Source organism: Onychomys torridus, chromosome 11 (assembly GCF_903995425.1).
Source record: "Onychomys torridus chromosome 11, mOncTor1.1, whole genome shotgun sequence".
Classification (NCBI taxonomy): Eukaryota; Metazoa; Chordata; class Mammalia; order Rodentia; family Cricetidae; genus Onychomys; species Onychomys torridus.
Genome location: NC_050453.1, coordinates 11566237 through 11710415, shown reverse-complemented (window position 1 = coordinate 11710415; position 144179 = coordinate 11566237). Strand labels below are relative to the sequence as shown.

Here is a 144179-nt window from a genome sequence, read left to right as displayed (position 1 = left end):
ATAGGAGGGTAAGGAGAGGTGTGATGTGTTACACACAGCCCTGATTCTATCCAAGTTCTACCCGCTCCTGATCCGTTGAGATGGAACAAACTGCCTCACACTCCTGACCCCAAAGAACAGTGGCTCCTGCCACCACCACGAATGTCTCCATGCCTTCCTTACCATGAAACTCTAAGCAGAACCAAATCCTTACTTCCCTGTGTGCTTCCGTCAGGTTCTTTTGTAACAATCATAGGAAAAGTAATTAATACAAAGACTAACCACACCATAATACCACAGGAAACTCCAATGTTTTTAAAACTCTCTGCAACTTTTCTGTGCATAGAACTGTGAGACAGATTTGGATCAGGTTGCTTATTGTTTTCAACGTGTCTTCCAAAGCTGCTTGAGTCTAAGAAGCTTGTAATTCGTAACAACTGCCTAATGAACCCTTTACCATACCGTGAGAGCTTAGCAAGTGTTTATAAATGGAAATAATTGAAGTAGAAGTTTGAAGAACCCATGGCTTGTAGATGATTCATTTCAACCAGAAGACTCATAGGGAACCCTGTTCCTTCCCCCAACAAAGCGGCTCTGCCAGCAGGATCAAGATGCACACGTGGCGTGGGCTCCCAGAATTTGACATCAGAAAGTGGAAGTGGCAGAAATAGTATTTAAACCCATGCCGTGATTTCACAGGTGGATTTACACACGTCAGTGAGATTCCGTTGGTCTTGTAGGGACAGGTGGGAAGGGGTTATCTTAAGTTTTGAAAGTTGTCTCCAGGGCAGGTCACCAGATTAATTTTCACGTAGCCCAGGCTTGTCTTGAACTTAGAATGTAGCCAAGGATGAGCTAGAACTTCTGGTCTGCCTCCTGCCATCCCCAAGCACTCTAACAATTATAGGTGTGCACTACCACACCTTGCTTATGCAACACTAGAGATTAAACCCAGAGTTCCATGTGTGCTAGACCAGGACTTTATAACCCAAGCCACATCCTCGGCCCCCTGATCAATTCCTGTAACTCTACTGTTGACTATGCAGTGATCCCAAGAGTGAATCATCATAACTCTGCTTGGAGAAGACCCTCGACCTATAAGCATCACTGTACTCTAATAACCTGTGGTCACAGATGTTGATGATCACTTCTAGGATGATAAGGACCACATTTAATGACCCTCTCTCCACTACCACCCTTGGGTGCCTCATCTCATGAGTACATTTCTCAGTATTTATACAGCTTCAGGATCTGACCATCTGTGAGCTTTTTATCTGAACATTTCCCCCCTTCTAAATGTCCAGAATATTCTTTGCAAATATTTTTTGATCCTTTGCCTCTGTCTCTACCCTGAAGCTGGTGCTGGTAAGGGCCTTTTAAGATATATCTGGATGGACAGCTCTTACAATGCCTGAAGTCATCCATGATGGGAGGCTCTGAGGGCACCATGATTATATTGCCACCATTACTCACCTTCAGGGCACGATGGGAAGGAAGGTACATTGGGATCACAAGAGTAAGCAATCTTTGACTTTATTTTAAGACACAAATATGTTGCCTGTGTAGGTCATTTGTGTAGTAGCTGGTATGTTACCAACAAAGACAATGGCCCACAAGGTTCCTGACACATTGAAGACAGTGGATATAGAGTGACAGCTAAGTCTGATTAAGAAGCATGCTGAGAAGCATATGTCAAGCAGGCTTTCTCCATGGGAGGAAGTCCCTAATATGACTTTGGTAGCGGACATGCTATTACAGTATCTGATACACAAAAGGCCACAATAACTCCCTAGTGCTGAACCAAAGGCAAACAGAGGTGCCAGTTCCTAGCCTTGGATCATAAGGCTGTACAATTTACAAACTGTCTGTTTTGAAAAACACATAGTAAAGAGGCCATAATTTGTCATGTAGCATTGATTTCCTTCAAGAAATCCAAACTAAATGCCTGTTTTTGTCTTGTCTTTTCTGAGTCTCACTGTAAAGCCTAGATAACCTTGAACTAGCTACTTTCTTGGCTGTCCTGAGTTCTAGAATTACTGATTTTCACTAACAAGCTTGACTCTTACCTTCCAAAAACAAGCTGTGTCAGGACATCTGTATTTCACTGTACATGCGTTCTTGGCTGAGTGACTAGTTGGTCATCAACTTCCAGTGTTTTTCCTAGAGGGAATCATGGACATGGATAAGGTTAGGATATTCAGAATCCTGTGTTTGCCCTTCTTATCTCATGCAGCTCCTCTGTGAAAGAACCTGGTAGGATCAGACACCAAAGACCACCAGGTATCTGTACCTTAGATGCTGGGTAGAATTTCCCTGGACAGGGCTAAGGATTATATTTAATCGGCTTCTGACATCTTCTCTGCTTCTTCTTGCTTCCAAGAAGCACTTTGGAGGTCCGGTTTAGAAGTAGACTAGGGAGTCAGGTATACCTTGTAGTCCTGGGTAGAGAATGAAGGCTCCTAGATTCTGAAAGGCAAAGAAGGGCAAGAGTGTGTCAGGTACAGTTTCAAGTCTGGAGGGCCAATAGCCTGGCAGTGTCTGAAAGCAGAGAGGCAGACCTGGGTCAGGGTGGGAACAAGTCCAGGACTGTCTCTTAGGAACCTCTTAGTGGCAGCAGTAGGTGACAGCATGCTATGCAGAGGCAGCAGAAGGGTGACTCCTCCAGCAAACACCCTTGTGGAATTGCAGGGTCCCATGCAGAGGCAGAAAAGTGAAAAGGAAGGGATAGAGGAGCTGAGAATAACTGAGTTTTAAACCCCAATTGGAACTCTTACCTGCTTTGGGCTAAGACTGCCCCTGGGGTCAAGAAGTGGAAGTCTCCAGTTGTTTTTGTGAGGATGAAAAACCTGTTATGTGGCGTTGTTTGGTTTTAATCAACAAGATAATGTGGCCATTTTGGAAATGTCATCAAATATTTTTCTAAAACCCAATTTTTAATGATAGTATGCTTCATAATGGAATTGACTCAATATTTTTAAATAATTCTGAGATGAACATCTTGTAATGAGTGCACCCACTTATACATATAATATACATATACAAATATTGTCCTCTTCCTCACTGAAGTGAAATGCTGAATCTAAGGAGGAAATGGTAGGAAGACTTTAGATACAGTTTCCTAAATTGCTTTACAGAGAATTGCACTAATTAACGCTCCCAACAGAGCGAAAGAAGACAGAGCTTTAGTTCTCTGTCTCTCTCAGGATGTGGAGTTGTGGCTCGGGTTACACTTGCTGATCCCAACATCTCTGGTTGACCACTTGTGGGACAAGGTGAGGAGGTCAGCCAGCTGGAGGACAGAAATTCCACAGTAGATGTACAGTTGACAATACCTCCTTTCATTTATGGGTCAACTTTCCATTTCTGAGCCAATGAGGAATTGAACGTCAAATAGGAAGTCAACCAGGAAAAAAGCTACAGGGCAGTCTCCCCAAATGGGTTGTACCAGGAGCTGGGAGCCAAAGGGATATAGACCCTACATGTGGGTGCAGTCATAAGCTCAAGGAAGCCTTTGCTCAGGGAAGATGGTGGCCAGCAAACCCACTTCTCTTGAAGGATTGCTTTTGATTCTTTCTCCTCCAGTTAGCCTGAGCTGAGCATGTGATGTCAGGCACTGGAAAAGGGAAGGACATGCCTAAGCATGGGTTTCCAGAAGGGGATGCCTTAAGCGTATCAACACAGAAGTAGATCCTGTATGTGTAGTCAGTTCTAACATGAGGCTGTATCACTGGAGAGTAGAGATTCTCACAGTAGGAGTTTAGGAAAGGCTTCCCAGAGACAGTTGTGGAGGATCCTTGTCCAAGCAGAAACATAGAAAGTATTCTGGGAAAGCATGTGTGGGTAATGAGTCTCTGGGGTCTAGGATTACACCCATAGAGACCCTGGTGGTGGTAGGGACTGTGCCACTGATTGGGGTAGGACCACAGTGTCGGGAGCTGAGGCTGCAAAGTGAGTCCAGGTTTGTATTTTAAAGTCTTGGTTTTCCATTTGAAAGGCTTTGACCTTCGGTCTTACGGAGGTGGAAAACCAGAGCCTATCTTAAGGGGGGCATGTGTAAGGTCCTACTTGTGTTATGGAAAGATGAGTGGTATCAGAGTGAATGGAGTGGGACGAGCCTGAGAGGGGAAATGACTAAAGCCGGGACATGATGACACCACTTTAACAGACATTGGTTCAACATTCTCAAGCAGAGTCAAAAGGAAGGATGGCTATGATGGAAATGACCTGAAACTGGAGATGAGCTCCAGGGAGATAAAGCCTGAAGCCGAGGTAGCCGCCACTGCTGAGAAGCAAACACAACCCTGAATGTCCCAAATATTAGAATAACGTCATTATTATTCCCTTACCTGTGACATCTGACGGGCCAGTATGATCTATGATCTTTCTGGGCCTCTTATTAAGTTTTCATTGCTGGGTTGTCTGTGCAATCCACTGCCTCAGGGAACATTGGAGATTTGAATTTGAAAATGAGATTCACAAAATTAGATATTCTTCCTATTTTTTTCCCCTTTCTCTAGCTCCAAAAATGACTTCAAACAAAAGGTTGGAAAGCATGGGATCTGTGACTCCTTTCAGCGTTACTTAGGAAATTGCTAGTTCTTGGTCCCCAAGCAAACACGATGGAACTGACTTCTAGCTCCTCCGTTATCTCCCCACATTACCTTTGCTTTGTACCTCCTCCCCCTCCATGGGAGGAGAAGCCTGGGCCCAGCTTCTCAGAAAGCTAGAAGAAGAGAAGAAAGCTCTGAGAGGTGTCCTGAAGGAAGAGAAACCAGCACAATGATACAGCACAAGGAGATGGTGCTTGCTATCGCAAGTTCAGCTGAGTGAGGGGCACAGAGGTGCCTGCAGGAAGTTCAGTTAGAGGTTTGACAATGTGAAACCCAGAAGTGGCTTTCAGTTCACTAAATCTTGAATAGGAGTGGTTAGAAATGAGACCTAGGCAGAGAATGGTAGGCTTGTGTCATCCTGAAAATGGGAAGTGCTGGTACTTTCTCTCCCAGTGTGTGATGTTGCTCGGGCTGTTTCTCTGCACCACTGCATAGCAGGAGGAAGTATAAAAGCTTAATTAACAACTACACCATCTTTGGGTGGAGGTGTGGGGCTGTGTGGAGATGGCGGCTGCTCAACCAGAAGAACTGTGCTTCCCCTCAGTGTAGTACCCTCTGTGATCATATGGTCTGTGTGGATACCGCCTCTGGAACTTGTTCCCTATTGTTTGTTCTTGGACAGAAACTTAAGGAATCATGTCTTCCCTTTCAGTCACCATGGCACCCTACCAAAACCAGCCGTGGGCCTCTGGAAGCTTCCTATTTCACAGCTCCTGATGAGGTTAGGTTCCTGCTCTTTTACTGGTCCAGGATAAGCACTTCCTTTAGGTTGTGCTGGGCACACAGCCCATGTAGTGCACTGTTCAGTGTGCAGCTTGCTGTGGCCTCACTGTTCTGTGGGTGATGCCTCAAAACCAAGCTGGGGAAACTTCTGTCCCTCGGGACACCATGCAGGCTCCTTTTTTTTGAAAATTTATTTTACATACCAATCACAGTTTCCCCTTCCTTCTCTCCTTCCATTCCTTCCCTCCACCTCCTTCCTACCCCCTCCCCCATCCACTCCTCAGAAAGGTAAGGCCTCCCATGGGAGTCAACAATGCACAGCATATCTGGTTGAGGCAGGACCAAGCTCCTCTCCACTGTATTAATGCTGAGCAAGGCATCCCACCATAGGGAGTAGGTTCCAAAAGCCAGCTCATGTGCCAGATCTTGGTCCCACTGCTAGAAGCCCCACAAACAGACCAATCTACACAACTGTCACCCACATGCAGAGGGCTTGGGCGGGTCCCATATAGGCTCCCTCGCTGTAGTGGGTAGCCATCCCAGCCTTGGCCTAGAAGTTCCAACCCCCATTGAGGCTTCGGTAATGGTCATGTCCACAAGGCGGGGCAGAGGAGAGAGCAGAAGACCCAGGATCCTGAGGATGTCTCTCTTGGTTCTGGGACCCTGGACGCTGGAGGTAGACTGAGTAGAGTTCTCCAGAGAGCACTGCCGGACTGCGCCATATCTTTGCCAGACCCTACAACCTATCCCTTCATTTGTAAGTTACCCCACAAAATAAACCTCCCTTTTAACTACGTAGAGTGGCCTTAATAATTTCACCAATACCCTCGCTATTGGTCTAGAGTCCACAGGCTCTTATGCTGACTCTTTTAAACTATGACTCTTATAGGTCATGACACAACACATGTCCTCAGCTTAAGAAGTGGGTCACACTGCTCCCAGATTTTCCATGGATTAAATGTGATAGAAAGGGAGGAATATTCTGGAGACTTGGAGAACAAAGGGTCACAGAAGCAAGAGTTTCTCAACCAGCAGAACCCTATAGCTGAAGTTCAGAAGTCTTTACCCAATAGTCTCTTCTTGGCTTCCAAGTTAACAGGAACACAGAGGGAACCTCTTGGAAAACCCAAGCATGGAGCAGCTTCTCAAAGCCTAATAATGTCATGTAATGTTATCTTCTACACAGTATTTAAGTAATGGTGTGACATCAGCAGTCTTTAGGAAATGCATGCAAACTATGTTTTCATTTTATTGCATTAGATACATCTGGCTTCATTAGACCCTGGAGCTCATCAGAGCCCATACCCAGGCATATGTGACTGACTCTTCCTAGGAAACAAGGCTTAGGGTAGTAGATATTCCTGGCATTCAGAAGTTTCCTAGAACATCAATTCTGATGAGGTAACTGGGAATTTCATTACAGCCAAAATATTTTTTAAAATATTGAATATAACATTTTTATTTGTTTTGTGTTTATGCATACATAGTTGTGTGTATGTGTTTGTGTAGGTTCATTCTACTTCTGCCCCTGTGAATTTGATTGCTCTGAGTTCCTTAGATAAGTGGAATCATGGTCTATGTCTTCCTGTGCCTGGAACTTCTTAGCCAGGTTTCTTTGGTATTTGTCACACAGGTTCATGAATGTAGAGGTTCACATGTATGTCTGAGGATTTAGAGGCATAAGGACAACTTCGGGTGTCCTTGGAAATGCTGTCCACCTCCTTTGAGACACAGTCCTTCACTGTTGTAGCAAACTCACCGAGGAGGATAGGCTGACTGGCCAGTGAGCCCCAGGGGTCCTCTTGCCTCTGCCTCCCCAGCAGTGAGAATACAAGCTTACATCACCATGCCTGGCATTTTTACGTAGAGTCTGAGGATCAAATTCAGGTTCTTCTTCTTCCAAGGCAAGATTGAACCTTTCCCTGAGCCATTGACTCAGCTGATTGGCTGAGCCAGTTCTTCTGTCCCATGGTTTATTTACAGGTGACTAGTTTTGTAGCATTAAGCAGTTACCACAGTCTGTTTCCAGAACTTTCTGTCTTCCCAAACTGAAACTCAGAATCCCTGAGATACAAAAGAAAGGGATCTCTGTTCCCTCCCTCTTCTCCAGTCCTGGCCACCACCATTCTACTTCTGCCCCTGTGAATTCGATTGCTCTTGAGTTCCTCAGATAAGTGGAATCATGGTCTATGTCTTCTTGTGCCTGGAACTTCTTAGCCAGGTTTCTTTGGTATATGTCACACGGGTCCAGAGGTGTTCTTGGTGTTATTGGGGGGGAGACACCTCACAACACATCCCTTTTTTGTAAGTTAGTTCACCAGTAAGCTAGTAAGTATGGGTTCTCTACTATGCATTTAGAAGGGGGATAGGTAGATACCTCAAAAATACAGGAATTTATTAAAACAGTATAATTGTCCCCACTATTAAACTTCTAATTTTGAAGATCTGGAGGCAAAAAGAACATGTACAAAATGGTAAATAGCATGCCCACATGTGGTGATATTTTATTTGTGTTGAAATGTGATATTTGTATGTTAATAAATAAAGTTTGCCTGGAGATCAGAGGTCATAGCAAGCCATAAACAGAAGTCAGGCAGTGGTGGCACAAGCCCTTAATCCGATCACGTGGCAGGCAGAGTCTCTGTGTGGTCAAGGACACAGCCACGCATGGTGATACATGCCTTAAATCCCAGTACCAACCATAGAGACCTGGAGGTCTCTATAGACAAGCTGTGATGAGGAAGTGATGTGGCTGGGCTTAGAGCCAATGAGAAGGCAGAACAGAAGGCAATAAAAGCTCAGGTTAGACAGGAAGAAGCTCTCTCGTGGGAAGCTACAGTGTGGTGATAAGCTAAGGTTAGTCAGTGGCTCTTCGCTAGTTCTCTGATCTCTTCAGCTATTACCTCTATATTTGGCTCTGTGTTTCTTATTTAATAAGACTGTTTAGAAATTTGTCTACACCCACACATATGTCAACACACACACACACACACACACACACACACACACACACACACACACACCCCTATACACATGCAGACCTCTGACCTTATTGCTTTCTGTGCTAATAAAGATGTTGGAACAGATGGTTCAAAACTAATCCTGAAAAATCTAATTCATCTGAAGCAAATCCTAGTGCATTTGGGGACACAGTATTTGTGGAATTGACTTTTGGGGAGTGGTTTAGGAGAATTTTCATTTTAAAAACCATCTAAATAAGTGTTAATTATCCAGGGATTTTTTTTCCCTGAATGGAAGCAGGAACTAGTTTACACATCTCCTCTCTTTGCACGTGCCTTGTCACTTGAGACAGTTCACTGAATCCTGCTCGAAGCAGTCAGCTATCTGCCATCTGTACTGAGCAGCTGCGGTTTCCTTCCTATGCAAGCAGAACACTCTATTATCGAGAAATTGGCATATTGTGCTTGCTGCTTGCTCTCTTCGCATCCTCCTGCACCGTGAGGCTAATCAGGGGAGAGGGAGCAGCCGTGTGTCCCAGCTCCTGGCTAGGTCAGGCAAACACAAGCGACATCATGCTCATCTTCTTCACCAAGTAAACTTCTTCAAAATCTCAAAGCCCCTCGATGAGACATCTGTGCCCAGTGATACTGATGAGTAGAGAAAGATGTATAAATAGCCTCAGGACTTCCTGTTAAATGTATTGCATTCAGTGTAAATATTTATGTCCCTTCCTGCTGAAATTTTCTGAAAATGAGGGAAGAAAGGAGATGTAAATCAATAAGGAGATGAGAACGGGAACGATGACTTCACTAACAAGAAATGTGGACAAAATCGGGATCCCGAAATGGGAGGATGAGTGGGAATTAATTCATCAGAGCCCAGAGAGGCTGTTGAGGAGACAGCGACAAGCAATAAGTCAATAGGAACTGTAGAACTCTGGGGTGATTCAGGCACTGGAGTCAGTAGGTATTCTGAGGCTAACGGAAGGAAGGATTAATTAAAACTTTGCTCAGTCAGTCAATCGCTTACATCACGATCATAGGCACCTGAGTTCAAGGAGAGACCCTGTATAAAAACCAAGGGGGACACTGAATAAGGACCATATCTGACCTCTACCTTTGGGGTCATGTGTACATACACATAGAAAGGAACATATGTACATGGAGACACAAACACATGCACACACACAAGAACATATAGACTCGTGCATATGTCCATGTGCAAAGGAACATACACACACATGTGTTCACACAAAGGACCATCCACACACAGAAACACTCTCCAAAAACATCTTTATGTTTTGGAGCATAAGCAGCAGTGAGATTTGTAATCTACCCCTTCATCACCACCAATCAACTCTTCTCTACCTGGTCAGGAGACTGGAGATTTTTCTGTGGGGAATTTTACCCCAGGAGACCCCCACCCACCCCATGTCACTACCTGGGTTCAAGAGAGGGTGGGAAGACAAGATCAGGCTTGAAAGAGGACCAACATGGATGAGTTAAGTCATGGAGAGCCACTCAGACTGGAAAACTGTCCTTCATGTGAAGAAAGCTGATAAACAGTGCCCTATGGGCTCTTGTGGAATGACAGAATCAGGCTCCAGGAAACCTTACCGAGGGACAGGCAGGACAACCATGCCCAGCACATGTCCTGGGATCTTAAATCATTCCACTAACCCCCCTTTTTGATATTCTTAAAATTATGCTCACTGCTATAAAGTATGTGAAAGATAAAGGAACTAACTCACTGTATTTCTATCTTCTATGAATTGCCTTGGTTTAGATACATCATCTGGGTTTGTCCTGTTTCCCTGTTTATCACTGATATTATTCTCAATGGATGTCTATTTTAAAAATATCCTTCTAGTTTACTGTTTTGATTTAACAGTGGATGGGAACACTTTTCCCTGCCAGTGTTTAAATGGCAGTGACACCATTTCTTATGGTTGACAGTACTCTTCATGTGGGTGTAACCACGGTTTCCTGTTAGCACTTATTGGTGGGCATTGTACTGCAGCCAGTTTGTCTGAGAAGAAACAACTCCAGAGCAAAGACAGAAAGCCTTAGAAAATCTGACTATTTCCTTCAAATTGCTGACTCAAAGTGTACAGCCTTTTTCAAAGCAGTAATGCTTGTATGTGATTTATTCTTTGGAAAATAAACACCAATTTATAGTCGTATCTATCAGTAACCTAAGCCTTTCTCTGTCCTTGCCAATGCTTGGAATTATTACTAAAGGCAAGAAGAACAGCAACATCCTAGCTTGATATTAGATACAGCAGCTTACTGTTTTGTGCATTTATATTTGGTTACAAGTTCAGCCTCCAGAATGTTGTTAGCTGCTTATGTTTTGTAAATTGGTTATCTGACATTTTTTTATTATAATATTTATCTTCTTGACCAATTTGTGCCTTTTGGATATATAAACATTGGCTCTTATCCTGTTACATGTAGCAATTATTTCCTCTGCTTCAGACTTTTCCCTTTAACTTGTTTCCATTTCTAATTTGAGTTTTAGTATTCTATTTTTAAATCTGGAGAGAAGAAGGAGTCATCAGACACACTGAAAAATGATCCAGGGTTGAAGAGATATAAAACAAACCAACAGGAAAAGAGAAGAAGGGAGAAAATAGAAGTTGAACAAGCTGAAATTTTGTGTATCTTCCTAATATTCACATAACGAAATCCCAGACCAAAGGGGTGATGGTTCCGAAGGTGGGGCCTTTGGGGTGATTGGGTCATTAGCAGGGTCCAGGGTCCTCCTGAGCGGGATGAGCACTCCTAGAACAATTCTATCTGCCAGGCAAGGATATAGTAAGTTGAGCAGTTCAGAGTCCCAAAGAGTGTCACCACCAGACAGTGGCTGTGAGGACAGTTGACAGACTTCTAGCCTCCATACTTCTGAAAAATAAACTTCAGTTATTTATAAGCTACCAAGGCTATGGTATGTTATAATAGGAAAACTAAGAAAATAAGGGAGAGAGATATTATGTTAAGAAATTATCAGTCTATAACAACAGTGTATTTATGAAAAAGAGATACTGTGTATATATACAAAGTGGCTGGGAGAATGACTCAGTTGGTAAAGTGCTTGCTTTACAAGTATGAACACCTGAGTTTGGATTCCCAGCACCCAGGTAAAAAGCCAGGCACAGTGGTATGTGCCTGAAATCCCAGGGCCAGGGAGGTAGAAACAGAAGGGTCCTCAGGACTCAGTTGCTGTGGGCCGCAGAAATATATCATAAAAACTCAGCTGGTTATGGCAAAGTCACTACCTGGAGGGATCAGGGAATTCCTCCAGAGGAAGCCAAATTCCAAGGAGCTTTTGATGTTGCTTGGCTTGTTGTATATCAGCTGTCTTCTGTTATGAAAATCGTGTGTGCCTTCATAGTTTTCCCAATTGATTTTTCCCTAAGAAGGGCTAACAGTGTGGACTAATCACTCTCTGGACATACACATTCCAGGTATTTGGAGAACAGCCTCAGGAAAGGCTTTCTCTGGGATCAGATATCTCCCTTATCCACTCTCAAGGACTAACAGTAATAACAAGTCTCTTGATTTAAGGTAAATTCCACAAGGAGACACTGCGTAGGTAGGTCAGGTGGATGTTAAGTAATAGCTTTACACAATTTAGCTCAGACCCTCGTTTCTTATAGCCTTACTAACTTTATAGACCTTTAACTCCTTACCTAACCACTTCTAGGAATAGATAATCTTCTGTGCTGACAGCTATGATCAGCCAGAACCCCATTTCAAGCCTCCCTGTAATTATCATCATTGGCAGCATCCGGCCAGGTCCATCCTCAGATGGAGGAAAGTACCTTATCAGAGATACCTCTGTACTCTTTAAGAACAGACTTAAGCATCCAGGCTACCTGTTTGAGAAGGCCTGGCGGATTGCCAATTAAGCTTAACTTCCTCTTTTCTCAAACCTTACCTCTAGTTCCAGATCTCCCTTTAACTATTACCAGAGGCATCTACCTGTACACAGGTTACCTAGCGACTGAGAACACTTTCTCCCACCCTGCAGATAAATGGCAGATAGCTTGGACAGATAGGAGCCACAGGAAAAAGTAAGACAATTTTATTTTCTCTGATTGACCTAGCAACTTATAGATTCTTAACATTTTCTACTTATCACGTTTAAGACTGTAGTTGAGCACATACGATCCATCTTCTTAGATATTACCCGAATTTAGCCTTTCGTTAATTCATTTCCCCATTGGTCACTTCTCTTTGGGATTGTAAATGATAATTAATGGTTATTGCCTCTCTATGTGATTCTTATCACCCCTCCGTTTGACCCTGGAAGCCTGGCTTTGCACTGCTAAGGGAATACTGCTTATAAGTGTATATATACCAGGACTTCCAGGGCACATAAAGAACAGAGAAGAGAAAAGAGAATGGAAGAACTAGACAGTAAGAACTTGAGAAGAACAAATTGAGATGAGGAAGAACTAGGTTGAAAAGCTGGAAGAGAGTACTAGAGGAAAGAGATGGAACATGAGGAAGAGCCAGATGGGGAAGAACAAGATGAGAGAGAAGGAGAGATGGGAGAGGAGATGATATGGGAAAGAACTAGATAGATGAGAACCTAGAAGGGGCAGAACTAAGATGAAGGAATGAAGATAGAACCTAGAGGGGACAGCAGATAAGTGTAGAGAGAAATCAGGCAAGAAAGGAGCTAGACGTGAGAGCAGAATATAAGCTTGTAACTGACACAGAATAATAAAATGTATGGACTAAGGAGTTTCATGTACACAGACTCATTTCTTTTCATCAAAGATGAATTATCAGCTGGTTGTAGATTCTTCCTGGACCCTGGGAGGGGACTATCAAGGGGCTGGACCCCCTTAGTCACTGGGTTTCGAAACTTAGTCACCAAAACTCAGTGACCAGATGATTTATCCAATTTGTTTATTTTAGGACAGTAAGAGACCTTGTCTCAAACATAATACGGAAAAGTGTTTGAGAAGGACACCTTTGATGGTCTGAATAAGAACAACCACCATAGACTCATATATTTGAATGCTTAGTCACCAGGGACTGGCACTATTTGAGAAGGATTGGTAGGTGTGCCCTTGTTGGAGGAAATGTGTCACTGGGGGTGGGTTTTGAGGTTTCCAAATCCCATGCCAGCTAATAAAACTACATTTGAAAGCAGAAAAGAAGAAAAAGTAGGAGAGAGAAAAAGCAGAAAACTTAAGAAATGGGGGTGCCAGAAAGAGACCCGGGAGAACAACAGGGAGTAAATTACTAAAGAACAAAAATACCTAGACTATGTGAAGTGGAAAAGTCCTGCCAAGAACTAAGGCAAGAGGAGGACATGTTCCTTTTGACGTGACTTCAGTTAGCATAAGTACTTAACTTGCTGTGGACAGAAGTCATCCTCACCCCCCACCCCCCGCCCCTAGAATGTGAAGTCCTATGTCTGAGAACTATGCAGGGGATTGTTCTTTATTCCTTGACATCATACCTTCCCTTTTTCTCTCCCTCCCTCCTTCTCACATTCAGGCACTTTCTCTCCCTCTAATGCATCCAGTCTCCCCTGATGAGCCTTGTTCTTAACCAGTCAGCACAAAAGCAATGCCCCCACTTCTCCAAGGCAAAGACGAGACAAATAAATGGAGAATGTTGTGGACCTTCCCATTCCCTCCATTTTTGTTGTGCTTTTATGAGTCTCGGGTAATGTAGAAAATGACTGCATTTTAACCTTTCAGACCAAAAAAAAAAAAAAAAAAAAAAAAAAAGTTCATGTCGTCTTTATCCTAAATATGTAGAAAAGTATAAAGGGAAGTGAATTAGCCAAGAGAAGTCACTCTCTTAGGCTAAATGGAATGCCCCTCAGCTAAGGAGTACAACTACTTCAAACTTTATATTTCTGTAACATAATTTTAATACAAAACAAATAGTTTAGCACACAAATTACAAGGAGCAATCAGGACTACACTAAACATGACTTCATAGTCAGTCTACTGACAGTAATGCTTCTAATTTTGCAGTCAGTTTTGTTTAAAGACTGTGAATGGCAGACTGCCGACTGGTTTATTCAGTGAGATCTTCTTATCCATGTCATTTCCCTTGCAAACACCCAAGTCCATCAGACTGAGGCCTATTAACTCATCCCATAATTGTACATTGCCTAATGATAGACAAACTCTGATCTGAAAGAAAGTCGATTCAATTATGACAATTTTTCTAGAGCAAGCAGTAGAAAATCGATCACTTAATGACATCTTACATGTCTAACAAACAATAAAACACAGCCAATATTACAGACTTGCTTCCTAGAACCTAAAATATTAAATGGAATCATTGCCATGTTTTATTAATATACTGGTAGGCCATTAAAACCTGTTGTGTGCACACTGTTCTGTATAGTTTGAGATCAATAAATCTATCCCGAATGGTTTCTCTTCTCTTCTCTTCTCTTCTCTTCTCTTCTCTTCTCTTCTCTTCTCTTCTCTTCTCTTCTCTTCTCTTCTCTTCTCTCTCTCTCTCTCTCTCTCTCTCTCTCTCTCTCTCTCTCTCTCTTTCTCTTTCACCCAAACCATAATTGAGCTTTTCATAAACCTGTTATAAAATACCTCACCTCGACACAAACAGTTCCTAAGATGAGCAGATCCTGCTAATCTCCATCCCACTTGCTACACTGAGTTCTGAATATCACTTAGATGCTAGGTTACTATGCTTTTTCTCTTCTACGAAACCAGGCTCTATGATGTTTGAAAGTGCAGAACACAGAGTTGGGGGGACTTGGGGGGGGTTGAAATATCTGTGCAGCTTGTGGCCATTAATACAAATTACCCTAGTGAGTCATGGCTTCCAAATCTTCCTCCTCCTCCTAGGAAGAGGCCCTGCCAGTACCTGGCCCCAGAACCTGAGAACAATTCTGTAGCCAAATAGCTACTGAATGAGGCTGTTTTGGAACCTGTCACCATAAACCCTAATTACAGGTGATTAAAACTTGAAGCACATGCATCTGGAAGATTGGGGGTCTATGCTCATTAACTGCTCCATCCATTTTGACACTGGGCCATCTTCCCACTCAAGAACATTAGATTACCAATGGAAATTGGCCTCATTTGCTTCCCTCATGTCAACAGTTTCCCTCTGTCCTCGGCTCCTGCCCTCTGTGGGACCTGGGGAAAGAAGCATAGATCTCTCCGACCTTGTGAGAATTCCTTGAAAGAATTGAATCCCTAAATTGACTAGGAAAGGAGAATATTGGTTTTCTTCGGGTATTTGGATGGAGAAAATGAGAGAACTTTCAGTTACTTCAAACTTTAAAATACTTGGTCCCTGTGCTAGGCACATTATTTTTTTGGTTTATTTAAGCAAAGCAGCAGTACTATACAACATGGCTGGGAACATGGGAGAAGGAAAGAGACTACTAAGTAGTCACAATGATGCTGTAGTTTGGATCTCAAATGTCTTCTAGCAGGCTCATATATTAAATGATTGGTCCCCAGATAAACTACTAGGAGCTGATGAAAACTTGAAAAGGTAGGCCTATGAGACAGATTTCTAATCATCAGTGTGCCTTCAAAGGGACCTGGTCTCTTTCTCTGAAAGTCAATATAAATCTTCTTCTGTAAGCCAATATGAATTATCTCTCAGATATTTATTATATTAAGGGAAGCTGAATAATACAGTGACTAAGAAGAAATTTATTAATTTGAGTTGCTTCATTGGAAAGTTGGCACACACACAGCACCAAACTCAGAGCATTCATAAATAACATGGCTTACTGGAGTCATGAAGACAGATTACATGGGTGTTCCCACACATCACACACAGCAATTGAGGTGATGCACCAGGAAGGCCATGTAACTATGATGCCATTGCCTTTATCAAAGTTATATCTGTTGCATCTTTGCTGGGGTGGGGCTGCACACAAGACAGGATAAATAAATAGAATCACCCAGTTCCCGGTGAGACATGGGTTAGGCTGTGGTGAGCCACCTTCACAGCAAAGCAGCAAGATCACGCCAGCACACAAAACATTTCTTGATGATAACAGTGGTGTTTGTGCAAACCGCAAAATCTCTCTCTCTTCTGCTTCTCAAATCTTGAGTTTTTTCCTCTTTGGTTTCTTCACCATAGAAAGTCTCATGGCTTTGCGTCATAGTCCAGAAAACGTCAGCTTTTTTGAAGAGTTACATTTTCAATATACAATTTACTGTTAAATATCATTAGGAAGAACTAAAATATCTTAATAGATCCAAGGTTGAATAATTAAAAATAATATATGTGATACCATGTACAGTGATATGGAAACTTATCCAAAATTCATTGATAAATTAAGAATTAAGAAATTAGCAGTGGGGCTGAAGAGATAGCTCAGAGGTTAAGAGCACTGACTGCTCTTCCAGAGGTCCTGAGTTCAATTCCCAGCAACCACATGGTAGCTCACAACCATCTGTAATGAGATCTGGTGCCCTCTTCTGGCCCGCAGTCATACATGCTGTACACATAATAAATAAATTCTTTTAAAAAAAAGAAATTAGCAGTATAGTAGAGTTCTATTATTATAGTTTAAAAATATATACATATATCTTGATAGGTAAGTAGGTAGGTAGGCAGGCAGGCAGACAGACAGAGAGAGATGATAGAAAAGATAATTGAAAATACGAATAACAATTGGCTATAGTTAACTGAAGGAAAGAGTGGTAATTGAGGGAAGGATGAAATATTTTCATGGTTTGTTCATATTTCTGCTTTGTTTGAGTCATATGCAGCATGTGTAAGTAATTTTTACTTGTATAATAAGCAGTAGTGAGTTTTTAAATAAAAAATTTACTAGTTATCAACACAAAATGGTTGAGTGCCATGCCATGTACCTTTAATTCCAGCTCCTATGAAGCAGAAACAGGCAGGTCTCTATGAGTTCAAGGCTAACCTGGTCTACATATCAAGTTCTATATTAACCCAGGGTACATAACAAGACTTTGTCACAAAGACAAATAAATAATAAATAAAAACAGGTTATTTTTATTGTTGAAACAGGCAAAAAGTTTTCAGATGGACTGGGATAAGCCATCAGAATCCAGTATTTTTAGATATATTATTATGAACACTTATACCAAATAGGTCCACCAATGCCTACCTAACTGAATGAACAAATAAACAACTCTTGGCTCTCTGTCAGTGTGAGAAAATAAGCTCAGAAGGAAGAAAGGTCTATCCTGGTTCATCATTTCAGAGCAAAAGTTTCTACAGCCTCCAGAAGCAGCTGAGGTTCAAGTGTTCAAACCCGTGATCCATGGACAATGTTTCACATTCAAGCGAGACAATGAAAGTCAAAGTATGGGATTCGATTGTACAGCCCTTCGCTCCTTAGGTATGTTCCTTGTCTGTTCTCAACTCATTAAATCCCTGCCTTGAGGCCTCCCAGGGAATATCAGACAATTAGGCATGGGACATTGCAAAAGCTGGGCATTTTGTCTCATTAAGCACCCGTGTCTTGCAGAAATATTCTGGGTAGCATCTCCAGTCAATCACTTCGAGCAAGGAGTGTTCAGAAACCCTGCCGAGAGGTGTTGTTTGTACTGTGTGCTATTGCATCCCATACTTGTTCAAATAAACTCAGTCAGGCAAGTTTTAATTTTGTTTTGCTTTGTTGTTTAAATAATCAACTTAAAGCAAATGTTTTGACTTAGACATTTTCTGTGTAGCTTATTTTGATGTGACACTGTATTAGCTTCCTGTCACTGTGACTGAATCTCTGAGATGATCAGTTTCTTGGGAAGAAAGGTTCATTTCGGGTGCTTGGCTTTATGGCTGCAAGTTCTAAGTCTCTGGTCTTCTGGCTGAGTTGCTTTGGGCCTACAGAGGCACAGGACACTGTGGAGGGGTGTGTGGTAGAGGAGGTCTGCTCATCTTGTACTGTGGAAGAAGAAATGGGGTGTGAAGAGGAACACACAGAGAGAAGAAGTTGGGGAGACATATCATATCATGATCTAGCTCCCTTCCTGTCATCCCTGTCCTCAACTCTGAAAGGTTTCACTGCCTTGCCATGGCACTGCAGGTTACACCAGGCCTTTAGTAACTGGGCCTTTGGAGGTCATTTAAGATGTCCCACAAGGGTCAACTATTGGGTTTTAGCTTTGGAAATTGCTTTGAGTTTGAAAAAGAGGACTAAGACAGAAGACTGGCATTTGATTTAGGTGATAGTTGAGAGGACCCTTAGACAGTGTACTGCATTGAGGAATTACATATAAATCAGACCCTGCCCATCCCACCCTACTGAAACACAGACATAAATAGCTACATATGTAAGACTAAAGACATCACATCAGAGGAACTGAGTGTGTTTATGGCAAGGCCTGTGAGTAGAGATTTAGGGGTTAAGGAGGGGATCAGTGAGAAGGAGGAGAGTCTAGGGTATTCTAAAAAAAAATTGAGAAGTCAGAAGATGACTTGATGAAATGGTATGTGTGTGTGTGTGTGTGTGTGTGTGTGTGTGTGTGTGTGTGTGTGTGTGATGGCTATGTGGCTGTGTGCATTTCAAGGACAAAAAACTATGGAATGGTGTGTCACTTGTTTTGAAGGTAGCTTGCCTCCTGATTTCTCATAAACAGGAGAGTGCTGCTATACTACTGGCATCTTATAGAAGACTGCCAACAGGAGCAGACTGTGGTAGACAGCACAGGGGCCTGAGCATCTGGAGGCCTGCATGTGGGTCCCACTTCAGCCTCTTTCGGGCCACATGACCTTCAGCAAGGTTCAGTATTATACTGTGGCCACATGGCCCATGAGTGAATAGTTAGCAAGGCAACACACAGATTTCAGCACAAAATAGGCCATTTCCCTTCTGTTCCCACAGGCTCAGACTTGTTTGAATCATAATTGTTTGTTTTGTTTGCCTGTTTCATATGGTTTACTTTGCTTTACTTTGTTTCTAAGACAAGGTCTTATATTAGCCAAGGTTTATCTTGAAGTCACCATGTGGCAAAGAATGACCTTGAACTTCCTGCCTCTACCTCCCATGTGCTGGGATTAGAGGCATCCAATACCATGTGTCTTTGTAATTCTGGGATCAAACCTAGGGTTTCATGTACACTGAGTGCCAACTGAGCTACGTACCCAGCTCCTTCCCCTTTGGTCTTACCACCCACCATCTCTTTACCTCCTTACTTTTACTCTCAGCTTCTAACAGCTTCCTAGTGCAGTATCCTCCTGAATGAACTGTTAGGGCTGGGAACATAGGTGTCTGTCCCAGTGTGGTAGTTCCTGATTATCCAGTTAAGTGCCTGAGCTCCAGAGGCTATCATTTATTTGTCTGTGATCTATAAAATCATGAATGGATTCAGCATTAACTCTTCATGAGGTACTGTGAGAAGAAGACCGGACTAGACATCAACTCTATCTTCTGTAAGCTTTAGCTGAGAAGTATGGGTAACTTCGATGTAGGGACACAGTCTTTGCAAGTGCTGAGGGATTCAGAGTACAGGGGCATCCTTTCTAAAGTGTTAACCAGAAAAAGTCCCAGGAGTAAGGTCACAGGTGAGTGGGTCTGGAAGATTCAATAGCAAGAAGATCTTGTACTGCCATTGGGTTACTATTTTTTTTTAAAGTCACAATGACAATTAAGAATAGATGGGCTGGAGAGATGGCTCAGTTGTTAAAGGCTAGGCACACAACCAAAAACGTAGGAACAGCTGTGAGCTGTAGAGATGACTCAGCAGTTAAAAGCACGTGGTGCTCTTTCAGAAAACCCAACTTTGTTTTCTAGAGCATGGCGGCTTATAAACAGCTTTACCTCTAGTTTCAAGGCATCTGACATCCTCTCCTGGCTTTCACAGGAACCAGACACTCAACATGCTACACATACATGCATGCAGAGAAACACTTGTACACATAAAGTAAATAAAATATTTTAAGGGAAGAATAGTTATGTAAACACCTATGGCTACCTCCACAAGTTTAAGCCAGTCAAAATTTAAGAATTAATGAGGGAGGGGTCACAAAGGCCCCTTGGAAGAGGAAATATTAGCTGTGGCTGTTAAGGAAGGGAGAGTCATCCTGATTTGGGGACATGGCTGCTGGTAGGTTGTCCTTGCCCCAGTGGCTCCATGTGCATATGGGTAGCACTAATTGGATCATGAGGATGATTAGGAACAAGGAAAGGAGGACATGGAGATGGGATGGTGACAGGGTGGGGGCATTGTCAGGAGTTGGAGGGAGGGAGGGAGTGGTAGATGTATATTGTGATGGCTAGTTTGTTGTTGTTTGTTTCAACTTGATGTAAGCTGGAGTCATCTGAGAGAAGGGAACTGTGGTAGAGAAAAGGTCTGTATAAGATCTGCTCTAGGCAAACCTGCCAGTCATTTTCTCAACTGATGATTGATGTGGGAGCCCATTGTGGGCAGTATCACTCCTGGAGAGGTGGTCCCGGAAACAACCTGAGCAAGCCAGGAGGAGCAAGCCAGTCAACAGTGCTCCTCTGTGACCTTTGCCTCAGTTCCTGCCTCCAGGTTTTCTGCCTTGAGTTCATGTGCTGACTCCCTCAATGACTGAGTGTGACCTGGGAGTTGTAAACCCTTTCCTCTCCAAGTTGCTTTTGGTTGTGGTATTTCATCACAGTGATAGAAATCCTAACTAAGACAGACATGACCAAAATATATTTTTAAATGTATAAAATTTTCAAAGAGTAAACAAAAATATCTTTAATTTCAAAAACAAAAACAGAATAGTGTAGGCAATAAGCAGCTGATAGCCAGACATAATCAGAAGATGAGATCTGCTTGGAAGAGTAGCAGGACTCCTGACTGCAAGGGACCTGGGTAAGACTGCCAAGAGCCATGAATGCAGCAGCAAGAGAATAAGCTGCTTACTGTAGGTGCACGGAAAGGATGCATGATGAGTTTTTCCCTAGCACAACCAACCTCCACTAAGCAGGCAACTGGGGTTGGAAAGGGCACTCCAGGAGAGGTGGAATGTCCTCGGAAGCCTAAGGTAACAGTCCAAGGCTGAAGTCACGGAAGCCAAATTGAGGCACCAGCAGTGAAATGGAGAGGAAGCAGAGAGAGAATTTCAAACATCACTGAGGATGAACCAACAAAATTTGCCAACCAATTCACTTTGTGGAGGATACATTTACAGCAACCATGCAAGGGCACCCATTAACTTCTCCAGCAAAAGTCCCTTCTCGCCTAGCCTGTTATTACTGACGGGTCCTCCAGAACAGTCATTTTCCTTCTGCTCAGTATAATTACATGCAATAAAAACTTGATGTCACCGGGTTAGGCTGCATATGGGTTATTCCCCTCCACCAGCATGGCGTCAGAATTCCCTGGATTTGATTAGGATGATCTGGAACTTCTCCTTGAGTAGAGTCCATTAAACAACCTGAATCTTGACATTGTTATGCAGCTCAATGTGGGATGCATATGGTGTGTGTTCTTTCTGTAGTTGTCTGTATGTATGAGAGTATAAAATGTCTTCCCCAAACAAAGACTGACTGCTTTCCCCAGGAGGGTTAAGATAGGGGTGTGTGTGTGTGTGTGTGTGTGTGTGTGTGTGTGTGTGTACATGATCGTGTAGAGCTGGTGTTTTCTGGCAGTTTCCACGATCCACACTAGGAAACAGCATCTCAGGGCTTCTGAGATTCTCCCAGTCACCAGATCTTTTGTGGGTTAACACTGGACACGTGATGTTTAAAACGAGGCAACAAAGACAGTAGGAAGGAAGGAGAAGGAGACCAAGAGAAGGGCAAGTGGAGGTAGAGGAGGAAAAAGAAAGAACAGAGGCACCCAAGGAGGAGCTGACTCTTGGCTGTGGGAGAGAGAAACTGATCCCTAGCTCTTCTATCTCAGACTCTTCCTTCTTCCACATGTGACGCCCCCCTAACTGTGGTTCCCCCACCCCTCAGCTGTGACTCTCTCCAGCTGTGACCCTGTTTGCCCCTCCCCAGCTTCCTTAAGAGTCCACAGGATGCTGAGTCATGGCTAGTAGATCCTCAGTGGGACACAAAGTCAAGGAGCCTACATAGTAGCTCTCAACCCCTGCCTCTGTTTCCCCAGGCTGAGGCATGATATGCAGGAGGCCAGCACAGTTTGGTTCCCCATTGCTCTCTTCTCTAGGACAAAGGCTTTCTGGAATTGCCAGAATTCCTTTTGCCCTAGTTCCTTGGCCTGGCATGAAGTAGGTGAATGGCTATCGCTGCAGAAAACAGTGTTTGTGGCAATGGGTGTCTGTCTCTCTATTCTCCTGAGACCCCCCACATACTCCCCAGTCGAGTGTCTCAATTAGGTCATCAGTGGAGGAGGACCGGATTGTTCTGCCTGTTTATCTAGAAAGCCTCTGGACTATTTGTCCCTCATGACAGCTTACTGTGAAACAAAGATGTGCATAAAGGGAACTTAACTAAAATCATGTTCTGAAATCAATGGTTGTCATCTCCTGAGCTGACTATGGCTGAGTAACAAGCAAATCATGCCTGACTCCAACACCACTAACTCTTCCTGGCTTTTCCTCCAGCCACTGTTCAGTTTTTAATCGAATAGCCTGGACCGTGCTCAGATGCCTAAAGATGGCTGAAGACACTAAGGATGTCCCCCTTCACAGAGAAAGAGATGAGACACATGGAGGAGAATGGGGGCCCTTAAACAATGGACTCTACAGATCAAAATTTCCCTAGGAACTTCACTCTGGGGAGGAGGAAGGCTACAGCCTTGGAGTCACGAGAAGAGGGACTTGTCTGGCAGGAAGAGGTGGCTCAAGTCTCTGACAGCCTATCATATAGCTAAACTGGCATATCCGTATTTCCTGGCATCTGTTTGGTCTTTTCTATATGATTGTAACACTGTAGCAGGAAGAGAGGAGAGACCTAGGAGCCCGCCTGTCCTTGGTTTGGCCAAATTGTAAATAAATCCTTTGTCTTTTACCATTTTCTGCTTCCTAATTTCATTGAAAGCACAAAGACTCTGAGGTGGTGGTTTATGAATCTAAATGCCTGGTGACAAAACGCACTCAGAAACCTTGGTGGCACTGAATGCCTAAACCCTGAGCTTGTGGAGAGGGCTTTCTGCCGTTGCCGGATTCTAAGGTGTTCTGGTATTGTCCTATGCACAGGTGTGTCTGTGGATGGAGCAGACACCAAGCAACTCTCTATACTGCCCCTGGAATGTGATGATCTGAATTCCTAGAGGCTTGTCAAGAATCACCCAGATAGCCCAAAGATACTTCTTTCCACCAAAAGATAGGTGGGGATATAAACTTTCTGGAAAGAATTACGATATTCTAAAGAGACAACTAGCATTCCTCGCTTAGGCTATCAGACTATTGAAACAACAAACTGTAGGAAATTAGGATTTTCCCAGGAGTCTGTGCTGGAAGAAGGAATCGGTTAAAAATCCCCAGTGCCAGCCAGAGGGAGTTTGTCTCCTGGAAAGGGATGTCTCACAGTTCTGACAACCTGTCAGACCCCCGGCAGGAGAGATCAGAACTGAGACAGTGATGATGGGCAGGTGACCAGGACTGCTTACCTATGCATACTTCCTGTCCTCGGTTTAAACATGTACCTCATGTCAGGACTTGGAAGATGGACTTGCGAGGCTGTCACAGGATCACTGTCCTTCCCAATGGGACACATTGAATAAATCTTTTTCTGTGTTTTGCTGTTACTTGTTTCTTTAATTGGTCTATTGAGGATGGGTGGCCAAATCTAACTTGTCTGGCCTGCCAGGATCTGAGCTCTAACCCTAACAGCTCCATAGCAGGGTTGACATAGGAAAGTCAGAAGGTTTTGTGAGCCAGGCTTTTGGAGAAGAACACCGTGAATTGGGCTGGACAGCAGGGGCTGGAAAGGGTAACAAGAGGGTGTGGAAGTTCAAGTGTGCTTTGGGGTCTGGGGAGGTTTTTCATTTTCTCAACATGTAAATAATGCTTACATAGCTTATTTCACCATAACTGGTTAGTTTTGGGCTTCTCAATTTTCTGAAGCCTCTTGCATAGAGGAGGTTCTCATTTTTAGACCTCATTCATTAACAACAACAGAGAAGGGCTCATTGCTGCTGTCCCCTTGGTGTGTGCATAGCTTCCTGTAGGTAAGTCTCAATTAGCCATGGCTCCCTGTGACCTGAAGGAAGGCTTGGCTGAACTGAGCTCTGTTAATAAAGCCCTTGCTTGTGCTGGAAGTAATTAAATGGGATGAATGCAACTGTCAGAGCTCCAAGGGCCAAAACACTATCTCTTGTCAGGCCAAGAGTAATGGCTGAGCCTCTCTATTGGAACATAATGGAAGAGACAGGTAGGAAGGAGGCCCATTGTCAGCAGACCAGATAACTGCTCTACCTGGGAATTGTTATAAATGTATTTTGATGGTTCATTATGTCAGGAAGAATGCTTCCTTATCTTTAGGAGTACTCAGCAGAACAGAGGAAATAATACCAGTGTGGCCTGTTATTTCTCTAGATGTAGTTCCTTAACAGAGACAAGGGTGTGGGGGGGGGGCGGGTGTCCACACGGACCAGGATGTTGAGTTTACAGTGTTCTTTATGAATCCTCTGCTCTTACCTGAACAGCCTCTGGAGTTGGGTAGATGAGGATGGCTGACCCTGGACAGAGGACAGAAAGGGATGTCTCTGGATGGTCCCTAAAGATACATCTTTTACAGACTCTAAAATGTTAATGTGGCAATTCACTCAAAATAGAAGGGACTTTTTGCTTTTTGCTTGAGAGGCACTGGTAGGTAATGGAGGAGTAACCCTAATGATAAACAAATCTGGAGTGAAGCTGAGAAGGGGCACTTGTTCTAGACCAGGTCAGAGGCTCTTGTGTGCTGGAATATGCTGTAGCTCTGCAAACCTGCTAAGGTATGACTTGGAGGGATGCTATCAAACGTACCTGACTACAGGCCTGAGGACAGGGTGTACTTTGAGAAATAACGTTTTCTCTTCTCTTCTCTTCTCTTCTCTTCTCTTCTCTTCTCTTCTCTTCTCTTCTCTTCTCTTCTCTTCTCTTCCCTTCCCTTCCCTTCCCTTCTCTTCTCTTCTCTTCTCTCTCTCTCTCTCTCTCTCTCTCTCTCTCTCTCTCCCCTCCCACCCACATCCACCACCACCCCACACCTTGCAGTGAGCCAGTAAGATGCCTCAGCAGATAAAGGTGCTTGCTGCCAAGACTCCACATGGTGAGAAGAGAAACAGAGGCCAAAGGTTTAGCTCAGTAACAGAGCATTTGCCTAGCATACGCAAGGCATCCAGGCTGGTCTGTAAGTGCTGTGCCTCGGCCTGTCAATCAGCACTACACCCCAGCTGATCGAGTTGTGTTGCATTCCACAAGGGTAAGTGTTAACAGCTCTGAAACCATTATCTATGTATAATAGGACAGCATATTTGAGTAAACTGAAGGTAAACAGAGGCAGCCAGGCTCTGCACTGTTAGACGAGGGTATGGATAAGCAATGGCAAAGGAGAGAATGTTCCATGGGATAATGGATTGCACTTGTAGATATCAGTATGAATTGCATTTAGCTTAAATTGAAACAGATGGTCAGAATAAAATAGAAATATATATATATATATATATATATATATATATATATATATATATATATTTATATTAGGCATACATATTTATATTTACATGTTAAAAATACATATGCACAGATTAGTATACAAACTCATAATTCTTCATTTTTCAGTTGAGATTATATATATATGTGTGTGTGTGTTACATGTATATGTTTACATACACCAATGAATATATCTAGTTTTGTTCACACACACACACACACACACACACACACACACACACACACCAAAGTTAATATACACAGCAATAATTGGTTTGTCAGCTGAGCTTGCATGTATGTGTGTGTGAGAGAGAGACACACACACACATACAGGCTAATACACACATGTATAATTTTTTGTTAGCTAAGATTATACACACACATAGACAGAGGTTGATATGAACACCTATAATCCTTTGTCTGTTTAGCTGAGATCACCTAGAAACAGTGATACCGTAACAGCAATGAACATGCCAAGCACTCAGATATGGGCTTCTAAACCCATACTCCATCAGGACTCATAGCACAGGGCTGCAGTTCTAATAACTCCAGAGGCAGAGACAGATGGTAGCCAATCCATGGCCAGCCTGGACTATGGAGTGAATTCAAAACCAGCCTTGGTAACACAGCATTATCATGTCATGTTTCAAAACATAAAAAAGAGGATGAGGTGGAGGCTAGGAATATAGCTCAATGATAGAATGCTTGCCTTGAAAATGTAAGACATTGCCTTTAATCCTCAATGCAATAAGAACAACTAAACATGTTTAAAAAGCCAATAAATGGAACCAGAACTTCTTGGGTGAACAACTGACACCAAGACTTGGGAATATGAAATGAGCCTGGAACACCTTGAAGTGTTTTTAATGTCACAGTGACAGGGTATGCCAAGGGGACATGGGGTGAATGAAGCCAACTGTTAACTAAGATAACTTCAAGTCCTCCTCAGAGGGCCTCTCCTCTTCCAGTTGTCTAGACTAAGTTTCTTTCTTTTCTTTTCTTTTTATTTTAGGCATGGGTGGAGTCTCTGTGTTTCCTGGCTGTCCTGAAACATACTTTGTAGACCAGGCTGCCTTGAACTCTGTAGACCCCTGCCTCTGCCTCCTGAGTGCTGGGATTAAAGGAGTGCACGACCACACCCATCCAGATGAAGTTTCTAAGAACAGGAAGGACAAGTTCCCAAAACATGCACATTTAAACTCTTTCTGTCACTTTTGATTTGTCAAGCATGTTGAAAGGTCAGCCCAGATTCAAAGGCAGCAGAAATAGAGAGGACAACATGGCCAAAGATGAGATGCAATGCACACATTTAGAGTCGGCTCATCTACTGTCTTGGAGGCCTGACAAACCAAGAGACTATTTCACATCTATCCATATCTCTAACCTTGAAAAGGCTACAAAAAAGACCTGAGAGGTTAGACATACAATATCCCTCCTATTTGAGAGTCCTGGTTTGCAAGTATCTGCAAATGAGGTGTGTGTGTGTGTGTGTGTGTGTGTGTGTGTGTGTGTGTGTGTGAGAGAGAGAGAGAGAGAGAGAGAGAGAGAGAGAGAGAGAGAAGAGAAGAGAAGAGAAGAAAAGAGAGAGAGAGAGAGAGAGAAAAGAGAAGAGAGAGAGGGAAAGTATATACAGGGTCACATCACATGCATATAAAGGTCAGAGGAGAACTTTCAGAAATCATTTCTCTCCTTCCATCATAGGTTCCGGGAATTGAACTCAGGCCATCAGGCTTGTATACCATGCGCATTTACCACTGTGTCATCACACTGACTTATTTCCATTGTTGTACAGAATGAAAAGTCAGCTCTTTGTTGTTTAGGATAACTGCATGGTATCACATCCCAAAGCTCTGTTCTGCCAACAGAGAAAGCAGCACCAGAGTGGTCCTCAATATCATATCACTATCTGGCAGAAGTCCTCAAATATGCCCCTGAGGTTTGGAGCAAGTGAGTACCAACTTATAACACAGTTTGGCTCTTGTAGACAGACTAAGGGTCCTCTTGAACATTTCCTGCACTCTGAGAAGAATAAAAATTAATAATATTGCAAAGAGAAGTTTATGGGGTCTGAGGACTATACTTAGCTGTGGGAATAAGGACAAATACTTAGAAGGTAGTTAGGAATTATGCTGGTTTAGTAAAGTGGTGGTTGTGGGTTCTCTGCTAAGATCCATGACTTTACCAGCCTAGGTGGCTGGCCAGATTTCCAGTGCCAGGCATGATATCCTCCTTCTCGTTGAGCAGGTCTCAAGGCCAATTAGAGAGCTGTTGGTTACTGCCAGGGTATGTGTGCTGCTACTGCACTCTTAGTGTTCACATGCCTTGCTGGCTGCTGTGGTTCACAGGTATCATGGCTCTGTAGGACTGTTGGTGCTTCCTTCCTTTGGAAGCTTGCATGGCACCTTCTAGTACTGTGAAGGTTAGTCCTCAGGACTTGGGTAAGTTCCATGCAGCCTTGCATCTGAAGTGAATGGTGTCCTCAACAATGGCTTACCTTCTATCCCTGATGGGGGGTAAGGGGGCATTTCAGAAAACCACAACAACCAAAATGTAGGGTTGTGGAACTCTGTCCCAACAGATGCAGCTACAAGACAACTTTTCCACTTAAGGCTCGGGGATCCTTGCAGGAGAGGGGACAGGAAGATTGTGAGAGCTGGATGGCCAGAGGGTTTGCTATGAGATTGTATCTCCTAGGACTGTTGGAAGCTACACCTAGAAAGTCTCACCAGCATAACTACCTGGCCATGTGCTGAACACTGAACGAGGACAGCAGTAGACATGCTAAAGTAGACCGGGAAAGCCCTCGAGAGCCCTCAACCCTACCAAGAACTATAGACAACAAAGGAATGGTGGGAGCGGGAGGGTCCTCCTTAGGGAGGAGCACACCAACTGGTAACAAAACCAAACGGTCAGCCCTGGAAACACATGTACAAGCAACATTATACAGACTGAGTGGGTTGTACTTCTGTATTTAGGATTATATACGTATATACATGTGTATATAACCATGATTATTGAAAAAAGAGGCCATGAGTTTGAAAGAGAGCAAGACAAGGTGTTTAGGGGGAGGAGGGTTTTTGGGAGGAAAGGGAAGGGAAGGATGATATAATTATAATTTCAAAAAATAAAATAAATCATTTTGGGAAGTTAAGAGTGTTTAAGCATGCTGCTTTAGTTACTTTTCTATTGTTGTGATGAAACAACATGAGCAAAGAAAGCTTATAAAAGAAAGCAATTGATTGGGCTTATAAATCCAAGAGGTTAGAGCCCATGATGGCAGGATAAAGGCATGGCGTGGTGGCAGGCACCGCCAAGAGCTTGCATCTCAATCTGCAAGCAGGAGGTTGTGAGAACACTGCAAATCCCAGGAGTCTTTTGAAACCTGCCTCCTCCACCCAGCGGCACATCTGCTCTAACAAGACCACACCTCCTAATCCTTCTTAAACAGTTCCACCAACTGGGGACCAAGAATTCAATCAGCCTGAGAGCCATTCTCATTCAAACTACCACACATGCCATTGCCTCACCAGCTCAGATGCTGTTCCTAGAGCATTGAAAATTAGAAAGTGACAACCTGAGTAGAAGTCTATATTCTAATGTCGGCACAGCCCCCATTCCTTCTGTAAATCTAATGGCTAACAATCAGATGGCACGGGATGTCAGAAACATAGCTAAATGTTCAGAAATCAAGACTCCATTCTGCTGTCCTTTGTTACTATGGAGCAAAGAAATGGAACCTGGTTATTGAGGAGATACTAGGAAGAGAGAGAGTCCAGGCTGTTAATCTGGGACAGACTGGCCTGGAAGATGGCTCAATGCTCTTGCAGAGGATCCAGGTTTGATTCCCTGCACCTGTGTGGTGGTTTGCAACTACGTGCAACTCCAGTACCAGGGGATCTGATGCCCTCTTCTGGTCTCCTCAAGCACCAGGCTTGCACATAGTGCACAGGCATACATGCACGCAGGCAGAACATCTATACACATAAAAATAAAAAAATTTAATTAAAAAAAAACAAAACCTTGGGATTGATGACCAAGTGCTATTTGGCCTATTTCCTAGAGATTTTAGGATAAATTAGGTAACTTCTGCTAAGTTGTGTTGGCTAGTGGCCGATCAGAAGTTCATGGTGGGGAGCAGTATTTAATGACTTTCTTAAATCACAGTTTGGTTTCTGGAATTGTGTATGCTCATGATTGTGTTTTCTTCTTGTCATACCTATATCCACTACTTTGTGACATAAAAAGGTATCTGTGTGTATTTGTGTTTAAATGTCTTTCCTTTTGAGTCTAGATAATACCTCCAGCTTCCTGGGTATTGCCACAGGCTCACCACTCAAGAGAAGTTACCAAGTGGAGGTGAGGTTGAAAGGAGGAACAGGTCACTCTATCCAGGTGCTCATCTCAGGAGTTTTCTCTGAGGCAAGCTTGCATCTCAAGCAATATTTCTGAGCAAAAACATGGATGATGAATGGGAATTATCAAGAGAGAGAGAGAGAGAGAGAGAGAGAGAGAGAGAGAGAGAGAGAGAGAGAGAGAGAGAGAAATATGATGGGGGCTAGAGAGATGGCTCTGCTGTAAAGTGATTCCATTGTGGACATGAGAACCTGAGTCTGGTCTCCAGGACACATGTTAAAAGTATGTTTAGTGTTGTGGCATGCACTTATATTCCCAGTTCCAGGGAGGTAAAGACAGGAGAGTCCCTGGGGCTCTGTGGGTAGCCAGCCAACCTAGTTGAACTGGTAACTTTCAAGTTCACACTGTGGACAGGCATACTGGCATTCTGAACTTCTGAATGTTAAGCTCATGGATTGCCAAAGCTCCCTTGCAAATGAGAGTTTGGCTTTCACTTTTTCTGGCCAATTTAATCTAAACAGCTCCACTCATTTCTGCTTAATGATTTGGCTTGCAGGCTGCCAACTGTAGGGTTTGGATTTGGTTTTCAAGCTAAGCCCTTTTGCCATGATTAAGTGTTGGCAGAGCCTACAATGAAGTTGATTTGAGTGATCTGTATCTCCAAATACTATCTGAGTATCCATTACTACCTGCTAGCAGACATGGGGACTTGTTAAGGGCATTCTGTGGCTCTGTATTTGATCCAGGCTCCTGTCTGGCGGGAGAAGCCACTATGCTGGAGATCAATGTAACCCTTTCCCATCAACAAGGTTTCTTTTTGGTTTAAGTCACCCTATATCCAAGGGAAAGTCAAGTCTGTGGCCTCCTGGCTATGAATCCCCAAGGAATTCTGAGATTTCAGTGTTAAAACCATTTTCCTTTCAGAATATTCCTTTTTCTTTTCTTCTTTAAAAACCTGTGTGGTCAATTGTATTTTATAATTACATTGACTCTGCTTAAGGTATTTAGAGTGGTTTTCTTTCCTTGGTTGGTCCCAGCTCCTCCAGATATCCTGGAAAGCTAACTCCCTCAACTCACTCAGCCTTTGGCCTCTGCTTAACCCCCTCCCTTTAGACTAACTAGCTCTGTGCAGAATGAGTTTGGTGGACTCAGACAGTGGCTCTGATCCATCCCAGAAACTATGCCACCAGTGAAGTCAGGTAGAACTTAGAAAAGGACTAGGAATTATCTATCATGAGTCTACTTTTCATCCCAGATTGGGTCATTCATTCATTCATTTACATTGCTTATTAATTCCAAACATTTTAGAGACTATCCATCTCTGCAGAAAATGCAGAGATCCCACTATGGAGAAGCAGGATGTGGGCTATAACAGAACATGGAAGCCTCCTTGGTGTCCACTCTCAACATTTCCTCTCCTATCTGCATGGACAGACGTGAAGGTTGGAGGAACTGGGCTTCATAGACAGTCTTTGAGGTTCCCTGGGCACACTTGACACCCAGGTTTCTTTCTGAAACTCAAAAGAGACACAAAAGGGTAAGTGGAAGAAGTGAGAGAGGCAGATGAGCACTGACTGTGGTCCCTACTGTTTCTGCCTCTTCCCACCCCCGACCCCACCCCCGGGGACAACCACTGTGACCAATTGCTCTTGCTCAGCTATTACTTAGCTGTAGATTAGAGCCAGCTCAAGAGAACATTTTTGGCAATGGAAAGAGAAGGCACCTAGAATTGAGACTGTCTTAGTATGAAATCTAATTTTTCTGCAATGTTTTGGCTTTGGATTGCCTTTCAGGTTGACATTTCCCAGTGAATCTGTATGATGGCTGGTCAGGGAATTGAAGATGACACAGCATTTCTGAAGTCCTTTCGCCAGATGGCTGTAGGGGTGATTAATCATGTTGATTTTTTTTTTCCATTTTGGCAGCTGCTGGTGGAGCTTGTGTTGACACTACTCACTGAGGCACTGGTCTGGATGCCTCTGTCTTGCTCACTTTTGCCCCCTGCTCCTCCTCCTCCTTCTCCTCCTGCTCCTCCTCCTCCTTCTCTTCCTCCTCTTTTTCCTCCTCCTCCTATCCCTGGGGCCAGTGTTCTGAAACTGTGCAACTGTGATAGATAGGGCAGTCTGCAGCTGGGCAGGGCAGTCTGCAGCTGGGCAGTGGCCAGGTGACATCATACAACTCCACTTCATTGTTTCTCCACAGGGAACTGGGGCAAATGCATTGAGGCAAAAAGGCCATGTATGGCTCAACACTAGGCTGTGATGTTGAAGCAGGCCATGGACAGGAGTGAGACCCAACTTTGGGCTAGTCACTCAACTAGCCTCTCAATTTGCCTAGCATTTACACTTCACTTACCCAGCAGGTACACAAGCATGATGAGGAATCAATGGGCTCCTCAGTGTCTGTTATCCAAAGTCCTTTCCAGCTCAAGTTCCTGAGTAAGACAGGTCATGACCTTAGCCAAGTGGCCCAGTTAGAGTTCTGAAGAGGCAGGCAGGTCACCAGGCATATATGTACTACTATAGCCCCCGAAGAGCTATAGTATATATACTCCTTGATTCTTTGTGAGCCATGTAATTTGGGAGTGGACAGAAGATCCAGTGTTGTTCACTAGGATCTACCATTTAGGAAGGGATGAAATAGAAAACTCTCACATTTCCTGTCTATTCATACATAGTGGACCTCCTTCTGGTTCAGTTGCCTGTGAAAACCATCTCATAAAGAGGATGTGAGAAGAGCTAGCTTTCTGAGAAGTCTACTAGTAAAAAAGCAGGTGCTCCTTTTAAAAATACTCAGTGGGCTGGGACAGACACTCATCATGGGATACAAATGAAATAGCAAGTTCTCCAGGGGCAAAGTCACCCACCTAAGTCCTTACTGCCCCAGACTGCTAGAGCTGAGGTTGGAACACAAACTTTGAAGAACATTTTCTCCTGACCATGGTGTTACTCTGAAGAGGATATTTAGTCTTCAGATGAAAGTTTTCCTTTTGTATACATGAAGCAATAGAATATTCTAGAAAGAAAACTTGGTCTCATCAGGTTCCTCTGGCTGCTCAGGGCTGGAGAAAGGTGGACGTCCTGGTGGTGTCAACCATGTAACACAAAGGCCCAATGTTTTGTTAGGGTAGCAGCACCTTGGGGGTGGTCTGAGAATCAGTTGTGGTGTAGGTAGATTTTTAAAGCTCTCATAGAAATGTCTGTGTGTCTGGCTTCAGCCTAACTTAATAATTTGCTTACATAAACTCTGTGTCTCCCCTTGTGGCCCAAGGTGCCCAAATTTAAGAGCTTTATGAATGTCTTGCTACATTTAGTCTGCTATCCCCAGACTAACTGCTGCTCTAATTCAGATGGTACATTTACCACACACACACATCCTGTAAGGCAGGGCATGGTGTTAACCAGAGCAGCCAGTGGCTGGGACAGGAAGCAGGTAAATCTCCTCCTCCCCACAAACCTGTTCCTACCTCCCTTCCAGGGCTTTGTGGCCACAGTTTCCTTCCTGTCCTCTGGAGGCCAAACTGGGTATTTCAGGGAACACCTAGGCCACATATTCAGACTCAGGGTACTTCCAACTCCTCCTCCAAGGTGGAAAGAATCATGATTTCCCTTTCTGGCTTTCCATTCTTTGTTTCTACATTGTTTTGCCTTCCTTCCAAAATGTAACCTTCCCCAGGCCCCCTTTTGGGGCTTAGACCCACATATTCCAAGGTCTCTGCATGAGAGAACATAATAGAGTCTATTTTAGAAAGAAGAAAACCAAGGTAGTTAAGCCAAAGCAGTTAAGAAAAAAAGCTAAGGTAGCCACACTGGTTTCCAATGAACTCAGCATCAAATTTCAAGTACTTCCTTGCACCCCTGTTCACACTCCCTTATACATTCCACCATACTCTATAAACATGCAGCTCCTGCCAAGCACATCAAAACTGATGAAAAATAAGCAATGTTTTCTTATTAAATAGATCTGTACATTCTTCCTCTATTGAATACCCAGGGTCCAGAGGATTTTGCTATGTCTGGTGTGGGATAGCTGAGGGAAAAAAAAAATCTATGTACACTATGCTCTTATGTTTGTTAACTTTATTCCTCTAAGACAAAATTCTGTCAAAAGAGCTATAGCTCCATCAGGCATTGAGGATGAGAATAAATATAGATACACCAAGCTCTTTATCCATCTACTTTATTTCTCTGAAGTAAAATCCTGTCTACACAGCATCAGTTCTGTCCAGTTCCCTAGCCCATAGTCCTGTCAATGACTAAACTCCTATGCTTCCAGCCTCGTGTTCATCCTCTGTGTCTTCATCCTCCATTTCCATTACTCTCTACTCCTGGCACTCAGAAAACTCAACCAGATATCTGCTTACCCTCTATGGAACCTCTGTCTTCTTCTCTTCTCTCTGGCTAAGCAATTCTGTCCACTCTACAGAAAATGTCCAACCTTTCTTTCCCTGGCTACATGGTTCTCTGCCTCCTCAGGAATGTTCTTCCACCCTACCTTCCACCTTGATATGTAAAAACCTCTTTTGTTCTCAGTCAGTTGCTATGGAGAGCCACTAGGCTTCAAGTCAAGAAGATGGTCTGAACTTCATTTGCACAAGAAGCTATGCATCTCCAGCCAGCTTTTTCATAGCAGAAGACAGCTGAAATATTAAAGGCTGGATAGCACCAAATATTCATAATAAATTGCTTGCCTTTTGATAGACCCTTGGCCAGTCAAAATATAGCTTTAATACACAGCTAAATCTCTATATTTTTGTGGCCTGCAAGATTCCTCTTCCATTCCCTTTCATTCCCTATAGCAAACCACAATGAGCACAACTTTCCCTTCAAAGTTGTCTGTTTCTTTTAAAAGCATAGTGCAGTTGGAGTTTTCTCCAGTCCTGCACAGGCCCTCAGCCACTCAGACCCAAATAAACACACAGAGACTTATTATTACTTATAAACTGTATGGCTGTGGCAGGCTTCTTGCTGTCTAGTTCTTATATCTTAAATTAACCCATTTCTATTAATCTCTAAGTTGCCACTTGGCTTGTGGCTTACTAGTTTTTACATCTTACTTCTCATGGTGGAGGCAGCTGGCAGCATCTCCTGACTCAGCCTTCCATCTCCCAGAATTCTCCTCTCTGCTTATCCTGCCTATACTATACTTCCTGCCTGGCTACTGGCCAATCAGCATTTTATTTATCAATCAATCAATCAATCAATCAATCAATCAATCAGAACAACACATTCACAGCATACAGAAAGATATCCCCTGCAGCATAGCTTCAAAAGGTCCCAGTAAATGTCATTGAAGGATCTGGAGAGGAGGCTCTCTGAGTGATTCTCCTTCCCAGGCTTAACACTAGCTCAGGAGATACTGATTTCAAGGCCAAACATACAGCAGTGGTATGTTCCTGGCAATCATCCCATTGAGATTTTACACAGCATTTTGAAGCAGGAATGACCTGTAGTCACATCATTTGGTGCTGGGAAGTCCATATGGTAAATATTTGTGTGCACTTTGCAGATATGACTGTGTGATGCACAGTGATCTGCCAGTATAGGCACAGGATGTGGGTAAAGAGCTTGGACCGCGGCAGACATTCTTCCCCAGGATTAGCCTTCTTTCCTTCTCATTTGTCTTTCTCTTGCTGGATCAGCAACCACTATGTTGAGGGCTCAAAACTGACTCCTATGAAAATGGATGCTCACATAAAAATTTATAGAGTATTCTTATATTCTATAGAATATGAATTACATTTACCTAGAATATTCATAGAAACTTTAATCATAATAGCTGAGAACTATAAAATAACCCAAATGCCCAATGAACCCATAAAGAGATAAACAAAATGTGGTAAATCTATGCAATGGAATAGTATCAGGCCATGAATAGGAATAAAATACTGATACATGCCTTAATCTTGAATCTTTTTTTTTTTTTTCTAAATGGAAGGAGGCAATAACAAAGCCTAGAGAAGGCACAATGGGCAGACTTTCAGGAAAAAGGTAGACTAGAGGTTCTACAGGGCATGGGTAGGGAGGAATTATAAACTACAGACTAATGGGTAACCAATTTTTTTAAAGACAAAGTCTCTATGTAGCTATGGCTATCCTGGAACTCACTATCTCAAACTCAGAGATCTACCTGCCTCTGCCTCCAGAGTGCCGGGATTAAAGACATGTGCCACCACTGCCAGGCTGGTACCTAATTCTTTTAGAGCTGTGACAGTGTCTTTAAAGCAATTGGAAAAATTATGGATGTATAACTTGATTGGTATACAACATCACATAGAATTGTTCACTTCAGGGGGAAACATGTGACAAGTAAATTACATTCCAACAAACCTATTGTTAAGAATAGACTTTCAGCTATTATTAGACCCTCTGCCAACCGTGGCTCTTGCCAGAAGCCCAAAGCTGAACAGTTCCCAGTGCTGGTTATTGTGATTTTGTCTCAGGGTGAGACAGCCCTCCGTTCTCAAACACAGTTGGGTGTCATGTTCCATGTCTCTTGGGTATCAGTGTGTCTTTGGATTTCCAGGAGATCTTAGTATCAGCTCCAGCTTCAATGGGTGTGGTACACACACCAAGACTGCATTTCTAACTAACTCCCAAGGGATATGGTGACCTTCCCCCCTGCAGCTTGGACAGCCAGGGTATAGACCCCAGAAGCAGTTAGTCAGAATACTTGCATTTTGGTGTAGGCCCTTGCCTTCTGTGGCCACCTGGTTCAATCCAGTCACATAGTAGGACTTTTAAGCATATTTTAAGGATACTTTTTCCTACTCTTTGTCAGTTTTAGATGCTAGTGGTAGATTTTTAACCACTGTTGCTGCCCAACTTGGTGAAGTCTTTTGATGTCCAATAACCTGTGTGGAAAGCACCTAAGAGCTTTGTGTCTTCTCTTTAACTGAGCCAGCCAGTTGCTTCAGCATCTCAGGGGAAACCCTGAGTGGAGCTGAATTTACACCTCCCTGGTCATGCTTGTGTGTTCAAAAGAAAGAGATTCGTTTCTGTTATAAACATCATATATCTTGTTGCTTCAAGACATGTGGAGACATTGTAGAAGCCCTGCCTCTTCAGGACAGAAAAACCCAAAGGATTATGAGTTTATCAATGAGCTGGGGTAGAGCTGTGTACAGGACTCTTTTTGGTTTTTGGTTTGCTTTGTTTTGGTTTGGGTTTGTTTTTTGTCTGTTTTAGTTAGTTTGCAGTGAATGTCTGCAGCATGTTAGGTGCTGTGTCTTTACCTCAGAAAGAGAGATCTGAAAATGAGTAAAGCATCCACATCTTCTCCCTGTGAGAAAATAAAAAAGGGAAAGAGAAACAAGGCAATTAGAGACTCAGGGTGGCTGTATTGGATAGGTCTAGATTCTGTCTTCCTACAGTGATGTGTGTGTGTGTACATGCCTGTATGCATGCATATTTCTGTGTGTGCTTGCTCATGCATGTATGTGGGTTACATGTTCACATGTGTGTACCAGTCTAGAGGCTAGAGGTCAATGTCAAATATCTTTCTTAGCTGCTCTTTTATTTTCCTTTAAAGACATGATCTTCCACTAAAGCTGGAGCTCATGGGTTGGCTAGACTACAAGCCAGTGAGCCCCAGAGATCTGCCTGTCTCCACCTCCCCAGCACTGGAGTTATAGATGCACACCTTTTACATGGGGTGCCAGAGACCAAACTCAGTTTCTCATGCTTGTTCAGCAAACAGTTTGCCTACTGAGACACCTCCCCAAACCCCTCTCTACAGATTTTGCTGATGAACTGCCTCTTGATCATAATTCTAAACACAAGCAAAATCTACTTGTACAGACTTGAAGGAACACAAGGGATGTGGCAGAGATGATGTTAAATCCATGTAGCGATCTACTGCCATTGGGTGCCAAGATTTTGATGAGAAGGTGATTGATCTGTGAACCCCAGGAAAGCACTGTGTTGTACAAAAAACTGAGGGTCAAATTCCTGTTCTTCCCTGGGTCCAGATGTGTGGGACTCACTGATTTCTAGACCTTCTGGGACTTGTTTTCTTTACCCATAATATAAATGATTACAGTAACTTCATTAAAGGGATGAAACCATCAGGAAAATGAAATCAAGTACAGAACAGGACTCCATGAACTTCTGGGCTTTGAACATGGAAGGTACTGCTGTCGCTTTGAATGCTGCAGGCCTGGGCTGGTGGGAGCAAACCTCGCACACCACTGGGTCAGTGCTGCCTCAGAGGCCTGCTCCACAGCTTAGGGGGAAGTCTGGCATCCCTAAAGACAATGCCTCCTGATGGTGACCAAGAGGGAGTGCATGTCTGAGTCTTTCAAATTCTTTAGGACTTTGTCTTTGGTTCCAGAATAAAGCTGCTAAACACACTATGAAATTCCTACCCAGACAAGGAGGGTTTACATCTATGCTACTTATCAGTGACCCTTTTTGTTGCTGTCACAAAAAACTCAAATACAAAACAGTTTAAGAGAGTAAGGAATTATTTTAGTTTACCATTCCAGGGAGATATAGTCCATCATGGCAGGGAATCTGGAGGCCAGCTTGTCACATTGCATCAGCAGCCAGGAAGCAGAGAGCAGACAGGAAGTGATGCTCAGTCATGAAACTACAGGACCCTGGTCCCTAGTGACCCACTTCCTCCAGTAAGGCTCCACCTCCTAAGTGTTCCCCAGTCTTCCCAAACTGTACCACCAGTGGGGAGCAAAGTGTTTAAACCCAGGAGTATGTGGGGGTGGGCAGCAGTGCATATCCAAACCCAGTACAGTATCCTATATGTGTTCCATAGGCAGAAAGCTTAATAGTGCCAAACACATTTCTTAAAACCGTTAAAAAGTTGGGCAAATTCTACTGAGATTTTATAAGTGAACTGTAGGATCCAAAGAACTTGAAACTGTAGAATCTGGTGCCATACATTTCAAACCTCGTCCCTTCTCCAAAGCCCATGCGTTTCTGGTGCTGAAACTTTGTGTCGCAGCTGCAAGTGAGTCCATACAACAGAGAGGGGCAGTATCCTTAAAACCTGTCTGGCTTTCAACCTATCTATAAGTGTCGTATCATATGATATGACACTTTAAATATCGCATTAGTTCTAACCAACTACAGCTTAAATACCTCACATTTCAGGATTTTTGTTTTTGAAACTCTGTGACAATGTAGACACATTGCTAGCACTCTTAGCAAATACTGGACCCAAAGTTTAATTTATTTATCTGTTCATGAATCAATCAGATCCTACCTTTGTTCATTCAGAAACTATTCATTGACCATGTAAATAATGTGAAAAAAAGATGTTAAATGAAAAATGAGACAAACTCTGCCCTTTCTAACAGAGAGAAAAATGCAGATTTTCTACAAACAAGTGGTTTCAAAATGGTATTTTTCATGAAGCAAATAAAATAAGTATGAGAAGTTTTTAAAAAGGCCCTTAGGAAGGTGGCATTAAAGATCACAGTCAAGGAAACAAGGAGCCAGCTGGACGATGAGCTAGCAAAGAGCCCTCATTCTCTGAGGGCACAAGGCAGTTCCAGTGAGGTAGCTCCAGAAGGAGGTCAGTCTCCTCCAGAAACGGGTGGGTTGAAACTTAGCAAGGGAAAGAAAAGAGCGACAGACGAGACTGAGCATGAGGACTGGAGGCAGACCCTTCCAGGCCTCCTAGTAAAGACTAAGTTTTAATCAAAGGCAGCGGGATATCTGAATCTTAAGCAAGGGAGTAACCAATTCCTTTTTTAAAGATTGTGTAAAATCTTGGATTGGAGTGAAATAAAAATAAAGACCACCCACTGGACTCTGTGGCCTTGGGTTGGATTTGATCTCTCGAGTCTCCTCACCCCCCACGCTGATTCCCTGCCCTGGTTTTAATCTATATACAATCTTTTCTGCTTGTTTTTATTCATGTTGGCTTTGTTTTATCTGAGACAAGACCCCATTGTGTAGCTCAGCCTGGTTCTGAGCTCAGTCAGGATCTTCTACCTCAGCCTCCTGTGTGCTGAGTGACAAGGGTGTGCCACTGTGTCTGGCTTGTCAACCAACAATTCTATGATACGACACAGGATTATGATGACTGAATGAGGCCATGAAAATAAAGTGTTTAGCACCATGCCTGACCACCAAAGATGACAGGAAATTGTGGGCTCTTATTACTGTGGCTTATTCTTGGTTCCCAAAGCATCAGGTGCTAAGAAGTAAGGGGCTAAGGCTGATGTGAAATTATAACAAAGTGGAGGACTAAAGGGTGAGAGTGAGACCCAGCTCCACACTGTGAACAGTGCAGAAGTCTGGGGTAGGTGCATAAGCATGCCATTTCTCTCCCCGAATAGTCAGGATGGCGTTACGCTGTGACATCAGGACAGAGCAGAGTAGCCAATGATCAAAGAACTAAGTGGGAGTAGGAAAGAGCTCATCCTGCCATTCTTCTGCCCCATGGGCTCCTGGGGAGAGCTGAACCATTTTAGAATACAAAAGAAAGACTAACATTTATCAAGCAGGTCAGGGGCTCCCAGCCATCACTCAGACAGCAGTCACACTAAGTGAACACATATATATCTAAATTTTAAATGAAGTAATGATGAGAATAAACATCATTCATTTATATGCATTTTTGTTTGTTTCTCTGTTTTTCAAGATGGCATCTCACGTTGTAGCTCTGGCTATCCTGGAACTCACTCTGTAGACCAGGCTGGCCTTGAACTCACAGAGATCTGCCTGCCTCTGCTTCCTGGGTGCTAGGATTAAAAGCATGGACCATGATGCATGGCAAAAATCAATTTTTGTAGCCATCAAATACTCATTGTGCACCCCTTTGGTTCCAGACTCCCCTGTAAGTATTGTATCAGGCAGTCAGGGTTGAACACATAGTCTTGTCCTTGTGAAGTTTAATCTGTGTAAAGAGAATCACTGAGCAAGCAAAAAAGCCAGATGATGCCACTCTCAGGGTAATCACAGTTAGAGTTTTCTTAAGAATCACTCAGAAAGCCAAATTGGAATATGTCTCTGCCTCACAGTATGAAGTATTTGTTCTGGAGTCCTTTCAAATACACACCTGGGACTCTCAAGCCCATGTATCCTGGGATCTCAATAATCAAGTGTCTCACAGAGAGCAGGATGCTCTAGTGAGTGGTACTAATAAAGTGGCCTCATTCTGTAACTGACATTATAGTACTTAGTGGGTCGACTGCTTCCACAGGCATTTTGATAGTGAGTTTATTTCAAACACAGAAATCACACAGTATAAGCAAGAGACATGAGCCAGAAATGGGTATCTCTGGTACTGATATGTCACTGCCTCTCTTGTCCTCTTGAGTGATATGTCTCATTTCCTTAAGTTTCCTTTGCCTTTCTTGGGAAAACAGCAGGCTGCAGAAGGCAATGTCCAAGTTCCCTTTCTCTTGGGACATCCTCATTCTGTTAGATCCCATGAAGAAACTATGTGGAGAGGCTGGAATAGAGATTGGGAGGTGGCTATGCGCAGGGCACATGCAGAGGCAAAGCTGCTAAATTATTCAGGTTTCTTGTCTCTAGGGGAGCTTAAGTACTCAGACTCTTAGGCCATTCACTTGAGACCTCATTTGTCCAGTTCCAATGATCTAGTGACGTGGTAGCCTCTCAGCATGTTGTACATTGAAAGCCACACGTACAACTTAAATTTACATCAGTAAACTTCGGTGCTTCAGCTTTGAATCTGGTTTTCGCTAGAGTCAGAACCTCTTCTCATTCCTTCTGTGTCTTATTTTGAAATGCAGAAAGGACCCCAGATAACTGGATGCTTCCATTTGTCCTCTGCCTGCTCACATGTGTGCTCTTCCCTCAGTGACCTGCTCTCTCGTTGCCCGTGCTTTTTTGTTTATTTTCTCACTGATAATCTGACACATCACTCCCAAGGTGAAGGCTAGAACATGCCTCCATGACTTGGATATATTACCTAGCTTTGGGGGAGTTTGTGGTGATATTTGTAATCTAAGAAATAAAGCTTGCCTGAAGATCAGAGGACAGAGCTGGCCACAGAGTTAAACATAGTGGTCAGGCAGTGGTAGCACACACCTTTAACCCCAGTATTTGGGGAGCACACATGCCATTAATCCCAGCACTAGGAAGGTTGAGATAGAAAGTGAAATGGCTAGGCAGAGAAAAGCATATAAGGCCTGAGGAGACAGGGACTAGAGACCCTTTCAGCTGAGGACTGAGAGGCATTCATTCTGAGGATTCCTGGAGGCAGGATCTTCTCTTTCCAGCTGAGGAGTTGGCGAGGTAAGAAGTGGCTGTGGCTTGTTCCCTCTGATGTTTTAGCTTTCACCCTGATATCTGGCTCCGGGGCTCTATTATTAAGACTATTTAGGATTTGTGCAACAGGAGTTCATTTCTTAGGATGAGACTTTTCAAACTTTCCTATTATAGTGGTAGTTTTGTAGGAGAAGCTTCACTGAGCCTTAAGATATGAAAACCTGGACTTAGAAGTCAAGAACTCTTAAAATGAGGAGCTGATAGCTGCAACTCACCTTCTCTTTCCAACAGGGAGGCCGTGGGGAATGGAGGCTTAGTTCTGAGGGGCAAGTCCGATGTTGGCACACCAGGAGAGGCTCTGGCTCTGGGGAAGGAGAAAGCTCATGCTTTCCCTGAACCTCTTCCTTTCTGATCTGCAGAATAACCATACACACCAACATTGTGAAGAACCAGCAAGATAATGCATAGAAAGCATTTTACAGAAAGAGCAGTGACAGCATCTGTCAGAGCTTTCGGCAAATTTCCCATCTTCTAAACGCCAAGCCGGCTCAAGGCAGGAAGTTCTGTACCCACAGAGGATACAATACTTAACAACTGCCGAGGCCTCCACCAATCAGACTGCACCTTGACCTAATCAAAGCGAAAGCTGTCAAGACTCAAAATGCTCCCAGCCCCTCTGCTCATGCCCACAGCACTCTTCCAAAGGGACTAGTGCACTGCCTGTCATGCGCAGATACTCAGAGAGTGAATTTAAAACATTGGTTAGCGAACTAGGAAGATGCCTGACTGGGAAAACCGCAAATGTGAGGACCTGAGTTTGAATCCTAAGAACCCATGTAAGGCTGGGCATCTATAATCCAAACTCTCCCGTAGAGAGATGGGAGGTAGAGACAAGAGAATTCCCGGAAGTTCCCTGGCTGGGTAGCCTGGCATGTGCTTCTCAGTGCCAAAAAATGAAGAGATACTGTGTCAAGGTGGAAGGCAAGGACTGACGTTTGAGTTCTGTCTCTGGTTGCACATACACCGGCATACACACACACACACACACACACACACACACACACACACACATACACACACACATACACACACATACACACACATACACACATACACACACATACACACACACACACATACACACACACATACAAGCACATACACACACACATACACACACACACATACACACATACACACACACATACACACACACACACACACACACACATACACACACATACACACACACACATACAAGCACATACACACACACATACACACACACATACACACACACATACACACACACACATACACACATACACACACACATATACACACACACACACACACATACACACACTCATTCACACTGTGTATGTTGTGGAGCTTTGCTTCATACACATTTTCAGGAGCAATTCCATTGTACAAGAAGCTGTTACTCTTTTCCCTAAGCCTTCTCAGGGCCCTGTGGTCCAGCCATGCCCTACTTGACTCCCTAGTCAAGTGCCTTTCATTTTTTCTAAGCTCCGTTCCAGGTGCTAGTCCCTGAGCACATGCAGCCTCTTTTCTTTTACCTGAGCTACAGATTCATTAACCCAGACTTTCTCAAAATGTTATTATTAGAACTTTAATCACCCATGTCCTCCTTTCAAGTTCTTTCTAAAATTAATTTCTGGCAATAATAATTATGTCAGTCAGGGGCCAGCCAAATATACCTGTGGCCCCTGGGCCAAATCAAGACGGGAGTTTCCAGCCATCATCTATTTTTTTTGGCTCCGAATGGTTGTGCCACTTTCTCCACCTGCTGCCTCCCCTCTCTCTGCCCTATAGCGGTGAAGGTAATGGTGAAGCTCCAAGACAGAGAAACCAGGGAAACTTCAAAGAACAGCTGACAGAGTGTATAGATGGTGTCAGGGTTCTTAATGTGAAAGATGTTCTTAGCTCACAGAGGGCTAAAAACTGTTAGGAGGTGTGGTCTTGCTGGAGGAAGTGTGTCACTGTGGAGGCGGGCTTTGAGGTCTCATTTATGCTTGAGCCATGCCCAGTGAGACCATTTTCTTCCTGTTTCTTTTAGGATCAAGATGTAAGGGTTATCAGCTCTACTACCATGTCTGCCTGCATGCTGCCTTGCTTCCCACCGTGAGGTAGTGGACGAAACCTCTGAACTGTAAGCAAGCCACCCCAATCAAATGTTTTTCTATGTAAGACTTGCCTTGGTCATGGCATCTCTCACAACAATAGAAACCCTAAGATAGCACTATTGTTTTTAATGTGCTCTAGGAGAACACTGATGAACACACTGTGTCAAAGAATGGGTTAAAGAATGGTAAATCCATTTCAATAAAGGCCTGCCTGTCTTCTAGTCTCCACAATCTCCCACCTCTTTACTGGAGCTTGCCTCCATCTATACACACAGCACAGCCTTAAGATGCAAGAGTGTCTTGACTATAGTCAGGCAGTATTTTACTGGCCCTGCTTCCATCAGCCCTGGTCAACATGACGTTAACCAGACTGACTCTGTCTGTCTTGACATTGTGTATTCATCCAACAAACATGTAATGGGTGTCTGCTATTTTCAAACCTCTGGGCCTGGTGCTAGAGTTAGAATTATACTTTTTTCTAAAAAAATTATTTTTATCATATGTGGATAAATGAATGCCTGCATGTATGTGGGTATGCCACATGCTTGTCTGTTGCTCTCAGAGGCTGGAAGAGGGGCTTAGATCCCTTGGAACTGGAGTTATAGGTAACTATATGTGCTGGGAACTGAACCTGGGTCCTCTGTAAGAACAGCAAGTGCTCTTAACTGCTGTGCTAACCCTCCAGCTCCACAATTTTTAATCCAAGGCATAAGGGATTGAGGTGATTGACAAGAATACTGGATCACCTGTGAAGGGAGCATCACCCATGAAAACTCAGAGATCAAAGAAAGGGTAAAGGCCAGTGCTTCCCTGGATGGTGGGAGGTGGCTTCTGAGCTGCTCCAGATATTTACATGGAATATTAAGAACTACTGGGGGAGTGTTCAGGGGAATAGAGTGCTCAGATTTGGGTAGACAGCCCTCTGTGGGATAACTGTAAGGCGGTGTGTGTCTGTGTCAGACAGTAAGAGCTAAAGAAAATCCTAAAGTGACGAGACTGAATTAATGATAACGACGATGGAGAGAAGTGGATAGTACGGGAAGGAGGTCATGAACTTTGCTGAGCAGTTGATCAAGGAGGTCAAAGAGAAGGGGAGGATAGACTTCCCTCCTCCACATTTCTGCCTTGGTACCCTATTGGAAAGGGACAGCAAAACCACCCACATAAGAGCTAAGAAGGGAAGCAAGTCTGGGGCTGGACTCAAACTGATGATGTCTCCTGGGTATTGCAGTGCTTGTGACAGTAGGCAATTGTAGGGAGAGGTGTTCCTCCAAAGAACCCATTCTGCACACTGTAACAGGATACAGAGCCCTGCTGGAAGCTGAGGTGACCTGCTGTGAGTCTGGGAGGAAGGAAACCACCTCAGCTGAGCTACAGATCTGCTTAGTGATTGGATTCGTTCCTCTGTCATCACTGTGACTGTATATCTGACAAGCATCTTAGGAAAGGGTGGACTTTTATCAACTCCCAATTTGTGATGGGAATGCATCATAGCTGGGATGTTCTCTAGTATGTTCAGACTATTCTCATGGCCTGGCCCTCTTTCCCTTCCAACCCCCCCATAGTGACCAGTCATTTCATCTAGGCACCCCATCCCACATACACACACACACATGAAATTTCTCCAAACCCCCCAAACACCACCACCACCAGCTAAATCATGTGTCTCTGAGGTGTGTGTCACACATGAACCATAACAGTAATGATGCTTCTTTGCATTCGGACACTAGCTCCTTCTCTGACATCTCAACTTGAAGAAGCCTAGGTCCAGGTAAAGAGTCACAGCCGTCAGCACATGGCATCCTTCTCTTGCTGCCCCAATGATCTTAGAGTCTTTATTTTCTCCCCTTAACATTTGACTACATTTTTCCCCACCTTTTCTTCTCATCAAATGGGGCTCCTCCCTTTCAAAGGCTACGGAACCCCCAGACTCGCTTTGTTATCCACCCATTCTCTTGCTTCCATGTAGTCCTTGATGCTGGCGACGGCCTCCTCCTCACTTCTGTTTAGTGCATTCTCCACCAACTCACTCCTCATCCCATCCCCTCACGTGCTCAAGTCCTCCATTCTGAAAGAAGACAGGAGAAAGGGCCTGCACGGACTCCTCTGCCTCCATGGAGCTCTTCAGTGAGCTCTTCTGTCTCACCAGAGTTCCTTGAAGAGTCCTTGCTGCTCTTCATGTCCTCATTCTCTGCCACTCTTGTCCCGCGCCCCCCATTGCATGCATGCTTCTTAGCAGCCCTTAGTCAAGTGCATCAGTGCCTCCCTCCTCCTGTGTGTGTGTGTGTGTGTGTGTGTGTGTGTGTGTGTGTGTGTGTATAGACCAAAGGCTGGTGACCAGTATCTCCTTAAATCTCTTCTCCACTTTATGATTTAAGGATTATTAGCACATATTAACTATACAAAACAATGGGTTCCATATGTTTTCGTGCACATACATAATGCATTGTGTGTGTGGGTGGGGGGAATCTCTCAGTGAACTTGAAGTTCACTCTTATTCTATGCTGGTTCTGAGGATTTGAACCCAGTTCCTCATGCTTGCATGACAAGCACTTTATTGACTGAGTCCTTTCTCTAAAGGACTTCTTCCTAAGGTCTTCCCTTACACAAGTGCCTGGAAGCCATGACCACTGTGATTTTTTTCCAGAACTGTTATTACAAGTGTGCTGGTAAGTAATTACAGTCTTATCAAAGAAACCTTTACTGCATGCTTTGTACGTGCTAAGAATAGGCATGGAAAAGGCACTCAAGAGATGTGAACTATAACAGGGATCAACCAGACAGTATCCCAACCAGCTACTGCCAACACTTTGAAGAGTGTGATGATATTGTGTTCCTCAAAATATTGTGCACCCTAATAAACTTATCTGGGGTCAGAGAACAGAACAGCCACTAGATGTAGAGGCCAGAAAATGGTGGCACACACACCTTTAATCCTAGCATTCCAGAGGCAGAGATCTATCTGGATCTCTATGAGTTCAAAGCCACATTGGAAACAGCTAGGCATGGTAACAAGAGCCTGTAATCCCAGGAAGTGATGGCAGGAAGCAGAGAGGTATTTAAGGTGTGAGGATGAGAAACTAGAGCCTGGTTAAGCTTTTAGGTTTTTGAGCAGCATGGTTCAGCTCAAATTCAGAGGCATCTAGTCTGAGGAAACAAGATCATCTGAGGAACTGGCAAGGTGAGGTGGCTGTGGCATCTTCTGCTTCTCTTATCTTTTAGCATTCACCTCAATACCTGGCTCCAGGTTTGTTTTTATTAAGACCTGTTAAGATTTATGCTACAGTAGACTGGTGCAGTATATAATTAAGCAAATAAATATGATGGGCTGTTTTTTATTGAGCCATCTAGCAGACATATTTTGTACTTTATTATTTCTTAATTAAGACTAGTTATGGTTTAAGTGGTTAACCACTTAAACTGGCTACTGGCTTCCTATCCAACAGTGTGGATTTAGATAAAACCCATATAATATATGGACCAGCAACATCAGGGGCACCATTAAGGAGTCTGGAAAGTGTCTCAGGGGTGAGGTGCTTACATATCACGTGCAAAGCCCTAGGTTTGATTCCCAGTACTGAAAAAAAAATTTAAATCAACATGACATTGAATGGAAAAACGTAGAATCTCTGGTGTCACTCCTGACTTGTGTTGGGTCCCCCAATGATCTAGGTTCATTTAGGGTTGGAGAGACACAGGCCCAAACAATCGATCAGTAGTTTCCAGTGGAGCAGAACCCAAGGAGGATGTAGATGAATACTGTATTTGAGAGAGCTGGGGAAACACAGGCATCAAGAGGCTTTGAAAATCAAGGGCGCTCTGCTTGGCTGTTGGCTTTCGTGAACCCTGGTCCCCGCCAGAGTTATCCAGTGGGTGGGTCCGTATGCTGAGATTTTACAAAGACTCCACAGCATGCCAATTAACCTGGGGAAGCAGAAGTAATGAGAACTAGCAACAATAAGATGTCAACAGTAATACCAGGTCTTAAAGTGGCTTTCCTTAATGCATGCTGTAAAATTGGGAAAGCAATCTGTACTTAACTGTGGGAACTCCTGACAGGTTCAAAACTCAGAATGCTTAGGTACAGATTAGATGTGCACTTGGGGAAAGGAAAATATTTCTATCTTCCTTCCCTCAGGCAGAATGAGCACAAGCCAGAGACTGCGAAATCTATCTGTACTTATCTGTCTGCTCTTCAGATTGCCTCAGAATCCCACGGCCAGAAAGCACGCCTGGATTTCCTACGTTCCCCTAACAAAAGGTAGAGAGAGTGTTTGTTTACTGTGTCAGGCCTGAGTTTGGTAAATGTATCTTCCTCATCCCTTCAGGGTAGTTTTAAACTCCTGAAAATTAAAAAAAAAAGGGGCTAACGAACTCAGTTAAGTACTTTTTAGTAGGGCAGGACAGGAATGAAGGACAGAATACAATGATTATATTTTAGGGTTTGTTGTGCCTCCAAAAGGGAAAAAGGAGCAGTTGGGATGAAACAGAGTCAGTGGAATGTTTGAAAAGAAAGAAAGGAAGGATGGAAGGAAGGAGGGAGGGAAGGAGGGAGGGAGGAAGATGATAGATCTCTCTCTCTCTCTCTCTCTCTCTCTCTCTCTCTCTCTCTCTCTCCCTCACCTCTTCTCTCCCCTCCCTCTTCCATGGATTGGCTTTTGCCATATGAAAGATGGCAAAACTCAAAGGAATCTGTAGGGTTGGGAGGTCAGCCACCAGGCTGGAGGCCTAGGGAAGTCAAGGTTGGGATTGAACTCAAATGCCTTCTGGCAGAACCCCCCTTGCTGAGGGAGATCAGTCTTTTGACTCAGGTGGACACTGGGCTTATTGGATAAGGCTCACCGCCATTCTTGAGAATGTTCTCTTTACTCAAAGCCCATCAATTCAAATGTTAACTTTGTCCCCAAACATCCTCACAGAAACAAGCTGAGTCGCATCTGCTCACACATCTGGGCTCTGGGGGCCTGTTAAGTTAATGCATGAATTAAAACACCTAGAGTGGTGGTTTTCAACCTTCCTAAGGCTGTGACCCTTTCATACAGCTCCTCATGGTATGCTGACCCCCAACCTTAAAATTAATTTCATTGCTATTTCATAACTGTAATTTTGCTACTGTTATGAATTGTAATGTAAATATCTGATCTGCAGCATGTGTTTTCATTGTTACAAACTGATCCAAAGCAGTTGGGACTCACAGGTTGAGAACCAATGATCTAGGGGAAGTTGGCACTGGCTGGAACTCGTGGAGGGAAAAAGTCTGCATCCTTACAAAGGTTAGGCACAGGGTCTCATCTTTGGACTTCTAAGTTAGGGGAGAGTGACTCTGAGCATATCCTTGAACATCTCTCGGCATTAACTCCCTCAACTTTCCTAGAGGCCTATTTTTGGCCTCTTTCATCTAGAATTCCTGGGTATAAAAGTGGTGACCACCATCTGAATCAGGACATTCTCCCTAAAAAGCCCACCTCCCTTCCGTAAAGCAGAGTCCCACTGTCAGCCGAGAATGGTCACACTGACCTTTAGGAACAAGAATGCTTAATTGCCAAGGACTCAACAGACCTACCACCAGACCCCATTCTAGTCAGTTTTGCTTAGGAAACCAACAGTTCTGGGTTTGACAACATTTCCTTCTGCTTGCACACTCCTTGCCTTCTCTGTTCTCAAGCACACCCTTCCTATGGTCTCAGGGGTTCAGGGGCCATAGTCAGTTGACTTGACTACACATTGTTTCTGGATGTGTGGTAAATCACATCACAGCAGGGAGGGAAGCTGCTCACCTCATAGTGGCCAGGAGGCAAAGAGAAGAAGACAAAAGGAATGGACACAAAACACACCCTTTAATGGCCCACTCTTAATAATCTATACACTATTTACAACTAGGCTCTACCCCCTAAAGTTTCTACTACCTCCAAGTTACTCCAATAAGAGAGGTAATTTGAATAAGAGGTCAGAACCCCCATGTTCCAATCACCTAAGCTCTTGGGACTCCCAGAAGACCAGTGGAAAACCAAAGGAAAAATAGACAACTTTTGAAGAGTTGATTCAAGGTTCCCTGGCAGTCTGGAGGCAAGGGCTAAGGAAGACATCCACAAAAGCAAGAAGAGGATGGGCTAGATAGCACAGGGGTTTGCAAAGAGCTGCTCTGTATCTCTGGTCTCAAAGGCTAGTTCTGCTGTTTTCTGGCTGGATGGGTTTGGGTAAATCACTTCACCTTTGCTGTTGCCACCTCCTCATCTTCAAATGAAAGCTACTTTAGCACTGACACTAATGTGGAGATTTAAAGGAGTCCGTGTTTGTAAATAACCACAACGTTGCTCAACCCCCATGAATGTGGTCCCTTGGCATGAGGACCGAGCTTAGATCGCCAGCATCATGTAAAAGGACAGGCAGGGAAGCGTGTGCCTGTAATCTGTGCTGATGGACAGAGACAGGCAGATCCTGGAGGCTCACTGGCCAGCTTGTCTAACTGAAGCCATGAGTTCTTCCAGGGTCACTAAGAACCCCACACCCTGCCTTGAAAGTAAGGTTGAGAAGTGAGTTACAAAGGTTTCCCAGGGGTTGGGGAGATGGATGGCTCAGCAGTAAGAGCACTTGTTGCTCTTTCAGAGAACCTGGATTCCATTCCTAGCACCTACACAACCCAACACACAACTCCAGTACCAGGAAATCCAGTGCCCTCCTCTGGCTTCCATGGGGTCCAGGCATGCACATGATGCATATATATGTACATCCAGACAAAATACCCCCACCCACACAAAATTAAAAAAAATACCCAAATGTTCACTTCTGACCTCCACACATGCCTTCAGATGAACACACCCATATATGAGTAGGCATGCACACACAATAAAGAATTTCGTGGTATTAGATTTGGCTCTGTTAGTTACTTTGCAGTTGCTGTGATCAAACACCATAACTAAGGTAACTTACAGGAGAGTTTATTTGGGTTCATGCTTCCGAAGGGATAGAAGTCCATCATGACAGGCAGAGGCATGGCAGCAAGCCACAAGCTTGGCAGGAACAGGAAGTTGAGAGCTCATATATTTAACCACAAATATACAACAGAGGAAACAGGAAGTGGAGCAAGGCTTTAAAACTCTCAAAGCCTACCTTAGTGATGCACCTCCCCATAAAGTCTCCAAACAGAGCCACCAACTATAGACCAAGCCTCCAAATGTTTGAGCCTGTGAGGAACATGTCTCATTTAAACCAGCCTCGAAACAGCTCATTGTTGCTGTGGATATTGCTCTGTATAAATAAAATGCTGATTGGCCAGTAGCCAGGCAGGAAGTATAGGCGGGACAAGCAGAGAAGAAAATCCTGGGAACAGGAAGGCTGAGTCAAGAGATGCTGCCAGCCACTGCCATAAGCACCAACATGTAAGATACTGGTAAGCCACAAGCCATATGGCAAGGTATAGATTTATAGGAATGGGTTAATTTAAGATATAAGAACAGATAGCAAGAAGCCTGCCACAGCCATACAGTTTATAAGTAATATAGGTGTCTGTGTGTTTACTTGGCTGTGGGACTGGTGAGTGAGAGAGATTTGTCCTGACCATGGGCCAGGTAGGACCAGAAAAACTCCAGCTACACATTGTACATAAGTATTTCACAAGCCAAAAAAGAAAACCTGAAACCCCTGTTCTCAAGCACTTTGAGGTTGGGATATTGAGCCTGTTCTGTCTACAGACTTAATCTTAGCAACTCTTGCTTGCCTGCAGATGCACATTTTTCTTTAGATGTCCCAGTGCGCTCTAATGTGCTCCATTGTCTTTCCAAGCAAGCATCAACTGCCCTGGTTGTGAAGCTCTAGGGTTAGGAGAGGTGTCTCAGACCTCATGCTTGCACAGAGAGCACTTTGCCCATTGGGTCGTTTCCCTGGCCCTCATTTATGGTTCGTAAAGATTTTATTTTTAAATGTGTGTGCACGCACACACATAAGTGAAGGTGTCCCTGGAGGCCATACAAGCGTCTGGAACTGGAGTTCAATTTGGTCACATGCTGTCATAAGTGCTGGGGACTGAACTCAGGTTCTCTGTGGGAGCAGCAAGCATTCCTTAGCTACTGAGCCATCTCTCCAGTTCCATCATTTATGTCCTATATAAACCTTTATACACAGACCCAGAGGTGATAGTATAAACATTTTTAACATACCTGCATTCCCACTTGTGACATCATATTGGTGATCAAAATGTGTTTAATTTGGGAGCATTTTGGATTTTCAGATTAAGAATGCTCAACCTGTGTTAGAGCTGGGGTGAGTCCCCGGGTGGTTAGCAATGCCCACAGCATGTTTCCCTTCCAGTGTCCTCCCTCGGTCCTCAGTGAAGTCACACTCAGTGCTGAGACTAGTCCTGGCAGTGATTTCCAAGGATGAAACAAACATAATTGCTCAGCTTGGTGATGGGGGAAATGTGGATAGGCTTTGGTGTGGCAACACATGATAATAATTAGAAGCCGTCAGTTATGGCTAAGGTATTGCCAGCAACCCATGGCTAGTACATTGGGTATATGATCATGACCCTTGGGCCTAGCCAGGATACTCTTCTGATGAAGAGGAGATATTTGTGACATCACAAGTCAGGGGCAGTCTGTGAAGCAGAAGCAAAGGCAGCTTTGGAGAACTGGGTCTTGCCGTTTAAGTGAAGACAGGGAACTTAGGACTCCCCTGTCCAGCTAGTCACCTCTGTGTGGCCAGTGGACGCCAGGCTTGAGTTTTGAAAAGATGTCTGGGGCCAAGTTCCAATATCAAACATGATTTTGGCTATGTCATCTCTATTCTTTGGGCCTCTAATCGCCTTATAGGTAAACTGATTTCGGAGGTTCAAACACAATAGAGACAGAGATGTCAGACTGTCTTTAAAAGAAAGACTGTTTTGTGGTCTCTCGAGTAAAACAATCCCCCTCTAGATCTGTAGATCTATCCACCTGTGTCAAGGGTGGAGGTGGGGTGAGGTCACAGAGACCCACAGCAGGTCTCACCCCCTTAGATCATCCTAACTGATAGCCTAGAGAGGCTCTGAAGTCCTGGTGTAGTGATCTTTGGCATCCACATGGCTTCAGATTAAAGCAGATTCTAGAATGGTATCATCCAGCAGAACTAGGCAGGGTGAGTAAGGTTTTTTTTTTGTTGTTTTTTTGTTTGTTTTGTTTTGTTGTTGTTTTTGTTTTTTATTTTTGAGACAGGGCTTCTCTGTGTAGCTTTGTGCTTTTCCTGGATCTCGCTCTGTAGACCAGGCTGGCCTCAAACTCACAGAGATCCACCTGCCTCTGCCTCCCGAGTGCTGGGATTAAAGGCGTGCCACCACCACCACTACCACCACTACCACCACTACCACCACTACCACCACCGCTCGGCAAGTAAATTCTTTTAAGTGATCTACTAGTCACATTTGAACTAAAAGATGAGTGAAATTTATTTTTTTATTTGTTTGTTTGTTTATTTTGGTTTTTCGAGACAGGGTTTCTCTGTGTAGTTTTGGGGCCTGTCTTAGATCTCACTCTGTAGACCAGGCTGGCCTCAAACTCACAGAGATCTGCCTGGCTCTGTGTCCTGAGTGCTGGGATTAAAGGTGTGCGCTACCCCCCACCCCCCACCCACCCCCCATCCACCCCCCATTTGGGATTCAATCTTGGCAAATTTCCTTTAAGCCTCTCCCTAACTTAATTCTAGAATCTCCAGGAATCTACCTTTTCCTTTAGGATTATTTTGAAGACCTCATTATTCTGCCATTAGACACCTGGCTTAACCTTTAGAACATGTCTGCCTAACAGACATGTTTTCTGTTAGCTTGATCCTTTGGCTCTAACACACGGCACAAGGAACAAAGCTACAAACCAACACAAGCTTGTTACAAATCCCAAGGGCGATGAAGATTCTTCATTCTTTCTCTGGGACGAAAGTCGAACAGCAAGGCTTTGCTGTGTGTTTGATACAGATTGTGTTCACGGCCTAGGCTGACTGATTCCATGCAGTTAAACTTAAAGGCTACATCTCAGAAAGTGTTTTCACACTGTGACTCCAAATCAGGAACAAAATCACCTCTCTTATAAAAGCATTGTAGAATAGAGAGTGCAAAAACATGAAATCTGACTTCTTCCTTGAGTATAAGCTATGCAAACCGTGCTGCCTCTGTTAACAAGCCTCCACGCCTTCGCCTATGTTAGTAATCTGTAATTACTCCACGCTTCAGGTTTGATGATTATGAGTAGTTAGGTCAGTTTTCCCATTGTTTTCCAGCCTGGATGACTTAGATTTTTAGTTAACCAAATTGCAATAACTTATTAGTTTGAAACTATAATAAAATAATCATTTCATTAAATGAATTACGTTCTCACGTTACCCCCCTCGGGGCTTTGCCTTATAAAGCAAACACCCCACTTCTAATGTCCTTAACCAACAGAGAACCTCCCTCACCATCCATGGTCATTCCCAAAAGTATCTTTTCACCCCTTCTTTTTTTTTTCCTAGGTGGGGGAATTTACGTTTTATAGATACACAGCTAAACACAGGGCATCTGGCTGGACAGTCAAAAGTCAGACTCGATCCCTAGAATTCAAACCGTAAATGGGGGCCCTCGTACCCTCCGGTAACTGTAATGGGATAGTTTGTGACCTTTCGTCTATAAGCCTACCGAGTTTCTGGCCTCTATGGAAAGTACATACATCGTAACTCGATAGGCTGACCTTGCTGGTCCTCAAAGATCTAAGGACCAAATGGTGTGTCCTGGACAGTGATGAACTGGGTTATTTGTGTATTTGGGTTAGAAAAGGGCTACACAACAATCTTTTTGCAACACCAATGTGCACTTGTGTGAAAGAACTCAAGGGACATCACATCACTGTCAGTTGACAGAGGACCAGCGAAGGTGATGGCCGGATACCTTCTGCTTCTAGACAGACACTTAATTCAAAGGCCAGAGAATGCCTGGGGTCTGAAGCATGCATTCAAACACTTCCCATTAGTGAGGATAGCTGAATCTTCCACAGAGCAGATAATGTTTTATTCCATTTCAATTACTTCACAGTTTGGTCTTCCTCTCTGAGCTAGGAGGGGGTAGGGAGGTATAAAAAGCTCTATTGCTTTAGGATTCTTTGATGCATCTTTGTCATAGTTCATCTAGGCTTTTCCGCTCCTTTGAACTCTAGGGTCACTCTTCGGCAGCTTCCCTGATATCTTTCTGGCGAGGTGCTGGCAGGCTTGCTCAGCTTCCCACTTCTCTTCCCCAAACACAGGCTGCGACTAGCGACCCCTCTGAAGGCCAAAGTTCGGGGAACCGGGAGAGCAGGTGTGGGCTCCTCCACGCTTCTCAAGCGCCGCTCATTCTGGCTGTTCACCCTAGGCTCGGGCTCCTTCCCTCCCGCGCTTGCAGTTCCGGGCTGGCGCTCCTTGGCTCGCCGAGGGCCCTGCGCTAGCGAGGGCCGATGGCCCAGCACCAAGGGGCGGATGGACTGCGAGCGCCAAGACACGGCGATCGGGGAGGTGTCAGGGGAAGGCGCCAGGCCCGCGGAGGGCGGAGGTGGGGGCAAGTGCCGCGGCTGTGGCGCTTGCTGGACACTCGGAGGGCCCGGCCACGCCCAGCCTTGCGGGATGGCGCCCACGCTGCCCCTCCGCACAAGCCCCCAGTGGCCACTGGAGTAGAGCCAAGCCTCCTCCTCCGCGTAGCTCTCCTGGGTGCCACCTTCGGATTCCGAGTCGGGCTCCTGCGCACAGGCTGGGGACGGCGGGGGAGTGACCGGGGCACGGAAGTAGGGGAACAGGAGCATGGCGCGCAGCCGCCGCGCGGGAGAGCAGTAGGGCATCCGGAGAGGCAGCGACATCTGCGGGCCGGGCCGAGCGGGGCTGCGGGGAAGCCAGCCCTGTGCGCGCTCACGTCCCGCGCGGCGCTGTCACGGCCATGGAGGGACCCGGCTTCGAGTCGACTCCCGCTTCGGGGAAAGTTGGCCGGACACTTCTGGGCCTCCACCCGGAGTCACGAGGTGGAATGGAGACCCCGCGAGGCCTGTGTCCGCACCAGGTGGCGTGGGAGAGGGTCCCGGGCGCCGGAAGAACCAGTTTCAGCCGGAGCGGCCAGCGCAAGCCATTGACACTTCAGTCCCGGGAAGGGTTAACCGCGTCCTGCCGCCTAGGTTTACATGTAAATAGAGAGCTGCTGCTCCGCGCGGGCCCGGGCTGGCTCTTTTAAGTTTTTGATTGGTTGCCAATGACATCACCGCCCGCGTTCTAACACACCAAACCCACAAGCGCAACTGAGCGGGCCTCCGTCCCGCGGTGAGGCCACGCCTCTTTCTCCGCCCCCTCGACCGCCCATTGGCCACAGGCCACTGTGAGGTAGCGGGCGGCGGTCTCTGGATCCTCATTGGCGCAGTGCGACGTCGCTCGGCGGTAGCCCCGCCCCCCCCGAAGCTTACATTTACGCTGTGGCTAAAGAGAAAGTAACTCTGTGTTGCTGCTGGGGATCAATGAAGCTGAGTGAATGGGGGCGCACTGCGCGAGCGCATAGCTAGAGCGGGCGCCAGATGGTGGAGGGCTGCGCTTATTGATGAAGTAAGTGGAAGTCATCGCGGCCACTCAGAGCCCGAGGCTGGAGGGTCCCGTGTGGTTTTGTGTGTGTGTGTGTGTGTGTGTGTGTGTGTGTGTGTGTGTGTGTGTGTGTGTGTGTGTGTGTGAGAGAGAGAGAGAGAGAGAGAGAGACAGAGACAGAGACAGAGACAGAGACAGAGACAGAGAGAAAGAGACAGAGATCCACATCGGGTAAGGAAGGTCCTAAGGTTTGGGCTCTTGGGTCTGTTTCCCCTGGGATGAAGGGGGAAATGAGTTTGGGTTCCGTTAAAATGCTTTGTGGCAGTTTTCAAAGCCCAAGGCTTTGCTGATGCTCAGCGGTGGCGAGGAAGGGAGATGCTAAGTGCCCCAGGAGTGGGGAAGGAGCACTCTCTAACCACTTGCTTTATTTTCCTCCAGTCCCTGTTTAGTGGTAGAAGGGAGACTAGTAAGGACCAGGGTAGGGGGAAAGCGTTGTTTTTTTTTGTTTTTTTTGTTTTTGTATTTTTTTTTTTTTGTGGGAGGTTTCCCCGGGCCAGACTGGATGGCTTTGGTGCTATCTGCTGCAAGGATGCAGATCTCGGTGCACACTCTGTGCCTGTGAGCGAGCCGCGCACTCAGTGTGGAGGTGCGGGTCCCAGCCTGTCTCTGGGAGCTCGTTCTTGGATCCTGCTCCTAGGGAATGGGCTACTGATCCCGGACATCCCCTACCAGGTAACACAATAGCAAAGACTTTGACTGCATTCGTGGGCTAGCTGGGACACAGTTAAGCTTCTGGAATAGTACTCGCTCTGCAAAAAAAAATACTATGCAAGGAAAGCAGGGAGTGAGATGGGGAGGGAGGGAGGAAGGCAGGAGGTTGGATCCTTTGCTCCCATCGAAAGGTGGGTGAGCGAAACCTGAGTCAGTGGGGATATGCCGACCCGGGTGGGTACGTGCTCCTGTGTGTGCTTGTGTGGATTCTGCCGGTGACACTTTGGCTCGGTGTCAGAGAACGGTGACGGTCATGAGTAGACTGATGATCTATGATGTTTTTCCAGACCAATCTTAAAGTTCGTTTAGGTGAGTGGCTCTTGCTTGGGGTTTGATTTCTTTGCTGTGTACATGTCTAGTAGAGGATTTCTAGCTTGTTGTAGAGTGGCCTTGTGCCTAGGAAGAGGAGGGAAGTGACCCATTGCAGGCACCCTAGGGGAGGCAGAGGTAACCCCTATGGGCACCAAGTCTCAGCTTCCTAATTAGCCTGTCTGTGGTGAAGGGACAAGTGAAGTTGCCCTCATGAAATCCATACTGTCTCCAAGAGGAATATCAGTATAGGACTGAAAAAAAAATCTTTGAGAGTTGCCACTCCAATGGAGATGCAGAGTCTGTACTACCTGGATGAAATCCAAACCCTTCTGTGCTTAGGGCACAGGACAAGTAGGGGTAAGAGAGAGTGGGTTATGGGTCACCCTGGGTTGGGGTCCCAGACCTGATTCCTTTGGAGACTTGGTTTTAAGACAGTTATTCATAGTGGAAGGGGGACATACGGCTTGATTTGGAAGAGGCTCACAGAAGACATGGAAGCTTTGAATAGGACTGTGTTGAGCTTTTCAAAGGAGCCACCAGAACGGAAAGCAAGATTAGCTCCTAGCCCTGGAGATTGACTTAAGAAGATACATTCCTGATTAGCAGAAAGTTGACATCTGCCCCATGTAAATTTAGCTGCCCTTCATTTCTGTGCATCTCTGTGAGCTCTGACAGGGCTCTTGCTTATCTCTTTGCCTTGGCAATGAGTAAAGAAGTGAAATAGAATGCATGCAAGGGAGGACAAATGCATCCATCACAGGTGAAATATACTTCTGCCCAGGAGAGGAGGCTCAGAATAAATCTAAGAGCCTCCCTGCCTGTCTTCATTGTCCCCAGTTCCCTGTGCCTTTACCTTCGCTAAGGCTGAACTTTGATTCAGGTCCACGAAAGGATGTCCATTACCATTTCTAACATCACTTCTAATTTGAACCTTTGACTTAGCATCAGAATGGATGGGGTCCCTCAAGGATGCATCCTCTCTGAATGCATCAAAATGCTTTGATAGTATCATGACCAAGGGCACCTAGAGGAGGCCGTTGACTTTGCTCAGAGATATGCAGAAGTCTTTCCCAGGGACTGGATGAGACTGCCTTCTGCGTCACATGACTTTATTCTTTCTTTCCTTCTTCCCCTTCTTTACAGACTCTTGAGTTCTTCTTGAATTGCCAGTTTTCAGCCTCCTCATGCCTCCATCTCCTTTAGACGACAGGGTAGTAGTGACACTGTCTAGGCCTGTCCGACCTCAGGATCTCAACCTTTGTTTAGACTCTAGCTACCTTGGCTCTGCCACCCCAGGCAGTAATAGCCACCCTCCTGCCATTGCCACCGCCGTTGTGACCCTCAAGGCTGCGAATCTGACGTATATGCCCTCATCCAGCGGCTCTGCCCGCTCCCTGAATTGTGGATGCAGCAGTACTAGCTGCTGCACTGTGGCAACCTACGACAAGGATCACCAGACCCAGACTCAAGCCATTGCTGCAGGCACAGCCACCACCGCCATAGGAACCTCGACCACCTGCCCTGCTAACCAGATGGTCAACAACAGTGAGAACACAGGCTCTTTAAGTCCAGCGGGTGGGGTGGGCAGCCCTGTGTCAGGGACTCCCAAGCAGCTAGCCAGCATAAAAATCATCTACCCCCATGACCTGGCAAAGAAGATGACCAAATGCAGCAGGAGTCACCTGTCCAGCCAGGGTCCTGTCATCATCGACTGCAGGCCTTTCATGGAGTACAACAAGAGTCATATCCAAGGAGCTGTCCACATTAACTGTGCCGATAAGATCAGCCGGCGGAGGCTGCAGCAGGGCAAGATCACTGTCTTAGACTTGATTTCCTGTAGGGAAGGCAAAGACTCTTTCAAGAGGATCTTTTCCAAAGAAATTATAGTTTATGATGAGAATACGAATGAGCCAAGCCGAGTGATGCCGTCCCAGCCACTTCACGTAGTCCTCGAGTCCCTGAAGAGAGAAGGCAAAGAGCCTGTGGTGTTGAAAGGTAATGACCCCCAACTCCTTTCCCAAATACCATCCTGATCCTTTAGCTTCCCTCCTGAGGTTCTCTTAGAAGTGGCAGCCTTCTCTTTCCCCACCCAGTCACCGTGAACCAAAATAGTCAGTCTTCTTGTCTTTTCTTCTACCCTTTTCTTTTTATTTTAGTATAGTAAGAAAATCCAAGTAGCAATGAGTTGATATCCAGAGCTGAACTCCCAGCCTGGGTCTGACTTCTGTGTTGCCTAAGACATTTCATCTGATAGGGTTTTCAAACGATGCTTTGTACAGCCAAGGTGGTATCTCAGTCAGAGCTTCTCTGGGAGCTCTGTTTCAGTCTGTGAGGGGTTGGAAAGTCTTTGTTTCTCAAGAACTAACTAATGTTGATGGCCCAAAAGAGGCAGTATCTATGGCACATAGCAAATACATCTGCAGGTGCCAGTTCTTTGTGTGAGAAATTCTCACTGTTTCTCACCTGTCTGATTGTCTTGACTTTCACATTGTTTATAAAGTTATCTTCAACAAAGGCAGAAATTTTTGTTTTAAAGCTATATTAAAATTGTGATTTCTCCAAATACATCCATTCCTTGAGGAAAGCTCCGAAGGGATGGAGATATGAACTGCCTGCCCTACAACCTTTTGTTCTTTCTGGTGTTACTTGACAACAGTTGGTTTCTGGTTCTTCCCAAGGAGTCATGCATCACTTTCCCCTGACGTGATGAATGGAACCCCAAAAGGATTGAATGATCCACTCTTTTCTGATCTTCTACACAGTGTTGCCCTGACCTTGTGCACCTTCTGCTTGCTCATCTTTGTCTTCCAACACTGTCCTTCTGGGCTCTAAGCATTACTCTTCTGATAATGTCTACTTGGTGATGATGGAAACTACCTTTGTGTTTTGAGCCATTGGGGAGTGGGGCATGTCACATCTTCAGCCAGTGTCCTAAAGTCTTGCTGGGTTCCATTGAGCACTTTTCCTGTTGAAGTTGGAACAGGCTGCTTAGGTAAGCAGGCTAGGATTTGTCTTTGTGGGACAGCTCTACCCATGCTTCTTTGCTCCTAAGTGACACAGTGGGCAGTGCTCTTAGAAGCATGGTTTAGTCACCTTTTGCTTTGTGATGTCCCTTCCCACTCTCTGCTCCTTTGCTGTCTTTGTAGACAACTGTCACAAAGACACAGCTTTCCTTGGGGACATGTGGATTCTCCATTCTAGGGCACTGTTATGATGGTGGCAGTAAGTTTTATTGGAGTCACAAGTATGTCAGGGTTCTGTGGTGTAGCTCTGTTCTTTACTTCTGAATTCTTGTTTGGTTGACTTTTAGAATCCCCGAGTGGCCTTAACCCCACTCATTTTCTCCCAGCATGATCTCGTCTTGTCTTCTTTTGCAGATGAGAAAACACCATCTCCAAATTCCCCAACTCTAATAGTTTGTCTTGGCTAACCAAGACAAACAGCTTTCAGGCTTCTTTTTTTTTCTCCTGTAGTTGGGATATGTTTGGTAAAAATCAGCCCTTTTTGTATAGGTAATCTAAGAAGAGTTAGCAAGTACCTCACTTTAAGATGATTCTGAACTCACACATGGGGCTGATTGTGAGGTGTAGTGGATGCTATCCTGTCTCTTGCTATGAAGCAAAGGGGTAGCCCATCAGTTGCTAAAAATGTCTCTTCTGAGGACCAGTGAGGAAGAAGGGGTTCCTCTCCCCATTTCCTGTAGACACATCTGAGGATCCCTGCAGCCTGGGCTTGCTCATCAGTGCCAGAGTTAAGACTGCCTCAATGGGGCGGGGCTGGACACGCTGCTGACCTCACCACCAGGCGCCCTGGGCAGCTGCGCTGAGGGCTCGTCATTTCGGATTGGTGCGACACTGTGGCGGCCAGCTTGGAAGACGCTCTGGTGGTAGAGGTTGGGCTATTTGTAGTTTTTGGTGGGATTTTCCTTCAAATATCTTGGAATTTTATTGAAAATTTAGGGTCTGTTGTCTTCTTTGGTATCATTAGTAGTTTGGTACCTTTGGGAGGAATGGTCTAAATACAGGACCAAGTTAGGGAAGAGGAAAAGAAGATGGTCTACTGAGTCTCTCTGTTCTCCTTAAACCAGAGGTTAATTTCAGAGCATCCTGGAGGTGAAGGATGAGGTGAGCGCCTCTCACAAAGCATGATGTGTAGCTTCTCCGAGGTTCTTGAGTGGATGAGGCAGAGCATCCTGGTCTGGCTAGTCTTCTGAGGTTTATTTTAGCACTCCCCTTGTTGGTGATCTAAGATTGTATTTCAGCTAATTTGGGAATGGTACCATTTTGGAGTGGGTGAATTTTGTAGGGAGCATGTGGCTGGTGGGGTGGGAGTAGATGGTTAGAATATATGGTCGGAAGTCCCCAGGCCTTGTTGATTTATTTTCAGAGATGCCTGATCCTTCTGAGACTCTGCCTTGTGTTTGTAAACACTGGTTGCTACCCTCCCGGTCCAGCCTTTATGTCCCTCAGTTCCAATGCCATGTTCTCCATTTTTGGAGCTGCCTGTCTGAGTCCAGTGGTGGCTGGGTTGCCATTTTAGTCAAGCAGTATCAGGTTGGGGTGAAAGTGATCGGAGGCACAGAAGCCCCTGGATTAAGTTACCGTTCTAATTTATAGCCTCCGCCCTGCTATGACCTAGGTCCGAGTCTGTGTCTCATTTTTACCCACTGAAGGGGGCTCTCAGACCCTTGCTTCTCATCGACTTCATCTGAATGATCCAAATGAATAGATCTTTAGGGATTTAGTCCGTGAAAGAGCTGCATCCTTTCCCACCTAATGTTGGTTGTTTTAAACAACTGCAATTTGGTTTCTGGCCTAAGAAAGAAGACTTGACAATCCTTGACCTTCTAAAATGAGAGCTGCTGTTTTTGCTGTCATGTTTGTAAGGCTATCTTCCTTTTCAACAACACTGGGTTCAGGAAAATTTGTCCTTTATGTATGTAGGAAGGGCAAGTCTCCTACCACCCCCTCCCTCAGAGCCATCTAGGCCTTTAAAATTTAATGATCAAAATTTTCAAACATTTAGGGAAGTATTAGAGTATACAACAAACACCTCTATATCTACCAGCCAGATTAAACATGTATGAGTTAGCATTATACATTTAATGGAGCTGGGAGTATTTTACAGGGTGGTATAGACATTTTGCCTGCTAAATACTTAGTGTCATATACCTGCCCATGAGTATTCTTCAAATGTGGAATGCCACTGTTAATGACTGACTCTTGAGTCTAAGGAAAAGCTTCCCTTCCCATCCAGGAGACCCCTCAGGGCCTCTGTCTCCGCCTGTGTCATGGTATGTCAGAGGCCAGGCCTGTACATGCTTCATGCCATTACAAAGCAATGTTAGACTGTCTGCTGTGGATTTTTACAGCTCTTCTCTGTACCAGAGGGTTTGGGTGGTGTGTGGGGGGTGGTAGTGACTGCAGAGGACTGACAGAGAAGTCACTTAAAAGATGGTTGAGGAATGAGTTAGATCCATATGAAAAACTTCCTCCTACTCTCCACCATGCATTTTCATATTAGAAATATTTTCTATTGAAATATACAAACATGGTTGAACTGTTTTTCAATGTAAAAATGGCATGTACATAAAAACCTAGTCATATAAAAGTATGTAACTTCATATTACATATACACCCCCTCCAAAAAAAGCCCCCAAACCTTCCTCTTAACTCCTGAACAAAGAGCAAAGTTGGCCTAACATTTTCCCTTGGTCAAAGCTGATTTCTGAAATACATTAGAAAGCAGTGCAGAGTTGCAGGACACTGGATGGCCATGCTTTAATTAGAGACCCTGTGAAATATTCTTACTCTGCTCTCTTTTGGAGGAGTACTGTATCCCCCTTTCTTTGTCTGGGATGTGATAATGCTCTTGTAAGACATATTTATATCTGAACTTATTTTGTTCTTGTTTTTCTGAGTTCCTGATTAGTACTCAAGGCTAAATGCCATACACTGGGTCTGTAAAAGTGGACAAATGTAGGAAGAACAGTGAATGAGCAGGCCCGAGGTTTCCTGGTCCCCCTGCTCAGTGTCCTTGGGCAGGTTGCTTAAGCCTTTAGCTCTCTGGCTTCCTCATTTGCAAAAAGGGGGCACACAACAGCACTTAGGAACTCAGTAAGCGATGGCTTGCAAAGTGTTCAGCAGAGCTCAGTGTGTGTCCCTATATGTAGCTCAACATTATTTCTGTGGACTGAAATGTGTCCGTCAAAAGATAGTTTATACTCTTTTGTCCAGGGAGTATAACAACCTAGGTATAGCTGTGTGTGTGTGTGTGTGTGTGTGTGTGTGTGTGTGTGTGTGTGTGTGTGTGTTGTTGCTAGGGCCTAAAAATAACCTGGTGACTGTTACCTAATTTAAGTAGCATACAGTTGTGCCAAGTAATTGCACAAACATGTTGGGTCAAGAGGCTGAGTAATTTGGGCATACCCTAGAATTATTTATTTGTAGGGAGTTTAGGAAAATGAGACGGTAAATCTGCCCAGCTCATGTCCTGGATAGAATAGTGAAAGTATAAAACTTTTCAACTTTGTTTTCCTCTGGCCTCTCCTTGATTTATTTTTGGAAAGCGGATTGTAGTCTGGCTATAAAAGGGTAGATGGAAGGAGGGGGTGTGGGCTGCTGCAGCCCTGAGTGGTGCAGAGGAGCTGAAGTATGAGGGGGGGAGAAGAGGAGTTGATGTTGCTCCTTTTCTGAGTGGGTCTTGAATGCCCCCCCCCCCCCAGGGACCACAGACGTGCCTCCTCTGCCCCATTGCAAGTGAAAGATAAATGGACTTGAGGCTCCTCCCTTCCACACCTATCTTATTCCCTTTGCTCTTTATAGTTAGGTTTTTTTTTTTTTTTTTTTTCCCCATGAGACTAAAGTGCATATATCTAAAGAGCTCATGTGACCCCTCCAGGGTGACCTCTCAGAGGCTTAGGTTTGCTGTATTGTGAGATTGGATAGCTCCTGATGGTACGGGATACTGGAGAGGAGGTATAGAAAGAGTGGTCCATCCAGGTCTCTCTACGTCAGGCCCCATGGCCTTTGAGATGCTCTTGGAACTTAAACAGAGGGAAGGGGCAAGTTGGTCTCAACGCAGGACTCTAGGTCTTTACCAGTTCCGATATGTGAACTGAGCTGGGTGCGGCCACCTGGGTTGTTAAAGATGAGTTCAGGAAACTCTTGGTAGTGATGGGTGCCGGGTACAAACATGAGCACAGGGGCAGGAAGCTGACAGGAAAACAGCCCACCTCACTCTAAAGCATGTTTCTCTAGGAGGCACGGGCAGGGAGCAGGGGTGAAAAGGTGTGCTTCCTTGCTTAGTCTATTTGGGATAGCCCATCGGGAGGTCTGACAAGATCACCAGGGTGGAAGAGGTCCTTGGGCAGAAACCATCAGAGGCCAGGGAGGCTTTTGCAGCTGAACTTGTTTCCTTAGATCTGCTGCTGTGGTCAGCCGTCACCTCCATCCTCCAAGATCCATATGGCAGTACTTAGGCAACCTCATCCACTTTGATACCAAAGGCTAACTCCACACTATAGGCATTCTGTTTGTTTTTGTTGTGAGACCGGGTCACAGTGGAGCTCAGGCTACCCTTAAACTTTCAGCGGTCATCTTCTTGACTCCTTTCCCAAGTGCTGGGATTATGGACATGTGCCACACATCCAGCTTAGGGATAGAAATTCTGATCCTCAGAATGACCATCTAATCAATCGGAAGGTTGTTGATTCTGTGGCTGCTCCCCAGGGCTGCTCATGCTGACACATGACAGTCTATCAAGTGCCCCCTCCCAAAGATTTTGATTCAGTTGGTCTAGGGTGCAGCGTGCACATGCCAAGATTTTGAAAAGCTCACCAAATGAATCTACTGCATAGAGAAATTGGAAAACTGTCCATCTAGAAGCCTGGAGAGGTTTATGACTAATCCAACGTCACATGCATGATTAATTCCACAGCCTTGGTCTTTGCTGCTAAAATAGGTCTTGCCAGGTCCTGATATATATATATATGTGTGTGTGTGTACATGATTATCACATTGTAACAACATCCAGTGTATAGGGCACGGCATGTAATAAAATACTTTACTTAGTGGTTTTAGATACTAGTACCTAACCTTTTTTGTTTCTAAGTTTTCATTCAGAACAACAACAACAATAAGACTCAAGTCAAAGGACTTTGGAAACCAGTACATCATAGTTCAGATTTTACCTGGGTCGTGGAAATATGGGCCAGTTATTAGCATTGATTCAATCCCATTTTCTAAGGAACTTAATGTTTAAAGAAGAGATTAAAAGAAATACGCCAAGATGCATCCATGTAAAGGGCTGGGAAAGGGATATCTAAGCTTAGAGTACTTGCTCAGCAGGTGCAAGGTCCTGGGTTTGATCCCCAGAGTTTCAAGCAAAAAGCAAAAACAAACAAACAAACTAAAATACAGCTAACATCTCAGATGCTAACAACTCTTAGGCAGGTGGCACTATGGTGGTACAACCTGGTGAGTAGAAAGGTTCGATCATAGGTCTCATAACTGCTAGTAGTCGCTTCTTGTGTGAGGTACTATGTGAAGTTGGGGAATCTGTGTGTGTGTGTGTGTGTGTGTGTGTGTGTGTGAGTGAGAGAGAGAGAGAGAGAGAGAGAGAGAGAGAGAGAGAGAGAGAGAGAGAGAGAGAGAAGAAAGAATTCTTCATCACCCAGCTTGTTTAGGGAACAGTTTATCTTTAGGAAATGTTCTGCTAAGTACCTTTTGTGTTTTCTCAGCTTTCTTTTTCCAGAATGATTCTAACTTTTTCTAAGTACACTATGGGCCTACAGAATTTCTTTCCAAGGCTGTGGCCTGAAAAGAAACAATTTGCTGTTTTTTAATAGAAAGGGAACTATTGCCCGCTCCTTGTGCCTCCACAGTGCGGGGCAGACAGGGCTCCTCTGAGCACCAGAGTGGAACTTTGTCATTTGAGCTGCACTGCATGGGATGTGTTTCTGATAGGAACAAGACCTGTGTTTAATTTCATCATGTGTTTTCTGTGAGAAAAAGGACACACGAGGTAAACAGGTGGGCTAAACAGTGCTTCAGGGTCAGGGTTTTAGCCTGTTTTACGTTTTCAAGTGCCATTCTGAGGTATGAGTGAGTCCAGGATGCAAATGCAGTTTTCTTTGGCTCCTAAGCCTTCCTTGGTCCCCTAAATGGGGAAGGTCCCTGTGTTACTTTTCCTGTTGCTATGAGAAGGTGCTGCAGCCTGAAGCCAGGAAAGGTTCCTTGTAACCCACAGCTTGAAGGTACATACAGTTTATCATGGTGGGAAAGGCATGGCGGCAGGAGCCTGAGGCATCCTGGTCACATCACAGCTGCAGCCTGGAAGCAGAGAGCTTGGATGCTTGCAAGCAGCTTGCCTCCTCCTTTTTCTCTAGTCCGGGACCCCCGCTCCACCCCACAGGAGTGTTGACACCCACAGTTGTAATGGGTCTTCCCAGTATATTTAACCTAATCATGTGGCCCTCCAGAGGCATGCCCAGAGGCTTGTCTTTTGGTGACTCTAGGTCCCTTCAAAGTGGAGGCTGAGATTAACCATCACAATCCCTCTTTGGTAAATTTTCATTGGCTTCATTTCCACATACCATATGTGTTACTGACTTAGATTCTGATCTTACTAATTCAGAAAAATTAAAGAAAAGAGCAATGAGTATGCATTTTTTATCTCTTTTTAAAATTTATTTTTATTTTATGTGCATTTGTATTTTGCTGGCAGGTATGTCTGTGTGAGTGTCAGATACCCTGGAACTGGAGTTACAGACGATTGTAATCTACCATGTGGGTGCTGGGAATTGAACCCAGGTCCTCTGGAAGAACAGCCAGTGCTCTTAACCTCTGAGCCATCTCTCCAGTCCTTCATTTATTCTCAAATTTTATTGTAGGTAGTTGAAATCCTGTCTCAAAAAAAAAAACCCTTTTATTGTCTAATAAATAAAAGACATGTTTTACATTCAGCTTGCTAATGCTTTCTGATCATGATATCTTTTCTCTAGATGTTTTCATCTAGAACCTAAAAACAAAATCTTAGCATCGTTTTTTGTTTTGAGAATATAACTGTATCAGATATCATGACCTCAAAGTTAGTAAATTAGTATCCCCTCCCGCCATCAGGACCTATATTCTATGTGGCTTACAGAAAGGGAAGGTTGAATTTACTTTGCATAGGAAATAAGCTGTGCCCTCTTGGAGCTTTCACAGGAGATAAAGGAAATTGCATCATAAATATCTGTTACACTTCCCACTGCTGTGATGAAACAGCCTATAGAAAGCAGTGTAAGAGAGGCAGGCTCTACTGCGGCCTACAGTTTGAGTGGGAAAGGCCATCGTGGGAAGGAGGCCAGGTGGCAGGAACACGAAGCTGCTTGCTCTTGCTGGGCTGTCTAGACTTTATCCCCTTTCACATGGTCGAGACCTCGAGCCTACGAGATGAGGCCATCCCTCTGTAGTTACATTTTTCTGAACCATCCTTAGGGACATATCAGAGGTGTGTCTCCAAGGTGATTCTCAGTCAGTCAAGTTGACAGTGCAGGAGAGCCATCATAAGTCTTCGCAACTTGGCATCCCACACATCACTAGCAAACCATAGATCCATGTTCTTCCCTGACAAAGTAGAGGTATCTTACAGAGGAGAATGGGTGTGCATTCAACACATTATCTGACTTCTTCAACGTTTTATTCATGTGAAAAGCCTTCTCACAGCCCCACCCCAGGCCTGAATTTCATGGAAAGCAAAACAAAGTCCAACTGGTCTTTGTATTTCCAGGAAGGGTTTTGCCTTCTTGTCTTACAAAATGAGTAGGAGCCCATTGGGCATCTGTTGCCCACTTCTAATATCAAGTCTGAAGAAACATGCCTGGTCCAGGGGTGATGTCAGGCCCCTTTTGCTTGTGAGGGCCTTTAATGTATCTCACAGATTGCTGTAGGCACTCGCCGACCTTATCTTGTGTCTGAAGTAAGAAGCAGGACATTGCTGCCCAGCTCCATACCCTCTATTTATTCCATGGAACGAATAGTCTTACACCCTTTGAGTCATGGCCCTGAGGTCCACTACTGCTGCACTAAATAGTACCAGATGCTGCTACTGGAAAGAGAGAAAAAGACAAAGAAATTGGATAGAAAGGGGGCGGAGCAAGAATAGTGGTGGAACAAAGCCATAACCTGAAGATGAGAGGTGATAGCCACAGACCTCAGCTGCCAGGCTTGAGTCCTGGGACCCAGGGTTCAAGACTGAGTGGCCACTGTTTCCCTTTTGAAATGATAAGACTAGATGAAACTTCCTAGGGGATCATTACTGAAGAAAAGGGGACCATTTTCCTGGACGTTACCTTTTTTAAAAATGGTGAAATGTTGAAAAGAATGAGTCTCATGATTCTTTAAATGTGATGTTTTAATGTACCATCCAGTCATTGACTGGCTTGTGCCAGGTTTTGAGTTCAATCCCCAGGGCAGGGAGGTAGGGGTGAGCAAGAAAGAACAGGGGTGGGACGTGAATTTGGTGGTAGAGCATTTGGCAAGCATGGGAAGGACCTTGGTATCCCCAGCACTGAAAGGGGTTACACCAAACTCTGGAAACGTTAACTTATAATGTGTCAGAAGTTTTGCTTTTTTGTTTGTTTGTTTGTTCTGATTTGGTTTCTTAGTAGTAACTCAGTCAGAGAAACTTTGAGATGGCGATATTATTTCTTATATTTATGAAGCATTTCTGTCCTGTCAGTGTCCTATGCCATGGAAACACCAGTGGCTAAGACTTAGAGGTTCAGGCCCTTGACCTGGTACATGGTGGAACCTGGGCATTTTACGATAGAACTTCTAATTAGTTTATTTTTGAAGGTCAGAATCTTAATACTATAGATCTATGGGGATGCTAAATATGAATATATCCCACTCTCCATAGTGGGTACCAGACAAAGGAAAAGAAAGGCAGGTGTAAAGCTACAGTGGGTGAGCAGAGCATGTGGTCGCTTGGTCCCTATGATGTCATCCCTGAGTGCCCAGATCTGTGGCTTGTGCTCTCTAGTTAGCAGAGATTGGGACATTAATTACAAGTTTTCCATCCTGTGTATGAGGCCTGGCTGTGTAGCAGGCTTGTGAATTCTCTGAGATAAGCCCCCAGAGACACACTATCAAACTCTTGCCTGGTTGCTGGGCTTTGGATGTCTCCTTTCTTGTCCTTTCTCACCTCTCTTCTCCCCACTTCTGCAGTCCAAGGCTGAGATACCGAGAGGGGTGGAGGGAATGGGTAGATAAATGGCCCCAGGAACCCGTGTTGAGAGTAGCATGCTCTTAGGCAGGCTCCTGTCTCTGGATCAGGCACCCAGCTTCATATATTGGAAACATGGGAACTCAAAAGCTAACTATGTTATCACTCACCCCAAACACCTCAGGTCCTGCAGAGGTGGGGTGGGGGAGGTAAGTACAAGGCATCATGGGGATAGTGGGACAAGGAAGAAAATCTAAAACTATAAAGTATCTTTAGTCAGAAAAATAAAAGTCACAATTTCCTTAAAATTTCCAATAGGTTTGGGGTTGGTAAATTTTCACATCTGCATGATGTCTTTCTGAACCCCAGCAGCCTCAGTACAACATGTGAAATCTTTAAGGAGCATGTTGCTTACAATCCTGCCTCATCGAGCATTTGGTCACTGTGCGCTACGTTAAAAAAAAAAAAAAAAAAAAAGTTATTTTCATGAAGCATGTTAGGATACAATTAGCAAGTCCTAGGTCCAACTCTGCCACTTTATAGATCTAGAAACTGAATATTTCCCCAAGAAGATATAGTTAGCTTATAGTTCAGAGGTTTTTTTTAAAGCCCCTGTGAACCTATCATCCTCTTGTGTGTTTCTAAGTTATATTAAACAGGCAAGTCCTGTTAGGCAGGTCACTCTGTGATTTCTTTACTTTTTTGTTTCTTAACTCTATTTTCCTCTCTCCTTTCTTCTTCTCCCTCTCCATCTCCCTCCCTCCCTCTCCCACTTTGTCCCTCCTCCTCCCTCCCTCAACCCCCCTACCCCACCTCCCACTCCCCCACTCTTGGACTTCTCTCTTCCTCTAACAAGGTTTCACATAACCCAGGCTGGCCTTGAAGTCCCCCTGTTGCTGAGGATGACCTGGAAGCCCTAATCCTCCTGCTTCTTTCTTGCAACTGATGAGGCTACAATCATGCGTCCCCATACCTGATACCTGGCCCTCATCAATGGGCTATTGAGTGAACCCGTGATTCTACCTTGCCTCACAAACATATTCGGCCTCCCTATTATAAATGTATTTATTTTCTTCAGGGGAATGGAGGTTGGCGGTTAGGAGTTGGGATTCTGGAGCAGATTGCTGGTTTGGAATCCTGACCATGTCATTGCACATTTGGACAAGTGAACTTTTCTATCCCTCTGTTACCATGTCTCAAAATGGAGAGGGTAATGATGCTGCTTTCATGGGATGGAGGTCGGGAGGACAACTTAGGTAGGTGTTTATTTAAGCTGTAAACAGTGTCTGCCTGGAGACGATGATATTGATTAAAACTGCACCATAATTATAGTATCAAATATCTATAGTAATAAGCCACACACTCTCTTTTTAAATGAGAAATATTAAGTAGCATCGTCCCAGAAAATGATCTGGCATCACTACTAAAGTGACATGGAAAGACTCTGCTGCTTACAGTGTCTTGTTTCAATGTTTGGGGAAGACTCAGTATTTTGGTGAGATGGACAGATGACCATACAGGTCCTTTCGTTTTTCTGAATTGGTGCTATGCCGGAGAAATACATGCAATTTCTCTTTAAGAAAACTGCAGAAAATTCAGTGTTAGTAAAAGCCCTTGGTACACACTTACTGTTAGAACATTAAGAACATTTTAGAATGGAAAAAAAAAAAAGATATACTAATCCTGCCCTGACCACCCTGGTTTCATTTTTACATATTTTCTTCATTCCTTGCCCATATATGTACATGTTTTGCAGATTCTCATATAGAAACTCCAGTTGATTCTCACTCTGTTGCAGGCTGTCTTACTTCCTGCATGGTCATCATAGACTGTCTTCTCCAGTCTATGTGGCCACATTCTGCTTAACCAGTTTGCCTCTTGATGGACGTGACACTTGGAGCCAGGTTTTTAGATGGACGAAGTTCTGGAGGGAATCCTTTGCTTCAGAAGCTTCTTCATGTTACTCCAGACCCTTTTAGATGAATGCATGCCAGCCTTCAGCCTGCTGGGAATTGTCTTTTCTGTTGTCCTAACTTGCTTTCACTTTTTAGTTCCTGCTTTCCCCCTCATAATACAAGATCTAGCCTCCAGCCAAAGTCCTCAGCTTTAAGGGAAGTCCCCATCTTTGACCCACTGCCCTTTGGGCCACTATTATGTGTATGTGGCACATATCCTCTGATACATGGGCTGTGATCCTGAGTTTGTCCTTTGGGTGGGGCACAGTGAGGCAGTTTAGATGCCCTAAGCAGCCAGATATTCTATGGAAATAAAAGATCAGCCAGGGCCACAAACACTATCTAAATCACTCATAGTTTTACACTGTTGATAAAACACATTATTGCACGTGTGTGTGTGTGTGTGTGTGTGTGTGTGTGTGTGTGTGTGTGTACATGCCACAGCACAACTGTGGAGGTCCAAAGACAACCTATGAGAGTCTGTTCTTTCTTCCTACTATGTGGGCCCCAGGATCTCAGGATATCAAGCTTGGCAGCAAATACCTTGACCCCCTGAGACTGACCTTGAACAAACACATTAAAGTGTCAGTGAGATGCTAAGTATATACATTTATTTCCCCCATGCCCCATTTTTGGGTACACCACAAAAGTCCCCAAAGTCCTTAAGCAAATGCAGAAATACAAGAATATGGATATAATCAGAATGGAGAAAATTTCCCTTTTTTGCATAGGTAAACTATCCTTTAAATAGGAACTAATTCTCTAACAGATAATTAGCTTGTCTTCCTTGACAAAGTACAAGTTGGGTTGAACTTATAATTGATTTTGCATGTAAAAGTCCACTTACCTGCCCTTAATAGGTGGATCTCTTCATTTTTACCTGAAGGATAGCTAGAAGCCCAGCCCTCTCTGGTGAGAGTCAATGGAATTAGATGGATGAAGGGATAATAGTGCCTAGCAGCCTTTCCACAAATAGGGACTGTGAATGTGAAGTACAACCCTCAACAGGCATTGAGCTTCCAGCTTGATGGAGACATGTGATGGTCAGAGGATAACTTTCCGGAGTCTGTTCTCTCCCTTCACAGCAGGGCCCGGGAATCAAACTCAGGCAGTCAGGTGCATGCAGCATGTTCTTTACCTACTGAGCCATCTCACCTAACTTCTGCCTTATTTTTTGAGACTTGCTCTCTCACTGAACCTGAGACTCAACTTGGCCTAGATTGCTTGACTAGTGAACACCCTTTAAGCTCTTTGTCTCCCCAACCCCTGAGATGAGTACCATTGTACCTGGCTTTTACATGGTGCCAATGACTGCAAGCTCAGGTCCTCATGCAGCTCACACTTTTAGCTAAATTTTTGAAAGCCACTCTAAGCCTGAAAATCAGATGCTCCGAGGCTGTCCAAATAATGACCTTGGCATCCGTCTCCTAGAAGTGACCGTCTTTTTTATTCTCTGTGTACAGCTTTTCCACACAGTAGAGTAGGGTGCAAGGCTGGACAGAAGTGGCTGGTGGCTCTGAAAGTAACCCAAGAGGACCATGAGCGTCATTTTGTGACTCAGTCAGCCCCAGGTCCTTCCTACATCTTTTCTTCATCCTTCTCTTCAGCCATTTGGAACTCTTGAACCTTCCCCATCTGGCCACACAGTGTCTTCCAGGGGCCTCTGCCCAGCAAAAGCTGTTATCCCTGGCTACTTGATTTTGCAAGGGTTAAAATATGTGCTGAGGAGGTTTGAGGGCCTGGGAACAGAACACACTACAGATAATCGATTGGAGTGTTGTTTTCCAGAGAAAAAGAGTGCCTATTTCACGCCTTGGGGGAGACAGCTGACTTTCTGGTACCACGTAGCTTATAGAACTTCTAACTTTTGCAGTTAGTCATTAAATGTTGAGTTTTGTTATTGGTGATTAACTCACATGAACACATGTACACATATACACATTCTCCTTTCTGTGAACCTGGACAGATAGTAATGACTTTGGCACTCAGCAGGGACTCATTTAATAGGGACAACACCTCTGCCTGAGCTGTCCTCTCCTGGTGGCTGTGCCCTACCTGACTGTGGACTGTTGTGAGTGGGCTGGTCGACAGGGCTAGTGGAAGCTGATCTGAGTCATGCATATTGGATTTCAGAGACCCTCTGTGGGTTGCAATGTAGGAGACTCAGTTGAGTGTTGAAATGATAATAGTTTGGTAAAATACATTATTACCATTAATTTGGGCCCATTCCCTTTTACATTTTTCATAGTACAGTGACTAGAAAAATAGTCTTGCCATGCAGTAGCTTGCTTGCATGTCTATCCAGTGAGAGCGATCTTTGTGTAGCTGTTACCACTACTTTGCAGAGGCTGGGAACAGTTAAAGGAGTTACTCAGAGTCACATGAAGCCCAGGCTGACTCTCAGGTCCACAGATTTATCACTATGGAATTGTTGTCAATTTATTTTTCTGCCCTTTGCCCCTGATTTGTGGGAGATGACCTCTCACTCTCTGGAATCCCCCAAGAGATAAGGGTGCCTTCCTTGCTCTTGCAGAGCCCCTTGGCTCACACCTGAGTTTATGTTAATGAGATGACTCAGGGGATGAGCTAGTCATCTATCAGAAGGGCCAGACTTGGGCCTGGAGGCTTGAGGCTTGGACTGTATCCAACCTCTGCAGAAGAGGCAAGCTGGACCGAGGATTAAGTTCAGTCACAGGCTAGTGATGAATCCATTCCAATCGCACCTAATGAAACACTAACACAAACCGTGGCTTCTTGAGCTCGCTTGTGTCCACTCCTTGCACACAGGGACACACCGCAGGATGGAGTGTCTTGATTTCACGGCACTTAACACAGAAGTGCCCTGTTTGGGATAGTCTCAGACCTACACCGTGTGCTTCTTTATTTTGCTGGTCCTGGTTTGGATCCTTCATAATAGAACCATAAGCACAGCATTAAGTGCTTTCCTGTGTTCAGTGAATCATTCTAGGGAATTCTTGAACCCAAGGTGTTAAGGGAAGCAGAGGATTTGTAACTCACGTCAGTGGCCTGGGAAGCCCTGTACTTGCTACTGGCATTTATTTGGAAGTGAGGGCAATTGTACTGGGGACTGTGGCCTTCAACCAGAGTCAACCTTGGAGTCTCTGTTGTCAGAGCTGCATTGCAGCATTTTGAGAATAAACTGCCTCTTGGCATCGGCTTGAAGGCCCTGGTGTTGAGAGAACAGCACAGCATTTGGTAAGGTATCTAGACTTGCTTGTCTTCCTAGCTTCATTTCCTTGGTGACAACAGCCAGCTTAGTTCTACTCTTATGAAATGATGCAGTCCTGGGACAACTGCTTAAGACTACAAGGCTTTCATAACAGCAGGCAGACCTGGGATACTTCCAGGCCCAGGACCTTCCAGGCTGCAACCTTTGGGGACCCCTCTATTTCAACTCCCAGGTGTCACCACCTGGATGGGGTAAACTGTACATGTTGGCCTCTCCTTGTTAGCAGAAATTCTTGAATACTGATGTTGAGATTTTGTTCCTTTAAGAAAACTGATGGTCAGGAATACCCTGAGTAAAGGATTCTTATTGTTTGATCATTTGCATTGTTAGGATTCATAGTCATGTGGTATATCTTACTATATTTCATACATACAGTGTCAAATCCAACAGTGCCTTTTCTTTAGATATCCCTGTTTGGATATTTTAGCCATGACACTATGTCTTTTATTTATTTATTTATTTATTTATTTATTTATTTATTTATTTATATTTTTTGCTTTCTCCTTCTTGACCTAAAATAGACATGGTCTGCCTTCATGGTCCTGCTAGCCATTACTTTTCAGCCATGCTCAGACTAGTCTTGTCCTGCAAACCTCCTCTGGGCATGTGATGGGGGCCACCCTGGAAGGTGTGTTGTCTTAGAAATGAAAAGAATAACTCTGTTATTAATTGGAGGGAGGGTTCCTTTCTGCAAGTAACAGGGATGAAACAAACAGGCCTCGGAGTTGTGAGGTCTCCTGAAACATCCACAGTGACCTAGAATCTGTTTCACTTGCGCTGGCCCTGGGCTCTTTGCGCTCTGCCACCCATGCAGGCTTGCTCATTAGAGGTTTAAGGGTGGCTGAAGTCTGGCCAAATAACCGACAGCATCCCCCCTTCCTCAGGGAAGGTGAGGGTGTCAGCATCCCCCCTCCCTCAGGGAAGGTGAGGGTGTCAGCATTTACTCCCTTCCTCAGGGAAGGTGAGGGTGTCAGCATCCCCCCTCCCTCAGGGAAGGTGAGGGTGTCAGCATTTACCCCCTTCCTCAGGGAAGGTGAGGGTGTCAGCATCCCCCCCTCCCTCAGGGAAGGTGAGGGTGTCAGCATTTACCCCCTCCCTCAGGGAAGGTGAGGGTGTCAGCATCCCCCCTCCCTCAGGGAAGGTGAGGGTGTCAGCATCCCCCCCTCCCTCAGGGAAGGTGAGGGTGTCAGCATTTACCCCCTTCCTCAGGGAAGGTGAGGGTGTCAGCATCCCCCCCTCCCTCAGGGAAGGTGAGGGTGTCAGCATTTACCCCCTCCCTCAGGGAAGGTGAGGGTGTCAGCATCCCCCCCTCCCTTAGGGAAGGTGAGGGTGTCAGCATCCCCCCCTCCCTTAGGGAAGGTGAGGGTGTCAGCATCTCCCCCTTACCTTTGGTGAAGGTGAGAGTGTCACTCAGTTTCTAAAAGACAAAGTACAGATAGTCAGAACTGACTAAAGTCCCCAAGACTGAATGTTCCCTTCCCCGTGGCACCTCCAAATGCTTGCTTTCGGTGGACCACAGGCTTCATGGTGCACCTTTCAAGGCACAAGTAAATGCTACAGCCCTGAGAGATAACTAAGGCTTTAAGAACCCTTTATAGGGGAGAGGAGATGCTCATCATTGAAGTAAAAGCTCAGGATACAATCCTAGTATATTATTTATTTTTATGTGCGTGTGTATGTTCACGCACATGCGCAAGAGTGCATGCTTGCCTGGATGTGTCTAGTGAGCCCCTGGGATTCTCCTGTCTCTGCCTCCCAGCCATGCTTGGATGCTTCTGTGGGTGCTGGGATCTGAACTCACATCCTCATACTTGGCCAGTAAGCGTTTTACCCACTGAGCTGTCTCTCCATATCTTCAATAATGTGATTTTACGTTATCTCAAATGTAAATAACCAGCCCACAAGTTTAGAGTTAATAAGGCAAATAAGAGGGACCCTGGAAAATGCCCAATGGCAGATGTGGTATTGTGGTACTTCACTGAGTCAGTGAAGACTATCCAAAGCACCCATGACTGTTGACCATATTTAGGTGGAAGAGGTACCAGGATGAAACCTGAGGGTGAAACCAGACCCTTCTTAGACATATGCCTGCAACAGAGCTCTGTGTTCCTAAGCCCCCAGTGAACACATCATGAGTGCATGCTAAACTGAACCCAGGGCCACCTGGCCTGTTTCCTGACTTTTTTCAGCCTGTGTGTCCCTCATAAGCCTTCTTCCTCACAGCTTCTTCCCCTCCATCTCTGTCACCTACTGTTCATGAAGAATGTCTCAAATGAGAGGCATGAGAGAGGAGTGAAGGGGTTAGAGACCACTAAGTGTGGTGCATGTAGATCTAACCCCACCTGGGAGCCGTTTGTCATACCTATGGCTTGACACTGGCTCTTTGCCTCTTCCTCAGCCTAGGATCAGCAAGATTCACCTGTCTCACAGCTGCTTGCATGAGTCATGGCCTGTGGCATCACCCAGGCCAGGCTCCTCGGTGTTCTCAGAACATTCTGGCATTGACACTTCACTACAGTTTCTTCTAATGTTCCCTCATTCTCATCCCTTCTTTTCTCTCCAATTAGATTTATCTTTGGGGACTATTTTTACTCTCCGGGATCTGTAGCATAATGCGGAACAACACATAATTAATGGCCCTTCCTGGCTCATTCCGATGTTCATTTCATCTAAAAATATTTAACGAGCACTTGCTATTCAGAGCAGACGGTACAGAGTGAATACTCACAATTTCTCTGAATAACTCATTTAGTAGTAGTTCATTTAATTATTGCATCAACTCTGTTTGTCATTGGTGCTCTACTTTACCCAGAAGGAAACTAGGATGTGAAGATGCTAAACCACCTGCCCAGGGCTGGACTGAAGAGGTGTGGGGCAGCCTGCCACCAGCACACCGGGCAGACATGCCCTGCCTCCTCTGAGACTAATGACACCTGGGCTTTCCTGGGCTCCACTTCTTAGTAATAATAAAAAGTAAAGGGTGACATCAATAATTTCAGATAGTGGCAGGTGTTCTGAAGACAGTAGAGTGCCATGATGTGGTCAAAGAGTGAGCTGAGAGAATAGCTCACATTTGCTGAGCCCTGCATCATCTGTGTGGGTCACAGAGGAAACCAGTGTCCTCATGCTGTCTGCTCTGCTAAGGTTAGGATGTGGTGGAGGGTGGCCCTCAAAGGTCCATGTGCTGGAAATGTCTTCCCCAACATGCTGATGTTTCAAAGTTGTGGCAACACATAGGAAGGCAGCTTGGGGCATTCTCCTTGGAAGAACATGAGATTGGTTTTGTAGACTTATAAAAATAAATAAATAAATAAAAATAGAAGAGGAGGAGGAGGAGAAAGTGGCAAGCCCAGCCCCTCTGTTAGACTGGTTTTCTGTCCCCCTTAGTCACTAGCCCATCTGTGATGCCACCTGTCGTGGTATGACACACCAAGGTGACCTTCACCAGAGTTAGTGCTGGACTGTTCAGAATTTTAGTCTCTGAAACTGGGAACTCAACAACCCCCTCTAATTCATACTCAGCCTGTTATTTTGTTATGGGAATGGAAAACAGACTTCTCCACCCTCCCTATCTGGAATACTTCTGTGGAGGCTTCCTCTACCCTCCAAATAGTTCCTCAGCCCACAGCAGCAGGATGCCCTAATGTTAATCAACACACTTCTGACACCATGTCCCTGGAGATAGTGTCAGATCTCACAGGACAAAGGACCCAAACCACAAGAACTCTCCAACTCCTGGCACCAGTTGCAAGTCCCAGGGTGTGGCTTGCGCTTCTGACCAACTAGCTGTGAATCAAAGTTCTCACAACTCTTTCTCTGCGTTTGATTAGTTTCACATGACTGGGGAAACATTTCTATGACCTTGCTTGTTATGAAGGTTATTACAGAGCATGCACGTGAACACGCAGACAGCAGAGATGTATAAGACAAATCGAGGGAAAGTGTATGCAGCAGCTCCTGTATCCTATGTAGGCAAGCCATCTTTCCAGACACTTCCATGCTGCCCAACCATCTGGAAGCTCTCCAAACCTCGTTCTTTTGAGTTTTTATGGAGTTCTCATTAAGAAGGAACGACTGATTAAATTTTTGGCCATAGGTGAGCAATTCAATTTCATCTTCATCTTTAGATCAAGATGGAGGGCTGGAGCTGAAATTCCCTAGCCTCTAACCAGGCTTTGTACTTTCTGATACCAGTTCCATACAGAGGTGTTAAGGGCTCCCAGACCACCAGTCACCCCATTAGCATATAAATAGTTAGTCTTATCTCTTTGGAGATTGCAGGGTTGTAGAAGCTGGGTACTAGGAGTTAGACAGGGCTGAGGTGTGTATCACAATATAACACTGAGGGAATCCTGGAAGAGCAACCAGCAAACACAGAGGGCCCTGGAACAGTTAGATCATGCAGGCCTCACACCTCCCCAACTGACTGTGTTCTTGCTGTGCCTCACCTCCACCTGGTTTGTGTTGCAGCAAGGCATTGCTTTGCATATAGGATGCTCAGAGGGAAGAAACTTAAGGATTACCTATGGGCTGGATTCCACAGAGGTTGGCAATTACATGCCATAAGATAGAACCCAGTGTCCCTTCAGTGTGCAAAGCAGAACTGCTCTGAGTCTCTGCCCTCAGTCTTCCACCCAGTGCTGTGTTGGGTGTGGTCTCCAGGGGATGTTCCTATGAAGTCCTATGGTGCTTGATGTGGAGTGTACACAGGGTCAGTTCTCTTGTCTCCCAGGCTGTAATGACTGTTACTTTTATGGTCCTCCATGTTGCTAATATATGATCCCAGCTCAGCTCCTCAGACATAGGCAGGCTTTTATGGTTGGGCCATAATGTGGTATACACTATGAAGACATCCTAGCTTTTTACCTGATGCTGTAGCCTGGCACTACAATGCCCACCATCAGAGGTTTCCAGACTCTCCCCTCCTATCTCTTGGTGTGAACGGAGTGTGTGCCTGGCTTCAATCTGACCTTGCAAAGCTCAGCCATTGTGGGGTGATCTGACTGTGACATGTAGCTGTATAAACAGCTTCTGCCTTGCCTTCTCCTTCTGGTAGTTGATGGTTAATACTTACTCTTGCTCACTAGCCTTGCCAAATATAGACTCCAGCCCTGACTTAAGGAAGCTGTTGCTATACTTTTTGTGGACTGAAAACACTGGCCCAAGAAAGCACTTGAAATTGTGATAGGAGCATTTGACTCTCCCTAGTCACTTCCTGAATTTCCCAAGCCAAAGCCCCTTGACCTTCAGAGCATTTCAGAATCCCTGGTTGTAAAAGCCATTGTTTGAGTGTGGGGTGTTTGACTGGCTTATGCATTTGACTGGCCAATTCCATACATCACCATAGTCATGTGTCCCAATCTAGAACTCACTTATAAACCTTGTCTTGTGTCCTGCCTTTCCTCCTCCTACCATAGATGATTTTCAATGACCTTTTCTGCATGTAATTCCAGCAGGAATATTTCACGGTAGAAGAATGTAGTCTCTTGAGGCTTGCTCTTGACATTTCTAGGAATTTATTTAATTAGACTTTACTTTAATCCCGTTGGGAAACATATTTTCACTGTGAAGTTGTGATGTGTTTAATTTGGGTCTAAGATAAATGTGGTCCTGGGTGGGGTTTGTATAGCTGGTGAAGCAAGTTTTCCTTTTGTGCCGAAGGCTGGTTTAATGAGTAGCTCTGTCTGTTTGTTTATTTAGCAATGCTTTATTATTTAAGCTTCTTCTTCCCTGAAAAGCAAAGAATGTTTGCCCTCTCTTCAGAGAATTAAATGAGCAGCATGTTCAGCTCTTGGGAAAAACATGGCTTTGTTTTCCAGCACCATCTTTACCAACATTCCTCTTCATCAACCTTGCACATGTCCACTTTCTCTCTTGATTAACCAGGGAAGGTGGAGTTTTGACACAGTACAGAACACTCTCCCAAACACACACAGTCTCCATCGAGGACTATTCTTGGCTCAGAAAGATGTCTCAGGGCAGGCTTGAGCCAGGGCTGGCCCATGATGAAGTTGAGGAATGTCTTTGAGAAAGGATGGCTTCTGTGATGGCTGCCAGCAAGTGGAACTAAAGTTCTAGAAGGTTCTGTGAGCTTGCTTCTTATAGGCTTGCCAGATGGTTAAGGCACAGCCTTCCTCTTCTCCCTACCCCACCCACTGCCACCTGCCATCCTGGTCTTGAACCATTTATGGCTTGACTATAAGGTATGGTATCAACTTTGATTGGCTCCCAGGAGCTTTGTTCTTAGGTAGCACACACGTTCTGATGTGACTCTTGAAAAGTAGGTACTATTTTACATATATATATGGAGAGAGAGAGAGAGAGAGAGAGAGAGAGAGAGAGAGAGAGAGAGAGTTATACTTAGGGTGTCTTAGGGTTTCTATTGCTTCGACTAAACACCGTGACCAGTGACCAAAAGCAAGTTGGGGAGGAAAGGGTTTATTTGGCTTACACTTCAGCATTGCTGTTTATCATTGAAGGAAGTCAGAACAGGAACTCAAACAGGGCAGGATCCTGAAGGCAGGAGCTGGTACAGAGGCCATTTCAGGGTGGTTGCAGGGTGGGGTGGGTGGCTGCTTACTGGCTTGCTTTAAAGCCTTCTTATAGAACCCAGGACCACCAGCCCAGGGATGATACCAACCATCATGGGCTAGACCCTCCCCCACTGATCACTAATTGAGAAATTCCTTACAGCTGAATCTACTGGAGGCATTTCCTCAACTGAGGCTCCTTCCTCTTGGATGACTTTAGCTTGTGTCAAGCTGACACACAAAACCAGCCAGGACACCTGGGAAATAAAGTGAAGAGTGGTATTGTACTAGTCTGCTTGGGTTATGTATTAGTCAGTTTTCTGTTGCAATAACAAAATGCTCAGTGCTGGATACTTTACAAAGAACATTTTTGTTGATTTCATGATTTTAGATGCTGGGAGTTCAAGATCAGGTGGCTCTATCTGTTGGGCCTTTAATGAGGACTTCCTTGTCGATAACATTTCCATTGTGGAAACGTGCAAAAGAGATCATATGCCAAGAATGGAAGCTAGAGACACTCAGGGCTTAGGCCTGCTCTCACTTGTACTAACTTGGGTCATATGAGAAATATGTTTATCCCTTCCAAGCTCAGGGCCTGCTGACCCTATTACCTGCCATTGTGCCCTGCCTGTTAAAGGCTTGACCTCCTGTGGACATCACCCTACAGACAAAGCTCCTAGTGTTTGGACTTTGAGTACTTGCTCAAAGCACATCCAAACCACAGCAGGTTGCTCTAACAAAACCCCATGGGCTGGGTAACTTAAGCAACAGGAATTAGTTCTCTCCTAGCCCAAGAGGAAGAATTGTAAAACATGCAAGATTGGAGAAGCCAGGACTTGACTGTCCTTCGGTTATTTTCTCATACACAAGCCTTCACCCAACCTATTGGTTGTTGGTGGTGGTTGTGGTAGTGATAGTGGTGGTGTGAGTGTGTGTGTGTGTGTGTGTGTGTGTGTGTGTGTGTGGCAGGTGTGCACATGTAACAGTGTACTGTGGAGGTCAGAAGTGAGGAGGAACAGGAGGCAGAGGCCGGCTGCAGGTGGATGGCAGAAGCCCAGGGCTGCTCCCCTTCTGAATCACACTGATTTGTGCAAAGCCTAAGTCGGTTCTTGGCACAGAGACTGGAGAACTTACAGTTTGAAACCGGTTCGCATAAAAGTCATATGTGCGTGAAAGCTGGCCTGGAGCGTTTTAATTGTCGTCGTGGAAAGTTACATGACTGTCATCAGCTGTCGCTTCTGGCTGTGCTTTCTGTACTAATGTAAATAAATGAGGTCACAGGTTTAAAGGAGCAGGCTGTGTTTACATACTTGTGAAGCAGCCTTGATCTGCCTGTGTTATTCAAACACACACATGAAATGTGTGGCTTCCTGAATGCAGGTTACTCCTTAAAGCCCGAGGGCTGTGGGCTGTGGAGGGTAGCTAAAGGGCACCTCCCTTCATGGGGTTTTGACCACCTTTTTGGTGAGGATTGGCTCTCCTCCGCAAGCAGACCTTTAATCCCCAGCCCTTTTCTGTAGCAGTTCTGTGAGGGTGCATTTGGAAGAGCCTAAACTGCTTCAGAGCTGGGAGGGAGGACGAGGTGGCAGGGCAGAGAGGAATCATGTAAACTCTGATAAAACAGTTCAGGGTCAGCGTGTCTTGGAAGGCTCTCCCCCAAAAACTAGATTTTCAATTTTTATAAATCATAGGATCCTTCTGACTCAGTTCTACTTTTTGCAGGTAAATATTTAGGCAAGTTCCCCCCCCCCCGGGGGGGGGGAGGGTGGTGTTTGTGTGTATGTGCAGCTCTCTCTCTCTCTCTCTTTATGTATTTGGAGGTCAAAGGTTGACATTTTGTGTCTCCCTCAATCTCCACCTTGTTATTTGAAACAGGGTCTCTTGTCCAACCCGAGGCTCACCAATTCAGTACGCTTGGTGGCCAGGGAACTCTGGGCACCCTCCTGTCTCTGCCTTCCCAGGGCTGGGGTTCATGCCACCCAGCCATGCTTCTTATGTGGGTTCTGGGAATCCAAACTCAGGTCCTCATGCTTGCAAAGCATGCACTTTTTACTGACTGAGCTATCTATCACTCAGCACCCTAGGCACGATTTTTTAAAAGGTTTTCGTAAAGATGTTACCAAAAGAAACATGAAACATCATGGACAAAATGTAAGCAGTCATCCCCCTAACTGCCAATGGATGGGTCTATAGGACCACAGATTTAGAAGCAAGCCTCTTGATAAGCACACAAGGATATCAGGAAGGAGCAGTTGCTGGTTTGGAGTCTCAGTACAATCATAGTCCAGTATAGTTTCTCTCCAGTGGCTAGTTGTTGTTTTTTTTGTTTTTTTGTTTTTGTTTTTGTTTTTTTCACCTCATACAGTTGAGGCAGAGGATTGGCAGACACTCGGAGGGAAACAGAAATAAACAGGTTTAGAAGACTATGGAACAGTGTCTAGTTCCTGTAAGCATCAATGGTCTAGGTCATATTCTTTTGTCCAACACAAAAATCCAAAGAAATAATTCAATGAATTCCAAATTCAGCAAATTCTGGTATATATTTACCATATTTCCCCCCTTTCTTCTCTCAAAAAGTTATGAAATCAAGCTGAGTTAGATTAACTAAAGTGAGGAACTTAAATGACCTTTAGACTGAGATAAGAAGATAGTTTGTGAGGGGTTTTGTTTTTGAAACAGGATTTCATGTGACCCAAGCTGGCCTTGAACTTCCTATATAGTTGAGGCTGGCTTTGAACTCTTGATCCTCCTACCTCTAGCCTCCCTAGTGCTAGGACCACAGTGTGTGTCACCATGCCTGGTCACATGTGGTATTTTTGAAGTGATCTCTACCTAGGATTTGTCACTAAAGTACACACCAGGAAGAGACATTTATTTGGTGTTTTAGTGTTCATAAATGATTTTCATGAGACCAAACCCATAACTCCCTACTTCCCCTATAGCTCCTGTTGTACCCAACATCACAGGAAGATACATGTCCTCCTATAGGACATGGATAGATACTATGTACTATTGGTGAAATTATTAAGGCCACTCCATGTAGTTAAAAGGGAGGTTTATTTAGTGGCATAACTTACAAATGAATGGATAATTAGGTTGCAGGGTCTGTGAAAGGTGTGTCACAGTCCGGTGTTGTTCTCTGGAGAACTCTGTTCAGTCTACCTTTAGCGTTCAGGGTCCAGGAACCAAGAGAGCTGGCACATCCAGAACTCAGGTCTTCAGGGTCCTCTCTCAGCCCTGCCTTGTAGGTGTGACCATTACCTAAGCCTCAATGGGGGTTGGAACTTCCAGGTCAAAGCTGGAATAGCTACCCACTAAAATGTACAAAGGGAATTAAGCCTCCTCCCCAAGAAGCTAGCTTCCACCAAAGCAATTAATATAGAAACATAAACAAGAGACAAATACAAAAATAGAATATTCTAGTGTCAATGTACACACATATGTTTGTGACAAGGTTTCACATGGCCCAGGCTGACCTCAAACTCACTTTGTATCAAAGATTGACTTTAAACTTCTGATCTTCCTGCTTCTGCTTTTCAAGTGCTGGGATTACAAGTATATGCACTACACCCAGTTTATGTAGTGTTGAGTATTGAACCCAGGGCTGTGTATATACTAGGTAAGCCCTCTACCAACTGAGCCATATCCCCAGCCCATCATAATTTCATTTCTATAATTTCTAAGACCATGTATTGTATTCTTACATATCATTTCTACAAATAGATGCTTTCTTTGTATATTCTAAGCAAGTTTTCCAGGAAGGCTGTTTTTTGCCACTTGCTCACCTCAGCTGGTTTTGCCCCTCCTCAGTTCCTCTGAAACACTCAGATGTAAAGGGCTAACTGTAGACACATTTCCAAGGAGGACCCCTACCCACAAGACACGGCCCCCACTCGGCTTTTAAACTGGTGTTAAAGTTTAAAGATGCCTCCTTGATTATGTCTTTTCATACCTCATACCCTGGGCATTTCACAATGAAGGCAACCACGCTGGTTTGAAGAAGCCACCAAATGGTCAATGTGTAAGAAGAGTCTTTCCCCCGCACTCACCCACAAAGCGGCTGGACTCAGACTCCTTGTCTCTCCTTTCCTGTTTTATCCCTTCTGTGCTAGGAGACAGAACCTTCGCTGCCCTCCTCTCTCTTCAGTATGGCTTCCTTTCCCTCTCCTTGGGAAAGATGTATAGCTTCCACAGGATCCTAAGACAACCTAACGGATGCCTCCTGGTATTGAACTTAAAATCACGGCTACTGTCAAATAGCCACTCACATCTGTGGAGTATATGAATAAGTTCAAAGAAAAGGAAAGGTAGAAAGCCTTTTGATGCTGTAGCTGGAACTCCATGTAGTTCCCATATTAAGGTGGGTGTGAAGTGCTCTGCCCCGTCTCTGGACCTCTCTGTCCTGAACACTTGGCCCCAGCAGAGCTGTATTCTTTCATCATCTTCTCTTTGTGCCTACAGAACCCTTAGGAGACTGCACCTGGTGTGTTATTGTTTCCGCTGGGGGTCTACAAAATAATATTTATTATATGCCAATAATCCTTGTCATCTGTAAGATCTATTATGTAGTTTGTGTCTGCATTGAGATCTGGGGGATGGATACGTCCAAATGACTGATGTGAGGTGCAGGTGTGTTAAATAACCCACTGGAGGGAATGCAGATGGTCAGGGCTAGGGTCAGGTTTTAATTCAGACTTGCTCCATCCAATCCCTGATCTTCATTGCTACCAATGTCCTGACTGGGAACACAGTGAGGAAAACAATATTCTTGCCTCAAACAGTAGGAGTCCAGTTTTTGAACAGCAGCCGGCACCCTCTGTAGACACTAATTTCATTTGTTGACCCTCAGCCAGTGTTCTCCTTAAATGTCTGGCTAAGCCTCACTCTGGCTGTCTTCTGTAGAACATGGCTGTCGCCTGCTTACAGATTCTGCATGGGAACGTCAGGTCTTTCCCCTGTAGTCAGGGAATCACACCACAGAAGTCACTGCAGTAGCTAAGGACAGGAGCAGAAAGTGTGGCTACACAAGAGGGTTTTCCCACCACAGTGAGAATCTGTCACCTTCCTGGGCTGCCCCTGAACTCACCTGGTCATAGCAGGTAGCACCTAGATGTGTTTTTCTTTTGAGGTGTGCTGGATATTTTCTAATCACCTTTCAAACTCATGGACTCAAAGCTGAAGAAACGCGATTTTGAGACAAGTTTTGAAAATGCTTGTTCTCCGCATTGTTGTGTATATCCCCAAAATATTTGTGTTGATCACCGCAAGCTGTTTGTGCAAAGCCTACCCAGTTTGGAGTGGGGGACTGGGGAAAAGGATAAAAGCCATTTCATTTTTTAAAAGCACAGTTCCTGGCAAAAACAGGAATCCCAAGTTTTGGGAAAGCTAATCCAGGGTAAAGAAAGAAAATCCGATCCGTTTTTCAGGAAAGACGGGGCCTGTGGTTTACTTTTAGAATTATGTTATTCGGATTTTGAAACTTCTCAGATAAGTTTGCTCCTAGTTATTTCATAAATGAAAATTAAGCTAGGCATGATGGTGCAGTACTCAGGGTAGAGCCTGAGGCAGGAGGATTGCCATGAGTTTGAGACCACCTCAGTCAACACAGTAGCAAGCCAGCCAGGTCTACAAAGAAATATCAAATGAATAAATATTAAAATGTGAAAATCCTAGAACGTTCACTTGTCAGAGTTTTTGTATGGCATTGGCTTTTATTTCTAGTAATGAACAAAGTGTTCATCACATTCCCAATATGATTTCACCAAACTATATTTGTTAACTTATTTTGTTCTTAGGATAGTAATGAGGTAGGCACTACCGTTATCTCTGTCTTTGGTAGGGGGAAACTGAGGAAGAGACAGATGAGTAAAGGATCTCATAGCAAAAGTTTGGCAGAGTAGGCTCCCATTCTAGCAGCTCTATCTCATTACCTGAGTGTAGGTGAGGGCCATGGTGATGATGGGAGAGCATAATGAGATGCGATGTATTGAATGCCATATGATGTATCAATAAGCCTTCACATAGGTGTCCTCTACCCCAGCACTAGACATAGGCCCTCTTATGCCTGATGTACAGTAAACTGAGCCTTCCTAAGGGAAAGGGATTTGCACAAGTTCCTGGGAGACTGAGTCCTCACTGTAGGCTGGGCCCATGTGTCCTCAGCCACCATACTGTACTCCTCCACTCTGACAGCCTGTTAGTGATGCTTTGATTCTTACGGTGTGCGCGCCTGTGTGCAGTACAAGGGACGGGGGTTACAGACACGTTGTTCCTCGCCTTCACAGGAGGGTTGGGGATCCAAACTCAGAGTGTAATGCTTCTGCTGCAGGACCTTTACTGACTCAGCCATCTTCTCAGCCTCTTGTAGTTCTTCCATAATCATGCTAAACATATAAAAGCCCCTCACTAAGGAACCCTTTGATGGGGTCAGAGGGCCAGAAATGACCTCCTTAGCTCTGCTCTTCTCTTCCTTTGCTGCTACCGACCCAGCCCCACCCCGTCCCCTCTCTCCCCCCTAAGAGGCACAACTTCCATGCAGAGTTCCCTGCAACACTCCTGTGAGATACTACTGTTTCATAATGCCTTAAAGGACATCCAGCAGAGACAGGGAGTCACTGCGCACCACCAATGTGTGAGGACGGATGCCTGGCATGAGCAGACTTAACTGGAGGCTCTCTTCAGACCCTCAGTGCGAATTTCCTTGTCCAGCTGAGATGTTTGAGTCACATGGCCTTTCCCCTCTTCTCTGCCTGCAGATAGTGCACAAGCGTCCTTCCCACATGTTTCGGACATACAACACACACCCTTTCACACTGGCACATAACACCCTGTGGTAGAAGTCTCGGACTCCCTCTGACCCGCCCCTCCCCCATGCTTTTCCCCCATTAGGCAAATGGAAGGCCCCTTGCCACCTGTTAGCATTACGTCATTGGCTCCCCAGAACACACTTGTACTCGAGGCCTTAAACAAAGTAGTTCTTCTTGTATTGTTTGCATTCAAAGAGCTGGTATCATGCCAACTGATGTCATTGTGTGTCTTTGTGTGACTGCTATGGCAACTGGGCAGGTGGGGAGCCTCCGGCTGATGTCACTGGGAAAGGAGGCGCAGAGACGGAATTTTAAAAGGCTCTATGCTGGTTATTTTTTGTGTATGGGGGTGGAAGGGGATTGGCATGCATTTATTTTGATTTTCTTTTCTAACTAGCTGCTTCTAAGACAAATTACAGCTTGAGTACACCAAAGAAGGATGAGAATCCTCCTTTCCCACCTCCTAGCCTCTTCTTTTGGGTTTAGTTGCCCAGTTCTTCCCAACTTATATGGGCAAAAAGGCTGCCAGCATCTTTTTCTTAAGGAAAAAGTGAATTAGGTTCCCCTGGCAGGATCAGCATGGCACTGTTTACTGAGGGTTCTGTGGAGCCCAGCAGATTTCCACACAGTTCCTTCTAGTGTCCTCTGTGGAGTTTGGGACAGTGGCAGAGGGCAGTCTTTACACATTCACTGGTTATGTTTTGCTAGTGTCTTGAATTTCCTTTGTAGTTGGAAGGCTCCCTCTGCGCTACTCACCCGGGTATAATGATTTCACAACAGAAGGTAACAACAGCAAGGGCAGAGTTGAATCACAGAAACGAAGCCAAACGAATTTAAAGCTTCTATGTGCTCTCCTAAAAAGAGTTTGTTTGTTTGTTTTCTTTACTTTTCTCCCTATTGACATAGTCTGAGCACAGGATGGCCCTCCTAAGTTGACTGTGGATCGTTACCATTTCCTGCGGAGACTATGACTTGTCTTCTGTTAGACAGCTGTGGGCTGTGCCCATTGGTTGGGGACATGCTCTGCTCAGGTCCCCTGCTCTAGAGGTCAAAACCGAGATGAGGAGGAATGTGGTGTCAGTTCAGAAGCTGGGAGACAAACAGATTGCTACCCTTCTCTCAGCACAGTCATACACCCTATTCAGGTTTTGTGTTTGGGCCTCATGCCTGGGGACTATCAAGACCTGTGTGACTGGCAAGACATCACTTCCGGGAACTTCCCAGTGCCTCCCCCTTTCCCAGAAGGCCTCAGATGTGTCGTCCTGCTCTCCTGGGATTTATGCTCATCTGGTGACTCTGCCTGCATGTCTTTTAATGTGTCTCATGCACCTTGTAGAATCTGAGCCTCATAATCCTTCTGGTTTGTTCATGTGTAATGTAAGAAGGGGAAAGTTCAGTGACAAACTATTATCCATAAATTTCCTTAATTCTTCTTTTTGTGTACAGGCTTTAGGCTTTTTTCAAAATGTTTTGTTAGCTGTTTCTCATTTAACATTAAATGGAAACGTTTTCTTTGATTTTTATATTCTTTACATAGTTATTCTTTTAATGGCTACGTAATATTCCATGGATGAACAACGTACTTATTAAGTTTTGTTTTATATTTACTTAGCCTTTTCTTTTTTTAACTTACTATTATTGTGTGTGTGTGTGTGTGTGTGTGTGTGTGTGTGTGTGTGTGTGTGTGTGTAAGTCAGAGAATTTGTGGAGCCAGGCTTCTGCTCCCACCCTTGAGCAGACGGTGCTGTGTGAATATCGTTGTGTGTCTAATCATACCCCTGTGGCTGTGTGATTTCCATAAGTGACTCTGTACTAACAGGAGGCCATGTTTGCATGCTAAAAGTGGGGAAGCAGGTGCAGTGTAGACCTCTGAAGTGCTTCAGACCAGCTCTTGGAGTTAGAGCAGAGCCTCAAGCTCAGGGTGTGCATTAGTAGGTCTGTCAGAGGTCACCATTAGCGGGTTAGTGTACACACAGTCCTCTAAAAGCTAAGTGCAGGAAATTGGGCCACTCTCAGATGCCACTCTCCTGGAAGTCAAGATCTACAAATGTCAAGGACCTGCGTGGAAAGTCCTGTAGCTTCTGAGTCATTCTCCCAGGGGTAACTTCCCTTGCCCCAGCTTACCTCTGCTCTTTCTACCTTTGGACAGCCATAGAAAGAACAGGAATAGAAATAGCTTGTCCATGCAGAGTGACCATGCAAGCCTGTGGGTGGAGGGTAGACTGAACATGTGACCTCTTGTTATCCCCCATCTCAGACTCACGTGTGGAGAGATACAGTATATGCTTGTGGGGTTACTGGGGCACACAGAGAGAAATGAGTGTGTGAGACTCAGCAAGCAGGACGCAGCCTGCCTAGCTTGCTTCCCCACAGCACTTGCTTGGAACTGCTCTGCTGCATAAGGAGTGAATGTGGCTTTCTGTAAGGCGAGTTTTAAGTGGTTCAGACACGTGTGCACAATGCCAGGATACAAGCAGAGGTTCTCTGTAGGACAGTATCAGCCCTACTCTTCTCAACTCCCAAAGCACAAGGCTCTAGATAGGCCAGGGACCGTATGTCTGTTAGAAGCAAATCAGATTTGCAGTTGATGAAATGACTGGCTGTTGTGTGGAACTTGTTCCCAGGCACCTTGGCCCAGTTTGTGCAATAAGAAGCACAAGCCCTCTGAAGCTGGCGCTGCGTGTCCAAATAGACTTCTGGTTTTGGTTTTTATTTTAGAAATGTTAAACATGTACATAGCCACAATGACACCCATCTCTATGGGGAAGCTGACATTTTCTGTGGACTCTGTTATCTTATTCACACATGCTTTCTGCCGTTTTCCTTCCAGGGGGACTCAGTAGTTTTAAACAGAACCATGAAAACCTCTGTGACAACTCCCTCCAGCTCCAAGAGTGCCGGGAGGTGGGGGGCGGCGCGTCTGCGGCCTCGAGCATGCTACCTCAGTCTGTCCCCACCACCCCTGACATCGAGAACGCAGAGCTGACACCCATCCTGCCCTTCCTGTTCCTTGGCAATGAGCAAGATGCTCAGGACCTAGACACCATGCAGAGGCTCAACATCGGCTACGTCATCAATGTCACCACTCACCTTCCCCTGTACCACTATGAGAAAGGCCTCTTCAACTACAAGAGGTTGCCAGCTACTGACAGCAACAAGCAGAATCTGCGGCAGTACTTTGAAGAGGCATTTGAATTCATCGGTAACTATCTCCCAGGGTGTCGGGGGAGCTCTCCCTTCCCTCTAGCTCTGGGTTTGGTAAAAGGTCCAAGCTTTATTCCTATGTTAGAGGAAAACATACAAACAAATAACCTATCTAAACCATAGCCCTTTCTTTAAGTCTTGGAACTATCTGGATGTACATAAAAAATAGTTGAGTTAGTGAGCTTTCCATTTCCATGGCTAAACTACCTGAGAGGCTGCCCTGAAGGGAGGAATTCTCTTAGCTTATCTTCTCAGAGGCTTCAGGCCTTGGTGCTGTGAGTCTGGGCCTGTGCTGAGACAGAGCATGGCAGTGGGAGTGTATAATGCAGACTGCTGAATTCATGGTGACTAGGGAGGGAGGGACCAGGACAACATATTGCCTCCAGTGATACACAGTGGGTGACCTACTTCCCAAGGCAAGGGTCCCCTTATACAGTTTTAAAGACCTTTGGAAGTGGTACCACCTGCTGGAGACCAAGCATTTGATACAAGTCTGTGGAGCCATCTATTCAGACTAAAGAAATAATCGCTCTTTATCCAACATCTATTCAACCAGAAGTTCCTATCTATCCTCCAGGTTACAGAGAATCGATGGTGGAGGGTTGGCAGTTAGATATTGTATGACCAGAAGATGAAGGGGAACATGAGGAACTGGGCAGAGCTGGTCCTGCTGCCTAGTCCATGCAGCACCCCCCCCACCCACCCTGAAGGAAGCTCCAAGTAGAGACTGTGACATCACCTCTAACTGTCCCCAAACCTCCGTACCATCTGGCATAGGGAAAGTGATTCCATTCAGCACCATGAGTTCCAGTGTGTGTGGCCTCTTCACTTGAGGCCGAGGCAAAGGCAGCCTTTGTGAAAGGGTTGGTTCTGAAGAAACTGCTTCAGAAAGCAGACCATGCTGTGCTGAGTCCCTTCACGCATTGTGCCCTTACACACAAGGGAAGGAAGAATAGCATGAATAGCTTTCTTCCACCTGAGTGATCTCAGGTCATAAACACTGAGTGACAAAGACTGATGTTAGTGCTCATGAAAAGGTACATACATGTTCTCTTTGACATGTTGTCTCAGGCTCAGGGAAACAAGAGAGATCAGTTCCCTGTAGGACCCAAAAGGAAAATTCTAGCAATACTAGGTTCTACCCTCAGAAGGAAGCCACCACCAGCTCAATGATGACCTTGGCTGTTGTAGCTCTTGTTGTGTCCAGACTCAGAGGGTGACTAGGACAGCAGAAGCAGATGACAGACTCTCAACATTGTTTCCAAGGGATCCCAACTTTCATCAGCACAAAGAGGCAGCCCAGTGCTTCACATTATAGCCTCCGGTTGCCACTGGTCTCTGTCTCAAGAACACTCATGATTGATGCTGTTTTGACAGAAAAAATAGTCTCAAGTTTAGCAGCCACCAGGGTGATGGATTTCCTGGCAAGCTGACAGTTCTGAACACTTGCTGGTCTGTTTCCCTTTCCAGTTTGTCCTGCAGTGCTGGGCCCTACCATGGACACTCTGGAAGGATAGCCAGAGTGTTCTCTAAACTCAGAAGTAAGGTGACCTTTCCATGTCAGGAATTCTAGTGTCAAGAGGGAACTGGGGTTGAGGAGAAGGCACAGTGGGGAAAGTGTTTGCTGCATAAGAGTGAAGAGCTGAGTTTGAACCCCCAGAACCCAAGGAAAGTCAGGTGCAGGCATACACATCTATAATGCCTTCTCTCCTATAGCAAGATAGGAGGTGGACAACCCCTAGACACTCACAGGATAGCTAGCTTGGTGTCTGCAGCCCGTAAGAAATCCTGCTCAAAGAAGGTGGTAGGCAAGAACCCACATTGACCTCCATCTGTGTCTGTGATATGCCTATATCTGTATACAGAGAGAGAGAGAGAGAGAGAGAGAGAGAGAGAGAGAGAGAGAGAGAGAGAGGAGAGAGGAGGGGGGAGAAGGGGAAGAGGGAGAGAGGAGAGGATGAGAATTAAAAAATAAAAGCAAAGGGCCTAGCATCCCAGTGTTCCAGACTCCTAGCCAGGACTCCTTATCCAACACTCTGGGCCCATGTTTACCATGCCCCGTTAATTAGTTCCTAACACTGGGTAGAGATGCCCTGGATCCTTTATTCATAAAACCAGAGCCTTGAATTGTGAATAAGAAATGCCTGTCACCAGGTAGATGAGGAAGTTCCTGGTCGATAGAGGCTGTTATAAAGGAGAGTCCACCTGACTTAATTCCAGGTGGAGGAAGTTGGGAAATTGTTTTCCATTTAGCGAGCAGCCTGGGATGGGCTTGTTCTAAGATTACAGCCATGATGCTCACATTCCTTCTGGATTATTCAGGCTTACCTGCTCTTTTAGAAGAAAACAAAACTAATAACAAGCAACATTTAGCCCACAGAGCAATTCAGGATCATCACGTGTTTGGGCTCAACTTCATTCTCCTTGCCCTCTGATTGGATACACTGAAATTTTATAGCATGGCTTCAGGGGGTTCACAGCATAATAACACTCACCCGAGTTTAATATAAACTATGCAATGGCCAGGTTTAGGGTGTAACAATGCCAGTTTAACTGCTGAAGCAAATGACTTTGTTTCCACAGTTCCAGAGGCTGGTGAGGTAGTGTCTTCTGCATTATCCAGCCAGGAAGACTGAGGTCCTGGGGGTCATTCAGCTAGTGTGTTAGTGGAACAGTTGGTGAAAGCCATGGTATACCTCGATCTTTCTCTTACTACCGTGTTTGATGTTCTTGGTCTGGGAGGTCATTTAGTTTGTGCCCAAGAGAAGCTGGCAAAGGGAGATTAGGGTCTCTGGATATAAGCTTGTCTATGGATTGGTAAGAAAGAGATTTACGTCCTGTTTGTTGCTTAGTCTAGTGGTGAGCAGCCGGTACAGATGATTTAAGCTAAGGGCTAAATCTCTTTCTTTACCCAGTTCTTGTCTACCTTATTTATCACTGACCTGCATTCCTCCAGCAACCCTCCCTTGGGGATGTGCTGTAATCTAGAAGTGTCAAAAAATGTTGTCCAGTGCGAAGAGGCAGCTAAAGCTTTTAATATTAAACATGCCGGTGTCTGTGGCTCTTGGTTCTAAGCTACCTGAGGCTCCTGCCTTCCAAATGGTTCCAAATGGTTCCAGCCATGTAGGAACAGTGTGGGGTAGGGGTGAAATGCATGGGAGAGGGCCATGCAGTAGGGCAGTACTCTACAAGTCTAACTTTGACAACAGTTGGCATCTCTGGTGAGAAGCTGAGTGTAGAAACTTTCTAGCTGAGCTTTATTCCTTCTTTGCCATGGAGATTTAGTAATCTTACGCATTAAATGTTAGCTCTTATAAAGAAAGGTAGGTGTGGGTTGGAGATTTAGCTCAGTGATAGAGTGCTTGCCTAGCAAGTGCAAGGCCCTGGGTTCGATCCTCAGCTCCAAAAAAAAATAAAGAAAAGAAAAGAAAGGTAGGTGTGTGTGGTGCATGTAGAAGATACATTGCTAAATCACACTGGTTTTCCAGTTATATAATCGTATAACCTAGAAGGTAGAATTAACATTGTTATCAGAAGAAGAATTTTATCATACACGAACATTTGTGTATGTGATACAATTTCCATTTCCTCTGTCATTCTTTTCTTACTTTCCCTTTCCTTTCTGTCAGTGGTATGATTTTAGAGAAAATAGAAAAAGAACAGCATCATTGGGAAAGAGAGGTCTGGTAGCATTTATGGCGAGCTTAGTAGCTTGCTTGTCATGAGTGTGTCCGTGTGTCTTCCTCCATCTCCTGTGACGTGTGCTGTTCCCACAGATGACTATTCTTTATCTTGTCTCTAATGTAGAACTGTAGGGGGCTGGGAAGATGGCTCAGCAGCTAACGAACGCACTTCTCACGCAAGCGTGAGGATGGGGGTTCAGATCACCAGAACCCACACAAAGGACATGTAGCTGCAGCAGCCTGCCTGGAATCCCATGGCACAAGACTGAGATGGGGCACCCTAGAGCAACCTGCCTGTCTGGACCAGCAGAGATAGCGAGTCCTGGGTTCAGCAAGTGATGATGTGTCATATACCATGGAGAGTGAACTGGAAGACACATGATAGCAACCATGGCCTTCCACGGACACATGAGAACATGCACCACCCCCCACACACACCTCAAAAAAAAATGAGTGTCAATAAGATGGTTCAGTGGGTAAAAGGTGCTTGCTGCCAAGAGTGACAACCTGCACTCAATCCCCACAAACTCATGTTGCAGAGAGAACCAACTCCTCCTGGTTGTCCTTTGACCTCCGCATGCACACTGTGGCATGTGTATCTCCCCCCAATTTTTAAAAAATAATTTAATAAGATGCAGACTAGTAGCTCCTGCTTGTAGTCAATTGCTGTAGCTTGTGACCTGAACATGTAGAATCCACTGGTGCATTCTGCTTCAAAGCCATCTGAGTCTGTTCTTTCTGTGCAGAAGGAAACCCTGCCCCTGCCCATCCGCCATGCCCACCGGCCACCCCCATCCCCCCCCCCCCCCCCCCCACCCCGTCTTCTCCACCCCCTCACCACTTGTCTCTCTGTCCCACAGAGGAAGCTCATCAGTGTGGAAAAGGCCTTCTCATCCACTGCCAGGCTGGCGTCTCCCGCTCCGCCACCATCGTCATCGCCTACCTGATGAAGCACACGCGGATGACCATGACTGATGCTTACAAATTCGTCAAAGGCAAACGGCCAATTATCTCCCCGAACCTCAACTTCATGGGGCAGTTGCTGGAATTTGAGGAAGACCTGAACAATGGTGTGACACCACGGATCCTTACTCCAAAGTTGATGGGCATGGAGACAGTTGTGTGATGGCAGGCAGGATGGAAGGGCCATGGCTCTGTCAGGAGATGAACAGGCGTGAGGAGGGTTCTGGTTTTGTTTTTGTTTCTGTTTTTCTTTTTTCAGTTTTTGTTTTTTAAGTTGGGGAAATGTTTGTGAAAGGAGGCAAACCTGTCTAGAGACTCTATTTTTAATAAGTGTGAGGAGACTATAACTTCTGATGCCACTGAGAACCACTTCTCTTTATCTGGTATCACAAGGAGGTTAAAGAGGTCATTTTTTTTTAAAAGCCAACAAATAAAAAGATTATGAAACTTGCTTCTCCCCAGTTTTCCTTGTTAGCTGTTGTAGAGTTTCTGACTAAATTGTCTGTGCGGGCTCATAGACCGAAGATACCACACTTCAGTGATGAAGACGCCGAAGGAAGTGGAAAAGACATTGATTCACGAAGACCTGGAACCTACCTGGCCAACCACGTAGCAAGCAAACCTGCCAAACCATGCCCTGGTGTGAAGAGAAGGGCAGGCAGCCTCCGTGGTCGCAGATGACCTCGTGCGCTCTGGAGAGACAGAGGGTATTGTTGATTTTGTGTGTTTCATGCTCTGGATAGTTTTCCCCTTTCTGTGGGTTTGAAAGAACTTTCTTTTCTTCTTCTTTTTTCTTTTTAATAGAAAGAAACTGACCGTTATCCCATGTGCCTTCACTGGCACTTGTGCAATAAAAATGGTGTTTGGAGTGTGCGGGTGAGTTAGAGCTGTCACTTGAGTGACAGCTGGAACCAGCTTGGAGACAGGAATTCAACAGTACCAGTGGCTTCCCCTCCCCCTGCTCACAGTCTGTTTTTTTCTTTCCTTCTTTCCTCCTCTTCCTTTTTTTGTTTCTCTTTTTTGATTTGATTCTGGTTACAGTGCCATAAACCTTGTTACATATGTATATCAGAATGTAAAAAAAAAAAAACAAAAGACAAAACTTTATTTAAAAATATTTTTCGCAAAAAAAAAAAAAATCTTGGTGTGTTTTTGATGATGGTGTAAAGACTTATTTTCATTATATAAATGAAACTGGTGTGAGGATGTGTCATCCTTTGCACGCACCCCTCTTTTATCTGGTTAGGATCAGGCTTCTCTTGCCTCTGGTATTGTACACACAACGTAGTAAGAAATAAAGCACTGGTTTTTATCTAGGGAGATGGGGATGAGGGTGTAAAGCTGGGAGGATGCTCAGCGAGGCTGAGGATCCCAGGATCACATCCCTTTCCTCTCCCTCCCGTCCTCTTCCACAGGACAGTGGACTTGGGGATTTTAAGGGGCTCCTATCAGACAGGAAAGCAAAATCACTGCCGAACTAAGGATTTAGAATACAGTCATCTCCCTGGTAGCTATATGTAAATATCAGGGACAATCTGTTATTTATGGTTTTCCTAGTCCCACCTCCATTGACACTAGCTCACCTGACATTTTTTAGGGATATTCACCCTGTAGTACAAGTTGTAAAATGTGCTTTTCCCAGTCCACAGAACTGGGCTCTTTATGTACACCTTGGTGGTGACAGTGCTGGGTAGTCAACCCACAGACAGTTGGAAGTGCAATGGGAGAGGAGTACAACCCCAGTATTTTCCACTTTGTTAGAGTGCCTATCTAGAGGACTCAGCCACCAGGAAGATCTGCAGTGCTCCAGCGTTTGCTTGGTGTGAGTAAGCACTAAGAATTCCAGCATGTCTGGCCGGCTCTATGTGACTACATTTGACATAGATATTTTTGTGAACATTTGCTTACAAATGTTACACCAGAAATATTTTGACATTGATTTCTGTTTTCAAATAGTTTGTCTGCCAAGAGTCATTTAAATTTTTCTGTCATTAGAAAAGTGGAAATTGAACATAATTGGAATTAACTGAGAGCCAGTTGGAATTATTTTGGTCTAATATAAAGTATGAAGTGGGCAAAAAGTAAATTTCTATTTAGTGTTTCTGTACTGTCAACAGTTTTTTGTTGTTGTTTATTTATTTTTGTTTTTTACTGTCAATCAGAGCATACTGAAAGAGTCTGCTTCTGATCCACAGTGACTTAGAAACAGTAGTGTGGCAGGCTCATTCCTTAAGTCTAAATGTTCAAGTAGTGATAGGGTAGAAAAATTTCCCTGTCTCTCTCTCTGTCTGTCTGTCTCTTCCTCTTCTTTCTCTTTGCCTTTTTAAAAAATCATTTCTTCTGCAAAGGAAGGGAAAGAATCAGTAGCTACATGGACATGATTTGTGTGTTTGGGAGTTTAGGGGCTTAAGAGGCGGTCTGCCTCCTCAAGGCAGACAGGAATCCTGCCAACCAGCATACCAAGGATTCTGAGAAGGACTCAGGTCTTTTCTCCTAATCTGCTCTGAGTCACTTAGCCTCCATTTCTTCATGAGGAATGTTAATCGCTTCTCGAACACACTGGAGCAGCTCTGCCCTTGCCCTGGAGAACAGCTTCCCCAGCATTCCAGGCCTCACTAGCTGCCTGGGACTTTCAGGATGGATTTGGGAAATGATTGTGTCTTCTGAGATAGCGGTCTACATCCTCTTCGTGTGTCATTCTCAGGGTCCATGGTCCATGCTGAAAGAATATGATGATTTAATAGAAGGAGTCTGTAATATATCTAATGACGTAGAAAAGATGAGTAGGCCTCATTATCTTGCTATGAACAGAGCAGCTCCAGATCCCCCACATAGATTTCAGTTGCTGACAGGTGCTTTTCCAGTCAGCGAGTACCAATCAGGATAGACAGCTCAGTTCCCAGAGTGCTTCTGCTGGCTAACTTTGGGCTGAGGTAGGTGGGATGGAGAGCGAGGAAGGAAGCTGACAAGAAGGTGTTTGCAAAACGGCATAGAGAAAAAAGTTTGTAGGAATCAGTGATCGCATACTGGCAGCAAATGAGAGATGACCCCTGAAAAGCTAAAGAGACCAGAAACAGGAGAAAATAGGAAGGTAGAACACTAATGTGGAATTAGGATCCAAATCATATTCCAAAAGTTGAAAGAGTTCCAATTTCTCTGGTTCTTCTGAGGGACAAGCCTGGTGAGCCAAATGGCAGATCAAGCAATCTTAACCTTCACCTGATTTGTGAACTGGAGCTTGGGCCTGAACTATATAGACATATGTGAACATATTTTTAATCTTAAGTCTCAGATGTTCTACCCTCTGAACCGGCAGAAAATGTAGAAGCACTGGTCCTCAAAAGGATGAGTAATAAAATACTCAGGAGCCATAGCTTTACCCACCTCTAGAAGAGCTGCCCTTCAGAGGTGGTATGACAGCAATAGTGCCCTTGGTTCCTGATTTCTGTCTCTGTGGTTACCTTCATCAATGGTGTGAAATAATCAGGATTTGATCAAAAACAGAAACATTGATAGACTCATGGCAGAGTATTGCTTCTCTGCGATGTGGCCTGAAGTCTCTGCCAGTAATGCCATGAGAGAGAAAAACTGGACTTGACATAGAGGGGTGCAAAGATGAAATTACAAAGGCAAGCTAGGACCTACATCAAGCCCTCTGTCTACCTCGATGTGGGACGCTTGGAGGACCTAGCACTTAGCATATGACTTGAAGATGGTGAAGGAGGGGACCTGGAGAGAGCATAGGAGCTGAAATTATGGCTTCTGCCAAGTCCAGGTAAGTCACAGGGTCAAGGCAAATGCATGCTCACTGAAATTATCCCAAGTCCTCCCTCTGCAGTGTGGTGACTACTTATCTTCGATTCTTTCCCAACTCGGTGCATATTTCTTCTAAGACTTCTTGACACAGTGTGACCGTGGCAGACACTGGCAAGGGAATTCCAGGAAAGGTAGTTCCTGTCGGGGCTGATCTTGTTGACATAGTATTTGTAAAACTCCCTCTTTCACCGCTCATCCCATCCCTTGTCCTCAGCAAGAGCATCCTTTATCCTTCATCCTTCACCCTTCATCCTTCATCCTTCACCCTTCACCCTTCATCCTTCATCCTTCATCCTTCACCCTTCATCCTTCACCCTTCATCCTTGCCTTCTGAAGGGCCCAGACCTTGCCAACTGAGATGATTTTCCATTCATTGTGTTAGAGCAACAAAAGCAATTAATTGCAAGGCACAGCAGTCCAAGAGACACTGTAGCATTCCAGATGTACTTCTACTTAACCTTATAGTCCAGTTCCAGCCTGAGTTACTGCAATAGTCACAATCATGTCAGTCAAGAGAGCAAAATCGACTTTAGTTTTGATTCTTCTAAAAAAATATGTATTTCCTTTTTAATTGTGGGGTGTGTGTGTGTTGAGTACGTGCATGTAAGTGCAGGTGTCTTCTAAGGTTATAAGAATGTGTTGGATTCTGTGGAGCTGGAGTTACAGGCAGGTATGAGCTGCTCAACATGGGTGTTGGTACCTGAGTTTGGGACCTCTATAAGACCAGCATGTGCTTTTAACAGATGAGCAATCTCTGCAGCCCTACTTTGTTTTTTCTGTCTGTTTGTTTGTTTGCTTATTGTTTCTACATCTATCAAGGAATCATTTTTTTTTAATTTATTTTATTTAAATACCTTTTTTCCATTTATTTTACATACTGACCACAGTTTCCTCCTCCTCCCTCCCCTCCTGCCCCCCTCCACTTCCCATCTATCCCCTTCCCCTCCCACTTCTCCTCCACCTCCATTCAGAAAGGGGCAGGCCTTCCATTGACTTGAACAAAGCATGGCACATCAAGTTGAGACAGGACAGAGCTCCTCCCCTTGCATCAAGGCTGGGCGAGGTAATTCAGCATGGGGAACAGGTTCCCAAAAGCCAGCTAAGACCAAGCTATATAATTGTCACATGCATGCAGAGGGCCTAGTTCCACGGAGGCTCCCTAATTGTTGGTCCAGAGACCATGAGCTCCCACCAGCTTAGGTTGGCTGTCTCTATGGGTTCCCCCATCATGACTCCCCTGGCTCATGCAATCCCTCCGCCCTTTCTTCAGCAAGACTCCTGGAGCTCAGCCCAGTGCTTGTCCAGCCCTACTTTTGATTCCAAATAAAAGGTACCCAAGGCAGGCATCAATGTCAACTTCTAGCATAATGGATCCATATTGCATCTTCCAGTAGAAGTGTTTCTACCATAGGAAGGAAAATTTTTAAATTTAAGGCTAGAAAGAGCAAGTTTTATTTTTCAATGACAACAGCTAGAGAAGCTTGTCCTATTTCTATCCTTTGATTCCTGGATTTAGGAATCTTGGATAAAGGAGAAACAACACATACTGGTTGATGTCTCAGACTTGACTGCATCTTACCGGACATTACTTTAGTCCTGTAAAATATTTCCATTCATTAGCATAGCAACAGATTTGTGAGAACAGCTCTAACTTTCTGCTGCTTCTGAGTGCTAGACAACATGGTAGGACTCATGAATTCTATGAGCAGGAACCTGTTTCCATGCACAATTCCCCAGAAAGTAAATTACTCAGTCAGAGGCAAAGCATGAAATATCATGGTGATGGGTAAGAATAATTTTCTAAGTGTCCAGTTGCTGTATTTGGCAAGCTGTTGTAAGTAGGAAAGGCAAATCCATATAAAAAGTATGTTTCTATGGAGTAAAAAGATACTATTGCCTTCCAGGATAAACAAGGTTTGGTCATCAGATAGCTGAGTAATTCCCCTGAGGGTGGTTTGCTGGTTCAGGAAATCAGTGTTGGCTTTGTTTAGAGTTGGTTGGACACATATTAGTTGCTATAGTCAGACTAGACTTGGGTGAGTAGATGATCATGTGCCTGATTACAAATATGCACTCCATGTTGACCACCATGGCGACTTTGACCAGGAGCTCATTGATAGAGAAGGGAGACTGAACAGAGATACTCAGAATCCTCAGAATTGGTAAGCTTGATGAGTCTTAAGATACTTCTGTCCTAACATTTAGTCTTTGTGGGCAGGGGACAACCTGCCCCCACTAGGAAATGTTGATCCCTTTAATTTGTCCCTATGGTGATATTTTATTTGTGGAACCCAATAAAGTTTATCTGAGGATCAGAGGAAAAAGCCAGCCACTATATTAAACATAGAAATCAGGCAATGGTAGCACACACCTTTAGTCCTATTATTCAGGAGGCAGGGCTCTCTGTGGATCTCTGTGAGTTCAAGGCTACACAGGGAACAGAGCCAGGCTTGGTAGCACACGTCTTAAATTCCAACACTAGTTAACCATAAAAGTTTGGAGATCTGGACAGACAGACAGGAAGTGACAGAGCTAGTCAGGAAGAGGAAGTGATGCAGAGAGAGCAAATGAAAGAACAGAACAGAAAGGCATATAGGTGTGGGTATACAGGAAGTAGGTCTCTTTGGAAGCTGCAGAGTTGGTGAGGTGAGGATAGCTGTGGCTTTTCCTACTCCTCTGATTTCTCAGGCTTTAACCCCAATTTCTGGCTCCACATTTTTATTTAATAAGACTGTTTAGCAATTCATCTACATGTCCCTTTTTCAATTTTGTTTACCTCATCATGTTTCTTCAGTCTCTAATAAGCTTCTAAAACTGTCAACTACTGCCCGTTAAGCCATATACCTTCATATCTTTGCTTCTCTCTCCTTTTAGAAAAATAAAAAAATCAACAGTGAGATTCACTGATGGAAATTCTACATACTGGGATATTTTTCCTTTGTCTATCTTTCTGGATCACCATAGAGTAGTGATACAATGATGTAGCCCTTTCACTCGGATGACAAGCTATTATACAAAGCTTTCTTTAAACAAGGTCAATTTGTTTTTTAAGGACTCCTTACCAAGAACTTTCCATGACTCTATAGATATAGGTTCCAAGATTTATTGGAGCAGAACCATGGCTCTGTGGTCAGTGCTTATTAATTTGCTTATGCTTGAGAGTGTATATTCCATGCCCATTGATGATGAAATGCTATTATTCATGCTTTATGTAGCTACATGCTGGGCTCAACAATGCTTAGTCCATAATGGAAATTTAGGTTGCTTTGTAACTTTATGGTCCCTGATCAAGCCTCCAGTTTCAAACTGCTATCTTAAGGAAGGATAGATTTTCTAAAACAATCCACACGGTTTTGCTCCTGAATTCTGAATATCTAATCTGGGATCTATTCTGGGATTCACTTAATGGGGAATGGCTCCATATAGGATTGCTATCTCATACAGAGATTTTTAGTGCCATCAGTTCTGCTGGGTAAGAGTGTAAAACATCTAACATGGTAACCTTGAGTCATAGCAGAGACTCCATTTTCTGGATTTTACTCACAACAAATGGCCTTTCATCTCAGTAAGTGGATGCTCTCTCCTAAATCTAGAAAGGCCACTTATGTCCCCTTCTCTGTGGTAGGAGGTATAAATGGTAGAAATTTGTTGCTTTGTTCATAAAGGAGATATACTAGCAGTCTTAAACTCACTAGACTTCTATTAGTTCTCTGCTTGTAGGCCCCTGAATGTTTCCCAACCTTTTCATTATCATATAGAAGATAAATAGGAGAGAAGCAAGCTAAGCTCATAGAACAAGAGGTGACTCAGGTTCCCACGGTCTGTGACAATCTATCTCCATTATTTCATCCTTCTCACCAGGTACAGTCACTACTGTCGCCCCTGTGTGGTGTCTAAGGGGATGGATTCACAACTAAGGTCCCTAAACACTGGATTATGACATAGGGCTATCAAGTTGAAATAGCCCTAAGGTAGGATAGTAGTGGTAATTATAATATTGTGAAAGTAAATTGCTTCTGATGGCCTTCACTAGTCCTCCAAAAACATTTTGTGTAAGGAGATGATAAGCAATTTAGGATTTGAAGGCTATAGGATGGCTGTCAAAATACTCAAGAGACACAATACATAGAAGAATGGATGTAACTGGCCTAAACGAACTTTATTCTAACAATACAGCCATCTGGATTTGGTCTGTGTGCTATAATTTGCTAATTCCTATTCTTTCTTAACAGATTTACAACAGCTATAGAAAAGTAAGCATTTGCCGTATCAACAGGTACTCACAGGTTACAAGAGCCATGTGGAGTGGCTCCATTAACCAAAACACATCTGCTGCAGCATCTGTAATAGCAGCCAACAACTGAGAGATCATTTTTAAAGTCCCACTTTCCTTCAAAATTCATCTCTTTTCTGCATAGGACAAATGGCTGAAATAAAAGGGGAACATGAAAGGAATCACATCTTTGCATTTTGTTTCAGTTCCTGTTGCTGTCCCTAACCCCTACCATCCTTCAGGAGTTCAGCATTGCTCTTGAGTTTACCACCTTTACAACTAGCGGCTGCAGAACAAACTGTGTCAAAACCTAGTAACTTAAAAGAATGTAAATTGTTGGGTTGGTTCATTCATTTGTTTCAAGCATGTTCAACATTACAGGCCGTAAACTCATCGGGATGAGAACTGAGGTGGATTTGGGGGTGCTGAAGGATATATTTCCAAGGTCTTGCACGTGCTGCTTTAACTGACTGGAAATTCAGCCAGAGTTGTCCACGGAATACCTTGGCTCCTCTCCTCAAAGGTGCTGGGGCTACAGTAGCTACTTTCCAAGTGATGGAGACAGAAGTCACAAGGCTTCTAAAATCATATAAACACAGATGTCTCAGATCACTTCTTCAAAGTTCTGCCATTAAAGAAATCACAAATTCCAGGGGAGGACAATTGGGTTCCACCTCTCAATAGCAAGAGCAGCTAGAAACTTGCAAACATTTTTAATCTACTGTAGCTCTTTTTGCACAACCAAACCAGTGTGTAAAAAATAGTTTACAGGAGGCAGGGCTGTTGGAATGACAGTAAGTCAGGCAATGACATCAGCTTCCTCCAAATATTGCTTCAAATAGTGTTGTAACTCAAGGCTAAAGTTGAACTACTCTTTTTGCCCCAAACCACGCCCTGTGGATAAGGGTAAAGGTCACAAGGGGAGAGTTGCATCTGCTGATGATTGCTGCCCTCCTGCTTCTGATGGGGTGCCAGCTCTCAGGACCACACCGCCCACTGTCTTGGCTCACCTAAATCATACTTCAACAATGTACTAGATGTAAAGTTACTGATCTGAGAGGCATTTGATGCTTCATAACTCATGGCCAAGTGTCTGGGCATTTTTTTTCTCCCTTTGGCTTGCTATATTTCAAAGAGAAGCCAGAATGCACCTGAAGACAAAAAACAAAGATCATTCTATGAATCTGTCCAATCTCTATATATTCTGTCATGCCTGAGGACTTGGGGACCAAAATGCAGGTCTGCCATTGGCATTTGAACTGGTCCCTTGAGGGAAGGCACAGTGGCCAGAGGATGTCCTCAGGGAATTAGATTCTACCACTTAGAAAACACGCTTCATTGTCTCAGAAATGCTAAGTGATACAAAAATGGACTGAGCATGATCCTATGGGTTACAGGACTTGCAGCTGGTAGAGTTCACCAAAATCCTCCACCCTTCACAGTCCCAGTGAAAAGAGGTTCAGCAAAGGCCAAGGGGAGGCATTCCAACATTGTAGGAGACTCATCATGTCTGCTCATCTCCCCTCTTGTTCAACTCATGGACATTATTTCTTACTAACAGCACTCTGAATTCTTTATTCTTTTATTTCCTTTCATTTTTCCCCTCTTGATTTATCATTATTATTATTGAAAGAGTTAAACTTTCTGAAGCCCAATCTACTTCCAAAGAGTCTCTAGTGTCTGATGATTGGCTTCCTACATCCATACACTAGGCCCTCGGATTCTTTAGTTTCTAGCTCATCCTGCATCTGTACCCTTCACCTGGCCAGTGTGCTTTCAGCAACTTAGATGTGTGTTTGTTGTTACTAAAAGGGGAGATGTATATAAAAAGAATTCCTCAGAAGCCACTTAGGTTTGCTACTAAACTAAAAATGAAGTTTTGATCATAAGGCTGCTAAGCACTTCATGGACATCCGTATCAGAATGATGATTATTTTAGAAAATGATTAAAGTATAATTATTTCCTCCTGACTCAAGAGTATATAAATCTGAAGTTCAAAGTGAGGCATGAAAACTCGAGACAATGATCTTTTCTTCATTATTACATTCATCCTATGATAGGCAGGGTATTGCCTCTGGGTAAGTGCCCTCTGAAGTATCCTGGAAGATAAAATACCACACTTTTTTTTTCTTATGAGTTCCTCTTGAATAATAGAAACTCAAGTCATGAATGCTATGTATCATTTGCCAAGTCATTTTGCTCCTCTGGGTTTTATTTGCCTACATCACATTTTTGGAGGATGAAGTGAGCTAATGAGCTCATATGAGCAAAGTATGTAGCAAGTGACTAATACAGAACTAGGAGTTGGACAAATGTCACTTCTCCAAGATGAAACTAAGTGAGACAATCATCAACCCTCACAGATACTTCTGACTCATGGGTGGGTCACTGGGCAGAAGTTCAAGTGGCCAGTCATCTAAATAGAGACCAAGGTGAAGGCTCAGAGGAAAGAACATTAGGCTCCATCCATAAGTTAACAGAAGTTCAATATATACGTATGTATACATGAAAATCTTCTGAAATGCATTGTTCTTCTTAATCTGGATGTGAGTGACTGGAATTCTCCTGGGGTGATTTTTATCAATGCCTTAGCTATCCATTCAACAAACACTTACTTCATTTTTATGGAGCTGTGGCCCAATGCATAGCCAGACTACACCCTCGAGAGGAGCCCACAGAATCCCAAACAGTGTATTAGACTGCACGACTCCACAGGACATGATTGGCTCATCCCCTCTGGTACTGTTCCTTGATGGCCATATTGCTCATTATTTTATTACAGGCTGATGAGAACATCTTTTCCCATTAGTGTCTTTCATTTGAAACAGTTGTCAGCTCACAAAACCCCAGACCACTTTAACTATTAACTCTCAGGAGCTCTATGAGCTTTCATGGGCCAATGTATTTATCTGTGGCCAAATAGAGGAAAGATCATAAAACCCGTGAGGCTGTGGGAACAGACAGAACTTCATCTTTAACTTAAACCTATTCTTCCTTATTCTAGAAGAAAGGGTTAGAAGTGAGATGGGGCACAGTACTAGAACCGAAGCAAAATTATTATCGTCAGGATTGTAAGCTCTGTGTTTTAACGGTTCTTTATTTGCAAAGGGTTCATAGCACTTTTACAAACACCTCCTTTAAATTGAATTGTGAAGAAAGAAGAGCAACTGCACTGGAATTTCACTCATCAAATTTAATACATTAGAAATGTACTCGTGAGTATAATTTAGTCCATGTAAAGTGGATTTATTGGAAATTGAACTACTGAAAGACTCAGGGATATTTTAATGACACATTTTTAACAAAGGGTGTCCAAGGGCACAGGTCTTCAAGGGGAGCACTAAAAATAGGTGTTAATGGAGTATCACGTGGTGGCTAGAGGCACAGGGGACAAAGTTGTCGGGGCTCAGGCTAATGGAAATCACCAGCTCTTCATTCTAGTCCAACACCCTTGGAAGAGGTATTTTAAATGACATGGCCTGGGGACACCAATAAAAGACAAATCTCTTGTTATGCTAATAACAGGAGAAGCTAAATGACATCTAATAAGATGGCAGATAGAGGGTGAGGATCACCTCCTCACTAGAGGCAGGATGTTCACAACCAAGCAGGAGAAAGACAGCAGCATGGGAAGCTGCAACCATGGGGCTGTTCCCCTAAAGTTTTTGAATCACAGAGGTTACAATCCAGCTTCAGGGTTTCACTGAAGCCTCAGAAACCATGTGCAAAAGTACACATGTGTTCATTACAACAAGGATGTCTACACATTCATCAAATTTCCCAGTGTCCTCTGAATCAAATAGGTAAAGAATTGCTTGCTCAGAGAGATACCTTGAGAGGTGAGTTTTGTGCTATTCCTAGAAGCACAGCCCAAATTTTACATGTTCCTGGAATGTGAGGCCCTTGCCGGCTCTTCCAGTTTCAACATAAGAGCAGCAAAAAGTATATACAGGTGAGTTTGGAGAAAGACCTGAGTTCGGATCTGTTGCTTTCTACTTTGTTCAGTCCTTCTGCTTCCCAGGCTCCTCATGCCTCACGTGATGATGAGGGCAGCAATGAGAGGCATATTCTTGCACTAGAGGTATACAAAGCCCCACCAAACTGACCTCCTTTCACATCATGCTCCAATTTTCTTCTTGGGAGAAGAAAACTATAGGGAGAATCTATGCTCAGGCTAGTCTCTTGCCTGGAAAGAACTGTTGTATTTTTTTTTAACTCTTTTGTTTGGGGGGCGGGGTGGGGGCTGCCACCCAGCTCCCAAATAAATTCACACATGGAGGCTTATTCTAAATTATGAATACCTGGCCTTAGCTTGACTGAGTTTCAAGCCAGCTTTTCTTAACTTAAGCTATCCCGTCTACCTTTTGCATCTGGCTTTTCCCATTCTCTTACTTCCGTAAATCATACTCTTACATTGTGGCTTGCTGTTGTGTGTAGCTGGGTAGCTGGCCTCTGGAATTCTCCACCTTCTCTGGCTACTTATATTTTTTTCTCCCAGATTTCTTCTACTATATATCCTCTCTGCCTGCCAGGCCCACCTATTTCTCTTTCCTGCCTTGCTATTGGCTGTTCAGCTCTTTATTAGACCATCTGTTGTTTTAGACAGGCACAGTAACACAGCTTCACAGAGTTAAACAAATGCAACATAAACAAAAGTATCACACCTTGAAATAATATTCTACTATATTTCCCCCTTTTTGTCTAAATAAAAAGAAAGGTTTTAACTTTAACACAGTATAACTACATACAACAAAAACAGTTATCAAGAATTAATTTACAATATTCAGTCCATTTTAGTTAGCATATTCAAAGAAAATAATGCATTATCTATCCTATTTTAGTGAATCCAATGTTTTATACCTAACTTACTTTCTATCATAACTAAGAAAAACTGCAATTACAACTCTCTAGTCTTCAGTTCCATCAAAGACCCAGAAGGATGTAATATTACCTAACAACAGAGACATTCGGCTGCTGGAAAGTCACCCAAAGTTCCTCTGCAACATTGGTGCATCCATCTTCAGCCTAAAGGCCTAGAGTATGTGGCAGACTTTTCTATGAAGCTGGAATTTTGGACTGTTATGACTTGTTTTGGCAAAGTTCATCAATCACTTTCCCCTGTGTCCTGTATGTCCAGACTGTTCAGCACACTGTCAGCAGTCAAAGGCAAGAACAGTTTCTTTGCCCAGTGGCTAACCTTGCCACAATGAAAGCAAACTCCACAATGAGTTTCTTCAATGTCCATCATCTCTGAAGTAAATTAGTGCTGTCAGGAGCAGATGTGTCTCATTGTCATGAAAATCTTAAGTTAACAAAACATTTTAAATGCCATATTCTGTATGTCTTGAAAGGTTTGAAGACCATCTATATATGTTCTGGAAAGCATACCTAACATATGTACAAATTTGATTGTTATAAATGACTAACTAATGACCTCTGTTTCTTGATTGTCCTATATATTTTATAATAATAGCTTTCAAAACTAGAATTTTATCTTACATTTTTAAATAAACTGCTTAGGTACAATACCTTAAACAAGAGTAGAAGCACAGATACAATATGTTGTAACAAAAACAACCTTAAATTTGCATTGATATACAAAAACCCTTTAGACAAGAGTAGAAACATATACAGTGTAACAAAAATAACTTTAAATTTATATCAGTATACTATATTCTCCTAAATGATAACAAACATCCATAACCTGCCCAAAAGACCCAAACCCCCAACAACAAATTGGTGTACCAACTTGTAGTTCATAAATCAATCTAGAGCCTGAGAAGGCTGAACAACAATAAAAAAGGGATATGGCTCCTTTAAGAGTTTCTGTCAGACAAATTCTGATGGTCACTGAGCCCTTGAGCAGCTAGTACATTAAGTAGGAACAAAAAAAAAAACTAAGTAAAAACACCTGCTGTAGTGCAAGCATTGGCATTCTGAAGCACAGTCCTTCAAAATCCTTGCTTCCCAGAAGAGTCTGCCAGACATTCTGTAGGACACAGAGGAAAGGGACTGATGAACTTTGCCAAAACAAGACATGACAATCCAAAATTCCTGCTTCATAGAAAAGTCTGCTAGATACTCTAGGCCTGTAGGCTAAGATGGATGCACCAATGTTGCAGAGGAACTTTGGGTGACTTTCTAGCAGCCAAATGTCTCTGCTGTTAGGTAATATATTACATTCTTCTGGGTCTTTGATGGAATTGAAGACTAAATAGTTTTAGTTACAGTTTTCCTTAGTTATGATAGAAAGGAAATTAGGTGTAAAATTTTAGATTCACTAATATAGGATAGCTAATGCATTATTTTCTCTGAATATGCTAACTACAAATGGAGAGAATATTGTAAATGTAATTCCTACTTGATAATATATATACTATGTTAAAGTTAAAATCTTTCTTTTTATTTAGACAAAACAGGGGAAATGTAGTAGAATATTTTAAGGTGTGTTATTTTGTTTATGTTGCATTTGTTTTAACTCTGTGAAGCTGTGTTACTGTGTCTGTCTAAAACACCTGATGGTCTAATAAAGAACTGGCCAATAGCAAGGCAGGAGGAACGATAGGCGGGACTGGCAGGCAGAGAGAATAGATCTGAAAAGAGGGATAAATCTTGCAGCCAGAGAAGGAAGACTCCAGGGCCCAGCCACCCAGCTACACACACAGCAAGCCATGGAGTAAGAGTAAGATACAGAAGTAAGAGAACAGGAAAAGCCCAGAGGCCAAAGATAGGCAGGACAATTTAAGATAAGGAAAGCTGGCTAGAAACTAAGCCAAGCTAAGGCTGGGCATTTGTAAGTAATAAAAAGCCTTCATGTATGAATTTATTTGGGAGCTGGGTGGCTGGCAGACCCCCCCCAAAAAAATGAAAAACAAATAACAACAAATAATCCTTCCTACATTTGATCTTTCCCTTGTCAACTGTAGATGCTCATTTTATGACATCAGGAATACTCTGGAAGCCAGAGGCCTGTTTGTGTCCTCTCTGATGTTCTATGTGACACAGTGGAGTGCTGAAGTGGGGCTCAGATTGATTCAAGAGAGATGATTGCTAAATATTCTGGAGATTTTTGAGTTTGCAAGGGGTAAAATAGCTTACCGTCAGTCATGGAAGCTGGAAGATGCTACTCATTGGTATTCTGGGTTTTGGAAAATGGTTTAACAACAATCACTTCCTGCATTTTCTTTGTTGTATGTATCAATATTAACCATGCAATCCTTTCATTAGTTACAGTAGGTCTGCCTCTACCTACATTACCAGCCTGGGGGCACAGGAAAGCCATAAGTACTATCCCCTTGGGGTTAACTGTCAGCAAAATTGCCCACAGCACAGGGTTATGGGGTAATACAGTGTCGGCCACCTCTGGGTGCATTGCAGCTGAGAGAGCATGTTTCCTGGTTGACTGTGGTTGCCTACCCTCATAACATGGTAAAATATAAAGAATTCAGATAATACAGCCCATGTGGCTTCTCTGAAATGAAACACCTGGGCCTGACTCAACAGCTGGGCTTCAGAAAGTCTGAGTTCTGACACTTGTCTTAGTGCTTCAGGCCCTGAGAGTGACCTTCATGGCCAGCAGGTCCCCAAATCCCCAGAAAGTGAGCGACTCCCTTTCCTTTCTCCATGGGAGCCAGTTTCCACCAAAACCAAACTCCTGACAAGAATGAACCCTGTCCCTGCACAGAGTTTTGATGGAGCCAAGGGAAGTAGCATATCTAGAAGCTTGGCTACTTGTCAGGGGGATGAGGAAGATAGTTCTGGGGGTACAATGAGCTGAGTCCCTGTCTCAAGGACTAGTCACTGACCTGTGGTAAGGGGAGGATGATGACCCCCCCTAGAACAATGTTAACCACATTATCCACAAAGATGACTGAATTGCCTAAGCCAATCAGGGAGATGACCCCCACCTAGGTCCTTTAAATCTTCATTTTTTTTTCATCAGTAACTGACTTGGGACTTTATTTGACCCCCCTCTCCACCTCTGGTGAAGTCATCTTAGTTGAATGTTTTAATTTTTTTTTTTTTTTTAGTAAAATGCAGATTCACTTTTTATAGAAAATCCTCTGGCTAATACAAACAATGCAGATATGAACATAGTTGAGCATTCCTTGGGTATATGCCCAAGAGTGCTACAGCTGGGTCTTGGAGGAGATGGATTCCCAATTTTCTAAGGAAGTGCCATATTGATTTCCAAAGTGGCTGTGCAAGCTTGCATTCCCACCAGCAGTGGAGGAGAGTTCCCCTTTCTCCACATCCTCTCCAGCATAAGCTGTCTTCTATGTTTTTGATCTTAGCCATTCTGACAGGTGTAAGGTGGTAGGTATCTCAGATTCGTTTTGATTTGCATTTCTCGAATTATTGAAGATGTTGAGCAATTCTTTAAATGTCTTTCAGCCATTTGAGCTTCCTCTGTTGAGAATTCTCTGTTTAGTTCTATAGCCCATTTCTTAATTGGACAGTTGGGCATTTTTTTCCTTTTTTATATTATTATTATTATATTTGTGTTTTAATTTTACACATCAGCCATAGGTTCCCATGTCCTCCCCCCTCCTGCTCCTACTCCCAATTTCCCTCCATCCCCTCCCCTCCATTCCCATCTCCTCCAGGGCCAAGACTCCCCTGGGGATTCATTTAAACCTGGTGGATTCAGTACAGGCAGATCCAGTCCTCTCCTTCCAGGCTGAGCAAAGTGTCCCTGTGTAAGCCCAAGGTTTCAAACAGCCAGCTCATGCACTAAGGACAGATCCCGGTCCCACAGCCTGGATGCCTCTCAGACAGTTGAAGCTATTCAATTGTCTCACTTATCCTTAGGGCCTGATCCAGCTGGGGGCTCCACAGCCTTTGGTTCATAATTCATGTGCTTCCATTCGTTTGGCTATTTGTGCCTGTGCTTTTCCCAATCTTGATCTCAACAATTCACGCTCTTACAGTCCCTCCACTTTCTCGACAATTGGACACCTGGAGCTCCACCTGGGGCCTGGCTGAGGATCTCTGCATTCACTTCAATCAGTCACTGGATGAGAGTTCCAGCTCAACTGTTAGGGTGTTTGGCCATCTGATCACCAGACTAGGTCAGATCAGGCTTTCTCTCGACCATTGCCAGCAGTCTACATAGAAGATGTATCATTGTGGATTTCTGGGGACCTCTCGAGCACTCTGCCTATTCCTGTTCTCATGTGGTCTTCATTTATATATCATGGTCTGTTATTCCTTGTTCTCCCTTTCTGTTCTTGATCCAGCTGGGATCTCCTGCTCCCCTAAGCTTTCTTTACCTCAAACCTTGCCCTTCATTACTCCCACTGTCATCCAGGTTGTTCATGTATATCTCATCCATTTCTCTGTCATTGGGTGATCCCTGTGTCTTTCCTAGGGTCCTGTTTTCTAGGTAGCCTCCCTGGAGTTGTGTAGCCATCTAGTCATCTTTGTTTTACATCTAATATCCTCCTATGAGTGAGTACATACCGTGTTTGTCCTTCTGAGTCGGGGTTACCTCACTCAGGATGATTTTTTCTAGATCCATCCATTTACCTGCAAACCTCATGATGTCATTGTTTTCTCTGCTGAGTAGTACTCCATTTTGTATATGTACCATATTTTCTTTATCCATTCTTCAGTTGAAGGGCATTTAAGTTGTTTCCAGGTTCTGGCTATTACAAACAATGCTGATATGAACATAGCTGAGCAAATGCCCTTGTGGTATGATTGAGCATTCCTTGGGTATATGCCCCAGAGTGCTACAGCTGGGTCTTGGGGGAGATGGATTCCCAATTTTCTAAGGAAGCGCCCTATTGATTTCCAAAGTGGCTGTGCAAGCTTGCATTCCCACCAGCAGTGGAGGAGAGTTCCCCTTTCTCCACATCCTCTCCAGCATAAGCTGTCTTCTATGTTTTTGATCTTAGCCATTCTGACAGGTTTAAGGTGGTATCTCAAAGTCATTTTGATGTGCATTTCCTGGATAATTAGGGATGTTGAGCAATTCCTTAAATGTCTTTCAGCCATTTGAACTTCTTCTGTTGAGAATTCTCTGTTTAGTTCTATAGCCCATTTCTTAATTGGACTGTTGGGCATTTTGATGTCTAATTTCTTGAGTTCTTTATATATTCTGGATATCAGCCCTCTGTCAGATGTGGGGTTGGTGAAGACCTTTTCCCATTCTGTAGGCTGTCACTTTGTTTTGTTGACCATGTCCTTTGCTCTCTCTACAAAAGCTTCTCAGTTTCAACAGGTCTCATTGATTGATTGTTTCTCTCAGTGTCTGTGCTACTGGTGTCATATTTAGAAAGTGATCACCAGTGCCAATGCATTCAAGAGTACTTCCTACTTTCTCTTCTATCAGGTTCAGAGTAACTGGATTTATGTTGAGGTCTTTGATCCACTTGGACTTAAATTTTGTGCACGGTGACAGATATGGATCTATTTGCAGCCTTCTACACATTGACATCCAGTTATGCCAGCACCATTTGTTGAAGATGCTTTCTTTTTTCCATTGTACCTTTTTGGCTTCTTTATCAAAAATTATATATTTATAGGTGTGTGGGTTAATGTCAGGGTCTTCAATTCTATTCCAGTGGTCCACATGTTGGTTTTTATGCCAGTACCAAGCTGTTTTTATTATGGTAGCTCTTTAGTAGAGCTTGAGGTCAGGGATTATGATACCTCCAGATGTTGTTTTATTGTACAGGATTCTTTTGGCTATCCTGGGTTTTTTGTTTTTCCATATGAAGTTAAGTATTATTCTTTCCAGATCTGTGAAGAATTGTGTTGGTAATATAATGGGGATTGCATTGAATCTGTAGATTGCTTTTTTACTATGTTAATCCTGCCTATCCATGAGCATGGGAAGGTCTTCCCATTTTTTGACATCTTCTTCAATTTCTTTTGTCAGGGACTTAAAGTTCTTGTCATATAGGTCCTTCACATGCTTAGTTAGAGTAACCGCAAGGTACTTTATATCATTTGTGGCTATTGGAAAGGGTAATGTATCTCTGATTTCCTTCTCAGTCTGTTTGTCTATTGTATATAGGAGGACTACTGATTTTTTTGAGTTGATCTTGTACCCTGCTATATTGCTGAAGGTTTTTATTAGCTGTATCAGTTCCTTGGTTGAATTTTTGGGGCCACTCATATATACTATCATGTCATCTGCAAATAGGGAAAGCTTGACTTCTTCCTTTCCAATTTGTATCCCCTTAATCTCCTTATGTTGTCTTATAGCTCTGGCTAGAACTTCAAGTACTATATTGAATAAGTATGGGAAGAGGGGACAGCCTGGCCTTGTTCCTTATTTTAGTGGTATTGCTTTGAGTTTCTCTCCATTTAATTTGATGTTGGCTGTTGGCTTGCTGTAGATTGCCTTTATTATGTTTAAGTATGTTCCCTGTATTCCTGATCGCTCCAAGACCTTTATCATGAAGGGGTGTTGGATTTTGTCAAATGCCTTTTCTGCATCTAGTGAGATGATCATGTGGTTTTTTCTTTGAGTTTGTTTATATGGTGTATTACATTGATGGACTTTTGTATGTTGAACCACCCTTGCATCCCTGGGATGAAGCCTACTTGATCATGATGGATAATTGTCTTGATGTGTTCTTGGAGTCTGTTTGCCAGTATTTTATTGAGTATTTTTGCATCCATGTTCATGTGGGAGATCAGTCTGTAGTTCTCTTTCTTTGTTGCATCTTTGTTTGGTTTAGGAATCAGGGTAATTGTAGCCTCATAGAAGGAGTTTGGTAATATGCCTTCTGCTTCTATTGTGTGGAACAATTTAAAGAGTATTGGTATGAAGTCTTCTTTGAAGATCTGGTAGAATTCTGCAGTGAAACCATCTGGTCCTGGGCTTTTTTTGGTTGGGAGACTTTTAATGACTGATTCTATTTCCTTAGGGGTTATTGGATTATTTAAATGGTTTATCTGGTCTTGATTTTACTTAGGTATGTGGTACCTATCCAGAAAATTATCCATTTCTTTTAGATTTTCCAGTTTTGTGGAGTAGAGGTTTTTGAAGTATGACCTGATGATTCTCTGGATTTCCTCATTGTCTATTGTTATGTCCCCCTTTTCATTTCTGATTTTGTTAATTTGGATGCTCTCTCTCTGTCTTTTGGTTAGTTTGGATAAGGGCTTGTCTATCTTGTTGATCTTCTCAAAGAACCAACTTTTTGTTTCATTAATCCTTTGTAGTATTCTCTTTATTTCTATTTTATTGATTTCAGCTCTCAATGTGATAATTTCCTGGTGTCTGTTCTTCCTGGGAGACTTTGCTTCTTCTTGTTCAAGGGCTTTCAGGGGTGCTGTCAAGTCACTAGAGTGAGATTTCTCCAGCTTCTTTATGTGGGCATTCAGTGCTATGAATTTCCCTCTTAGCACTGCTTTCATAGTGTCCCATAAGTTTTGGTATGTGGTATATTCATTTTCATTGATCTCTAGGAAGTCTTTAATTTCTTTCTTATTTCTTCCTTAACCCATTGGTGATTCAGTTGAGCATTATTCGGTTTCCATGAGATTGTAGGATTTCTATAGTTTTTTCTGTTGTTGAAATATAACTTTAAACCATGGTGGTCTGATAGAACACAGGAGGTTATTCCAATTGTTTTGTATCTGTTGAGATTTGCTTTGTGGCCAAGTATGTGGTCGATTTTAGAGAAGGTTCCATGGGGTGCTGAGAAGAAGGTATATTCTTTTTTGTTTGGGTGGAATGTTCTGTAGATATCGATTAAGTCCATTTGAGCCATAACATCAGTTAAGACCATTATGTCTCTGTTAAGTTCCAATTTGACCAATCTGTCCAGAGGTGAAAGTGGGGTGTTGAAGTTTCCCACTATTAATGTGTGGGGTTTTACATGTGATTTAAGCTTTAGTACTGTTTCTTTTACATATGTGGGTGCCCTTGTGTTTGGGGCATAAATGTTCATAATTGAGACTTCATCTTGGTGGATCTTTCCTGCGATGAGTATGTAATGTCCTTCATCATCTCTTTTGATTGATTTTAGTTTGAAGTCTATTTTGCTGGATATTAGGATGGCTACACCAGCTTGCTTCTTAAGACCATTTGACTGGAAAGTGTTTTCCCAGCCTTTTATTCTTAGGAAGTGTCTGTCTTTGAATTTGAGGTGTGTTTCTTGAATGCAGCAGGAAGATGGATCCTGTTTTTGTATCCATTCTGTTAGTCTATGTCTTTTTATAGGTGAATTAAGTCCTTTGATATTAAGGGATATTAATGACCAGTGATTGTTCGTTCCTGTTATTATTTTTATTATTTGGTGGTAGTGTGTGTGTACATCTCTTCTTTGGGGTTTTACTGCTGTGGTGTTATATATTGCCTGTGTTTTCATGGGTGTATCTGCCTTCCTTAGGTTGGAATTTTCCTTATAGTGCTTTCTGTAGGGCTGGGTTTGTGGATAAGTATTGTTTAAATCTGGTTTTGTCTTGGAAGGTCTTGTTCACTCCATCTATGATGATTGAGAGTTTTGCTGGGTATATTAGTGTAGGCTGGCATCCATGGTCTCTTAGAGTCTGCATTATATCTATCCAGGTCCTTCTGGCTTTCAAAGTCTCCATTGAGAAATCAGGTGTTATTCTGATGGGTTTGCCTTTATAAGTCACTTGGCCTTTTTCCTTTGCTGCCCTTAATATTCTTTCTTTATTCTGTACATTTAGTTGTTTAATTATTATGTGGCGAGGGGACTTTTTTGGGGGGTCTAGTCTGTTTGGTGTTCTATAGGCTTCTTTTATCTTCATAGGCATTTCCTTCTTTAAAGTGGGAAAGTTTTCTTCTATGATCTTGTTAAATAAATTTTCTGTGCCTTTGAGTTGGTATTCTTCTCCTTCCTCTATCCCTATTATTCGTAGGTTTGGTCTTTTCATGGTGTCCCAAATTTCTTTTTGGGTCATGACTTTGTTGGTTTTAGTGTTTTCTTTGACTGATGAATCTATTTCTTCTACCGTATCTTCAACACCAGAGATCCTCTCTTCCATCTCTTGCATTCTGTTGGTTATACTTGCATCTGAAGTTCCTGTTTGTTTACTCAGATTTTCTATTTCCAGCATTTCTTCTGCTAGTGTCTTCTTCATTTTTTTCTATTTTCCTCTTCAGGTCTTGGACTGTTTCCCTTGTTTTTTCCTGATTTTCTTTCAGGGACTTATTGTTTTCTTGTGGTTTAATTGTCCTTTCCTTTAGGTTTTATAACATTCTTCCCATTTTTTGTTTGTCTGTTCCTCTACTTTATTTTTGATTTCTTCTATATAAGGCCTCTTCATGGTGTTACTTATAAGGTTGTTTTCTTCTGCTTCTTCTATTCCGTGATGTTCAGGTCTAGCTGTTGGAGAAGGGTTAGATTCTGGTGATGTTGTATTGCTCTTTATTTTGTTGTATGCACTTCTGCCTTGATGTCTGCCTATCTCCTTGTGGGTTTGTTCTTGGTCTTATCAGTGTACTTGGCCCAGACAGAGCTGACAGATTTAGGGAGCCTCTCGCTAGTCCAGATGGAAGCTCTGGGCCAGATGGGAGCTCTGGTCCAGATGAGACTGCTGGCCAGATAGGAGCTAGGGGGCTGGACTCTGAGTCTCAGGAAGTCCCTGGGATCTCCTTATCTTAGTTCCAGGACAGGATGGAAGCTCTGGTCCTGATGGGAGTTCCGGGGCAGATGGGAGCTGGGGGCTTTCTGGTCCAGATGGGAGATCCGGGACAGGAAGGAATACTGGACACTGGTCTCTAAGTCTCTGGAAGTGGCTGGGGTCTTCAGCAGATGGGTGTGGGGGCAAGGCGTTGAGGTTGTAGTGTCCACCAGAGGATCTCTCTGGTCTCTGGTCCAGATGGTAGTTCTGGGGGGGATGGGAGCTGGGGGCTGGTCTCTGAGTCTCAGGAAGTGGTTGGGGTCTCTGGCAAATGGGTGTGGGGGCAGGTTGTGGAGACTGCAGGGTCTGCCTGCGGTCTTGGAAAAGGGGAGCCTTCCCACAGGGCCCACCAATTGGCTGGAAACTGGGGCCAAGTTGGGCAGGTCCTCCCAGGATGGTGCCCAGCGGTGGGACCCAGGGGTGGTTGCCTCTCTGACTATCACCCTAGGCACTCACCTCTGGTCCAGATGGGAGTTCCAGGGTGGATCGAAATCTTCATTTTTAAGTGCAATTTGAAATATGGATAGCATTCCCCCCCCCCACCAAAACACCCAAAGTGCAACAAGGAGGATGATACTCAGAAGTGAAGTTGCAGATAATTGAGGCCCTTCCAGAATGTGCACCCAGACCTCAGTTTCTCCCATTGTCCTAGGAGATCAGGAAGTGGATCGGTTTCTCTCATCATTGGGATTGAAAAATCCCAAATAAGGAATCCAAGCAACAGAGCCAAGGCACAGCGTGCCCCTCCCTTTAACTTCCCAAGCTTAGCTGTGCCCTATCTGTCCTCACCCTCACATTTGTGAATCTTAACCAAAAATGCTCATCTCCACTCCTGGGTACCCAGCAATGGTCACTCACTCCTCAAACCTGGATGTTCCTACAGATTGCCTGGGAACTTTATTGAAGGGCAGGCTCTCAGTAGACCAGGCCTGATACCACACATTTCTGCCATATTCACAGGCAGTGTTTGAACTGTCCTACACTTTGAGTAGCGGGTCTCAGAGAATACACTCACAGAAGCAAATGTCACAGAAACAAGGTCAGAGAACTCCTGACATCTCCCTCACACCTGCTCTGGGCTCTATGTGCCCCGGCCAGTGGGGTCCGCAATGGGGACCTAAAGGGAGGGCCGGCGAATGAGAGGGACAAAGACACAAAGAATGAGGGCAAGACAGGATGTCTGATCAAGCTCCAAAATTTTATTTTTTCTCTTAAGGAATATATAGGTAGGCAAAGGGGGTTGCAAGGAGGAAGGGACTTAATTGTGGGCTGTTCAGCCAGCGGGGAATGTTGCTCTGGGGTTATCTATCTACCCTTGTCTAACTGCCTAATTGCTTAACTGCAGCTCATTCATCTAATATCTGAGAAGAGGTTCTGGTATTTGTGAGAAGAGGTTTTGGTGCTATGGAGACTTAAGCAAGGCCTAGATCTAAGAAAAGAGTATAGAAGCATGTGTGTCAAGGGTCGCTTAGGCTTATGGCTGCCGTCAGCTATGTACTTGATTTTACTTATCACCTCCAAATTTCTAGAAAAGAGAGACAATAAGAAAATCTATAATGCATAGCTAACCATACTCATTTCTTCTCAGCCTCCTGGCAACATGAGGAAACAAGTTAAGGACTACATAGTATTCTCAAATCCAGAGTGCTATGATCTACTTACTTAAGAGTATCTTGTCAGAGGACAGAAAAATACTTCCTCATCAGCCAAGGTCCCCATAACTAATTAGAATCAAGGGCTGCTATGACCATCACACATTCCAGCACTCCTAAGCCACTTTGTTCTCTGCTTTTCTTTGTTAAGTTGTTCTTGTTCAAATATAAGAGATGCAGGAACACAGTTCTCCCCCATGGCCTTGGCTGAAACTGAATCATCCTTTTAATGGGCTGGTGTCAAACCTATGGCTTAGTTGATCTGGGCCCACGAATGTCAGGATGCTTTACTAAGATCAGTCGACTCTCACTCCTAAATTGCCTGTGACAGGCCAGCCCATGTTGGTTGAACAGGCCAGGGCATTTTTAGCTCTGGTGCTGCAGGTTGGAGCTAAATTCCCTTCTTTCTCTTGGGGTGCCAGCTGGGGGTGTCTACATAGATGGGGCTGCTCTCCTTCAAGTCTCCTATATTTAACAGGGCCCTAATTACCCACAGGTCTCTGAGTGAGGAGGGCTGATGAGCAGTTCAAGCTCCCTGCATAGAAATAGCCTCAGAATAGTTTCGATGTTGTTTCTAATTGCAATGGATGAGCAGACTGGCTCATTAATCCTCCTCTAGCAAGCATGCAAACCGGCTGCCCCAGAATAGCCCTGAGCTCAGCCAGCCCACAGCCAGACTTGGGGCTGCTGGTTTTGTACATATTTGGAGAAGGAAAGATGTCCCCAGGGATGAGAAACGTGTTGGTGGGGGGAGTGAGGAAGACTCTATAGATCCTAGGATCTTAGGTCAACACACAAGAACACAGTGTGGAAAAGTGCAGGGAACCCCATTCGATCCAGGCAGGAGTGATCTCCAGAAATTATGGCAGGACTGTAATGTGTCCCTCAAATGTCCTCAACCTACTCTGATTTCTCTTACTTTTTGGTGTCAATATTTTATATTTTCATTGCTTGGATCGAGGATTTAGTATCACTTTGTCACACTGTAGTGAGAGTACCTCTATTACAGGTTCTCTCAGGAGGCTAGTTTTGCAAGTGGCAAAGATCGTTTCCTGATAGACCCCTCTGGGACTTTAGGAGGTGAGCAAGGGTGGTCATCATTTTCATTCTATGAGGGAAATGGGGCACAGCAGCTGATGGGCTGAGGAGGTGGTTAACAATGTCAGATCTTAGAGAAGAAGCCAGACTTTTTCTGGGGTTAACAGAAATACAGCACCTTAGCTATGGTTCAGATGGAAGGAGAAGTCATTGGGATGTCAATCTCTGTCTTTGGTCAAGCTGCTTAAATATCTCAGAGACCCAAGGGGGTCATGATTAGATAAGTAACCCACAACAAGTAGGAAAGAGGGAAAACCCCTTGACAACTCCCAAACTACCCCCCACCTTCCTTTTGGAAGGAAAGGAGTCTTCCAGAGTTCTTGAGGTGACAGGTGGAGTACCTTTTTCTATTCCTTCTCCTCTCCTTCTTCCCCTTCCTCTTCCTCTCCTTCCCCATCCTCTTCCTCTCCTTCTTCCCCTTCCTCTTCCCTCTCGTTCTTCCCCTTCCTCTTCCTCTCCTTCCCCTTCCTCTTCCTCTTCTTCTTCCCCTTCCTCCCCTCTCCATGCTTTCCTTAACCACCTGTTTATGAAGACAGCCTAGGAACATTCCAGGCTATATGGAAGATACAGTAATATGGCAGTAGAATTTCCCAGAATTCCTAGCTCTAGTAGCTGTATTCAACTATCTTGTCTATCCAACTGTTTCTACACTGTAGACATGATGAAGAAAGCTAAACAGGTTGTGACAAGCCTACCAATAGTCCCTGCACAGGACATATCGCACCCTGGAAAGTAGGCATCACCATACCTGTTTTTTATGGGTGGTACATGGAAGCTCCATCAAGTCCAGTTCCTCACTGTCAGTGTCATGTGGATGCCGACAGGACCTAGAGTGGGGAGGCTGGTCTGACTCACCCGCAGCCCTGGCTCTCTCATGGCAGCACTGAACTTTCTCTTCTGTAAACAGACCTGGGCTTCCTTCGCTACTTGGCCAACCAGATGAGTTAAGTGGGGGCTGAAGCAGGGGGCTGAGGCTAGCAACAGCTGTGCCTCTGGACATACTCATCACTTACCTTCCAACGCTCTTGTCCTCCATGCTTACTACACACATTCCATCAGCTGGGGTGGCCATTGACCTCCCAAAGCTCCGGAAGTCCTTGCCCAGAAGGCTGAGATGTCTGGAGCAGGGCTCGTGTCACTTGAGCATGATCTGAAAATTGGCTTTGTTCAGGTCCCGCCCTTTGAGCAGACATTCTGTTGTGTGTCACCAGGATGTTCTCTGGGATAGGCTGGAGCCATTCGACTCCTCAACATGCCAGCTCTGCAGAAGTTTGAGGAATGTGTTAGCTAACTGTGGCTATGCACCTTAAAGAGATGGGACCTATTCTCTTAGTTAGAGGGAATAAAGGTCCCACATCAACAGGTTAAACTAGGCTGCACTCACCTTAGGGACCACACTCTGTTTTTTCCCTTTTCCAGTTCTATAAACTGCTGGAGTTCTCTGGCATTTCTTGGCTTTTGGCCACATTACCACTCTGTCTTATCATCCTCACCTCCAGATGTGTCTAGTCCTCTTCTGCCTGTTTTATATACTCAATTTGTGAGGCTTTACTGGACCTTCAATCATCCATAATAAGCTGCTCAAGAGCCTTCACCAAATCCAGCCTGCAAACTCTAATCCAGAAGGAAGCAATCACTGCCTCCATGAAGTCAGGCTTACTGTCTTGAGATGGAGAATGTGAGCACCATCCAGCTCACTCCAGGGAGTTCTGAGGAGAGACACTCACACAATTCCTCTTCCAGGGGCTCAGTCCTCAGGTGATTTAGAAGGATGGGTAACCTGCTGCATTGCAAACCACAACCTATGTATACAAAGATCCCAAGAGAACTGAATATGGCAGGTAATGAGGAGATTTGAGAAACCCTTAGCCAAATTTCATGCCCTGGGTATCTCTTGGGTGGGAGGTAAGCTGGAGGTGGGAGCTAGCCAGACAGAGGCCACCTAAAGACACTATAAAGAAGTGGAGGGGACCAAAAAGCGGGTACAGGGCTGAAGGAGGGTGAAGAGCAACATCCATTTGCTTTGGTCCATGCATTACATGTTTGCTGGACAGGATTGTGCCATCACACACATGAACTTGTGAACACATAGAGGCTAGCTTATGTGTGCAAGACCAAAGTCAAGCCAGTTAAATTCCAAGCTTGGATGGTGGAGGGGCTATTAGCCGTTGATGGCTGCTGGGAGGGAGAGAGTCAGCTTCCTTCAGGGATGCAGCTCCTGAGAGGCTACACATATCCCAGGAGGTGGTCACACACACATGCACATACAGGCAGCTCTAAGTGGACTCTGTGGGCTTAAAATACAAGCACGTGAGAGGGGGAGCTAACGGGGAGAGGATACAAGGGTGTTTGGAGGGAAGCGAAGCGGGGATCGCTTTGATCAAAACGTGCTACATGCATGCATACAGTTCTCAAGGAAGTGACTCAGAGCAATCCTCTACAATGAGGTATACCCCACCCTGTCCGTGTGTTCCACCAAGTGGCTGCAGCTTTCTGACTTCCTCAATCCCTAAACAAGTAGCGATGGGGCAACTTCTACCACAGGAAGATCCTACACAGGTGAAGGTGGTGTGTGCAGTACAGATTGTAGATGCATCGTCTACGCTAAACACAGAGCACGCGTAAATTTTTCCCCTACTGGGAATAGTCTACCCCATAAAGAAGTCTATTGTGAGTCATTTTTACATGTTTATGTGTGATATATATATATATGTATGTGTGCCTGTGTGTACATGTGGGTTTTTGTGCATGTGTGTGGGTGCATATGTGTGTCAGTGGCCTGTACATATGTGCAAATAGGTAGAGGCCTGTTCTCCCACCTTATTCATTAAGGCATGGTCTCTCAATCAAACCCAGAGCCACCAATATGGCTAGTCTCCCTCCTCTGTCTTCAGAAGGCACTGCACACACACACACACAAACACACAAACCAGCACACACACATATATACACACAAGCTGGCACACACACATATACACATAAATGTTTTTTTAAAGAGTGTTAACAATATCATTCTTAACCTGATAATACATTTTTGTTTTTTTGTTTTTAGTTTTTTTTTTTTAAATAGGACACATGAAAATGTCCTTACAGCTTTTCTGCTTGGATTTCATGTTTCAAAGGAGCAGATTTGTCATACCCACTTCTCACCTGGCCATCTAGGGGTATAATTAAGAATACATAAGTCATATTTCTCTACTGAGAAAAGAGAGTGCCAGGGTAGTGTGTCTGTGTGGTATTTGCTAGTACAGTTGTGTGCATGTGTGTATCTCCATCATTCTCCAGTTTCATTCTGTGATTCAGTATTGCTCACCAATGGCTAGATGTGTTGGCCAATGAGCTTCAGGGGCCTGCTTGTGTCTGTCTTCCAGCACTGAGGTTACAGACAGTCATCCCAGATGTTTATGGGGGTGCCAGGGATATGAACTCAGCTGCTCATGTTTGTGTGGCTGACATACTGATTGAGGCATCCCCAGCCTGTCCCAGGATAAACTAGAGGTCATACATGATAGAATTGAAGGACTCCGTCAGAGGAGATCATATTAGTCAAGCTGTGGTGTTTGTACTATTGAAAATGTACATCATAAATCAGGCTAGACCTGAATATCATATGAGTCATATGGTTAAAATTATGTTTTCTACACTCAGTCTGTAGCCCTTCCTATGTTGATATATTCCACTATGAAATATTTGAAAGTGACATTTGGTCACATTAAACCTATCAGGAAAAAAAAAAAAGGACTTTAAATAGTGAGAATTTGTCAAGCTAAATGTCATAGCAAAAAAAAAGCTAATTTCAAGATAAAAGTGTTCCAAAATACTAATTATCACATAAAATCTAAGGTGTTTGCCATTAGTATCAAATACTCTGAGTTACATCCCTTTGATTAATAGGTTATTTTTATTTCTGAGAAAATAGCTAACCCACAGCAAAGCTAGGAAAACTATAGTTTGTTGGTTAGTAATTCTTTCAACTAAACGCTGACGGCCTCTAAATGCATCCTCAGAACCCCAGAGTACTTTGTTATATACTGGGCTTGCTTAATGCTTACTTCATGTCTTCGTGCTAACAAAAGAAAAGTTACTCAGAGACTGACATTTTATATCACCAATAGTGTTCATTGGCTCATCAAGGACATTCTTGTTTAAAAGGTATTTTTCTTTCTTAGCTGGGAATGTGAATATGGGCCTTGGGATAATAATAACTACTAATATGATTTACTATCAGTGTCTCGGTTTGTGCTCAGTCCCAGCCATTTTACTCATTGTTAATTTTGTACCATTTGTATAAATATCAATACAGTCAGGGGGATGGTAGTGCTTTGAGATTATTGTGAAGAAAACCTATAACTAATGCTCCTTTAGAGGGTCCCAGGATGATCAGTTTCCTTGGATCTCCTTAAGAACATCTTGTTGGAGTGGATCAATGGCTTAGCAGTTGAAAGTCTGCATTGTTCTTGCAGAGGATCCAAGGTTAGTTCCTCCACCCACATGGACTACTCACAACACCCGAAACTCAAGCTCATGGAGATCAAAGGCCATCTTCCAGCCTCCATGTGGACCTGCACTCACATGAAGACACACACACACACACACACACACACACACACACACACACACGGAGTTAAAAAGAATATCTTGTCTATCTATTATAGTATTATTTGAAGGACTAAGAGTTATATTCAAAGGCAGTTACATAAGCCACTAGTTTCAAAACTAGTGGTAAAATTAAGATTTTATTTTCCCAAGGAGAGAGAGAGTCCAAGAGCAACAGACACCAAAACCATCAAGTATCCTTCATTATGACACAAAGTCTGCTGAACCATTTGCCAGCCATGTCCTGGGAAAGAGCCATTATATCCCCGCTAATAGTCATTTACAACTCCTTTCAGTGATTAGAGCTGGTATCAATGAATTATAAATTGGTCCCGAGGAGTGATTCTTTTAACACTACTATAAAACAAGGAGAAAGGTTACCTTCTGCAATATACGGACTTGAATAGTATTTAGAATCTGTCAGTATGTATGTGCATGTGGGATGAGTGGAATAGGCACCATGTCTATGTGTGTATATGGAAAGGAAGGAATACATATATATGTGTGTACATATATATTTCCTCGTGCAACCAAATATAAGAAGTATCACATGTGTATGTTAGCAACCATTAATCACATGCTACGACAGTAAAGAAGGCTGCTTGGAATTGTTGGAATCCCCTATTCCTGGGTTATCTCTAGATGTCAAAATGAAACAAGATAAAATTCCTTTGGGATGTCAAATGGTCTAACAACAGGAGTTTGTCACTGTCTGCTGCATGAACTATACCAGAGGTCGTTAGCAGAAATGTACCATGGAGTAAGGAAGAAACAGAAATTCAAGTAGAAGACTGTATTCTGCAAGAATGGCTGCTCATCCACTGAGTCACAGAGGCATAAGGACAGCACCAAGAAGCACAGTGGCCACTAGTGAAGAGCCTCCACAGACACCCAGTAGCCCGGGTAGAGCTGCATGGTCCTTAGAAAGGAAGGAGTGCTGCTTGCTAAACAGTCTAGTTTTGCTTAACTTTCTTGGCACCATGTTTTTCTGATACTTCGTCCTTCTCCTGCCAGATGCTCCATTAGCATTCACGTAGGGTTTGAGAGTGTAGCTGTCTGGCCTTCCCAACAACCCTGGAAAACTTCATTTACCTTGCAACTTATCAGGCTTTTCCTGGCTTTTCTGGGGGCTAACCTACGGTCTTACCTGTCATGTGCTACTAGAACAAGAGACTCAAGGCTCTACAGAAAAGCAAGGGTTATTTTAGCTCATAATTATGGAGACCCATGAATATGCCTCTGGCCTCAGCTTCCAGTAAAAGTGCATATGGAAGAGAGATGTCACATGCAGAGTTAGGGAGCAAAGTAGGACTTGGCCTTGTTCCTTTTTAACATCCTCTCTTGGACACTAATCTAGAACCTAGAGATTTAACCTACTCATAAGACCCAAAATAAATCCATCTGTCTGCATGGACTCTTGGTGACCTACCTTCTATTGGGATTTATGTTTCCAAAAATTTCTCCACCCCCAACATCACCACATTGTGGACCAATCTTCTAAAACAAGAAATTTGGCAGGTGTGGGGGGGTACATTCAAAGCACATCTAACCCATAGCAAGTAGAGTGGGAGGCGACATCAGAGTCCTGAACCTTGCCTGATGACTTAGGAAACTGGAGGCCCTGCTCCACTTACTTTGTAGAGGTTTTTCTGTCCAGAAGCAAATTACAAATGGTTGTCTGTGGTGTAGAAATGAAAGGGGACCTGGCTGGTATCTTGGAAATGGCAAGTCACTCAGGTGAACATTAGGGAAGACTGAATGACCAAGAGGGACATCCCTGAGTTCTCACCATCTCTCCAGGACAGGGGTTCTCGACCTTCCTAACGCTACAACCCTTTAATACAGTTCCCCATGGTGTAGGGACCGTAACCACAAAATTATTTTGTTGTTACTCCATAGCTGTAATTTTCTGCTGTTATGAATTGTGATGTAAATATCTGATATGCAGGCTATCTTATCAGTGACCCCCCAAAGGGCTTGCGACTCACCAGTTGAGAACTGCTGCTCTAGGATGATCAATAGTATCTAGACAACTACCCTTTCTCTGTCTGTCTGTCTCTGTCCTTCTTTCTCTCTCAGATTTCTACTTCATTGTTCCTTTTTCTCTCCTAGGATGTTTAAGTTAAAATGGCCTTCCTTCCTAATGATTGATTATTTGAGAATCTCATTTATTCCCCTAACAAATTTTTGCTTAGTGCCACTGTGCCCCTGGCCCTGCCCTAGGACTGTGAAATGACAGAAATAGATCATACTGATACTAATGTGATTTATTTAATGCCTACTTTTGAAGTTCTTGACTTTTCTTTCCTTTTTCTTTTAGAAATCAGGTACATGTATGTGTGTGAGAGTGTGGGTTTGGGAACGTGAGTGCAGTGCCTTCTGAGACCAGAATAGGGCATTGGTTCCTCGGGAGCTGAGGTTCCAGGGGGTTGTGAGCTGTCCCACATGAATGTTAGAAACTGAACTCAAGTTCAGTATGAAAGGGCGGTATGTCCTCCAAAACACTGAGCCATCTCTCTAGCCTCATGTTGTTGACTTTTAATTTCCTTATTTCCTCCCTCCCTCTCCATGTATAAAAAAACATGAAAAGTACATACAGCACCCATGATCTCATGTGACTTAATGGAAATGCATTTCTAGACTAGTAACCCTAATTCTGAGGAATGTTAGGGATCCCAGCAGTAGCTCCTGGTTGATTCTGTCCAGGCTATGAGTAATTCAAAGAATGGGTTTCAGCCACACTCCCTGGAGCAAGTACAGCAGCCCACTGTCCTTAAGTAGACCTCTATAGACACTGGCAGATGTTGGAATTAATAAAGCCATCATGAAGAAATGTGTGAGGTTCCTTGTATCCCTGGAGGGACATTTGGTTGAGTCATATTCAGCATTAAATTAGGTCCTGGGTTTAACAATTCTTTGGTATTCTTCCTCAAAAACAGAAGAGATGGCTAATGCAGTTATACCCTTGTCCTTCAGAGTGACCTATCAATGTACTGTCAGCCAGTGTGATCAGACCCAAGGGGTGACACTAACATGTTTTTATCATGAAAGCTGAAGCCACCATGGGGTGCCCTGGAAGAACATTTTCCAGTGGTCTTTCTTTGTTTCTTTGTTGTCCCCCCCCCCCCCACAGGGTTTCTCTGTGTAGCTTTGGAACCTGTCCTGGATCTCATCTCACCCTATAGACCAGACTGGCCTTGAACTCACAGAGATCCACCTGCTTCTGCTTCCTGAATGCTGGAATTAAAGGCGTGCACCACCACCTGGCTCAGCCAGTGGTCTTAGCCACTGAGCCATCTCTCTAGACCCTACACTTGATGTTTAAATGACTTGTGGTAAAACAGGGCGATGGAGGCAAAATGCTTTTGAGTAAACAGAGCTTCATTGATCTTCATGAAGTGAAGAGGCTTCACCTGCCCAAACTTGAAATGGCAGTGATTTTTCGAGGGATGAGCTGGGTAATGGGCTGTAGGAGAGGGGCAGGTGACATGAGACATCTCACAGCTGTTCGCAGCTGGAAATGAAGTGGAATATGACTGATAACTGTTAGGGTCCCAGACTAGGATATATCAGTTTTGATTGCACACTTCTTTTTTGCCACCAACATTGAGATCCCCCATTGGAAGAGGATTTCAAAGGCTGGGCATTTCATAGGAAAATGGCTGCATTTCCTTTTCCCTTGGCTTTCATTGGTTGTGTCTATGTGAGCAGGAAATGAAGTAGAAAGATTGGAAAATGGAGATGTTAGAAAGTGAGGTGGGTATTGTACCAGCGCTGTCTTCTGGCCACTGAGTGTCTGAATACTATACTGGATTGCATTCGTCTACTTGTTTATTGACGGCATTCTTTCTCCATATAAGGAGAAAAGGGATGTGTATAAGAAAGTTCTATAACTGTGACCAGGTACAAGGGAGATACAGGAAGGGTGTGTTTGGGAGTACTGTTTCAGGAAGTTCAGATTGTGAGTGCCTGGGCAGGACATCATGGCGGTGGAAGTGTAGTGGAGGGACATCTTTACTTCTTCATGACAGACAGAAAATAGAGAAGGAACTGAAGACTAGGTATAGCCAGGCATGAGCAGTCCAGGTCTGAGCCTGTGAGCAACGTTTCAGATTCAAACCCCAGTAATGACCAACATAAGACTTAATGACCATCATTAGTATACTCCAACAGGGATGTCAGTGAACACTGCTAGTTTGCTGGGCTACAGATGTTAGACGCTCACATTTCTTCTGATTGTAAACAATATTTTTGAGCCACTTCCCAAGGTTTATCTTAGCCCCGCCTTCTCACAATAACTTTCACTTTCCCCCACTTCCCTGTGGTGTATGCCTTTTGAGTTTACTCAGTACACATCCAGACTTCCAGAGAGAAACTGGCCTCTCATCATCTCTTGCCCAATTCCAGATTTTGGAGACGTGACATTGAGCAGCACAGCTGGCTCATGACTCCATGCCATGATTCAGTGGGCAGTGACCTGAGTCAGTTCAGGGGTAGAAGTTCAGAACAGCAAATTTCGGTCAGTGGCTGGGCTCACAGTGCTGTTACCATGTGGTTTTAGGGCAAAGAGAGTTCCCAGAAAAACTGTATGTGTTGTCAGGAGGTAAACTGTCTGAGCAGAACTCCACGGGGTACCTCCTGGCTTAAAGTGTTAGTGTTCCATTTGCCATGAGTCTCCTTAAGGCAGGCAGCATTGGGTCAGGCAGTCACTCATCTTTTTTTCCTCCTCTGGATAGTGTGATCTTCACTCCGGCTGTCAGAGGAATCCACTTGGACCAATTATCTGTCCATGTCAATACCTTCCCAGTGCCATTTACAATCAGGGCTTATAGAGGGCAACAGAACAATATATTTAAAATCAATAGAAACACACTGTGATATGAAAATAATGGGTAGACAGTAAAAACGAAAGCGGGATCTTTAGAGGCTGCTCCAGATGACCTTTAGCTTGTTTCTTACTATGATGTCTCAGCTCCCCTTCTCCAACTAGACTGCCGAAACTCAGTCCTTCTGCTGTCTAAATTCTAGAACAGTGTCTGTGACCCATCTAGTTTACTATATTATAGGTAACTACAGTGTGACACTCTTCAACCAATAGTAGGAGAGACACCAATTTGGCATTCACTCAATTGCATCTAGCTAAGCAGCATGTGCTCTCCAGCCAGCTCACTTGAAGCTCTGTCCCTGCTCCTGCAGAGCTAAGGTCTCTTTGATCTTATCAGGGGTGCACCTGCAGGATGTAGACTGGGTCTGCAAGCTTATTCACAAGCTCATTGGAGACAGCTGCTTACAAGCATCTGCTCTTCATAGGGAGGCTCCACATGCAAAGTGGAGAGTTAATTTTGAGGACACCAGGGAATCTCCACCAAGGCTGTGGTTAGGGACCCCTCCTTCCTTTCTTCCCACCCCCTCTACCTACCCCATATTAAGATTTATATCTTTGAGCTTCTTTAGAAGCCCCGCTGTCAGCACAGATGTTTTATCATATTTCCTATAACAGAAAGAGGAGCTTCCAAACTGGTAGGAGTCTGAGGCTGCCCTCATTGTGCAGAAACGTAAAAGACCAGGAACCTCCTGCATCTTTCACTTACACACTCTGCTTTGGACTGGAGTGACTGGTGCAGTTTCAGTATGAGGTGCCCTCTCAGGGCTCATGTGTTGAACACTTGGCCCCTAGCTAGTGGCACTATTTTGAGGGTTCTGGAAACTTCAGAACATAGGACCTAATTGAAAGAGGTAGATCTCTGGGGTACCTGTTTCCCACTCAGTAGTAAAGTAAGCTGCCATGATGTTTTCACATAGGGCACTCGTACAAATAAGCATGGATGAAACATTCGGAAAACACAAGCCAAAAGAACTCTTTTTCTTTTCCAGTCGTCTATGTCAGGGATTTGGTGATGGCAGTGGAAAGCAACCAACGCGGTAATGATTCCTAGCAGTTAAATCTCAATTTTAGAGCTTGTGGGTCGAAGAAGAATTAGACAAATTATGTCTATTATACCAAGAGGACTGCATATCTTGAGACAGACTTAGCACTCTTGAGGACAAATTATACATCTATGGGCATCAGTGAGTGCTCAGACTCTTCAGTCAGCTCGGCAGGCATTGCTGTTGGTTCTGCTTTGCTCGTTTACTCTGGCAGCTGCCTGGTGGAGTTGTTATGAACAAGTCCCCAGTCTCCCAGAAGCCTGTAGAAAGAGAGGTCATGTTTTCCATCCTGCAAGAGAAGAATGGTATGGGAAACTTCTTAAGCCTTAGCAAGATGAAGGATTTGATAGCAAACATCATATATGTCCACAAAACATAACATTTGAAGTAGAAAACTAGAAAAAAAAAAAAACCTTACTCTTTATGTCCAGTACCATGGTTTATTCCCTAATCTGTATTCTAAGATCTTTATAGAGCCAATAGCCGCCATGTTGCTTATACACTTTTGTAATTAGGTCTCTTGCTTAACATAATATCAAAAGTATTTCTGGAGTTAGTAGTTTTAATGGCCACTTGAAATGATTTTAAACTGCTGCTGTTTACTAATCATGATGCATTGTTAAGGATTAAGGAATTTCTGTTATTTTTCACAAATATGACTATTCCTGGGGTATCTTTCAAATTGAAAGCTCGTTGCAAGCCCCTAATTATCACCCCCTTTGGCTACACCGCCTCTTTACTCTTCTCTTCCAAGCAGTTCTCCTGCTTCTTTCAAGTTGCTCTTTTACCATTGGCTGGCAATATAACCATCACCAGTGTATAAAGTTTGTGTATTTCTTGTTGACTGTACATGCCCCTGAGCCCCTGTCTACAGAGAAAATAGTGTGTAGCATTTGGGTGGCTTTATTTGTTAGTCCATAATGCTCTACTCATCAAAGGACTTACTACATAATTAAGCTCATGATTAGCATCAGTACTTTCTTGGAGAAAGGAGTGATGCAGCTTTGCCTTTTCTTTTTAATATTTATGTGTGTGTGTGTGTGTGTGTGTGTGTGTGTGTGTGTGTGTGTGTGCGCGTGTGCGCGCGCGCCTGTGTGCATATGCCAACTGTGTGCAGGTATCCATGGAGACCAAAAGACAGCAGCTGCTCCTCTGGAACTGGAGTTACAGGTGGTTGAAAGCCATCATGGGTGCTGGGCAGTGAACTCAGGTTGTTTGAAAGAGCATCAGCTACTTTTAACCACTGAGCCCTCTCTCCAGCCCCAATTGTCTTGATTTCTCTTTCTTTCTTTTCTTCTTTCCTTCTTTTCTCTTTCTTTCTTCCTTCCTTCCTTCCTTCCTTCCTTCCTTCCTTCCTTCCTTCCTTCCTTCCTTCCTTTCTTTCTTTCTTTCTTTTCTTCCTTCCTCCCTCCCTCCCTCCCTCCTTCCTTCCCTCCTTCCTTCCTTCCTTCCTCTCTCTCTCTCTCTCTCCACACAGTCTCGCTGTATAACCTAGGCTGGCCCCAAACCTGGAGCCCTCCTAACTCAGTCTCATGAGTGCTGGAATTAGGAGTGTGCAGCACAAAACATGGCTATTGCTGTTCTCCTTTTTTCTTCTTTATTTTCTTCAGTTCTGGTGCTGGAACCCAGGGCCTTGCACATCCAAGCAAGCACTTGACCATTGAGCTGTACCCCCAGATTCTATTACTGTTTTTTTTTTTTTAATTCTTCACTAAACCAAGTTGTGGCTTTCTGGTTCCTGACTGTGAATTAACCTCAATTTATGACAACAGGTGCATAGCCTGGCACGGTACCCTTCCTTACTCTCATGATGTCACGGTCTGTGGTTCCCTTCAGTGGGTGGCTTCCTGTCTCAATATCTATAGTTTAGACACATGTATTACTGAGACAGCACACCACAGCAATTTACAAATATTTTGCTTTAATAAGAGATGCCAGAATGGACATTTCACCAATCTCTTTATCCAAGATCAAGTCATTCAGTCCACATTTCTTCACTCTGGGACTCTGAGAGGCTTCATTAATTGTTGAAAATAAGATTTTCCTGTGAGCATTCTCATTTGTTTGAGACTTTCTGCCTACTATAAAGACTAGGTGTTAAAAAGGCCACCAGACAGTGGCAAACAGAGCTCTGAAATCTTGAGAAATTGGTTGTGTTTTTAAAGGCGAAGCCACTAAATCCAATTACCAGAAGCAGAGGCATGGAAGGACAGGCTCCGGGCCAATTAGAGGACAATCCTACTGGTGGTACGACTGCAAGGGTTATTTTCAAGCAATAAGGTGGCAAAGGAAGGGAAGTCGGGGTGGAAAACAGAGCTATTGCTTGTGATCCTTCTTGATGATGGGAGCTCATCTGTTCCTATCTGGGCCTTCCTTCAGGTCCTTGTGACCCACCTGAACACAGGCAGCAGCCAGGGTCCAGCCCACTCTTCAGAACATATAAACTCACATATTTACTTGAAGCTCATTTTCAAAGTTCTAAAGCATTTTCACTTATTTGTTAGTATTTACACATGTGTACTATATGCATGTGTGTGAATGTGAAAACTTGCATGCCATGGAATTGTAGGCATGCTCAACTCTAAAATATACTTCTGTCTTTTTTTCTCACTTTGTTCTTAACTTTTCCTTGTATCTGTCTTTCATAAATACAGAAAAATAGAGCTGGAGAGATGGTTCCACTTGCAGGAAATATCCAGAACAGACAAATCCCTTAAGACACAAAGCACATGAATGGTTTCCAGGAGTCAGGAAAGGGAGCTGGAGAGATTTAGACAGCAATGATGGTTACGCGACTCTGTGACTTCATGGACAGACACTCCCAGGTTATTCATCTAAAACCAAGGGGTTTTTGCTGTGAGTTATATGTTCATTTTATTTTATTTGTTTATTTATTTGTTTGTTTATGACATGGCATGCCAGAGGCTAGAGGCCAACTTGAAGGAATAATTCTCTCCTTTGATCATGTGGATTTCAGGAGATCACACTCAGATCATCAGGTTTGTGGCAAGTGCTCTTGGTGGTTAAACCATCTCATCATCCCTCGATTTTACCTTGATTTTTAAGTTTTATTAGTACATATTAATTATACACAATAATGAATTTGATTATGACATTTTCATACATGTACATAAGGTATTAAATGATGTTCTCCCTTCCTTCCTTCCTTCTTTCTTTCTTTCTTTCTTTTCTTTCTTTTCCCTCTTTCTTTCTCTTTTTTTTTAAGTTAGAGTCTCCTGTATTCTAGGGTGGCCTGGAACTTAATATGTAACTGAGGATGACTTTGAAATTTTCATGTTCCTGTCTTCACACTGTAAGTGCTGAGATCATAAGCACAAGACACCATATAGTACTGGGAATCCAACCCTAGTACTTGCTCAGGCTAGGCAAGCACTCTACCAACTGAACCTCACCTCCAGCCCTATGTTTTAAAAAGACTTTCTCTTCTGTTCTGCTGTGTGTCATCTGTACCTTACCACAGGTATAAGGTAGGAATAGAAGACTCACTTCATCTCACTGCCCTTTGAACTTGTGACTTCTAACAAATTGCCTCTGGGGTGTGACCTCCCAAAGTAGCCCAAACAAATGCCCTGTGGTCTAGAGGGGAGGCCAGTAGTTCTTCTTGTCCTGTTTACTTCTGGCAAGATTTCAGTGGCTTAGGAAAACATTCACTCACTAGGTTTATTTTTTTATTAGTTCTTTGAGAATTTCATACAATGAGTTCTGATCATATTCATCCTCCCGCTCCAACAGTCTTAGGTACGGTAGGGTTTCTAATGTTGTGAGGAGGGGTGTGATGTGTTTGTTCCTTTTAGGTATGAACATTATGCTATCCTATCCTCTGCACCTTGGCCAGGTCCCTGTGTTGACCATCAGTTATTGTAAACAGAGGATGATAGTTGAGAGGTGCCTTAATCTAAGGATATATGATAAACCATTGGGGGTTGGTTCAATGCTATGTACATCTAGAAGAAAAATAGTAGTAGCTTCTCGCTGAGAGCCTATGATCTGTCTAACCATAGTTTTGATTTGTTTTTCCCCAATAACAGTGCCAGGTATGTGTTTCATCTTGTGGAGCAGGCCTTAAATCCAATTAGAAAGTGATTGGTTACTCCTATAATGTTCATACCACTATTGCACCAGTAGGCACATCTTTCCAGGCCAGTCATCGTAGTTTACAGGGTTAGTATCTGGGTATGATTAATGATTACTTTTCTTCTCCAGTAGCAATGAAGTTTCCTGGTCTGTACCTGCTTGATTTCTCCATGTTCTTATGACTCAAATATGGGTGTCTTCAGCAATAGATTCTTACCTTAAAGTTCTGAAGGGAAATGAGGAACATTGGAAACAGCCTATAAGCTTTCTATAATACATCTATTCACATACATTAAAAAATTAAAATGGAGTTGCCCTATAATGGGGCAACAATGGCCCTACTAGCCACCATAAGCTAAGAAACACAAAGCTCATCCCAGGAATGTGTTACTTCTTTTGAAATTGTTTGCCAGTGAGATCCCAAAGACCCTCAAACTTTCTGAGCTCTTAGTCACCTGGGATCATGTTGAAATGCAGACTCTCATAGCAGATCTGGATTAGGTGGAGCCTAAAGCCCAGAATTTCTTATAGGCTCCCTAAGGACAGGTGCTGTATTCCAGAGAAAGTGCTCTGAGGTGTAAAACCTCAAGGTGACCCAAAGCAGGCATTCTATCTATGAAACCTTAGAAATGGGGTGCAAACCAGGTCCTGAAAAATGAATATATGGTTTACCAGGGCAGGCAATGATGGTAGGTGAAGGAGGTGACTGTAAGGCAGAAGTGGGTAAGACAGGTGCAAGAACTGACTCGGAGAAGGTGGAGAGAATGATGGGAAGAAGTAAACAGAACACCAAGGAACACTGGTGGCCTTTCTATGGCATCTGGATGCATCACACTCAGGAAGTATTGTGAGGCAGTGCCCATTAGGGCAGAGCTGGTCCGAGAGCTCTTCACAGTACCTGCAAGGCTGTGTGCACAAACTAGGGGAGAAAATGCTCGGGTTTCATGTGTTTATTTCTTTATCTTTTTCCTTATGGGGTCTGAGGTACATTCTTCCTTCTCTTTTGAAATCATGTTACTGGGTGTAGGTTTTTAAACCTGTCTGTCTCCTCCCTTTTTCTCTATGATGGTGATTGTTCATCCTGACTCTATGGGGGTGCTTGGTGTTGCTCTTTAGACAAAACCAGCTCCCAGGCCTCTGTCTTAGATGCCTTCATTTGATGGGGGAAAAGTGGGAACTGCAGTGTTTACACCAAGGCCCTGAGGCTACTGGAAGGCATGACTCCTGCTCACTGTCCTTCATCTAACCTGAGTCCCCTTGCTGCAGATTACTGGGAGTGAGGATGGCTGAGCTTCCACGGCCACCTACAGTCTCATACATTCTTAATAAAGGACCACTCCTACTAATGATAGGATTCATTAGGACGTGTTAGGTCTATAGCAGTCGCCCACAGCTGTCTATGAAGGTGCAAATCAGCACCCAGCTTACAGGGAAAATATATCATCAAGTTCCCACAGGCCTTTGCCCAAGAGTGCATTGGCAGTCTATAACAAATGACCAGGAGATAAATGGAGCTCACATTTTGGAGGAGTGGCAGAGTCTCCTTTTTGCCGACAATACACAATTACTTGAGTTCATTTGAAAGGAACTTTGAATCAGTGGCTTGGAGTCATTTGGCAAGAAACACAGAATCCCATGAGACCATACTGACCACACAGCATTCTCATGACGAGCCTTCCTTTGCCAAGAGCTTGATTTTATTTATGTATTGTATTTCTTAAACTGATTCAATTATCTTCCCTTTTTATTTTGGCTGACTGAAGTATGATTTTCTTAGACTAGATGTCAGTGAGTGTGACTAATGTATCCAGCCGCACCATCATCCTAGTTATGATGTTGGGTGTTTCCATCATCCCTCAAAGTACCCACTGAACTTCAAAATCAGCTCCTTCCCTTATTTCATACAAATAGAACAAAATGTGTGTGTTTATGTATCTGGAACAGGACTTTACATTGTATTATTAAATAGTATGATAGGTTTACCACAGTTTCATCTTTTATTAAAGAGTCCATCCATTTGTTGACAGATGTTTGGTTTAATTTTAGTTGAAAGCATATATAGATAATGATGACAGATTTAATCATGAGTCTTGGTGTGAGATTACCTTTGCATTTGGTTTACATAAATAATTGGATGTGCAGTTGCTAGGATTCATGCTTGATGGTCACTCAGTGAATTATAGCAACTTGTATTAAGGTCCTCCAGAAAAATAGGATTGATAATTTGAATATATATTAACAAGGGAATTTATTAGTTTGGCTTACTCAACACAGTGTGGGCAGTTCAACATGTCTGTCTTCATTCTAGGCAGTCCCAGAATCCAGTATTTGCTCAATCTACAAGGATAGATGTCTCATAATCCCAGTCTGATACTGAAGGTCTGGAGGGTTCAGTCCATGTTGGAAGCCTGAGGAATCTGGTTCTAATCACTGAAGGAATGCAGCAGCGGCAACATCAGGTAGGCGAATTTGCCAGAAGAGAGGAGGTAAGCAGGAAAACTAATCAGTTGTCTTCTTCGATCGACCTTCATGTGGACTGCCACCAGAAGGTGTCACCCGCATTTGTGGAGGGTCTTCCTCACAACTTGCCCAGCAGCTTGCCTTTCAGTTGCTTCCAGACCCAGTCAAGCCAACAACTGTAACCAACCATCACCATATCAAAATCATTTTTCAAAGTTATTAACATGTTTTCTATTCCCATCAACAACAGATATGAACTCCATTTGTTAAACAGCTCACCAGCATATGGCAGTCCTTTATATCTTAGCTATCTTGGCTGCCTTGTAGTGTATTTCCTTGTGATATTAAAGTATACTTCTCCACTGACTAAGAACTTATAAACAAATGTCTGTTTAGTCCTCAACTCCTACATGAAAATTAACTGGAAATGAATTGTAGGTATAAACATAAAAGGAAAATTAAAAACTACAGATGTTGATAAGCAAACAGAGGTGAATCCACACGGGGGATGGGCATGTCTTTCTTAATTAAACATGAAAGAGAAAAAATAAACACCAGAGCCTCATCAAAGTTTAAGCTTCCATCACTCCATAATCCGACATTAACAAAAGAGCAACAATCACATTAGAATATTTACAGCCAAATATTAGTAAAAGACTAGTATCAAAAATCCACTAACTATTGACTAAACTGAACAACAGAAAACAAACTCACTAAAAGGAGAGTTAAGGTTAAATATATTTTTATCATACATAATTTTATATAAGTCTGTAAGTTGGATCACATACATTTTTAAAAGTATGGTCTTGGGCTAGAGAGATCGTTCAGCAGTTGTGAGCTCCTGGTGCTATTTCAGGGGACCCTGGTTTGTTTCCAGCACCCACCCACATTTGGTTGTAGATGTAATGGCCTTGTTAAATAAGAAACACAGAGCCAATTGAAGAGTTAAAAGACAAGAGGTCAGAGCAATAGCTGAGAGCTGAAAACTCTTCACTGCTGCTCTGTCTTTTCTCTCTGCCCGGAGCACCATTGGGTGCTTCACAATGGCCCAAAACTCTAGTTTCAGGGGACCAGGTGCCCTCTTCTGGACTCCTTGGCACATGCACACATATGCACACACACACACACACACACACACACACACACACTCATTGATGCACACAAATAAAAATGAAAGTAAATCTTTTAAAATGTGATCTTTACTTTTCTCATTTTTGTTTTATTTTTCCTTCATTCTACCAATTCTTTTGGTATAGTACTCATCCATAGTCCCCTAGGGACACATGATAGCTAACCACCTCAAACTGTTTCTCTCCTAAGTGAATCATATGATGTCAAACACACACATACACACAGACACACACACACAGACAGACACACACACACAAATACACACATGCACATACATGCCCACACACATGCCCACAGTCTTGATAATTTTTTTCTAACAAAATGAAAACATTATATTTACACTTTGGCATTTTGTTTTTGACCCCAAATTTTCATTATTGACACTGATCTGTGCCAACTTTCATACCTCTAATTTCTCCATATTCATACCAGTATACTCTAATGTGGTGGACCTTTAACATAAATTATTCGTTTTCTTCTCTCTCCACTTGGATGTGGGGAAATGAGCCCTTTTGAGTGTGCACTTTCCTTAATATTTTCATTTCTATGTGTATAGTTCCTTCCCCTTTTTTTTGTTTGTTTTGTTGTTTTAAATACTAATTGTACCACTCCCCTCTTCAAGCCATTCATTAGCTACAGAAGCCCTTGCAGCAGCTGACCTGGGTTCAAGTTCTAGCTCTGCCACTTGCTGACTAAGTTTCCCTGGGCTTTGGATGCACACCTATGAAATGGGGCTAACAGCCCTCTCCTCTTGAGTGAATTCCCATCTGCTGAGAACACAGTGATTGGGGCAGAATTGTGAGCTGTGTCCATTGTTCATTTCATGAACACTAAATAAGAACCTAAGTCCCCCTCTAGAACTTAGTTTATATATTCCAGCAAGGTGGTGGCTAAAACTGAGGAGATACCTCTCTTACCACAGAATGTTAAATCTGGTGGGAAATTTCCTACAGCATTTACAGTTTAAAATTATTGGCTGTTTTTATAAAATATGATCTTAGCTTTACTTTTTATACGTTTTCCTGACTGGTAATGCACTTGATCTTCTTTGACTGGCAACTTTGAGCCTTTGTTTTTACTTTCATGGGTTAGCTACATGTGCGCTTTAATGTATTCTCCTTAAACTTCTGAACAATTTTGTTTAGTGTGTGGATTGATGCTTTTCTGTGGGTTTCAGCTTCTGACGCCCACACCTCCAGTAACTCTATTGACTTTGGGTACATGTAGTGGAATATTATTTTAAGGTGTGTTACTTTTGCTTATGCTGCATTTGTTTAGCTCTGTGAACCTGTGTTACTGTGCCTAACACCTGATGGTCTAATAAAGAACTGGCCAACATCAAAGCAGGAGAAAGGATAGGCATGGCTGGCAGGCAGAGATATATCGAAGTAAAAATCTGAGAGGAGGGTCTGAGCTCCAGAAGCTAGAGAAGGAGGAGGACTCTAGGGGTCAGCCACCCAGCTAGACAGCGAGCCACGGAGTAAGAATAAGAAATACAGAAGTTAGAGAACGGGAAAATCCCAGAGGCAAAAGATAGATGGGTTAGTTTAAGGAAAGCTGGATAGAAACTAAGCCAAGCTAAGGCTGGGGCATTCATAATTAAAAATAAGCTTCTGTGTGTGATTTATTTGGGAGCTGGGTAGCAGGCCCTCCAGAAAGGAGAAAAAATGAACTACAACAGGTATGACATCTTTTATCATGTGATGCTCTTTCAGAACATCATATTGAACATTTTTACACAATAAAATGCCATAATTTTTATATGGTTAATACTTTCCATTGTTATTTACCACTTTTTAGATTATAAGATTGGTTTAGATATCATTGTGTTTTCTGAGATCTTTTCCAGACAAAATTACTGCTGAATTTTTTCATATTAAAACATTCATCTCAGTGTAGTGACGCACACCTTTAATCCCAGCACCCAGGAGGCAGATGCAAGATCTCTGTGAGTTCAGGGCAGTCTAATCTACAGAGTGAGTTCCAGGCCAGCCAGGGCTTCATGTCACCTAAGTTGCATAACCATCCCTCCTCCCAGGCATTATTTGTTCCCACCAAATGATCACCGTTCTCATAAGGTTCACACCGAACAGATGTAAGGAATATGAGCTCTGGAGAAGCTATTTGATCTATAATCCTGTCCTTTAGTTTTGAGAATTTCATACAGTGAAATAATGAACAATTCTTCCAACTCATTTTCCCCATCCAGCTTTCCCCTTATCTGCTCCAACATAATCCCCCAACCTCATGTCTTTGTTTTGTTTTTATATTTTAGATATCCCAGTTTCACTGGCTACTGCTGACCACATGAGCTGCCCATGGGTGTGGGGCCATTCCACTTGAGCATCAGAAATGGACCAGGGGCCACGTCTTCAAAGAAGAATGATTCTCCTTCCCCTGGCAATTACACTACCAGTAGCTCTTCAGTAAAGGGTGGGGCCTAAGGTCATTTGCCCCATCTCTACTGGACTCTTGTGTTGGGTTTGTGCAGCTAACCACATTTACTGCAAGCACGATAGTGCAACAGCAATGCCATGTTCCGAAGATAGTGTTTCACAGCACTCTGCCCCATTCTCTGGCTCTTACTGCATTCTCTCCTCTTCTTCCGTGATGTTCTCTGAGCCTCTGGTCCTGATGGTGATGGAGGGGTTAATACAGATGTCCATTTTAGAACTGAGTACACACTCTGTTCTTCTTGACCAATTATGTATGCATCTCACCATTGACTGCTGCTCATTTCAAAAAGAAGCTTCTCTGACAGAGGTCAGAGCAGCTCATGGGTATAAATATAAACATTTAGAAGACAATTTGATAGCATGGCCATTTAGCAGGTTCTATTGTAGGGCCTATGATCTCCCCAGGCATGGGCTTTTAACCAGAGTTACTGTTCCCAACTTGGCTTATTTGACCACTTAGAATTTTCTGGTCATCCCATATTGAAGTAGTGACAGGATTCTAATACAATTTGTTTCTAAATTGATAATTTCATCATTCCAGCTGGTTGTTCTGTTGGGATAATAAAATGACTAAATTATTTGCTTATTTTGTAGTCTCTAGATTGGGCAGGTCTTGATTTTTGTAGTTCTCACATCCCACATCTTATGTTTTTATGATCTGGGTTTGGTCTATTTATAACCCTTTGGCATCATTGGATAACATGTAGGCTCTGAAGTTCAAGGGTGAACTTTAGGAATAATTTGGATGTACTAGGATTTTTTAAAATGGAAAACAATTGAAAATAAAGAAAAAATAATTAAAGATTATGATGACATACCCCACCTCTGCTTCACATAAATAAGAAGGAACTCCAAGATATTACAGAATGAGATAAGCTGGCAGTTAACACAGAGACCCACAACTGGTTCAGAGAATATAAGACTGTGGAATGTCAGCCATGGGTGGGACATCTGTGTCACACCCTCTCTTCCCAAGGAACAGAGATCATTGCCGAAGAGGAGGAGGAAAAATTGTCTATCTAGTAGTAGATGACCACAAGCAAACAGTGTCTTCTGTGGAAAGACTGACCGATAGAGACAGTGGATGACCACAAGGAAACAGTGTCTTCTGGACACGAACAGGTCACTGCACACATGAATTCACAGCAATTGTGATAGCATGCAGAAGACCTGCACACTCAAGCTCAAGGCAGACAAATCCCAGTATGGACAGGGAGGTGAGCATGAAGTCTTATCCCTAACTGAGGTTATTGGTGCTATTGGCATCTGACAGGTGCTGGGGAGGGGGAGTAGGGTTCTTTAAGAATGTGGGCCCTGGTATGTCAAGTGGGCTCCAGCAGAAGGTCACACACCCAAGAG

At 43.9% G+C, this 144179-nt stretch overlaps 2 protein-coding genes across 7 annotated transcripts; one reads left to right on the top strand and one right to left on the bottom strand.

Moving 5' to 3' along the window:
* Window positions 1–55522: 55522 nt before the first annotated feature.
* On the bottom strand, window positions 55523–56543 carry LOC118593541. The gene has a single exon (XM_036203083.1). It carries the CDS (start codon window positions 56312–56314, stop codon window positions 55610–55612), a length of 705 nt encoding a protein of 234 aa, XP_036058976.1. The 5' UTR covers window positions 56315–56543; the 3' UTR covers window positions 55523–55609.
* Window positions 56544–56928: 385 nt separating this feature from the next.
* On the top strand, window positions 56929–139100 carry Dusp10 (dual specificity phosphatase 10). 6 transcript variants are annotated; one of them, XR_004946233.1, is made up of 5 exons: window positions 56929–57041; window positions 59244–60095; window positions 91682–92053; window positions 96599–97408; window positions 139082–139100. XR_004946233.1 is itself a non-coding variant. In XM_036203075.1 (4 exons), the coding sequence occupies exons 2-4, from the start codon at window positions 59285–59287 to the stop codon at window positions 96862–96864; spliced, it is 1449 nt and encodes a 482-aa protein (XP_036058968.1). In that variant the 5' UTR covers window positions 56929–57041; window positions 59244–59284; the 3' UTR covers window positions 96865–97899. The 6 variants fall into 6 exon arrangements, 4 of the variants coding, with proteins under 4 accessions (XP_036058968.1, XP_036058971.1, XP_036058969.1 ...); XR_004946232.1 differs by lacking the exon at window positions 139082–139100 and adding an exon at window positions 97506–97899; XM_036203075.1 differs by lacking the exon at window positions 139082–139100 and having other exon boundaries at window positions 96599–97899.
* The last annotated feature ends 5079 nt before the right edge of the window (window positions 139101–144179 follow it).

Bases quoted from the DNA above. Each gene is read 5' to 3' on its own strand.
- Dusp10 (XM_036203075.1), top strand. From the start codon at position 59,285: ATGCCTCCATCTCCTTTAGACGACAGGGTAGTAGTGACACTGTCTAGG. The intron at 60,096-91,681 runs GTAATGACCCCC...TTTTCCTTCCAG, and splicing joins AGAGCCTGTGGTGTTGAAAG to GGGGACTCAGTAGTTTTAAA. The intron at 92,054-96,598 runs GTAACTATCTCC...TCTGTCCCACAG, and splicing joins AGAGGCATTTGAATTCATCG to AGGAAGCTCATCAGTGTGGA.
- LOC118593541 (XM_036203083.1), bottom strand. From the start codon at position 56,314: ATGTCGCTGCCTCTCCGGATGCCCTACTGCTCTCCCGCGCGGCGGCTG.